General features: G+C 41.6%; 1 protein-coding gene across 4 annotated transcripts; it reads left to right on the forward strand.

Annotated features, from left to right (window-relative positions):
• The first annotated feature begins 8,359 nt into the window (after positions 1 to 8,359).
• On the forward strand, positions 8,360 to 115,900 carry htr4 (5-hydroxytryptamine receptor 4). 4 transcript variants are annotated; one of them, XM_054791737.1, is made up of 8 exons: positions 8,360 to 8,930; positions 49,730 to 49,808; positions 74,069 to 74,182; positions 79,187 to 79,387; positions 90,463 to 90,616; positions 93,556 to 94,151; positions 101,720 to 101,818; positions 110,312 to 115,900. In XM_054791737.1, the coding sequence occupies exons 2-7, from the start codon at positions 49,753 to 49,755 to the stop codon at positions 101,778 to 101,780; spliced, it is 1,182 nt and encodes a 393-aa protein (XP_054647712.1). In that variant the 5' UTR covers positions 8,360 to 8,930; positions 49,730 to 49,752; the 3' UTR covers positions 101,781 to 101,818; positions 110,312 to 115,900. The 4 variants fall into 4 exon arrangements, with proteins under 4 accessions (XP_054647712.1, XP_054647713.1, XP_054647711.1 ...); XM_054791736.1 differs by having other exon boundaries at positions 8,361 to 8,930; positions 101,717 to 101,818; XM_054791738.1 differs by lacking the exons at positions 101,720 to 101,818; positions 110,312 to 115,900 and adding an exon at positions 98,853 to 99,257.
• The last annotated feature ends 4,132 nt before the right edge of the window (positions 115,901 to 120,032 follow it).

A 120,032-nucleotide genomic window follows, 5' to 3' on the forward strand; every position in this document is an offset into this window, starting at 1 on the left:
ACTGTGATAGTGAAGCCGAGATATTTGAGATGCAAGGTGGCGAGGTATGACTGTATTTTACTGTGTTGAGGGATGACTTTATTTTGCTTTCAGGTGAACTTTCTGAATGAAGCTAATTTGTACTACAACCTTTGACAGGTGACCTTCACCTCACCTTGTCTAAACTGTTGAATGTTTCAGTGCTTTTTGCACATCTTGCTGTTCTCTAACCAGTAACTGAATGGCAAAATTCTAAACAGGTGATTTTAGTTTTTCCACTTTCACTCTTCTAGTCTCTCTGAACCTGTGTGGCAACCTGCTGATGACCTCCACTCCAATGTTGCCGTAATAGGAAGTTAATGAGGTGATTGACAGCATCCCTGCTGGCTGAAACTTTCTTTGTTGGTCTTTTGAGTGTTTTTCACCCGCAGGTCTGAAAATGCAATGCTGGTGTTTCCAGGGTGATTCATCAAATTGCCTTATGGGAATTTGTTTGCAGTGTACATTGTTCTGTGTGATGAGAAACAACCCTGACTCATTCTGCTTTGAGTTTACCTTCCCCCCACAAAGTCATTTTTGGAGGTGTGAGAGTGAAATAATCCCAGGTGGCATGGTATGCCCTGTTATCTCTCAGATGTTTAAGGCACTTTCCACTGATGCTTTACTTGATTAGTTATACGGACAACAGTGTCTTCGTGATGTTTTCCAGACACCATCCATCCATCCATCCATCCATGCATCCATCCATCCATCCATCCATCCATCCATGCATCCATCCATCCATCCATCCATCCATCCATCCATCCATCCATCCATCCATCCATCCATCCATCCATCCATGCATCCATCCATCCATCCATCCATCCATCCATGCATCCATCTTCCAAAGCCCAGACTTCCACCTCCCCGGCTACTTTGTCCAGCTCTTCTCAGCGGATCCCGAGGCGTTCGCAGGCCATTTGAGAGACATAGTCTCTCCAATGCATTCTGGGTCTTCCCAGAGGCCTCCTACTGGTCGCCTCCCCAGGGAGCCTTAAGGAAAGCATCCTTACCAGATGCCCGAGCCACCTCATGTGGATCTTCTCAATGTGGAGGAGCAGCGCTTCTACCCCAAGTTTCTCCCGGATGGCGGTGCTTCTCATCTTATCTCTCAGGGAGAGCCCAAATTGAGAGCTTTGCCGTTCGGACCCGCTCCCTCTTCATCACAGTGGGGCGATGCAGAGTCCGCATCACCGTAGACGCAACACCAATCCGCCTGTCCATCTCGCGTCCCATCCTTCCCTCACTCATGGAGTGCTTCGATGGTCGTAAGTACACTCCATGACGCAGTCGTAACCGGGTAAGGCGGTCCTGTTTAGGTCGACCACCCATCGATGTGGACCAGGGGTCTCCAGCCCTTGGCCCTTGAGCCGGACTATAGTTTGTGAGGCCAATGCACAGTGGACATGTGGCATTTATATCATATTTATATTATCGATATGTTGTGGTGATCTTGACTCCTACAAGAGATGGTCAGAGGCGCTTTAGCTTGCTTAGAAAAGAGGCTTTTTCACAGTGAGCTTGTCACACAGTGAAATAAAGAGACAGAACACTGCCTGCAAACACAAAAATGACAGCACAGCATATAACAGGTAAGTAAACACACGCACGGCAGCTACCAGTACAACAAATAACTAAACACCCAACATCAGCCTGGGGCTCGTTGCACAAAACTAGGATGAGGGATTAAGCCGGGATATCTTGCTAATCCTGGCTCAATTTATCCGTGATCCGGTTGCATAAGAGTGGAAAGTGGGGTATTTTCTGATATAAGTTACCATGGAGACTTATTCTGTGGAGTTAGCCTGCTCCAAACCAAGCTAAGGTCCAGGATCTATTTCATCTCATCCCTTATCTCCGTCAGTACTCACCATAAATGGGAACCAAAAACGAGTCCACTGCCCGCGACACATTGTTATCACATTCAACCACACCCACTGTCTTTATTTCAACATTTGTCATCATTCATTTCAGTCATTGCACATAAATGATGTTTACACGTTGCAATCATGAGCTCATTTATGAGATCATTTACACATACTATGTATGAAATACACATCCCACGGAAATACTATAGAAGTATACATGTACAAGATAAGAGTTATACCGTGTGATGGAATTCCATTTACACTATTTCACTCACATCCGCAGTCAATTTCACCTACAGTTTAAATGGATTCATAATCACAGTGCAATTTTCGGAGCTTTTAATTGTGTTGGTTCATGTGGATGTGTACTACATTACCCAAAAGGCTTAGGGCTTGAGGGGAAACCGTAAGTGTACACGCTGTTGAAGCCACAAGCGAGTAATGGTGATGTGCTAATAAAGCAACAAAGAGTTGATAGATATCGCTGCACGCCGCTGTTCTTGATTTGTTAAGCAAGCAACAAACATCACACTCATTTACTGTTTGGATGTTAATTCCGATGGCTTCAGTGGAGCAGTGAGTTTGTATTTGCGCACTACTAACGCACAGTCTATTGCAGATCATCTCTGCGATTCTTTGCCACGCTTTCCGTCTTTGTTTTATGACTGCGGCGGTGTTGCCTTTCTTTTGTATTTGCTCCTTTGCGTCCTTTCAAACCACTAGGAGGATTTCCGCTTCCGGAAAGTACGCCGCTCTCGTTGGCGTGGTGATTCAAAAACCGCACTTTTTGGGGAATTTTGCCCATCATTCACAATCCTTATGTGAAACATGAACATATCTTTCTTTCCCTTTTGAGCCAGCTAAAAATGCACATCATGAGAGGTACCTATTTTGACAAAAAATAATAAAAAAAAAAAACGCCAACAGTGTTCCATTTCCATGAGTGACCTGTACCTTAACCAAGCTACAGCGATATTGTTATTGTAGCAGCTAACATGAAAAACTGTATTTATCTGGCAGAATAACATGACGCCTCGCTAGCCGCTAGTCTCAGCGTCACAACGGCTCAAGCCAATGCAACGGGACAGACGGAAGAGTGGATACTACTGGCTCTCAAATTCACGACAAAGACTCAACAAGATGCTCGTTTGCTGTCTGGACTGGAGCACAAGTCTCGTGCTGGAAGACACAGCAATCCCAATGAAAGCGGACATTGTAAGTGTCGCCGCTGTTTGTAATGCTTTAAATCATCAAAATACGGCAAGATACTGTAAACGTTACATGTTATCATAAATGTACCGGTTAATGCGTGATCACAACATGTATGTGAAACCATAAAACGTTCTTAGACGGCTTCATAGTCGAAATAAGTACCTCCCATGACGTGCAATGTTAGATGGCTGGTGATAACTCGTTTTCTCTTGTTACAGAAAACAGAAAAGGGAAAGAAATATGTGTTCACGTTTCACATAAGGATTGGGGATGATGGGCAAAATTGTAAAAAAGTGCAGTCGCGTACGTGTACTGATCTGGGATTGGTGTCACCTGGCGTGATTAATCCGTGTCTACTCAACCTGGCTTGGGTTTTGTGCAATCAACAAAGTGTTTTGGGTTGGTTGAGCTAAGCTCAGTCATTTATCCCGGATGTCCGAATCCTACTTTCGTGCAAAAGGCCCCTGGTCGACATACAAGTTGGCGGCTTTTGTTGACATAAAATGTGAGACTCCAAGGGTTTTCTATGGAAAATGATCCGTTTGTGTCGACATGTTTTGTCGTGTTGTCGTCGCTCACATGGTTTGTACAAAAGCAGATTTGTGTTTGCGTTGAAATGGAACCTGGACCCAAGGTCCTTTCTTCTTTCGCGGTGGACTTCCCGGCCGTTCCTTCAGCCCCTTTCCGCAACGCCAAACTCCATAACAAAATGCACCCATTTAAATGGAGTGTTGAGCTTGTTAGCCAGGTTGTAAAATCCTTGATGTCCTTGTGGAAGCCAGGAATGATGTTTGCATGTGAAGGCGGTGACTGTTGGGAAATGTTAGCAGGTCATGTGGAGGCCACCAGGATGAATTTCTCTTTAATCAGCCTCATGATGACAAAATACTCCAAACAAACAAATGAAAATCTTCTGCAGAGAGACAATTAGCTTTAGAAGATGTCAAATAGGGAGATGGTGACGCCTTAATTACTGTTATTGTATGCCAGAGATAAACTCTCACATGGATAATAACAACGTCTTCCCTTTGAGCAGCAAAACACTTCACTCCCTGGCTTTTACATTTTTATTCTCTATTTTTCAACTGGAGATTCCACAGCCGCCATGACTTTTAATTTTCTCCCAGAATATGACTTATTAATCACACATTACTGACCTTTACAGGAACATAACGAAGCTCATCGTTGTCTCCTCGCTTCATTTCAGCAGGTCTACCACTGATTCTGTTGCGGTGGTTATGGAATTTATTCACTTTGTGTCTTTTTTTGTGATACATTTTGGTTGGATTGATAGGCAGCATCAGGGTGGGGCGATATATTGATATTTTTTAAATACCGATATTTCTTTTACGCACGATATCGAAAACAAACATATCGTTCATATTAGACTGGATTTGCGCTGAGGTCGGGAGGAGTCGGCCGCATGAGATGGAGCATTGTCCTGCATAAAAATCGTGGTGGTCTTGAAAGATGCACACTTTTTCCTGAACCACTGTGTGGGGAAAAAGGTGGCAGCGGGTTTGGGAGTTGAGTTTGAGGCCATCTTCAAGCTGAAAAGGCCCAACAAGTTCATCTTTTAATAATTCCAGCCCTTACCCGTACCCCACCTCCACCATGCTGGCATCTGAGTTGGAGTGGAGCTCTCTGCCCATTGCTGATGCAGCCAGGGGCCCATCCCTCTGGTCCTTCAAGAGGCACTCTCGTCTCATCAGGCCATAAAACTTCAGATATTTCTTGGCCAAGTCTTAGCCTTTCAACTTGCGTGTCTTATTCAGTGGTGGTCGGGTTTCAGCCTTTCTTACCTTGGCCATGTCCCTGACCGCTGAGCGCCATGTGCCGTACTTCTGGACACTCCGGGTAGATCACAGCTCTGGAATGTGACAGCGCTGGAGGATCACGGCTTCCTGGGAGCTTCACCGTTGATTTCTCTCAAATATTTGGCAGTTAATTTGCATGTTTTTCTCTCGACACGTTTTTTGCGACCCTTTTGTGCACTTGCAACGAAACATTGAATGGTTCCTAAGGTCACACTCTCCCTCAGCACACACATGCACATCACCTGGTATGCTTAAACCCAACAGGCATTCAAGTTTATTCAGCTTGGGCGTAGAAAATATGCATAAAAATGACAATAATAATTGTGCACACAGTGTATTGCTGAAAAAGCATATTGTTACTGTCAACTTCACTATTTGCTCTTTTTTCCCCGTTTTTGTTGGGTTTTATTTGGTTAATTTTCCAAATATGTCAACTTTCTTCTTAAATAATCTTTAAAAATGTTCTTTTTGTAATGTTATGACTTTATTCCCATAATATTATGACTTAATTCCCATATTATAACTTTTCCCCAAGCTAATTTTCTTCTGGTAATATTACGACTTTAAGTAAATGAACTATTTTTCTTTAATATCGAAAGTCTATGCTACTAAAATGTTGTTATTTTTTTCTTCATAACATTACGAGTTTTTTCTCATAAAATTCTCATTGGAATACGACTTTTTTCTCATAATAATTTGACTTCACTCTCATGACATAACTTTTTCTGCAACCTAATTTTCTAAAAATGACAATGTTATTTATTTGTGTTTTACTTGCCTTAATATCACGATGCCTTTCCTTGAATATTTCAACGCTATGCAATTGAAATGGCATTCAAATTAATTCATTCATTAAAATTAATTACCTGAATTATTTGAAAATAATTACATTTAATGATAAAATACATAATGTCAATCATTTTATATTAAAATGAGTACATGAAATGAAAAATAAGAAAGTATGTATGTATATTATATATAACAGAATTTGAATACATAGAGTTTTATAATCACATATCATTTTTGCATGCGTCCACCCTATATTTTTATTTATTTATTTTATGTATGTATTTTTGAAAAATGAATTAATTCTTATTTTTCATGACTTGATTTCTCGCTCTTTTACAGCAAAATGATGACTGAAAAGGAGCACGTCAGAGCGGGTCTTGATGCGCTAATAAAAATCATAAATAATTATTTAGTTTCACAACAAGTGCGTGTGTTTTTGGACTCATGTGCCACTTTTCTCCCAAGTTCCTGCAGAGGAATAAAAATAACAACGTCAGCGTGGGGTAAACGCTATTGCAAGAGGGGGTAAAAGGGTGATTATTGCAGCAGAGTGCTGAGGTCCAGAGAGCCCATGAGCAACCATTTGCGGGTATCAGGGAAGATGAAAGTTTGCTTGCACTTTGCCTCTAATGCACGGGGGCTGTTTTCAAATAGCAGATGATGCTGCTTCACTTCAGGCATGATGTGGACAAATGACATCAAAATGTGTTAGAGGTCAGCCATGAAAATGTAACACTAAAAATAGTACTTTTAACATATGAATACCCCCAAAGTCAGCATTATTATCTGCTGTGTGACGGATTATATTTTGTATTGGATCTCATTAGAATGTGTACCTAATGATAGCGTACATCAAGGGTGTACAAAGCCGCTTGTGGCCCGCGGCTGTTTTTTATTGGCCCATGACACATTCTCAAAATATAATTGAACAAGAAAAATGAGGAAAAGGTTGTAATTTTATGAGAACAACTTTGAGGAAAAATGTCATTTTAGAAGCATAAAGTTGAAATGCTCAGGTTCATTTTTTTTAGTGGTAATATTGTGAGAGACAGACAAAGCAACAAATAAAATTGGGGGTAGATCGCGGAAAAATTGTGATAATATTGTGGGAGTAAAGTTATAATTACGGGGAAAAAAATTTACAAGGAGAAAGTTCAAATAGTTGGGAAAAAAACCAGCAGAAATTTACAGTAATTTTACAAAAATAAAGTCCAAATCTTAAGAAAACGCTCTAACAAGCAAAAAGTTGTAAGTTTATGACGTAATAGTATGGGGAAAAATAACGTCATTTTAGTAGCACAAAGTTGACATATTGAAGAAAAAAATTCAGTCGGAATATTGAGAGAGATAAAAGGTCAAATAAAATTTTTATTTTTGGAACATTATGTTGTGGAAAAAAAGACAAGAATAAAGTCCAAATATTATGGGAGCAAAGTCAGAATTAATTAATAAACGACCAAGAAAATTTACAAGGAGAAAGTTGAAATCGTTGGAAAAAAAAAAAATCACAGCAGAAATGGAAGAATTAGCAGCAATTTTACAGAAATAAAGTTGAAATATGAAGAAAACAATTCAGTTATGAAAAGGTTTCACTTTTCTGAGAATAACTTGGTAAAATCGTGAAGGAAAATGTCGTCATTTTAGTAGCATGAAGTTGAAACACAGAAGAAAAAAGTACATCTTTTTGAGTGGTAATATTGTGAGAGACAAACAAAGCAACAAATAAAATTGGAGTTGGAAAACAATGTAATGGGGAAAAATAACGTCATTTTAGTAGCTTAACGTTGACATATCAACGAAAAAAGTCAAGTTGAATGCTGTGAGAGACAAAACGACAAAATTTGACTTTTTGCAACATTATGTTCCGGAACAAATGACAAATACAACAAGCATAAAGTGCAAGTATTATGGGAGTAAAGTCATAACTACAAGGAGAAAAAGAATAATTGAAGAACAAAGTTGAAATAGTTGGAAAACACAATTTTGGGGGACAATTTGGACAAAGGCGGCTCTGTGGTGCAGAACATTAGTTCAGCCTAACCGCCGTTTCCACTTGGACGCCTTTCACTGCGGCACACAACTTTCCTTGGAGGAGCTGTCAATAAAAGCCCGTCTTGCATGAACTGCAAGCGGTGGGTAACTTTTCCATGATGACTTCGGTCGGTTCTGGTCGGCATCCACTTCCGTATTATGCCCTGCGCGTGTTTGGCCGCCATGATGGGGAGCAGAAACTATGCATCGCAAACATGTCCGCGGCACACTGCTCAGATATTAATTGCTCTAATAGACGCTCCAAAAGCAGTGGCGGAGCAACAGGGTGGTCACTCTCCGGCCACCCCACTGGCCATCGAGACAATTCCGGTGTTAACTTGTGTGAGTAATGGTCTCACCTTGGCCACCGCAATGAAACATTTCCGACTCCGCCACCGCCCGGAATTACTATAAAATGCATTAACCAATGAACAATGTTCAATATTCCAAGTTAATGAAGATAAAAAGGTGTATGCCTTTTAAGTGTGCAGGAGTAGGGGGTACATGGTTTCAGGTGAAATGTCTGAAGGGGTACGCGATCTTAGAAAGTTCGGGAACCACTGCCCCGCACCATCAGAACTTCTGAAAGCAAACTTTGATCACATCCACGCAACCACGTGAGCAGCCAGCAGGGGGCGATCAAGATTTGTCTTATTTCCTTTGTGGTCCTCCATCCGTTTGAACAGATAAGCTAACACATACGGACAGTGGTGCACGTGTTCATATGCATATCATAGGCTGCACATGCAGCTTTCATTTTGCATTTCAAGGGGAAAAAAAACATTTTCAAAGCATTTTTCACTCCACCTTATGCCGACATGTGTGCACGCCCTCCGTGCGTGGCTGTGGAGTGACACCGTGCGTGCGTGTGCTCGCGTGTGGCATCAGGAGTGAGGAGGAGGGACCACCGCCGCGCGTAGGGAGAGTTCTGCATCCACACTGCGTCTGTCTCAGCGCATGCGGGACCCGCCGGGTCCAAGTCAGTGACCTTGTGGACCTGCCCACCGCGTCTTTAAAAAAAATTTAACGCACATTAATCGCCCCTGATTCTGCCTCCGACGCGCGCTCTACCTCACCGCTCTCACCTCCGGGTCCACTCTCCGGCTCCTTGTGGAGCTGTGAAGCCGCAGGAGGACCATGTGATTTCTGGAGTCTTGTTGGCGGGGATTTAGCGCCGGAAGGACGCGGGGAAATGGTGAGTGAGTAGCATGACCTTCCTCACTAATCTTCACTGCGGTCCACATGTGATGCGAGGTTCTGCTTGAGCGTCTTTGAGCATGAGTCCAGTCTGCATTTATGCCGATGGTTCCGCTGTCAGTGCGAGGTTGAGTGAAACGACTTCCATGCTGACCAGTGTGAGGAGATTAGTAATCCATGAGTAATCAGTAATCCATGTGTGGCAACATTGATGACATGGGATGTGTTAGCATTATGTGCACTCGTGGCGGGATTGATTGTTGCAATAAAGTGTGGCTTGATGTCACCGCTTTGCTTTTTCTTTGGATTAGGGTTGCTCAGGCATTCAGGACGGGAAGGGGAGGGGGGGGGGTCTTCGTGTTGTCGTGTCGTTTTGACAACGCTTGGTTGTTGGATTAAGTGTTTCAGAAGTGGTGCAAGTTGTTATTGTTAGATACTTGCGAGGATCAAGGTAATCCGTCTGCCTGTTTTGATTTGTCTTTGGCTTTTACCAGTGGCGGAGCTACGGGGTGGCCGCCGCCACCACGAGTCACTCTCCGGCCACCTCACTGGCCATGTCCATATTTCAGGTATCAACTTATTGCTACCTCAATGTGAGTAATGGTCTCACCTTGTCTGGCTTTTACCTTTTGGATACTTTTTTTGGCACTTTTGGTCCGTAAAAAGACGTACTTCTTCAAACAGCTCCTCAGATTTTTTTGTAGCTTAATTTTACATGTGTAAAAAAAAAATCAAATCATGTGTAACTCAAAAAAATCGAAGGTAAAAATATAATTCTACTAAATCAGGGGTGTCCAAAACGGGCCGTGACTGTTTTTTTGTTCTAAAAATATTATTGATCAAGAAACTAAAAGAACAACAATGAGTTTGACATCATTTTACAAGAACAATGTTGCAGTATTAGTATGCTTAGTGAAGTAGTCATTTTTGTAAAACTAGGTTGTGGAAAAAGCTACTGTGTTATGAGAATAAAGTCATAATTAGGAGAACAACTTTTTCAGGCAGAAAGTTGAAACAGCAGGAATGGAAAAAAACAGCTTCATAAAAGAATAAAGTCAAAATATGAAGAGAAACAAAGTTGCATTCTAACGTGAAAAAAGTCAAAATTTTTATGAGAATAAACTCGTAATATTAGGAGGAAAACTAATATCATTTTAGTCGAATAAGGTGGAAATATTAAAGAAATGTGTTTTTTTTCCAAACAAAACACAGTAAAGTTGTCATTTTTGGAAAATGACGTTGGGCAAAAAGTTGTAATATTCTGGGAATAAAGTCATATTATGAAAAGATATGCACACACACAGTGGTGCTAAAAAGTGTTTGCCCCCTTTCTGATTTCTTATTCTTTTGCGTGTTTGTCACACTTAAATGTTTCAGATCATTAAACAAATTTAAATATTAGTCAATGACAACACAACTGAACACAATGTGCAGTTTTTAAATGAAAATTTGCATTATTAAGGGAGAAAAAATCCAAAGCTACATGGCCCTGTGTGAAGAAGTGATTGCCTCCTATGTTATAACATAACTGACATCTATCAGTGTGGAAAAGCTTATCAAGCCATTTCTAAAGCTTTGGGACTCCAGCAAACCTCAGCGAGAGCTATGATCCACAAAACATGAAACAGTTTTGAACCTTCCCAGCCTAGCCACAACTCATCCAGGAGGTCACAAAAGACCCCACAACAACCTTCAAAGAACTGCAGGCCTCACTTGCCTCAGTTAAGGTCAGAGTTCATGACTCCACCATAAGAAAGACGCTGGGCAAAAACGGCCTGCATGGCAGAGTTCCAAGACCAAAACCACTGCTGAACAAAAACAACATTAAGTTTTGTTTCAGTTTTGCCAGAAAACATCTTGATGATCCCCAGCAAATGTTGAATGCTGGGCTTTCATCGGGGAACATTTTTTTTTTGTATGATTTAAAGCGTTGCTTTGTCAGGTCGCTGCGCACGTGTCATGCACTTTTATCGCCTTTACGCAACATTTATGGAGCGCTCAGTCAGGTCAAAGGTGCTGATTACAGTCCACAGTTGGCCAGCTCGCATGTAGCGACATGCGCGCGGTATTGCACACACTAGTGACGCGCTGTAGGTGCAAATGCTGTAGACGAGGAAAGGAAGAGGCGTAAAGCTTGGGTGGATGGAGAAGTTCTCTTGAAGGTACGTGAAGCTTGAGCGTGTGCGGAAGTGTTGCTTGTTGTGGTCACATGATGAAGCCCTTTGGAGGGACGTCACCTGCTGCTGCTGCTGCTTCTTCTTCTTGTGCTTCTAGTTGGAGCTTTAAGGAGGTGTGTGTTTAAGGACACATGCACTTCAGTATTCACAAAGCAAGTAGAAAGTTGTTTCAGATAAGATACACGAGCAGGAGAGCATCATCTACTACCTTCTATCTTCCTTCTGATAAGATACAGAAGCATGCATGTTTGTGGAAGTGGTCTTTTGTGTGTGTGTGGGTGTGTGTGTGTGTGTGTTAGAGAAGCTGAAGAGCACTTTGCATGTTAAGTATGCCGCAAGCCAACTATTGATCCATTAGTCATCACAATGTTAACACACACACACACACTCGGAAGCCACAACATTAGGTACACACTCAAACAAGATCCAGTCGAAAAATTCAGCCGTTACTAATACTGCACATAGTCGAGCCTCGCTTTTTGTTATTCATTTGTTCGAAAAGGTCAGACAAACACCGAAACCTACGAAACTTTTTCCCATAGGAAATTATGTAAGTTGGATTAAACCCTTCCAGATACCTGAAGATATTAAAAATACACGAAAAATACCAAAGAATAAATTAAAAACATACATTTACAGTGAGTAATGATATTTTACGGGCAGAAAACAATGTGAAATAATACCTGTACATCCTGGTGAGATGGAATTCAATCGTGTTTCTCACCTTCTTTGGCAATTTTCTTTGGCCCCATGGCAGGTTATCTAGCAGGCCATTGGCCTGCAGCACATTGTAAAAATGTAATTTAAACAAAAAACTAGAACCCCCACCCCAAAAAAAGCAGTCATTTTACAAGAATAATGTTGTAAAATAGCCTCATTTTAATAGTACAAAATTCAATTATTGAAGAATACTTGCATTATTTTTTAAATTTTTAATGTGACAAAAAAGTCCAAATATTATGGGAATCACGTCATAATTGCAGGATGAAAATTGATGAAAAAAATGTTGAAATAGTTGGGGGAAAAAAACAGATGTAACTTCACGAGAATGAAGTCAAAATATTAAGAGAAAGAAGTCGTATTAAAACGAGAACAAAATCACAATTTTACCAGAATAGCATTGTAATATCACGAGGGAAAAACAATGTCATTTTAGTAGCACAGAGTTTCATTTCATTTCATTCAGTTAGAAATAAATAAAAACCCAATATAATATAAATACAAACAATCTAGATTGAAAGGGAGCAGAAGGAAGACAAGTCTTATTTTATGTAACATTTAACTACTGTATAAATACTGTATATATGGCATATATATATATATATATATATATATATATATATATATATATATATGTATATATATGGCATATATATATGCCACACAGACTGTCACATGCCTTTTTAGTTCCCCAGTTCCAATTCAGTTAGCCATTCCCAACAAATGACCACGGGATGGCAATCAAACTGAACTGACATATTTCATATTTCGTATTTCCTCAACATGCTAGCGTAGCGTTAATTATTCTTTGAAATGTAATGTCTGACTTACAAGTCATTTTTATTTTGATGCATTCATTTATTCCTTCATTTCTGTACTCATATTTTTTTATAGTTTCATGAAAGTCAAACCAAGCAAATGTATTTGTTTTTTGAAAGCATCTCTTGAAATTGCACTTCAGAGGAATTGATGAAGGCCCTTTGTCAAGGAAATTAAAATGAAAACGAAACATCACAAAGCCCGCCAAATAAGACATTTCACTTATAACTGTGCAATGAACATGCTGCCCGACAGCTTGAACCGAGAGGTCACCCAGAGGTCAAATGAAGGTCATGAGTAATCCTGGTAGAATTGGATTCTGATGTTGATTGTCAGTGTGTCCATCTGTGCGGTTTCGAGCAGCTTTGCGGGAAGCGGCGTTGGCGATCGATACGTGGAGCCGCTGGAGGCCGTGGGGGGGTGAAGGTTAAGTGCTCAGGGGGTTGGGGAGGGCAGCCGGCCCGCTTTCATTCATTGCGTTGGAATCATCAATTTAATCAATTACAGCATTTGCTGTTGTTTACTTGGGGACAAGCACACACACGCACACACACACACACACGCACACACACACACACACGCACACACACACACACACACACACACACACACACGCACACACACACACACACACACACGCACACACACACACACACACGCACACACACACACGCACACACACACACACACACGCACACACACACACGCACACACACACACACACACGCACACACACACACACACACACACACACACACCTGTTGAGCACAAGCTGCTTGTTACGTGCGAGGGCCGGCCACTAGTTGCCTTTATGTCAGTTTCACATAAAAATCATCTGTTCCAAGGTCAAACTGTGTCTTTATTTAGTGGCCTGAAGTCACATTTTTAACGTTCTTAAGTGTTCTGCAAGCGTAAAAAGAAGTGAAGCGGTGTTCATGCCTGTTGTCTGCACCGCCTGTAGAGGAGCCATCTCATTCGTTTAATGACACGTCTTTAATTTGCCTTTGTGGACAAATTTGGAGCATTTCTGTTGCTTTCTATGAAGAAAGTTTGTGACATGTAGCTGCGGAGGAGCGATTGCGATACAGTCGGCTACGCCGCACACGTGCATGTATGTGCACCCCGACTGTTCACGCAGAGGAGCAATTACAGTTAAATACGCTGTGCGTGTGAGACTACGTGCACTGTCTGCACGTGTTTTCACACGCACGTTATGCACTGTTACTGTAGAGGAGCAATTGCAGTGCGTGTTTGTGTCTTTTTCTTTGTCAGTTCACATCCCAACACACACATGCATGTGCACGCACACTCACACACGCGCATGGTGTGCATGTGCATATTTACAGCAAATGTTACTGCAGAGGAGCGATTGCGAGCATCACTAACACACACACACCTGCACTGTGCACATGCTTGCATGCACCCCAATTGTTACTGTATGGATACAAGAAAGGAATTACAGTCTATAGCAAACACGTAACAATCCCAACTATTTACAGAGCATGCAGCAAGGCGTGATGGGAAGCTGCATGTGCAAGAAGGAGTTAGCGGACAAAAAATGAGGCGGAATAAGAAGAATTCTTTGATGCGACTACGATCCAATCCTGCTGAGCCGAGTGCTTGTTTCCCAACCCAGCCTGTTTTAGCACATTTCCACAGCATTTCAGTCCAGCTTCTGCTTTTCAGCATTCACGCGCTGTGTCTCCTCACGTTGCATCATCGAGCTCACGTCGGTGGTTCATACTCAGACACTAAATACGCCGCTCGATTTCGTGGTACCAGCTTTTAATCCGAGTTTGGGCCGAAGCAGAATCTGACACCACGCTTTAGCGGTTCCTCCTCCTGAGGAACATGAGAGGAACGTTCCAGCGGGAGAAGATGAGAATTTCTTCAGGTGGAAAGGAAGCAGTGGAGCTGTGTCTCAGTCTGCGGACGGAGGCGATTACTCTCAGTCCCTGACCCTTCTCGCTTGTGAACATGAGCCGGTACCTCGTCATCCTTCACAGCCTTCCGGCTGGCGAGGGCGTCGGTAATGATGTGTTTGTAGGATGCGGGGTGATTGGTGTGAGGGCAGGACTCAGACACGGTGTCAGCCGAGCCGGATCACAACAAATTGGCCTCACTTCATCTAACAGCTCTGTTTTTTTATTCTAACATGTTTTTTGTGTGGAGAAACCGTCTCTCAGGACTTTGTGGTCATCTTAAACATTAAAAAACGCACATGCACTTACCCTCCATAACAACAGGTGGCGCTGTAGTTGTTAACAATTGGCATTTTCATACAAATCTCGCCCTCACGATGACTCTGTAACGACTGAAATGAAACATATTTCACAAGTCTTTTCTTCTGCTTTTCATGACATGGACGAACGTGACCCGCTAGGCCATATTTAGCGGCCCCCTTGACATCAGAGTTTAGTGTTAGTGCTAGAGGCACTCTAGCTTGCTTAAAGGAAGAGCCTCTTTAATTAACTATGGGGAATAATAAACAACAAATATGTTAACTCTAAACACGAAGCTAGTTCTGCAAGGCATGCTAGGAAGCGACACTACAATATATACAGTATAATTGTTATAATTACCGTATTTTCCGGACTATAAGTCCCAGACTATATTTTTTGGGGGGAAATGTATTTTATAAAATCAGAGACCAAGAACAGACATTTCATCTTGAAAGCCAAGTTCTAGTATTAACAGTAAAATGGAGAACAGGCTAAATAGGCGTCTGTTAACGTAACGTGAGTAGGTGGTAAGAGAGTAATAAAATCCACTTTGTGTCAAAAAGGTATTTATGACATGTCTTGATTGATTTATGACCCCCTGTCATAAAAGTTTATGACATGCCCCTCCCCCCCACCCCTCACCCCCCAACATCAAAGCGTTTTCACACCTATGTGACGAAGATCAAAGCGTTTTCACACCTACGTGACATGTTTATGACAGGGCAATAAAACAATAAAAGTTTATGACGGGCCAATAAAACAATAAAACATCAAAGCGTTTTCACACCTATGTGTCAGGGATCAAAGCATCAGGAAGCAATAAAAGTTTATGGCATACCAATAAAACAATAAAAGTTTATGGCATACCAATAAAGCAATAAAACAATAAAACATCAAAGCATCAGGAAGCGGACATGCGGAAGTCATAAACGGACATCTGGAAGCCATAAAACATCAAAGCGTTTTCACACCTATGTGTCAGGGGTCAAAGCATCAGGAAGCGGACATGCGGAAGTCATAAAACAAACAAACAATCATAAAATCATTCCCACGTGACTGTGTTTTCTTCCGGCTGCGTGTGGGGGAAGCCCCCATTCCCATACCCCTCCTTTCCTAACGACCCCCCCCTCCACCCCCACCACCCCCAAGACATCCTCCGGCCTTATCTGGGTGTGTCTCAGCATGTGTGACTGGGGCCCCCAATACCGCCCCCGCCGGCCTGTCTGTGTGTCAGGTTGTGTCTCAAACATGTAGTTTTCTCATTGAAACAATACAAGTAATACTGCTAAAACAGTCAAAACATTGCATCCTGAGCTCACACGTCCCCATTCAAACCATTTCAATCAGCCAATTGCAAAGACAGTCAAAACACTGAAAAGACTTTTTTTCCACATTCTCATTGAAACAATAGAAATAATACTGCTAAAACAGTCAAAACATTACAACCTTAGCTCACACGTCCCCATTCAAACCATTTAAATCCGCCATTTGCAAAGACAGTCAAAACACTGAAAACACTTTTTTTACCATAGTCTCATTGAAACAATACAAGTAATACTGCTAAAACAGTCAAAACATTACAACCTTAGCTCACACGTCCCCATTCAAACCATTTAAATCCGCCATTTGCAAAGACAGTCAAAACACTGATCAAAACAACAGTCAAAACACTGAAAACACTTTTTTTCCACATTCTCATTGAAACAATAGAAATAATACTGCTAAAACAGTCAAAACATTACAACCTTAGATGCCAGTCTTTGTACTACAGCTATTTTGTTAAAAATTATATTTTCTTAAAAAATATCATGATTACCTGTCAGCCGTCCATCCACCAGTCTTGTTTCTTCAATAGCAAAGTACAAATGACCCATCTAGGCCACTCCCTCCTACATCTAGAACACTCCCCCCAACCGGCCGATAAAGGTCATGGGCTGAGGAGGTGGGGGTAAAGGAAGGAGGCGTGACTTTGTTATTTACTTTAGAACGTGAGTAATATCTTAAAGGGCGTTGATGGGCGTGGCGAACGTGTTGGGGGTGTGGAAATGTGTGAGATGTCTTATATAACGAGGGGTGTTTGAGTCAAACTATGAGTGATTGTTCGAAAAAAAATGGCGGTGTTCAGGAAAAAGAGTCTGCATCTTGACGGGGGACGCCTGGTGGTTTGTGAGTTTAGAGGCATGGGAGTAGTCCCCTTTGTGGATCTATACAGTCATGAATATATGGAACCAGAGGTTACGCAGCTGAGAATCTATTCTACTGAATTTGAAAAACTGAAGAGCTCCATTCAAGATTTCATCGTTTACATGCAACATGTGCACGACCAAGGGGATGTAGGACTTACGAGAATGTTGCCAAGTGTAGCGGTGAGAACGGATTCGCTACTGCGTGAAGAGGGTGGATCTTTTCTCGTCGATTGTTCGAGATCACACATCTGGCTGCTGGTCAGATATGCCACCTCTGCTGCTAATACTGCCAGACCAAGGACAGTTCTGGAGAAAGAGCGGGATTTCCCAATTCACCTTGCGTTCAAGGCGGTAGACTTCCCAAAGCTGGCTGATCTCTTGAAAGAAATTAGTTTGTTTTTCACTCAAGACAGTGTGAAGCGGAGGCATGCCCTGCTGGGGAAGAGGTTAACCACTCGAGCTGAAGACAATGTTGGAAGACAGAAGATGACTAGTGATAAGAGGCGAATAAATCCGATCACCGTTTTTGACAGAGAACTGGAGGTTGATGGTTTGGTCGGAAGAGGGCCTGTTTGTGAATTAGAGACTGATTCCGTGTGATTCTATCACACATGCTGGGCTCCACCTTCTACAAAGACCTACCAGAGCCCAGCCTACCAGTACCGCCTCCCACAACCATCGTCTCTTTGGGCGAGAGGCCTACAATATCCTGCAGACTGTGTACGGATTTTATCAAGCCTAGAATTAACATCCCTGCGTGCTTTTCTCTATGTAAATGTTGATCATTCAGTTTTATATCAAGGTTTAATGCTTATTAAGTAAATAAAATATACATTTGAATGTGGTGTTGTGTATTTTTTTTTTTTGCCTCTCCCACCCCCCTGATCGTGTGTGCGTGCGTGCGTGCGTGCGTGCGTGCGTGCGTGCGTGTGTGTGTTAAAGTGTTACTTTTATTTATTTATTTCCAAACACAGTACCGGTATACTGCAAGTACCCAAATACAAGAATGTACTATATTCAATTTATTTATTTATTTCAAACTCAGTACCAGTATACTGCAAGTACCCAAATACAAGAATGTACTATATTCAATTTATTTATTTATTTCAAACGCAGTACCAGTATACTGCAAGTACCCAAATACAAGAATGTACTATATTCTATTTATTTATTTATTTCAAACGCAGTACCAGTATACTGCAAGTACCCAAATACAAGAATGTACTATATTCTATTTATTTATTTATTTCAAACGCAGTACCAGTATACTGCAAGTACCCAAATACAAGAATGTACTATATTTTATTTATTTATTTATTTCAAACGCAGTACCAGTATACTGCAAGTACCCAAATACAAGAATGTACTATAGTTTATTTATTTATTTATTTCAAACGCAGTACCAGTATACTGCAAGTACCCAAATACAAGAATGTACTATATTCTATTGATTTATTTATTTCAAACGCAGTACCAGTATACAGCAAGTACCCAAATACAAGAATGTACTATATTCTATTTATTTATTTTGAAACGCATCAGTCTTTGCCCCCTTTACCTAGTCTTTGTGAAGCTTTGATCAACAGGGCTCCTCTTGGAACTTCTTCTCCTGGCTTGTTTGTCATGAATGAACATCCTGACTCGGGTCCATTTGGTGTGACTTCTCTCGGGAGTCCATCCTGGCCGCATCTCCATTTGGTCTGCTTTCTTATGTTAAAATGTTTTGCATCTCAGCATGATGTATTGGACTTGTAGAGCTTTCCTCACACAGCCATGCTATCCCTGCAGCGTCTTATCTTTTAATCAGCACTCTAGTGTTATGAAGGACTAAAGGAAGGTAGACTTGCAACCATTTGGGCTCTGTTAATAAAAATAAAAAGTCTAGAACATACTGTATAAAGGTGATCTAAAACAATAGATAGTGACTTTGTTAGGTATGTGTCCTTCTGAAAGCCTTTCCTACAAAGGAGTGTCTTGATTGAAAAGTGTGAATGTTGGTCATTAGCAAACCTGATTGTCCTGATGCATACATTTGACATTACAGGGCCAATTCCTCCCCCTAAAGTGGATGCAAATACTGTACATACTGTATGTTGGCTAACAGAAAGACACACATATACTGTTTACATATGACCAATATTATATTTATTGTCACTATGTATCTATTGCGCTTAATGCACCCGGAAAGATTGGTTAGAGGTTGTTATTATTGTTATTCATTGTCTAGTTGTGCAGATATGATGTTTTGTATGAGTTCTATTAATTATTTTCATTGTGTCCTTTTTAATCACAGTTAATTAGTACATATGTGTACTATTCATTTTGACTTCTCTTTTACTTCTTTCTTCATTTTTTCTTTTTATTACAGTTACAACACGGCGTTCAAGGGGTTGGTAATGACACAATATATGCATGCTACCCATGCAAGTACTGATATGATGCTACTTCAGTTACACATTTGGCAAATACATAACTAGCAGCAACTTTAAAGGTTCTTTCAGTTAGATATGCGTATGTGCCTGATAGGACAGGATGCTCCATTTGTTGTATAATGTATAATCATGCCATTCACTCAGAAGGGGTCGTAAGCACAATACGCTTTTTTATTTATTTAATTTCCAAACACATCGCCGGTATACTGTAAGCATTCAAATACTAAAGCAGAGACATTATTTGATAAAAAAAACAAACCAACAAACATGCCCTGACTTGTCTCCAGGACATGGGGGGGGCCTCAGGAGGCAGGCTATGCTTCCTCAATCTCCACCCCCTTTCGACAGATACCCGAAAAACCATCCGCTGTACTCACAACATTCTACAACCATTTGGGCTCTGTTAATAAAAATAAAAAGTCTAGAACATACTGTATAAAGGTGATCTAAAACAATAGATAGTGACTTTGTTAGGTATGTGTCCTTCTGAAAGCCTTTCCTACAAAGGAGTGTCTTGATTGAAAAGTGTGAATGTTGGTCATCAGCAAACCTGATTGTCCTGATGCATACATTTGACATTACAGGGCCAATTCCTCCCCCTACAGTGGATGCAAATACTGTACATACTGTATGTTGGCTAACAGAAAGACACGCATATACTGTTTACATATGACCAATATTATATTTATTATCATTATGTATATATTGTTAGAGGTTGTTATTATTGTTATTCATTGTCTAGTTGTGCAGATATGATGTTTTGTATGAGTTCTATTTATTATTTTCATTGTGTCCTTTTTAATCACAGTTAATTAGTCCATATGTGTACTATTCATTTTGACTTCTCTTTTACTTCTTTCTTCATTTTTTCTTTTTATTACAGTTACAACACGGCGTTCAAGGGGTTGGTAATGACACAATATATGCATGCTACCCGTGCATTCTGTATGAAATCCTACAGAAGTACTGATATGATGCTACTTCAGTTACACATTTGACGAATACATCACTAGCAGCAACTTTAAAGGTTCTTTCAGTTAGATATGCGTATGTGCCTGATAGGACAGGATGCTCCATTTGTTGTATAATGTATAATCATGCCATTCACTCAGAAGGGGTCGTAAGCACAATACGCTTTTTTATTTATTTAATTTCCAAACACATCGCCGGTATACTGAAAGCATTCAAATACTAAAGCAGAGACCTTATTTGATTTAAAAAAAAACAAACCAACAAACATGCCCTGACTTGTCCCCTGGACATAGTGGGCCTCAGGAGGCAGGCTATGCTTCCTCAATCTCCACCCCCTTTCGACAGATACCCGAAAAACCATCCGCTGTACCCACTACATTCTACTGTCATCTGGAACTTGATTGAGAGAAGGAGACTCTTTTTTCCCCCAACCCCTATTTAATTCAACATGGCGCAGCAGAGGTCTTCAGGTAATATTCACCCTTTACTGATTACCACAAACCCATCATCCATCATTGGAGAACATTCCTATCATAAGAAATTCCTATGTAAAACACTATTGTCTAAACATTGACTAATATCTGTTTTTAAAGAGTGTTCATTAGATATAGAATATCATGTGTCGATATATATGTACTGTATGATATAGATTTCCTTTTCATCTCTGACATTATCTTAAAATATGCTTGATACTACTGTATTGCCGGGCAAATTCGTAAGACTACTGGTAAACAACAGATGCATCACCCATAGCAAAACATACTTTCTCATCAATACAGTTAATCTTGTTGTTTTATTTCTAATCTCATTATTTTCTTTATAATCATACAGGAATCATCAAGGATCCACACAATAAGACGGCTGAATGCACCAACCTCGACAATGTCCCTACAACTTGGGGTTATGCCCACAATGAATCGACCTACGTGCCCGTTTATCGGCACGACGACGTAACCCCGTCTGAAGACGTTGGAAGGGCGACAAGATTCACTGCAAACATCATCACCCTCTTCCAAACCTTACTGAACAAATGTTTGAATCAGGTAGCGTGGGAAATAGCACGATCTGAATGCAACGGCTGCATCATAGAACATCCAAGCCAGTTGCAGCATTCCTGTCTCAATGAACGAGGAAGTGTCATTTACATCAACCACTACAGCAGGGTAGTTGACAGCGTTTTCCGTCCTACCCTGACAACCGCACTTCAGCAGCTGTCATGTGTAGAACCAGGATACGTTGTTATAAGTACAGAGAGACTTCTTGGTGCTGCCGAAGTAATAATACACCACCTGATGGAGAAAGCATGCTTTGGTCGCACTCAGGACGACGATGAGGAGCAAGGAAACGAGCCCTCACATAGAAAAATATCCATGGCTTTCTTGACATGGTTACACTAAAAACCATGTGTCTTCTTTTGTTTTTATTAACTTTTATATCTCTTTTATACAAAAATGTACATTTTTATATGTAGGATTACCTCACTTATGTACTTCAAATGACACATTTATTCCTTTGTTTTATCCTGTCACGGTTAGGTACTGCAATGGGGGGCGCTACTGCTCCAACAGCCTGTTTCCCGCCCCCCACTTCCTGCTCAGCCATGGCTGCTAATTGTCCATTGTTTTTCCGAGACTGCGTACACGCGTGCGTTCCTGTGCTTTCCCCTTTGTTTCTTTTTTTCCTGGCTCAAACAACAATTGTTAAGTATATAGATTTTTTTCTGCGTGTTTGCGTGTGTACAGTTTTTGCTGGTTGGTGTTCTTATATTTTTGGGTGAAAAAGCATCATTTATATCCAAGGATGGAGACCACCTTTAATCGTCAATAAAAGAGTTCTTTAAAAACTATGCCTCTATTTCCTCATTCGCTTTTCAATAAGCACAATCTTCCAACAACACGTCTTCATTGCATTATGAACACGAACATTTGTAGAGTGACAACGAGCGTCGGACAGTACAGTGACATAAAAGGCTTTGCAGAAGTATGAAAGAAAGTGTGAAACAAACGTTTGCCTTCCTTACTGTGTTACCAGTGCTAACCAGGCTACATAGAAAATCAATACAAATAAGTAATTACATTTCTCAATCAAAAACTATGACATACAACTGCAGAATGAACTTGATCGGTACGTGAAATCATTTGCTGCTCAAATCTGAACGTAAAGAATGAGAAGTGCTGTATGCCACCCCGTGACAAGTTGTGCACAATGTCAGTTATACTGACCGTACCAACGCACTGTTCTTAAAATTTAACACTTTAAAACTGAGGACTTGAAATTAAAAACGTTGTTAGTAATATACAAAACTAAAAAGAACCAGCCCCACAGTAACATCCAACAATTGTCTGCCAATCGAAATGAGAAATATAGCTTAAGGTGAACACAAAGTCTGAAAGTACAGTGTACATGTACAACCCTTAAGAGTCAATGTGTCACACGGAGAGGTACGGATCTATGGAATAATTTTGATGAAGACTTAAAAGGTGCAATTACTCTACAACTATTGAAAAGACATTATAAACATTTAAATATGATAAATAAAGGTACATCAGTGGTATTATTGTGTCACACAAGGTTTTGTGTTGTTTTTGCATGCAAATATTTCAAGTACCGATCAAGTTCATTCTGCAGTTGTATGTCATAGTTTTTGATTGAGAAATGTAATTACTTATTTGTATTGATTTTCTATGTAGCCTGGTTAGCACTGGTAACACAGTAAGGAAGGCAAACGTTTGTTTCACACTTTCTTTCATACTTCTGCAAAGCCTTTTATGTCACTGTACTGTCCGACGCTCGTTGTCACTCTACAAATGTTCGTGTTCATAATGCAATGAAGACGTGTTGTTGGAAGATTGTGCTTATTGAAAAGCGAATGAGGAAATAGAGGCATAGTTTTTAAAGAACTCTTTTATTGACGATTAAAGGTGGTCTCCATCCTTGGATATAAATGATGCTTTTTCACCCAAAAATATAAGAACACCAACCAGCAAAAACTGTACACACGCAAACACGCAGAAAAAAATCTATATACTTAACAATTGTTGTTTGAGCCAGGAAAAAAAGAAACAAAGGGGAAAGCACAGGAACGCACGCGTGTACGCAGTCTCGGAAAAACAATGGACAATTAGCAGCCATGGCTGAGCAGGAAGTGGGGGGCGGGAAACAGGCTGTTGGAGCAGTAGCGCCCCCCATTGCAGTACCTAACCGTGACAGGATAAAACAAAGGAATAAATGTGTCATTTGAAGTACATAAGTGAGGTAATCCTACATATAAAAATGTACATTTTTGTATAAAAGAGATATAAAAGTTAATAAAAACAAAAGAAGACACATGGTTTTTAGTGTAACCATGTCAAGAAAGCCATGGATATTTTTCTATGTGAGGGCTCGTTTCCTTGCTCCTCATCGTCGTCCTGAGTGCGACCAAAGCATGCTTTCTCCATCAGGTGGTGTATTATTACTTCGGCAGCACCAAGAAGTCTCTCTGTACTTATAACAACGTATCCTGGTTCTACACATGACAGCTGCTGAAGTGCGGTTGTCAGGGTAGGACGGAAAACGCTGTCAACTACCCTGCTGTAGTGGTTGATGTAAATGACACTTCCTCGTTCATTGAGACAGGAATGCTGCAACTGGCTTGGATGTTCTATGATGCAGCCGTTGCATTCAGATCGTGCTATTTCCCACGCTACCTGATTCAAACATTTGTTCAGTAAGGTTTGGAAGAGGGTGATGATGTTTGCAGTGAATCTTGTCGCCCTTCCAACGTCTTCAGACGGGGTTACGTCGTCGTGCCGATAAACGGGCACGTAGGTCGATTCATTGTGGGCATAACCCCAAGTTGTAGGGACATTGTCGAGGTTGGTGCATTCAGCCGTCTTATTGTGTGGATCCTTGATGATTCCTGTATGATTATAAAGAAAATAATGAGATTAGAAATAAAACAACAAGATTAACTGTATTGATGAGAAAGTATGTTTTGCTATGGGTGATGCATCTGTTGTTTACCAGTAGTCTTACGAATTTGCCCGGCAATACAGTAGTATCAAGCATATTTTAAGATAATGTCAGAGATGAAAAGGAAATCTATATCATACAGTACATATATATCGACACATGATATTCTATATCTAATGAACACTCTTTAAAAACAGATATTAGTCAATGTTTAGACAATAGTGTTTTACATAGGAATTTCTTATGATAGGAATGTTCTCCAATGATGGATGATGGGTTTGTGGTAATCAGTAAAGGGTGAATATTACCTGAAGACCTCTGCTGCGCCATGTTGAATTAAATAGGGGTTGGGGGAAAAAAGAGTCTCCTTCTCTCAATCAAGTTCCAGATGACAGTAGAATGTAGTGGGTACAGCGGATGGTTTTTCGGGTATCTGTCGAAAGGGGGTGGAGATTGAGGAAGCATAGCCTGCCTCCTGAGGCCCACTATGTCCAGGGGACAAGTCAGGGCATGTTTGTTGGTTTGTTTTTTTTTAAATCAAATAAGGTCTCTGCTTTAGTATTTGAATGCTTTCAGTATACCGGCGATGTGTTTGGAAATTAAATAAATAAAAAAGCGTATTGTGCTTACGACCCCTTCTGAGTGAATGGCATGATTATACATTATACAACAAATGGAGCATCCTGTCCTATCAGGCACATACGCATATCTAACTGAAAGAACCTTTAAAGTTGCTGCTAGTGATGTATTCGTCAAATGTGTAACTGAAGTAGCATCATATCAGTACTTCTGTAGGATTTCATACAGAATGCACGGGTAGCATGCATATATTGTGTCATTACCAACCCCTTGAACGCCGTGTTGTAACTGTAATAAAAAGAAAAAATGAAGAAAGAAGTAAAAGAGAAGTCAAAATGAATAGTACACATATGGACTAATTAACTGTGATTAAAAAGGACACAATGAAAATAATAAATAGAACTCATACAAAACATCATATCTGCACAACTAGACAATGAATAACAATAATAACAACCTCTAACAATATATACATAATGATAATAAATATAATATTGGTCATATGTAAACAGTATATGCGTGTCTTTCTGTTAGCCAACATACAGTATGTACAGTATTTGCATCCACTGTAGGGGGAGGAATTGGCCCTGTAATGTCAAATGTATGCATCAGGACAATCAGGTTTGCTGATGACCAACATTCACACTTTTCAATCAAGACACTCCTTTGTAGGAAAGGCTTTCAGAAGGACACATACCTAACAAAGTCACTATCTATTGTTTTAGATCACCTTTATACAGTATGTTCTAGACTTTTTATTTTTATTAACAGAGCCCAAATGGTTGTAGAATGTTGTGAGTACAGCGGATGGTTTTTCGGGTATCTGTCGAAAGGGGGTGGAGATTGAGGAAGCATAGCCTGCCTCCTGAGGCCCCCCCCATGTCCTGGAGACAAGTCAGGGCATGTTTGTTGGTTTGTTTTTTTTATCAAATAATGTCTCTGCTTTAGTATTTGAATGCTTACAGTATACCGGCGATGTGTTTGGAAATTAAATAAATAAAAAAGCGTATTGTGCTTACGACCCCTTCTGAGTGAATGGCATGATTATACATTATACAACAAATGGAGCATCCTGTCCTATCAGGCACATACGCATATCTAACTGAAAGAACCTTTAAAGTTGCTGCTAGTTATGTATTTGCCAAATGTGTAACTGAAGTAGCATCATATCAGTACTTGCATGGGTAGCATGCATATATTGTGTCATTACCAACCCCTTGAACGCCGTGTTGTAACTGTAATAAAAAGAAAAAATGAAGAAAGAAGTAAAAGAGAAGTCAAAATGAATAGTACACATATGTACTAATTAACTGTGATTAAAAAGGACACAATGAAAATAATTAATAGAACTCATACAAAACATCATATCTGCACAACTAGACAATGAATAACAATAATAACAACCTCTAACCAATCTTTCCGGGTGCATTAAGCGCAATAGATACATAGTGACAATAAATATAATATTGGTCATATGTAAACAGTATATGTGTGTCTTTCTGTTAGCCAACATACAGTATGTACAGTATTTGCATCCACTTTAGGGGGAGGAATTGGCCCTGTAATGTCAAATGTATGCATCAGGACAATCAGGTTTGCTAATGACCAACATTCACACTTTTCAATCAAGACACTCCTTTGTAGGAAAGGCTTTCAGAAGGACACATACCTAACAAAGTCACTATCTATTGTTTTAGATCACCTTTATACAGTATGTTCTAGACTTTTTATTTTTATTAACAGAGCCCAAATGGTTGCAAGTCTACCTTCCTTTAGTCCTTCATAACACTAGAGTGCTGATTAAAAGATAAGACGCTGCAGGGATAGCATGGCTGTGTGAGGAAAGCTCTACAAGTCCAATACATCATGCTGAGATGCAAAACATTTTAACATAAGAAAGCAGACCAAATGGAGATGCGGCCAGGATGGACTCCCGAGAGAAGTCACACCAAATGGACCCGAGTCAGGATGTTCATTCATGACAAACAAGCCAGGAGAAGAAGTTCCAAGAGGAGCCCTGTTGATCAAAGCTTCACAAAGACTAGGTAAAGGGGGCAAAGACTGATGCGTTTCAAAATAAATAAATAGAATATAGTACATTCTTGTATTTGGGTACTTGCTGTATACTGGTACTGCGTTTGAAATAAATAAATCAATAGAATATAGTACATTCTTGTATTTGGGTACTTGCAGTATACTGGTACTGCGTTTGAAATAAATAAATAAATAAACTATAGTACATTCTTGTATTTGGGTACTTGCAGTATACTGGTACTGCGTTTGAAATAAATAAATAAATAAAATATAGTACATTCTTGTATTTGGGTACTTGCAGTATACTGGTACTGCGTTTGAAATAAATAAATAAATAGAATATAGTACATTCTTGTATTTGGGTACTTGCAGTATACTGGTACTGCGTTTGAAATAAATAAATAAATAGAATATAGTACATTCTTGTATTTGGGTACTTGCAGTATACTGGTACTGCGTTTGAAATAAATAAATAAATTGAATATAGTACATTCTTGTATTTGGGTACTTGCAGTATACTGGTACTGAGTTTGAAATAAATAAATAAATTGAATATAGTACATTCTTGTATTTGGGTACTTGCAGTATACCGGTACTGTGTTTGGAAATAAATAAATAAAAGTAACACTTTAACACACACACGCACGCACGCACGCACGCACGCACGCACGCACGCACACACGATCAGGGGGGTGGGAGAGGCAAAAAAAAAAAATACACAACACCACATTCAAATGTATATTTTATTTACTTAATAAGCATTAAACCTTGATATAAAACTGAATGATCAACATTTACATAGAGAAAAGCACGCAGGGATGTTAATTCTAGGCTTGATAAAATCCGTACACAGTCTGCAGGATATTGTAGGCCTCTCGCCCAAAGAGACGATGGTTGTGGGAGGCGGTACTGGTAGGCTGGGCTCTGGTAGGTCTTTGTAGAAGGTGGAGCCCAGCATGTGTGATAGAATCACACGGAATCAGTCTCTAATTCACAAACAGGCCCTCTTCCGACCAAACCATCAACCTCCAGTTCTCTGTCAAAAACGGTGATCGGATTTATTCGCCTCTTATCACTAGTCATCTTCTGTCTTCCAACATTGTCTTCAGCTCGAGTGGTTAACCTCTTCCCCAGCAGGGCATGCCTCCGCTTCACACTGTCTTGAGTGAAAAACAAACTAATTTCTTTCAAGAGATCAGCCAGCTTTGGGAAGTCTACCGCCTTGAACGCAAGGTGAATTGGGAAATCCCGCTCTTTCTCCAGAACTGTCCTTGGTCTGGCAGTATTAGCAGCAGAGGTGGCATATCTGACCAGCAGCCAGATGTGTGATCTCGAACAATCGACGAGAAAAGATCCACCCTCTTCACGCAGTAGCGAATCCGTTCTCACCGCTACACTTGGCAACATTCTCGTAAGTCCTACATCCCCTTGGTCGTGCACATGTTGCATGTAAACGATGAAATCTTGAATGGAGCTCTTCAGTTTTTCAAATTCAGTAGAATAGATTCTCAGCTGCGTAACCTCTGGTTCCATATATTCATGACTGTATAGATCCACAAAGGGGACTACTCCCATGCCTCTAAACTCACAAACCACCAGGCGTCCCCCGTCAAGATGCAGACTCTTTTTCCTGAACACCGCCATTTTTTTTCGAACAATCACTCATAGTTTGACTCAAACACCCCTCGTTATATAAGACATCTCACACATTTCCACACCCCCAACACGTTCGCCACGCCCATCAACGCCCTTTAAGATATTACTCACGTTCTAAAGTAAATAACAAAGTCACGCCTCCTTCCTTTACCCCCACCTCCTCAGCCCATGACCTTTATCGGCCGGTTGGGGGGAGTGTTCTAGATGTAGGAGGGAGTGGCCTAGATGGGTCATTTGTACTTTGCTATTGAAGAAACAAGACTGGTGGATGGACGGCTGACAGGTAATCATGATATTTTTTAAGAAAATATAATTTTTAACAAAATAGCTGTAGTACAAAGACTGGCATCTAAGGTTGTAATGTTTTGACTGTTTTAGCAGTATTATTTCTATTGTTTCAATGAGAATGTGGAAAAAAAGTGTTTTCAGTGTTTTGACTGTTGTTTTGATCAGTGTTTTGACTGTCTTTGCAAATGGCGGATTTAAATGGTTTGAATGGGGACGTGTGAGCTAAGGTTGTAATGTTTTGACTGTTTTAGCAGTATTACTTGTATTGTTTCAATGAGACTATGGTAAAAAAAGTGTTTTCAGTGTTTTGACTGTCTTTGCAAATGGCGGATTTAAATGGTTTGAATGGGGACGTGTGAGCTAAGGTTGTAATGTTTTGACTGTTTTAGCAGTATTATTTCTATTGTTTCAATGAGAATGTGGAAAAAAAGTCTTTTCAGTGTTTTGACTGTCTTTGCAATTGGCTGATTGAAATGGTTTGAATGGGGACGTGTGAGCTCAGGATGCAATGTTTTGACTGTTTTAGCAGTATTACTTGTATTGTTTCAATGAGAAAACTACATGTTTGAGACACAACCTGACACACAGACAGGCCGGCGGGGGCGGTATTGGGGGCCCCAGTCACACATGCTGAGACACACCCAGATAAGGCCGGAGGATGTCTTGGGGGTGGTGGGGGTGGAGGGGGGGGTCGTTAGGAAAGGAGGGGTATGGGAATGGGGGCTTCCCCCACACGCAGCCGGAAGAAAACACAGTCACGTGGGAATGATTTTATGATTGTTTGTTTGTTTTATGACTTCCGCATGTCCGCTTCCTGATGCTTTGACCCCTGACACATAGGTGTGAAAACGCTTTGATGTTTTATGGCTTCCAGATGTCCGTTTATGACTTCCGCATGTCCGCTTCCTGATGCTTTGATGTTTTATTGTTTTATTGCTTTATTGGTATGCCATAAACTTTTATTGTTTTATTGGTATGCCATAAACTTTTATTGCTTCCTGATGCTTTGATCCCTGACACATAGGTGTGAAAACGCTTTGATGTTTTATTGTTTTATTGGCCCGTCATAAACTTTTATTGTTTTATTGCCCTGTCATAAACATGTCACGTAGGTGTGAAAACGCTTTGATCTTCGTCACATAGGTGTGAAAACGCTTTGATGTTGGGGGGTGAGGGGTGGGGGGGAGGGGCATGTCATAAACTTTTATGACAGGGGGTCATAAATCAATCAAGACATGTCATAAATACCTTTTTGACACAAAGTGGATTTTATTACTCTCTGTGGTATGTTAACGTAACGTATTAAAAGTTTATATTAACTACTTTTCTTGAAGCTTGTGATCTGCAGAATATGATCTCTTTTTGGTGGCCTTTGTGTTCCGTCTTTCTCTTGTCTTTATAAGTTGATGTTTACCTTGTACATTTTCAGATACTGGCACACAAGCCCAGAGCGCCCTCTCGTGGCTGTCAGCGTGAAAAAAAACTATAATAACAAGTTGCTTCGGAGTATAAGTCGCAGGACCATCCAAACCATGAAAAAAAGTGTGATTTATAGTCCGGAAAATACGGAATGTTTTATATATTTTTTGTGACACACAGGTAAATTGAGTTTCTTGGGTGAAAAAAGCAACAGCAGAAACTTCACAAGAATAAAGCCAAAATAGTAAGAGAAAAAACGTAGCAATTTTGCGAGAATAAACTGGACAAATGTGGTCATTTTAGTAGCATTTCACCTGTGGGACAAAGCTGAGGTGAAATATTTCTAACTGGTTAGCATGTCTACATGTGAAAAACACCGAAGTGGCAAAGTTGCATCTTTGCATTTTTCACTGTGCGGCCCTCGCTGGAAACCTTTTGACACCCCTGCTTTAGTTGTTTCATACTGTATCTTTACTAGGGTGGCGGCAGTGAAAAGAGTCTTTGTTTCTGTCTTTTATTGGCCTCCGGTGCATGAAGGGAACTATTGTCTTGTTGGAGTGGTTCAATCATGTCAAGCTTAGTGGGTGAGGCCGCAAAGACAAACGCTAGTAAACACGAAAGGCAGAAAGGGTTCACCCAGAGGACGGGAAGACGTCTGAAGGACGAGCGCAGGAGCGAGTGCGGAGCGTCAGGAGTTATTTTGGGTGCTCCACCTCAGGCGCCCCGTCACCGAGCACAAAGGTTGCGTTTGAGTTCTGACAACTTCACTGGCTCCGAAACAAACCTGAGACGTTTCATGACAACGTGTTAGGTCACGTTATGTCACCGTGTGTGTCTGTGCGTGTGTGGTCTCAGATGTGACCCTGCGATGCACACATACTGTACCTGTATTGCACGTCCCCAAATGGCTTTGCACCAATAAAACACAGCGTTGCCATTTCCTCTCCTAATTCCCTTTTCCGTGCCACTAGAAAGGCAAACGCATGCAAATACTCACGGAACCGCATTTATTGCTGCTCACTGACCACCCTGGCAGACGGGAACAATTTGTAAGAGGAACAAAAAAGTGCAAATTTGTAGCACAAACACACACAACTGATTCTTTGCAAGCTCAAATACTCGCACGAATTAAAAACTAGCATTATTTTTTAAAATATGATTCTAAATATGCTTTTTAACATGATTAGAGCCCTCTAGACATGAAATAACACCCCTATAGTCAACTTTACACTCCTATTACCCAATATAGTACACATAATAAGAGAAAATAAGACATAGAAAACCTGTTTATGACCTTCTAAATACACTTTTGAACATTAGAGCCCTCTAGACATGAAATAACACCCCTATAGTCAACTTTACACTCCTATTACCCAATATAGTACACATAATAAGAGAAAATAAGACATAGAAAACCTGTTTACGACCTTCTAAATACACTTTTGAACATTAGAGCCCTCTAGACATGAAATAACAGCCCTATAGTCAACTTTACGCTCCTACAACCCAATATAGTACACATAATAAGACAAATAAGACATAGAAGACCTAAATAAGCCATGAGTTTCTTGTTGCTGTTTTTTTTTACTTCCTGTTCTGTACAGTACAACATTTTTTTCTTTTGTGACAGCTCAAATATCTAACTGCACCACAACATAGACAACCCAAAAAGGGTTGTTTTACATCAAAATAACATTTTTTTTACAAATAAATCACCACGAACTATTTACAATTTTCACATTTGGAACTGAACTGTGTGTGCGCACGCGTGTTCGTGCGCGTGTGTGCATGTGCATGCGTAATGCGTAACCTTCTGCACGCTACACTCCTCCACGCTCTCTCACTTCCTCCTTCCTGTCGAGCGTGTTAATGCATGCAAAAGATCCATGCCGAGCTCTCATCGAATGCTCTTCTGCCACCTTGTGGCCGCTTTTATGGCTTAAAACCGCATGAAAAGTCACCTTTTTTATTGCGCACTTGCGTCATCACTTCGTGGACGCCGAGCATGAGTCAACATTCGGATCATCTTCCCGTGTCTCAGAAGACAACCAGTCTTCACCGGAGCGTTTTTAGATGTGAAGTTATCGGAGCTGAAGTTGCTCCGCTTGTACTTCCTCCAAGACTAAATCCCCGAAATGCTCGTGTCTCATCTTTTATGCATGCAGGCTGCAGGCTGCTGGAGTCTCGGCCTTCACCTCCAATCACGCTCACGCACGACTACGCGCTTTTCTACTTTACTCTCCTTGATGAACACTCGGCCGTCTCATGCCAACCATCCCCAACATACTACTACTACTACTACTACTACTATGGCTACTACTAGTACTACTACTACTACTACTACTACTACTATGGCTACTACTAGTACTACTACTACTACTACTACTACTACTATGGCTACTACTAGTACTACTACTACTACTACTACTACTACTATGGCTACTACTAGTACTACTACTACTACTATGACTACTACTATTACTATGACTACTACTAGTACTACTACTAGTACTACTACTACTACTACTATGACTACTACTACTACTATGACTACTACTAGTACTACTACTAGTACTACTACTACTACTAGTACTACTACTACTACTACTATGACTACTACTACTACTACCATTTAGTTAGTTGTCTTCAATGTTTGGCAAATTACTTAAAAAAGTCATGAGTTATAGTTTCTAGTTACTTTCCTATAAAAGTAATTGAGTCACGAACATTCCTTTCGTGGACTTTCTGTTTTGCAGATTTTTTTGTGTGCAATTTTAGTGCTTTTTAACATTTTTTTTTACAGCATATGAACGCTGTTACAGGCCGAGTCTGGCCTTTTAAGAAGAATTGCATTGTGGGAAGTGAAGTGTCTCTCTGGGCCTCCCTGCTTAGGCTGCTGCCCCACGACCCAATCTCAGATAAGCAGTAGAAGATGGATGAATGGATGAATGGATGAATGGATGAATGGATGTATGGATGTATGGATGTATGGATGGATGTTTTTTCATCAATTTATTATTCCGCCGTTTTTTGTCTTCTTATTCCTCCATCTTTCAACTGATTCAAACTGCTCAAGTATCAAATTGTTCACCTCATTCGGACCTACTCAGATTTTTCCCATTTTTCCAGAAAGCAACTACTTTCACATTTCTCAACAGATTCCAACCATTCCAACACCAACATAGACATAGTCTTGTTTCACCCCCCCCCCACCCCTGCATTGTCTCTTTTTGTAAGCAGCTGTTCAGTCTGAAGTGTGTTTTTGTTGACAGTTTTGCGCAAATGAGCCGCATTTTTAGGTCTGCGAGACCGGATGAGCCGGAAAGCTTTTTATTGATGCGTCAAGTGACCCGTGACGCCTGCGTGTCTATCAAATGCCGCCACGGCCATGCTAATTTGGGCGGAGTGAAAGCCCATCAGGTCGATCGGGATTCCTGAGGAAAACATTACTGAAGCCCACGCTGGCATTTAGCTGATAGTTTGTAGCATGTTTGCACTGTTAGCATATTAGCACAGTAGCTCACACAGTGACTTTTGTCTCAATATTATGTAAGTTTACTGCTATAAAAGGGCTCTCAAGACCTCAGCAGTAAAGTAAGGAAAAGCCAATAAAGACGCCAACGTGCGCAGCCACTAAGTTTTAAAGGTCACATGTCGATCCATGATCCATGATCCATGATCCATGATCCATGATCCATGATCCATGATCCATGATCTGCTCTCCATCGCTGAGTGGATGTTCGCTCAAGGGCACAAAAGTGGAGCTTTTAGCATCAGACCTGAAAAGCCAAACAGAGCAGAAGGAAGCCAAATAGGACACGAGTCCACAAACGGGAGCGAACGCCTTTTTGTCCAAAGGTTTTTCCAGCGAGGGCCACATAGTGAAAAATGAAAGGATGCAACTTTGCCACTCGGATGTTTTGTAAAGCATCACATGAAGATATGCTAACAAGTTATTTATGGTTTCATCTCAGCTTTGTCATGTGGGTGCAAAACCATATTATTCATATCAACTTCACTCGTTGCTCTTTCTTTCACATCTTTGCTGTTTTTTTTCACAGTATTTCAAATTTCTTCTTAAATAATCTTTTTTAATGTTCTTTTCAGAATATTTTGACTGAACTTTTCCTCAAGTTAATTTTCCCCCAAAAATTAACTTTGTTCATTTCTTATAATATTATGACTTTTAAAAAGTAAAAAAAAAAAAAAAATATATATATATATATATATATATTATTTTTGGTCATAATATTATGAGTTTATCCTCATAAAATTGCAGCTTTTTTCCTGTTTACAATATGACTTTTTTCTTTTAGTATTTTGACTTTATTCTTATAAAATTACAGCTGTTTTTTAAATGTTGTTGGCATTTATTTCAACTTTATACTTGGAAATGTTCTTCTCGTAATATTATGACTTTATTCCCGTAATATTTAGATTTTATTGCCATAATATTGTAACTTTTTCTCCAACCTAATTTTCAAAAAATTGCAACTTTATTTTTTTATGTTTTTCATCGTATTAAAACTTTTCAATAATAATTTTTCCATTAATGTTTCAAGTCTATGTATACTAAAATGATATTATTTTTCCTCATAATATTACAACTTTATTCTTATAAAATTGCAACTTTTTTGTGTTGTAATAGGACTTTTTTTCCCCTCAATATTTTGACTTTATTCTTGTAAAATTTACATTTTTACATTTCTGCTATTGTTTTTTTTTTGTTTGTTTTACAATTTATGTCAACTTTCTTTTTGTAAATGTTGTTCTCATAATGTTATGACTTTATAATATTTGGATTTTAATTGAAATTTTTTTTCATTTTTTTTCATAATGTTACAACTTTTAAATAATATATATTTTTAATATTTTAACTATGTATGATAAAATGACATTATTTTTCCTCATAATATTACGGGATTACTCTTATGAAATTGCGCCATTTTTCCTTGTTTGAATACGACTTTTTTTTCTCTTAATATTTGGACTTTATTTGCATAAAATTAGAGCTGTTTTTTGGGGGGGGGGTTTGTTATTGTTTTAGTTTTTTTTAACCAACAATTTCAACTTGCTGTAAGTGTTCTCTCTGCAACATTCCGACTTTATTCCCATCATATTTTGACCTCAATCTCGTAACAGTATAACTTTTTCCGCAGCCTAATTTTCCAAAAATGACTTTATTTTATTTTTTTGTCATAATATGCCAACTTTTAAATAAAGAACATATTTATCGTTTATATTTCAACTGTATTCTACTGACATGACATTCTTTTTCCTCATGTTATGAGTTTATTCTCGTAAAATTGCAAAATTTTGTCTCATTAGACTACGACTGTTTTCTTTCATGTTTGACCTTTATGCTACTAAAATGATTTTTTGGGTGTTTGATTTGTTTTTTAATTTTTTTTATATTTCAACTTTATGCTCCTAAAATTATTGCTTTAATTCATTTCTTTTTCTTAATATTTTGACTTTATTCTTGTAAAATGACTGTTGATTTTTCCATTTTTGCTGTTATTGTAGTTTCTTTCTCTTGTTAAATTAAAATTTCCGGATGTGCCGCCGGCCGCGGGCCGCCAGTGGCCCACCGGGCTGCACTTTGGCCAGCCTTGGTTTCAAGGTTGTTATGTTATATATGGGGTGTTTTTCCCCGGCTGATGGCTGTGGGGGGGGCAAGTGAAGAGCCCCTCAGTGGCGAGCTGGATGTTTATTCCACTCGGCTGCTCGTCGGCTCGCGCAGACGCTCACTGGACACTTGATTAGGTACACCTCCACTGCTCTGTAGAACAGATGGAAAATGGCCCGCCTGAGCTGCACTTGGGGCACCCCTGCTGAAGTTATGGTTCACCGCCCCCTCCTCCGCGTGACCAACATGCTAATGACATGCCTCTTAAGCGGCGTTACAGCGGTTGCCACGGCAACACTCCCACACCTGTTTGAAGCCTGCATGGCTCACCTGCGGAGCGGAGGAATACATTTTCATTTCATTTAACACCCGACGACGTGATGGTGGCCGCCATGAGGGCACGCATTGCACACGCATTGCACACCAAAAACCTGGTCTGCAGGCGCTCCCGCCGTAAAAGAAAAAAGCGAGGAAGAGATCTTGTTGGGTTGCGGGAGATAAACATGGAGGCCGGGAGGCGGCGGGATGAGCGATAGCATCGCCGCCCCTGCAGAGTAAACATGCCACAAGTGGTGGTGGAGTGTGTGCGCGTGTGCGCGTGTGCGCGTGTATGAAAGCTGTTTCCTTGTTCATTCTTCCATGTTAGGAAAACTAATATCCTAATGAAGCGATGTCAGACAGTGTTTGCGTTCTAAAAAGTGTAGCAGGAGTACAGAATATCCCTCAAGTCTGGACACTGCAGGACAAAATGCAGATAGAATACAATTAGAACAAATCCAAAATATCTAGTTCCCTAGTTTTAAATTGAATGTATTTTAATATACATTTATTTCTATTATTTTATTTATTATTATTATTATTATATTTATGTATTATAAATAAATAGAAATAGAAATAAGAAATATTATTATTTATATGTATATATTTATTATTTTATTGTTTTATTTTTTTAACAATTTTATTTAATTTTTTAAATAATATGAATGCAATATCATATAATAATAATAATAATAATGAAATAAAAAAATGATAGAAATAAACATATTAGTAAAATAAAAGTCATAATTAAATGAATTCATTGAATTAAATAGAATAAGTAATTTTCTATTTTTTTCCTTTCTTTCTTTCTTTCCTTCCTTTCATTTTATTTTATTATTATATTTGTCTTATTTGTCTTATTTGTTTTAAAATTGTAATTTAGAAAATATATGTATGTTAATTTATTATGTATTATTTATGAACTCATGAATTAAATGTATTATAAATTTTATATTGATATAATGTGTCTTTTGAGACAGCCAATTGTTTGAGTGGGTGTGGATGTTTGGCACGTGTCTGTGGTAAAGCCGCAGGCATCGCTGCCCTCTAGCGGTGACACAGAACACAACACCTTCTTTTCTTCTTTGTGTAATATGCTAACATTTCGTAGACGTGCAAAACAAACAAAAAAAAGCACATCAATCAGCAGAAGGGCGTAGTTTAGTCTTAAACGTAAACGTCAGTGACGGCGCTCCGTTGGACGGTCCAAACATGGCCGTCCCGGGAGGAGCCCCGGGCGTCATCCAGAGGAGAGCCCGTTAGTCTCGCTGCCGGGATGACGTACGACATTCCGTCGTGAGGCCATCAGCGGCGCAGCGCTAGCTGCTGCTTTGTTTATCTTGCCTGGGGAGGTCAGAGGGAGCGCCTCAGTTAGTTTTGGCGAGGTCGGCGTCAGCAGCGGGCGTCACCGCAGCGCACGTGCAGACTGTCGACCCGCTTGGTTGGACTTGTACGTGTCACTCACACCAACGTGAAGGTTTTTACTTTTTCTTTTTTCCGGTCAGCCAACTCTTGACAGTCTGGGAGGCGTGGGTGGATAAAAGAAGGTCACACTTAGGGGCCACACTGCCACCTGCTGCCCGGGCAGGCACATGACAGCCGAAAATAGTTTTTTTTACTCCCTCATGGGGGAGGAATATTTGTTTCCCAATAAATACGATTGAATGTGTGGACGTACGACCACGTTGGATTATATTGGATTATATTGGATTATATTGGATTATATTGGCACCGTCTCGTTTTTCAAACATTCACTGAAAAGTCAAGTGGAAATACGGAATTGCCAAGGAATTCAATTATAAATCATAAAAAAAACAACTAAAAATGAACTGATAAAAATAATAATCAACAATAAAAATAAAATAAAAATGATGAAGAATAAAATTAAACAAACGAAAAATAACAATGAATCATAAAAGTAAAACTAGCAATGATTAAAAATGAAAATAAAAAAACTAACTAAAAATACAAATAACAATTATAACAAATACCAATCCAAATATAAATAATAAAAATAACAGTAAAAACAAAAAATTACACCATAACAGTGATTAAAAATAAAATAGTAAATCAAATTTAAAAAAGAACAATAAAATAAAACAGATCAAAAATAAAAATAACAATGGTTAAAAATCAACTAACTAAAAATAACAATGAATAATAAAAATAAAAGTAGCAATGATTAAAAATAAAAAGAATAAAAAATAACAATCCAAATATAAATAATATAAATAACAATAAAAAAAACACACAATAACAATTATTAAACAACAAACGAACAATAAAAATACAATAGTTTAAAAATAAAAATAATAATGATTAAAAATAAATTAGTAAATAAAATAATAAAAAGAACAATAAAAATAAAATTTATAAAAAAAAATAGCAATGATTAAAAATAAAAAATTGACTAACAATACAAATAAAAATGATAAAAAAATAACAATCCAAATATAAATAATAAAAATAACAATAAAAATAAAAAAATAACACAATAATAACGATTAAAAATAAAATAGTAGTAAAAAACGAATGAATAATAAAAATACTATAGATCTATAGATTAAAAATAAAAATAGCAAAAAAAATCAACTAACCAAAAATAACAATGAATAATAAAAAATAAAAATTGCAATGATTAAAAATAAAAAACAAACTAAAAATAAAACAAGTAATAAAAATAAGAATAATAAAAAATAACAATCAATATATCAAAATGAAAGTAACAATGAAAATAACAAAATAAGAATGATTACAAATAAAATAACAATAAAAAATTAAAATAAATGAATAAAAATCCACATTGAGGAGCTTGTGGTCCTGATGAGATAGTTTTGGCCTTGATGGAAGTTTACTGGATGTCATTCTAGCTCACGCAATCAATCAATCAACAAGACAGCTGGCATCCCCTCCTCCTCCCCCTCCTCCCCCTCCTCCTCCCCCTCCTCCTTCACCTCCTCATCCTCACCATCACCATCACCATCACCATCACCGTGCTGAGTTGAAATGAGGATGTTTTCACCCCCAAAGTCAAACGTTGGATGACCTCGGTCTTTCCACGTGCTAATCTTATTTCTCTCACAGAGCCTTTTTCCGTCCTGAACTTTATGTTTTGTTGGTGTCTAACCGTAGCTCGCTTCGAAGGTGACTTTTCATTTTTTAAAAACGCCTAAACACGTCTTTGGTATGGGATGAGTTCATAGCTGCGGCGTGCAGTGCTGTGGAGTCAGGCACAGGTGAAAGACGTTGGGAGGCGCTGCAGCAGCAGAGCTTGTAGACGCAGTAGCAGAGGAATGAGCTGCAGGTGAAGTAAGTTAGCGCAGGGCGGGGGTCGGCGTGGTGTGACACGCGGGTCAACCAAGCGTGAGCGTCGTCTTCCTTTCAGTTTGCAAAGTCAGAGTCAACACTGGTTTGCTCCTCACATCCTGACATAGCATCCTCATCCCGCCAAGCTAACGCACACTCCAGCTCGCTGTTTATGCCTCGTGGAAAAAGGCATGGAGTCAGCAGTCGGGGGTTGGGGGGGGGGGGGGCAGGCTCATTCAGTTGTTTCAGTTTTGTAGGAAAAAAAAAAAAGCCGATCACAGAAATGCCACCAAACTAAAGTTCTTTCAGATGGCGACTTTGTGGCTTTAAGAACCACTAAAAGAAAGGAAGAGAAGAGATTAGTGGTGGTCAGCTCCAGCAGCCCCCGCAACCCTCGTGAGGACAAGATGGATGGATGGATGGATGGATGGATGATGGATGGATGGAAGGATGGATGGATGGATGGATGGATGGATGGATGGATGGATGCATGGATGGATGGATGGATGGATGGAAGGATGGAAGGATGGATGGATGGATGGATGGATGGATGGATGGATGCATGGATGGATGGATGGATGGATGGATGGATGGATGGATGGATGGATGGAAGGATGGATGGATGGATGCATGGATGGATGATGGATGGATGGATGGATGGATCTCATTAATCATCAACTTCTTTCATTTTGGCTTTTAATATGCCGAGGACCAATAACAACGGACGGCATTTTGGACTCTGCTGGCTTCATGTTTTTGCTCGTTTGAGTATCGCGTGTCTCCTTGGGGAAATAAATCACCAAACACTCGCTTCTTTTATTGAGTTAAAACGCTAAAATCTCTGCCTTGGATGAGTCCACGTTGTGCTGCTTTATTAAAAATCTCCTCTTCTTTCAGCCAAATGATGCGTTCTCTCTCTCGGGAGAAAGAACACAAATGAAAGGCTTCATTAAAACACTTAGTCAAATGAAAAAGGCACGCAGAGTAGCGATGTTTGGTACGGTGGCCAACAGGGACAAAACACTGAGCAACGTCCAAACGCTACAAAAACAGAAAACATCCAGAACCAAAAAACCAATGAAACACATGCATTTTTTTATTTGCTGCAAACACATAAACAATGCAGGATTGAAAACAAATGCAGAACAAAAATGCTGCAAACGACCAATAACACACAGAAAACACCAAAAACACGTGCATGAGAGAAGTCCACCCAACAAAATGGAAGTTAGCCATGCTACCAGGAAGTTAGCCATGATGCCAGCAAGTTAGCCATACTTCCAGGAAGTTAGCCATGTTACCAGGAAGTTAGTCATGCTGCTAGGAAGTTAGCCATGCTGCCAGGAAGTTAGCCATGTTACCAGGAAGTTAGCCATACTGCAAGGACATTAGCCATGCTAGCAGGAAGTTAGCCATGCTGCCAGGAAGTTAGCCACTTTGTCATTATCACTAAAATCATGAAAACCACAACAGCAATTAGTGTGTAGTTAGACGGCATCAAAAGATGCACAGTCACTTCCTCTAAGTAAGCTTCAAAATAAAAGCATGGCAGGATTAAAACCTGGCTTCTACTACAGCGACTAACAAAATGCCTTTTTTTCCCAACGGTTAGCCACCAGAATAAAAAGGTGTGCTTGTGCGAACACTTTATTGTTATTATGGTCAAGACGTAGAAGCAAATCACCATGAGGTAAAAGTATAACATATCGTATGAAAACACAAAAATGGCAATAAAAAAAACGGGAAAAATGCTCCAACAGAGAAAACTTCTGTTAATGGTTGCTGTCCACAACCGCTTATGTCGACGTGAGGGGTGAGTCGTCACATCAGGAGGACAAAGTTTGACTCCAGTTGATGATCAACTTTGTTTCCGTCTGTTTTATCTCCTTTCTGTGCTTTTATTATTTCCAGCTCTCAGTTGCGTCACAGACACGTACTATAATCACCAGCAGTCAAAAGTTTGAAGACACTTTTTCATTTAGTAGCGTAACAAAGTGCCTCCGAACTTTTGACTGCTGGTGATTAGAGTACGTGTCATGTCCTTCCCGGCATCATAAAGCATGTGGTATCTTCTGGCAGGCAGATATCGGATATACACCAGCAGTCAAAAGTGTATACCCGATATCTGCCACATGCTTTATGATGCCGGCAAGGACGTGGACTCTTGGCTCCAGTCTTCATCTTTTCTCTGCGGCCATTGTGCCCCAAGACCATCAAGATGATGGCAGTGCAATAAACACACAAGTCACTGCTCATAAACGTCTTTTTGGAAGAGTTGGTGCAAAGGAAAGAGGAAGCCGAACGTTTGCTGCTCGCTGAGCTCAAGTCTCGTGTTTCTTGTGCAACTTCATTTATTGAGGCACGTTTATTTGCCACAGATACGTTTCATTTCATTTTAGAAGAAGCTCCACCAGATTAGCTTTCATCCACAGCAACTCCCCATTATTGTACCTTGGAGGATGTTCTTGAATACCTTGCAATAATAATAATAATAATAATAATGATAATAATAATAATAATAATAATAATAATAATAATAATAATAATAATAATAATAATAATAATAATAATTATAATAATGATGGTGACATAAAAAAAGAAAACAATTTACAAATCTTACAGTTTGAATTAATTCTGAAAAAATACAAATCTGGAAATCTTTCCATGTATTTTCCAAAACAAACGAAGCCTTTTCAGCCAATGAAAAACCTGAAGAAAGTCTTTTTTCCGGAAAAGACACAGTAACAGCCACGTGTTGCGCCTCAAGCGGTGCGCTGGCGTACGGCGGAATGCAGCACAGCGGATTTGTGCACGTTTGCAGATTCTTTTTTTATTTGTAATTTTTAAGTGAAAAAAAGTCTAATTTTAAAATCTATATTTTTAATGTTTTTTTATGTTACATTTTTTACATTATTTTTAATGATATATGATTACAATGATGAACAATTCTAATTATTTTGAATGCTTTCATTTGTCTTTTTGTCTTTGACAGCAGGCTGCTTTGGAGCCGAAAACACTTCTGGTGTATTTCAATGTGTTGATTTCTTTACGGTACGTATTTATGAACACATACACCAGGGGGGTCCAAAATCTGAAACTCAAAGGATGCGGGGGGCCACTTGGAGAATTTGATGTATTATTTAATTTGTAAAAAGGCAAAAAAAGCCTTTGCATATGTAAACACAGTGCTTTGTTTTAGTCTTACGTGTACGTACCAACATTTCAGCTTCTTCTCTTTACATTTGGCCTTTTTACTGTATTTTTGCCATTTTTGCTGTTTTTTTTTTTTTGTGTGTTAAATTTTATTTCTGAAATATGCCAAAAAAAAAGGCTGTTGGCCACCAGTGACCCCCAGGCCGCACCGTGGACACCTGCGATACACACGACCGGCCTCCGTGCGTGTGTCACATTCCAGTTGCAGCTGATTTCCGTCATCTTGGGACGGTCATCGTTTCGAAATACATGATGACGCAGGTCCAACGTACCGCGTAAAAGCCTACAATTTTGACAGTTTTTGTTTTCATGCTTCACTGATCGTGTGTTGAGATTTTGCACTTTGTTCGGCGGTCCTTGAACGCACCACAGTTGCTGTGAGACGGTCACCTTCCGTTATCGCTGATAAGTGGTGAGGAGCTGCACCTTCAATCCTGGAAATGTGTTGAATGAATAAGTGCGAGGCGTATTTCGGGCTTAACAACGGCAATTGAAGAGAGAAGGGGAGGGTTCTGGAGCTGAACGTAATCTAAGCATTACGCTTTTGTTGCAAATGTTGATCTGAAATCGGAGGAGAGCTTTACTTTCTTCCAAAAGGATGCACGTGACCTCTGAATGTCAAACAAGTGTTTTTTTGAAGGAAGCAGTTGTGGGAGGACTATGATGATGATTTAACACTGATCATTCCTGCTCGTGCCGTCGCTTCTGCTCCGCTCTTTTACTGCAATTTCTATGACTTTGTTGATTATTTCCAGTCTGATTTTTCTTTTCATGAATGACTCGCAGGAGCAGAACGACACGTCCATGTACTTACTGTAGTCGAGGGCGAGCGAGTTGAACTTGTGCATCGTTTTCGGCCTTTGCATTTGATTCCCGTTAGGAAACAACGTGCAGGCAGGTCGACATCGCCCGTGACAACTCAAATCGCAGCGAGAGTAGATGCAAATCATCTAGATCTTGTTGCGAGAGCCGTCTGCCGGGACTTTCAAATACTCTGAGTTACCGAGTCCATGGAAGAACTGCAGAAGTGGTCCTACCGGGTTTTGTCATCCATCCACTAAGTCCAGTCTGTGGACTGAATAAAGGTGGGGGGTGGGGGCGCATCCATGGTGCTATAAAGTGAGAGGAGCCCCCGAGGAGGCCATCAAAGCGAAATTAGCATGTAAATTCATTTGGAAACTTTACCAAGGAGAGCAGGGAAAGTGTCCCCTGTGGATGGGATGACAGTGGTCCATCCTGCCCCCCCCCCAGTCCACTTTGTCGCAGCCTGCACATCCACAAAGCTGGCAGCTGTGTCACCCCCCCAGCCAGCCAACTGGCAGGCACATTTGATTACAGCTGTCATATAAAGCAAACACACTCATCTGTTCTTCCATGGGGGGGTGGGGGAGGTCTGAAGGCTAAGTTCTGCTGCCCCTGAAAACCAGATGAAGGGGAAAGTTGGGCTTAATGAGCTTTGGTTACGTGGCTGGCCTTCACAACACGGGGGCAGGCGGGTAATTGGGGAGGGGGGAGGGATGCAGCTCCCACCCCCCAAGAGGAGGAAAGATGGATATCGGCATGAAAAATCCCAATCAGCAAGCTGACCCTCTTCAAGAGATTCAAGATTCAAGAGAGTTTTATTGTCATGTGCATGGTAAAACAGCAGTTATACCATGCAATGAAAATCTTATTCTGTTCATTCTCCCAAGAAAAGAAAGAAAACACAAGAAAGAATAAGAACATAAGAAACATAAACACATAAACATAAATACCAATAAATTAAGCAACAACAACAGAAGAGACATTAATACAGATAAATAATAATACAAATAAATAAATAAATAAATAGATAAAGTGCTATGAGTGTGTGCGTGTGTTGCGTGCGGCGTGTGCGAGTGCTTCGTTGAGGAGCCTGATGGCCTGTGGGTAAAAGCTGTTTGCCAGCCTTGTGGTCCTGGACTTCAAACTCCTGTAGCGTCTGCCTGACGGTAGGAGTGTGAATAATTAGCTTGGATGCTAATTGGCCGAGCTCTTTGCTCTCAGGTGGCAGGAAAACAGGAGCTTTGCTATCTTTCAAGGTCAGTAGAGGTCGTACTCAAGCACCCCTGAGCCTCTGAAGATCAGTAGAAAAGTGTGAGATGAGCTCTTCTTCTACAGAAACTTCTCCAAGCATCCATGGGACATGGAGTGGAAGCGTTCCATTGTCCAATTAAGACGAAGATTCTTGAACAGCTAAAGCATCCCAACGTACGTGGGACCTCACGACACGTTGTCGTCACGTCACGCACGTAAACGGGTCATTCCGAATGTTTCCGAAACCGGAATATTGACCTTAACCCGAGTAGTGACTGCACGTAAACGTAGTGACTGACGCCTTTATTCATGGCAATGCCAAAGTCACATCATTCATCACACGCAGCGTCTGTGACAAATAAGTCCGAGGTGGACGGGCGAGTTGCATCAGTACGCTCGAGACCCGCTGTACCTCGCCATGACCACTAGGTGGAAGTGTTGACCTGTTTTGTGGCACAAGGACCGCTGTGACGTACACATCTGCTAACGTTGGCCTCATTGACTTGTCTTTTTGCGTTTTATTCCATATTTTATCCGCACGCGTTGGGAATGCTGATTTTTTGGAACCCCAATTGGGTTAGTTTATTTTCCGGCATGTGCTGATGAGTTGCGGCCAGACTGTCAGCTGGCAGCCAAACGTTTAAAATTTGATGAGCTTCGGCTCTACTTGGCAGACGTTTTCATTCAGCAGCTTTAATGACGAGAGGAGAGAATAAACAGACGTTTAGCTCTGCTTGGACTCCTGGTATCTTCAATACGGTCACACGGCTTTCACAAGTGTAAAAAGATGTGAAAGGCAGCGCATGCAGTGGCGTCCTCCAGCCGCCAACATTCAAACGTACTGCTAGCATTATGTCCCGCCTCCTCCCGCTTCGGGTATGCCGATGTAACCCGGGCACGCACACTAGTTAGCACACTTACGTTAGCTAGCTTATCATAACAACAGCATGACTGCAAACTGCGTGGTTGTACGCGCCGCGGACACGCCGTGAACGCCAACTGTCAAATTTAATTAATACATTCATTAACATCATTAATTTATTATGTATATATCATACATTTAGAATATAATACAGCCTATAGATTATATATAATATATATATATATATATATATATATATATATATATATATATATACATATATATAACAATATCAATATGTATTATTATTATTAATATATTGTTTAAATATAATTCTAAAATGAATGTAAAGATAATTTAATGAATTAAGGTAATTGATTAAAAAAAATGTATGATTAGACATGAGTTGCATATTGTCCTTTTAAGTTGACTTCGACAGTGAAAGAAAAAAAAAAGCTAAATAAAATAAATAAATAAATAAAAACGAAAAATAATATATATTTTTTAAACAAATATAATAAAAAGGTTGATGTTGACAGCCAGCAAATACAATTTAAAATTTAAAAAATATATATTAAAAAAATGTAAAAAAAATCCACAAAAAAATGTATGAAATATAACATTTTTTAAACATTAAAAAATATAAGAAAAAAAGTTGGTCAACACCTACAAAATAAAAAAAATGTAAAGACAAAAAATACAAAATAAATGACAACTACGATTTTTCTTATGAGGTGAAAATATAATTGAAAAAAGCTGACAACATACATGCTTGACCGCTTTTTTTCTACATAAAATCAATGAAAAACAGGTCAGTTTATGTTGACGTGTTGTAGCACTGCTCAGCATAATGTTAGCATAATTACTGTATGATGCTATACGATATACTAGACTACCAGGCAGCATTAACACGTGCACACAGCGACTTCCTGTTCAGGTCAACCTGCATTTTATGTCAGGTGTACATAGGCCTGTCACGGTAATTGATAACTCGATCAACCCATCGATGGAAAATCAAGCATGTTGATAATTATGATGCCCTCGATATATTGACATGTGCACGTGTGCGTGTGTTTCATCTGCTCGTTTCTCTGTACCACACCACCAGGATGGCAAGAGGGTTCACTCTGCATGTGTCTGTGTGCATTGGTTCTATAGTGGAATGAACTGAGAGAGTGAGACCTCCTGTCCTCTCCTTCAGCCTCTTTGTGAAGGCGGGGCTACTAGTGAGTGGGCACCGACCAGAGTGTGCTAGTAAGTTAGCCTCGTGAGGAATGAACGAAGGCACAGAAGCGATTGTTTTTAAAGCGATTGCCACTGCCCCGGTTTGGGAATATTTTGGTTTTAAACAGAATGAGCGCATGAGCACTGACGAAGCGATATGTCGCATTTGTGACGGGAAAAAGGGGAACACGAGAGATGAAGCGGCGAAAACAATCCTCGTAGTCCCGCGGAGCATTATGTGGGAACCGCACCACCACGGGAGAAAGTGCCAGCCAGGCTTTGAGCTTCACATGTCTGCCACCCCGTGTCCCCCTGCGTCCACGTTTTCCTGGGAAGAAGCGGCTCCTCCTGCAACAGGAACCCTGGCACATCAGCCAGACTCTTGTTTCGCACAGGCGGCCACAATGTCCTCCTGACTATCATACACCGGCAGAGAGTCGATGGTCCTCACAACAAATGATAAAACAAAGATTAAACCGATCACCGTGAGCTGAGGGAAGTATGTCACATTATTAGTGAAAAATGGTCTAATAAATGCCAACAGTATCGATGATCTACAATAATTTGTAGCACAATTATTGACCAGCAAAATGTGTTATCGTGACAGGCCTATGTGTACGTAACATACACCGAGATTACCGTGGCGGCTTGGTTATATACGTGTGTCAAATATATGAAGACTCACAAAAATCCTTTATTATTGCCCATTCTTCTTACATCCCTGGTAAAAGTCACGGGTAAATGTGCAAGTAACGGCTTGTTTCGCTCATGTCGCCGACCGCTTATGTCGCTTAGAAAGGCCTCGTGCTGCGCTTTGGAGGTTTGACTGTAAGTTCACTTGTTTGTGTGTTTAGAATGTGTCTTTCAATATGAAACACGAGTAAGCAGGAAGCTGTAAAGGAGGTTGTGTTGCTGCAGCCATCCTGCAGTGCAGGCAGGAGCTTTCCAAGCAGTGCAACCAGTGTTGGGTCTCAATAACAAACACCAAAATAGTCAGGTCATAAAAACGTGAGCTCTTTGCAGCACCGGCGTGACGCAATGAGAGCTGACAGGACTCTCTCAGCGGGCCGGCCCATTACTGCACTTCTATTATGCCTTGGCCTCCATTACACAAGATGTCAGAAGGTCTGATGGAACCTCAGAGTGGTTGGCGGTGGTGGCGGGTCACAGTGTGGAGCCAAATGGAATCTGTCTGCTTCCGTCGGTGCTATGATGTAGAATATGTATGACATCCAGTAATATCGTCAATATCGTCCGACCGACCCTAGTCAGGTGTTCCCCGGGGCTCACTCCTCAGCATCTGTGTCTTTCTAGTCCAACATTCTGCTTTCTGGTGGGCCGCCTATCCATCCATCCATCCTGTACCACTTATCCTGAGGCAGCAGCCTAACAGGGAAGCCCTGACTTCCCTTTCTTTCCAGCTCCTCCCGGCGGATGCCGAGGTGTTCCCAGGCCAGTTGAGAGACATCGTCTCTCCAAAGTGTCCTGGGTCTTCCCCGAGGCCTCATACCGGGGAGGCGTCCTGGAGGCATCCTGACCAGATGCCCGAGCCACCTCATCTGGCTCCTCTCACTGTGGAGGAGCAGCGCCTCTACTCCGGGTCTCTCCCGGGGGGCAGTGCTTCTCACCTTACCTCGAAGGGAGAGCCCAGCCACCCACTCATTTCGGCCGCTTGTACCTTCGATCTTGTCCTTTTGGTCACTACCCAAATCTCATGAACATAGGTGGGGGTAGGTGGACCTGTAAATTGGGAGCTTTGCCTTTCGGCTCAGCTCCCTCTTCACCACAACGGACCGATGAAGAGCCCGCATCTCTGCAGACGCCTTTGTTGTGGTCGTGATGCCCTAAAAGAAGAAGGTAGTATCGGATGCACTTCTTCCAGACATTTGATACGGCACGTGCGTCCAATGCCACTTTCCCTGACTCGAGACAGGCTACTTTGGGGATGGGTTCTTGAAGCCACGGGTCAGCTTCTTCCAAATCTGGTGATGTTGCAGTTAATCCTCAAACAACGTAAACAGACGTAGGAAGGTTACCTGCGTGTGTGCGTGTGTGTCTTTTTGGAAGAAGATTTGATCTGACCTGATCTTACATGAAAAGTGCTGAACCCTCCACTTAAAGTCCAACGTCGGATTAAAAAAAATCATGCTTGTGTGCTTTTTGTGTCTTGTGGTATCATTTAGTGCGGATGTACGGTATGCATGGAAGATAACGCCTGACTCTCCCTGACAAGCACATACAGAACACCAAGTGCTTTTATTACATGGCACACTGCTCTATACACGTGAACTTTAACCTTTATGCAACCTCTTATTTGTGCACTGAGCACATTTTCATAAATATTCATAGTTGCCATAGACCATACTTACCATAGTTAGCAAGGCAGCAGAAGTAAACACATTTTTAAAAGCGACCCTCAATCAGCCCGTTGTTGATGGATAAACTCCCCCGATTGAGACGCTGTAAGATGGTGACGGTGGTGGTCCAACACGAAAAGCTTGCTTGATCGTGAGCACCAGTTGATTGCGTTTGCTGAATGAGTAGTAAAAGTCGCTTGTGTTGACTTCGTTATCTGTTTAACCGCCAGCGACGTTAAACGACGCCTTTGCAGAATTCCCACACGCTCATGCCGTCCACTTGACTGTGCACATTTGTTTTTGTGCGCGTCATTAAGAATGGCGCCTAATTTGAGACGATTACGAGGGTCTTAATTGTGCTATTTGTGTGTGCAGGGGTTCTCTGCGTTTATGGTCACATGAGCGTCGGCGCCGCAGGCCACATGCCGGTGATGGAGGAGCTTGTCACTGAGAGGTAAGCGCTCGTCAACTAACTCTACACTCGGCTTTCTTTTTCGTGTTTTTTACCCCCTGGAGAACTCAGTGTATTGCGTACATTGTTAGATGCCGATCAGGATGTGGACCGTATTTCACATACATTTCACAACGTTTGGCTGTACAAACAACGAATGAACACAAGAGGCTTATTTTTAAGTTGAAAAAACTGCACCGGCTTCTCTGACAAAAATCATATTCAGTAATAACAATTATGATAAGAACATATAATAATAACAACAAAGTGTCTCTTGAACACAACAGCTGCAACAGCACACCCTCTTCCTGTTATTGTTGGGATTTGCCTGATTTTGTCACACAGTTCCTCTTTTGGTGTCCCTTTGAGTGAGACCCCTGCAGCAGGAGCACTCCTTCACAACTCTCCTGTCAGTGAAAGACGTTTTGTTTTGCACCAATATGCGCACAGTCCGGAGTGAACACTCATTTGCACGTTGCTGTGCTGTAAATGAACGTGCTACGACTCCCGTAGATATTGCATACCGGGATCTAAGCGCTGTTATTTTCCGCGCTCTCACATCAGACTGGATGCTGGATATTTGCCTTCCCCTCCGATGATCCGTGTTTTGTCAGGCAACGTCGCATCACGTTTGCACTTTTGAGCAGCGCTACGGTTTCAGAGCGTATGAGACACAGCGCTTTGGCCCTGGATTCTGGAAGAATGAACATATATTGGTCTGTCTGTTCACTTTTAACTCATTCAATCACAGCCATTTTCCAAAAGACAAACCCGTCCGCATCGGCCATTTTAGACCATTTTGACAGATCTCTCAAGGCACACAGAATATTGTGTTCTATGGTTATATAAACATGGAACCTACCAAAAGAAAGATTAGACTCCCGTCTTTCATCAGAAAAAAAGTTTGTTTGTACCGTTTTCCAATCTTTAGTAATCAGTAGAACATAGGTAAGTTTCAGGAAAATATCAGTTCCTGACTAGAAAAATATCTTTGAGTGAAAAGATACATTTCAAGCATAACTTCCACTTTGACACAAATGTTTTGCTTTTGTGACAGCTCAAATATCTACACAACTACACCACAACATAAGCAACACATCAAAATAACAATTTATGTGCAAATATAACCATTTAAAGTTTTCACTTTTGGAACTAAACTGTGCGTGCATGCGTGTGCGTGTGTTAAAGTTTCCCTACAGTGCGTAACCTTCTTCACGCTACACTCCTCCACGCTCTCTCACTTCCTCCTTGCTGTCATGTGTGATTTTACCGTTCAAATCCACATGCCAAGCTCTTATCAAATGCACTTCTGCCACCTTGTGGCCGTTCTTTTGGTGTAAAATTGCAGTGACAGTGACTTCTCTTCGTCTGCGGTTGCGTCTTTGGGATTGGGCATTTGAGTTTAAAAAAACATATAAATAAATCTTAATACAGCTTCTTATTAAATGTGTTAAATGTTCACTTTTCTTTGTCAACTTTTATTACTTCGGAGCAAGCCGTGGTTCTCATTCGCTCGGCGAGTAAACAAACTATTTCACTGGCTCATTTTGAGTGACGTCACCGCGTTTGCTGTCACGCAACCCTAATAACGGAAGTAATTACACCCGCAAACCGCCGCTGCGATCAGTCCGCCAGCATGATCAGGTGTTATTATTATATTTCCCTTTCACTTTAATTGGTCACGGGTCCGTAAAGGCCCATCAATGGGTCCGCATCCGGACCGAGGTCCGCCATTTGGTGATGGCTGGTATATGCTGCACGTATGCAAGATGTAGACACACAAAGAGGTGAAATTAAAAAGAAGAACACATGTATTTACCTGATATAATCTGTATTAAATGAAATCATTTAAATATGATGCATTTTTGTACATAATTGTACAATGTATGGATTTTTGTGTCCAGACTTTAGGGTCACCATGTACAGTGGAAGGGCAAACACAATCCATATCTAAGTTGTTCTAAAAGAAAGTAAATGATGTGAACAGAAATAACCTCCATGATAACCCTCCACCCCCCACCGTTTTTTAAAAATCATGTAATCAAGTATGTCTGCGGGTTTGATCCAGCGGACCGTACCGTATGGCTGAAACAAACATCAGAAGACGCTGTGTTGACTGTGCTGCTTTCACGCTGAAAGGAGAGCGCACTGCTGCCGTCACGGCCTCAGGCTGCCAGCTTTGATGGAAAAAACCTCTTTCTTTTTTCTCCGCTTTCTTTCCTTCACTTGGCCAACCTTTCCCCTGCAGGTTGTTTTCCTTCAATCAAAGCTGCAATCATCAGGGGTTTTTTTCCCGACTGCTTCTGGCAGACGCATGAGAAAGTGAAAAATAGACAAATAGACAAAAATGCACAAGACAAAAAAAGACACGTGTCCGTCCTTGAAGGCAGCAATGGGCTGACATCATAACGTAACACAATGCTTATTTTCACGAGCAGGAAACCAAATAAATGGAATACTTCAATAAGTATACTGTGTACTCTGTGTACGCTGTGTACTTGAGTGTGGGAATGTTGACAGTGGTGCTGTCCCAAATCCATTGCAGTCAATGTACACTCACCAAGAATGATGATGACAATGTTTACCTTCTTCTTCTTCCGCTCACAACTTTCCACCACTACGGGTTGCTCCTCAGCCGCCATTATTTCAAGTTAGCCCCTCCCCTTCCGTTACGTAGCCAAGATGGGGCCTAAGGAGGGTGGTAAGTGTCCACCGCTACCAGAAGTTAATAAATGAAGTGAGATTGTTCCCTCCTGTGCAGCTGTAACAGCTTCCACTCTTTTGGCAAGACTTTCTATAACATTTTGGAGTGTGACTCCTGTGACACTAAAACACAGCAAAATTACAGAAGAGACAAGACAACAAGCATCTCTTTTTACTCGCGAGGAGAACAGAAGGAACGCGCCAGAGTTGCCTTCCCAAACCGCTCTGAATACGTTCTCTGAGCTCTCGCTTTTTATTTGGGTCTTCCCTATCTACAACTCTAAGGGATGGGGTGAGCAACGCAGCTGCACAACTGTACTTGTCTTTTCCTATGTGTGTGCGTCTCTGTGGCAGGTATCAGTAATACATGTGTGGCATGAAGCACGTTTCAGCACAGCCTCGAAGAACATCGGTTAGTATGCGACTGCATCCTTGGAGTCAGCAGACACCGTGGCGCCGTGCATCGTCACTTTCTCTGTTGCTGGGTCACCGCTGCATTCCTAAGAGACATTCCTACAGGGCAACGCACTTTAACGCTACTACGATATATGAGTGATAATTATATTGCTGGTTAATTTATGTCCAGTTCCAACAGTCTGGAAGGAATTTTTGGTCCATTTGTGAGGTCTGATGTAGTTCTTCCAGTAGGCGTGCCGTTATGCACCTCACATTGTGCACTGGGAACAGAAAAGGGTCCTTCCCAAAGTGTTCCCACAAAGTCGGAAGTAAACAATTGTCCACAATGTCTTGTTAAGGTGAAGAATGACGATTCACATCAGGGCCAACTTTGGGTTGAGGTTTCTTCCTGAGGATGCATCCATCCATCCATCCATCCATCCATCCATCCATTCATCCATCCATCCATCTTCTTGAATGACGATTCACATCAGGACCAACTTTAGGTTGAGGTTTCTTCCACAAGGATCCATCCATCTTCTTCGGGTCGGGTCGCAGTGGCAGCAGCCTAAGCAGACAAACTCAGACTTTGGTCTCCCCAGCTACTTCGTCCAGTTCTTCCTAGGGGATCTTGAGGCGTTCTTAGACCAGTTGAGAGACATGGTCTTCCCAGTGTGTCCTGGGTGTCCCCTGAGGCCTCCTGCCAGTCGGACGTGCCCTGAACAGGGCAGCTTGGTTGTCCCATAACACATCCTGTTTCCCAGATGTTTGCTTTCGACAGGAAGCTTGGGTCGCAGACATGAAGCCAAAAACAAAGATGAAAAGATTGTGTTGGCACTGAACCTTTCTCAATGATTTCTTCTTGTATTTGCTAATTTCGTAGCTGTCATTGTGCCTATTTGCTCTGCAGAAACACAAAGTGCCAGCGCGGCCCGCTGAGGAATAATGGCCGTACTTACCTGGGGACAAAACTCAATTTACTTCTTGTACAACTTGTAAATCAATCTCTCTTGCCACAAGCCAGCAGGGATTTCAATAAGGCCTTAAACATCTTTCAGTGGAGGAAATGGACTGCATTGGAGGTTGAAAACAAAGAAAGAGAAAGGTGATCTCTGGGAAACGACAGAGTTAGCGTCTTCTCAAAGGCATGACCCGACTGCTTCACTTTCTCTGGTCTGAATCAGCCGGGCGGTTTGCTTCCCGTCTTGTTTTGTTTCTTTTCACAAAATCCAAAGCCATCCAAAGTGACCCACAACAAACCACGTGACACGACTCTCTTCTCTGATTGGCCGTTAGAACAGTAGGGGTGTAATGGTACGCCGTAATCATGGGTCGGGACGTACTTGGATTTTAATTTGGGTTCAATTTGGGTGCAGTAAGGGAACAAAATGCAAAACAAAAGCTAAATAGTATAAAATATAAACATGACATCTGATTCAGAAAGAAGTAATAGAGAAATGTGTCAGTCTGTATTGCTGTGTCAGCGTTTCCCAGGCATTCATTGGAATGTGGCAGCCCTACCTGTTCGCACTCGCTCGACGTACAGTAGATGGCGTCCTAACTCTGCTTTGTAACACACATCAAATAAGTGGCCCGCCACTGATAAATTTGGACCGCCACAGATAGATTATTACGTTATCTTTTTTAAAAATTTTCATTTGGTGCTACATGTGCACCCTCGCTAGCCGTACAGTACATGGCACTGTAACGCTGCTTCGTAACACACCTCATACGCACGTCAAATAAGTGGCCCGCCACTGATACATCTGGACTGCCACAGATAGATTTGATGCTATTTTTTTGAGATTTGGCGCTACCTGTTCTCGCCGTACAGTACATGGCACCGTAACTGTGCTTCATAATACACCTCTTATGCACCTCAGATATGTGGACCACCACTAATAATGTTGGACCTGGATGCTGATGTTTTGTTGCTGCAGCGTCACCGGAATCCCAGTCGGAGTCTTTTCAAGTCTACTTTCTCGTTCTCGTTTTTTTGTGTCTGCATCGCTGAGTGAAGACTTGGCAGGCGTCGTCGACGTGCGCCATGTTTTCCTTTCACAGGACTGAATAATTCATTCAGCGGCTGCTTATGTAATCTCAATAAGAAATTCTCCATTCATACTTTGTCCAAAAATGCCTTTGGGCAGGCCGAGCAGGATGTATATCCACAGCCCTCCAAATGTAATTAGCGCTGTGTTTGCCAGACTTCCTGCTTCTTTGCATGTTGTTGTCTTGCTATACGGAATGATTGTCGTGCATCGGGAGCCACAAAGATGGCTGGTGGCGCTGCAGCGTGCATGCCAGCCCACTACATGGTGAGTAATGATGTATGACATGGGTGGGGTTGTGGCTGAGCTATAAACCATCAGCATTGATTGTCTGTGTACGTTAGTATTCAGGGTTTTTGATGGTGGGGGAAAAATAATTATTAAATTCCATTGATAGTGTTGATCGTCTTAGACCACACCCCCCCCATTACACAAATACACATCAGCAGATATGCTTACAGCCAATTAACATTCGACTTGATACCGCTTTAAACACCACACAACCATATGACGAGGCCTGTCACAATAACACATTTTGCTGGTCGATAATTGTGCTACAAATTATTGTCGATATTCGATATTACTGGCAATATTTTTTGGAGACAATTTTTTCACTAATTATTGTTATGGGAGGTGTAATTCACATTTGAACCGGTGGATGGTACTCAAGTATAGTGTACAGTGTACCTGTGTGAGACATTAGCTTGACACAGAATTTGCCTGTATACAGGGTGATTGAAAAGTACCTCCCTATTTTGAAGTACTTGCAATTTCTTTCTGAACTATAATTCTTACAAGAAATGAACATCAGACAAAAGTGTGTTGCATGGAGTTTTATTTGAAGTTCGATGTGGGCGCCAGCATTTTCCACCAGTTTCTCAAGCTGCCTTGGAACCGCATTAGCTGATTTCGCAAGGAACTCTTGTGGGATAGAAGACATAACTTCTCGTATTCGCGCTTCAAGTTCTTTGTCGTTGGTTTGGTAGAATAGACTTGCTCCTTTAACCAACCCCAAAGACAAAAGTCGCAGGGTGTTAAGTCAGGACTTCTGGCTGGCCACTCATGTGGACCACGACGACCCATCCATCTCCCAGGGAAGTGGGCATTCAGCCATTCACGAACAACAGCAAAATGTGGAGGAGCGCCATCTTGCATGAAAATATCTTCAATATTCTCCCAAGTACCGATAACTGGCCAGATTTCATCTCTCAGCATGGCAAGGTACCTTTCCCACAGCTTGCACTACCTCTGGGTCACCGGAATCGAAGGGCTACCTTTTCTAGCTGGGCTCGTTCCTGTAGGGTAGGACGTCCAGCCATTTTTGAAGCACTTTCAAATTTTAAACAAAATAATGGATCAAAAAAGAAAATAGATTTAATTGCCATACATCATGGAACATACACAAAAGAAACTGAGAAAATATTACAACATACGAATAAATTCTAAGTATTTTAAAATAGGGAGGTACTTTTCAATTACCCTGTATATGTTTTTGCAACGTAGCGAGCGACACTGTCTGTAGCCGTGCACCATTTTGCACTGTTTTGTTTATATTTACTTTGCCGACCAAACACCTCAGTAAGTGTTTGACTGTCGGGATGAAGCCTCCGCTGCCCGAGCACCTCCATCGGTAGTTTTTTTCCCACTTGAGAAAACTGTCTGTGTTTGTCGGTGTTCATGCGCTCACTGTGTTCATTCTGTTTAAAACCGCCGAAATATTCCCACACTGTGGCTGTGGCATTTGCATTTGTGCCACCATTCATGTTACTGTATGCTGGCTCACGAAGCTAACTGCTGCTAGGGTAGTAGCGAGTAGCCCCGTCTCCACAAAGAGGCTGAATAAGATGAGGACCCACTCTCTCCGTTCATTCCACTATAGAAGCAATGCACACAGACAGATGTGGAGTGAACCCTCTTGTCATCCAGCATGTGTGGCACAGAGAGACGAGCAGACATGCAAACAGCAGGTATTGGATACTCGCATATCAGCCTGTGGATTGGCAGACCGGGGTGGTGCTCCTCCTTTTTAAGAAGGGGGACTGGAGGGTGGGATCGCACTCCTCAGCCTTCCTGGTAAGGTCTACTCAGGGGTTCTGGAAAGGAGGATCCGCCGGATAGTTGAATCGCGGATTCAGGAGCAGCAGTGTGGTTTGTGTCCTGGTCATGGAACTGTGGACCAGCTCTGCACTGTCGGCAGGGTCCTTGAGGGTGCGTGGGAGGTTGGCCAACCAGTCTACATGGGTTTTGTGGACTTGGAGAAGGCATTCGAGTGTGTTGCTCGAGGAATTCTGTGGGGAATACTCCGGGAGTATGGGGTATCGGAACAGATAATTCAGGCTGTTCGTTCCCTGCATGACCGGTGTCAGAGTTTGGTTTGCATTGCCGGCAATAAGTCGGAGCTGTTTCCAGTGAGGGTTGGACTCCGCCAGGGCTGCTCTTTGCCATCGATTCTGTTCATTGCTTTTATGGACAGAATTTCTAGGCACAGCCGGGGCGTTGAGGGGTTCAGGTTTGGTGGCTGCAGGATTGGATCTCTGCTTTTTGCAGATGACCTCGTCCTGCTGGCTTCATCGAGCCGTGACCTTCAACTCTCACTGGATCGATTCGCAGTCGAGTGTGAACTGGCCGGGATGAGAATCAGCACCTCCAAGTCCGAGTGCATGGTTCTTTCCTGGAAAGGGTGGAGTGCTATCTCCAGGTTGGGGATGAGATCCTGCCCCAAGTGGTGGAGTTTAAGTAAGAGAGGGAAGTCTGTACTTCTCTGCTTAGGCTGCTGCCCCCACCACCCGACCTTGGATAAGGGGTAGAAGATGGATGGATGGATGGATGGATGGATGGATGGATGGATGGATGGATGGATAGATTATGACTTTACTCCTATAATATTCTAACTTTCCCCAACCTAATTTTCCAGAAATTACAACTTTTGTTTTATTTGTTTCTCATAATATTATGACTTACTCTGAAAAAAAAGGTTTCTTTCATTAATATTTCAACTTTATGCTACAAAAATACATTATTTTTACTCATATTATTACGACTGTAATATCGCAAAATTGCAATTTTTGTTCTTGTTAGAATACAACTTTTTTCTTAATATTTGGACTTTTTTAGAAGATTACACGTGTTTGCCACATTTCTGCTGTTAATTATTCTTTTTATTTTCTAAATGTTCTTCTCGTAATTATGACTCTTTTAATATTTAGACATTTTTCCCGTAACATAACTTTTTTTTAAAACCAAATTTTCCAAAAATTAAAACTTTTTTTTGTCATAATATTACGATTTTATACAAATAATATATTTTTTCTTGAATGTTTCATCTTGATGGTAATAAAATAACATTATTTTCCTCATAATATTACAAGTTTAGTCTTGTAAAATTGCTAGCTTGTTTCTCATTACAATATGGCTTTTTTTGCTGAATATTTTTATTTGTTTTTGTCCATTTCTGCTGTTTTTTTTTGTTTTTTAGTTTTCCCATAATGTTTTCACTTTTTTTTGTAACATTAGACATTTTTCCCAAAAACTTTATTTGTTGTTTTGTTTGTTTCTCATAATACTACGGCTTTAAAAAAATGCCTTTTTTCGTTAATATTTCAACTGTAGGCTACCGAAATTGCATTATTTTTCCTCATAATATTCTGACATTATTCTCGTAAAATTACAACTTGTCCTCATTAGATTGCAAACTTTTTCTCTGAAAATTTTGACTTATTATTAAAATGTATGAAATTATTACGAAATTATATTAACAATTATTTGAAATGCTTTGACTTTTAAAATGACTGCATATTTTTCCATTTTTGCTGGTGTTGTTCGGGTTATTGTTAGATTATATTTTTAGAATGTGCCAATGAGCCAATAAAAAAACAGCTGCGGGCAGTACATGGCCCCAGGGCCGCACTTTGGACACCCTTGCTCTACTCGAAAGTTTGGAGACGCCTTCTCATACAGTAACATGCAAAAGTGTCCCCAAACCTTTGACTGGTAGTGCATAAAAGGGGAGGTGATGGTGGCATTGCAGTACTTTAGAATAGAGGAAGTAAAGTCTTGCTCCCGCTGCTGATGTGCAGAAGAAAGCTGCAGTGGAAAATGTGTCAGCGTCGTTCACGTGTCACGTTGGTGTAAAAAATAATTAAGCTAATGTGTGCTGACAAGCTGCTCTCAGCAAAAGTCTGCCTGGAGTCGTTCCCTCCACGGAATGCTTGTACAGTCAATGAGATGACACACGCACACACACACACGCACACACACACACATTGGCATGTGGAGGTACAGGAATGTTGCAGTAGCAATTGGTGGTGAGTTTTAATGACGTGTAGGAAGATGTGTGTGTTTTTGCGGCTGCTGATAAAAGGCGAGGAAGATGCTCGCTGGCGTGGAAGCAAACTTAAGCGAATGTGCAACTGCAGGACGTGCCCGGAAAGACACCAAGACTGTTTTTTACTGCCCTGCCGCTCATTCTACAAATATAATTTAACAAGAAAAAAAACAACTGCAAAAAAAGTAAAATCTCATCTGATTTAGTAAGAATAAAGTCAAAATATGCTGAAATCTAAGAAGAAAAATGTGCAGTTTTACGAGAATGACATTGGAATATTTTTAGTAAAAATAACTTAATCATCATTTGAAATATATGAAAGAAAAAAGATGTTATTTTTTAAAGTCGTAGTATAACGTCTCGTGTAGTCCCGTCTCATACTGTTAAGAGCCTCTCTCGGCTCTCTAAATTGAAACCATGGAATTGATCAACTGGTCTCGCCACGCAAATGACAAGATCTTCTCGACGAGACGCTCGGGTCCGGGGGAACCTGTGTGCCCTGACGCAACGTTCACCGCCGGGCGCGTGATGGACAGTTGGGGGAAGTGGGAGGTCACGTGCCTGGCCATTCTTTCCGTGGAGGACATCGAAGACGTCTGTCTACCTGTTCGGAACCATGATAACAGGTCTGTTGCTGATTGGACTGGGAAGCATCGACGTGGATTTGTGTGCATTTCGCCCCCCCCCTCGTGCTGCATTAGCTGTGGCTGGCTGGCTGCTGGCCGCGCTGGGATCACCACCCCTCCCCTTTGCCCTCTCCCCAGGTGCACGTCTAGGTGTGCCTATGCATGCTGGGCTCTTGAACAGTCCCGTACTGTACTCCCCACTGGAGTTTAGTTTGGAAATTGTCTTTGTTTCACCCCCCCTGCCCTCCTCCCTTCTGAAGTTGAACTAAAACAAAAACAGAAACAACAGCAGAAATGGAGAAACTGCTGTAATTTGATGAAAATCAAGTCAGAATATTAGAGAAAAAAGTCATATTTTAATGAGGCAAACAGTTGCAATGCTATGACAATAAACTGGTAATATTATGAGGAAAAATAATGTCATTTTAGTAGAATAGAGTTGAAATATGTTATTTTAAAAGTCATAAAAAAACAAAAAAAAGCAAAATAAAGTTGTCATTTTTGGAAAATTTGGTTAGAGGAAAAAGTTAATAATATTATGGGAATAAAGTCATAATATTATGTTTATTTTTATTATGTATATTCTGCAATTTTTTTGCATTTTTGACATTTAACATTCATGAAAACTCACCAAAATTTGCAAACATGTCAGGTTTGGCAAAAAAAATCCCCCAAGCTCACTCAGTGGCGTCCCCTTTTAGCTTTGAACAAGTCAGCCCTGCCACCGGTTTCACAGAACGTCATGAAATTTGGTGGTGACGTCAGTCATGACAGGGTGCACTAAAAAGTCCCAGGAACCCCCCACCCATGCTCCAAAACAGGATGTCACGCATTTTGGTTTCCGGCTGCAATTGTGGGCAAAAACCGGGGGTTGTATTTCAACGAACCAGTCTTAGCACTTTGGCCAAAGGAGCCCAAATGAAAGCCAGACGGGCGGTGGTATGTTGCAAAGCATTCCGGGCTGTTCCGTAAGATGTGGGCGGGGCATGGCAACTGTAAAAGTTAATAACTCAGTTGCACAAGGTCACATCGTCATCATAATTGGCACACATGACGAAGACCACACCTGGAGGCTATACATCGGTCACTTCCTGAATTCGTCTTAGCGCCACCAGGTGGCGATTCAATACGATATTTTATTTGTATAATCCCATGCAGTGAAATGTTTGCTTGAGCAAGTAGTCTTCATGTCGGCGATAAGAAGACTTGGTCGACGTGAGGTCAGCTGTTTTAGGAGCCTGCTGACTATCGTTCCATGACACCTCCTACTTCTCGTCCACCTTCCTGGGTCCATGCATCCAAGGAGCAGACAGCAGCTGTTTTTTTTTCAGCTCATTGATTTTTTTTTTTTTAGCCAAATGCTTTTTTCCTGTCTGAGGAAAGTGTAGGTTGACGCCATGTTAGCATTGTTTGTTTGATATCGTGACAGTAATGATGTATCGTGTGTCCACTCACTCGGCTCCTAATGCCTTGCCAGCGCCCCACCCCGCCTGTTTTGTCTTTTGCAAGCACTTCAAGGTCATTCGTATTCAGAGAAGAAAATGGTGACAGCCATGAAGCGACTTAAAACTGAGAAAAATGAAAGGATGCAACTTTGCCACTTTGATATTTTGTAAAGCAACTAGGGATGCTCCGATCACGGTTTTATGTTGCCGATACTGATCATCCATGAGTGAAATCGGCCGATACCAATACGATCACATAGATGAATTTAAATGTACTATTGGCTATATCAGGGGCACCAGGGGGTTTTCTTGTGAGGGCTACTTTTCCAAAATGAAAACGGCCAAGAGCTACTCATTTTTGCATCGTTTATTTTCAGCCAAACGAAGCGAATATGCTTGTTTTACCAGAACGTGAACAAAATGCTGGCATCCGCTCCAATCCGCTCACATTTCGTTTTTCCCAATGCATTTCTTTCTAGCGTTCTCACATTATTAACTGAAAGCCTGAATGAAAGCAGGCTTGCAGGCGCCTCATGTGGTCGTGGGGGAGGGGGGACCCTGGGTAGGCCTGTCACGATAATTGCTAAATCAATTAATCGATTAATCGAACGATAAAAAAAATAACAGGTCGATAATTATGATGGCCTCATCTGTGCGCATTGGTTCTGGAGGGGAATGAACGCAGAGAGTGAACCCTCCTGTCCTCTCATTCAACCTCTTTGTGGAGGCGGGGCTTCTCGAGAGTGGCGTACAGAGGGTTTAGTAGTTAGCTTCGTGAGGCAGCATACGCTGCAGAAGTCTTCTGAGGCGAATGCCGCAGCTGACTGCCCCAGTGTGGGAATATTTCGGTTTCAAACGAATGAACACAGTTGTCCCAAATGGGGAAAAAAACTACCGGTGTCGGTGCCTCGGGCAGCGGAGCCTTCATCCCGACAGTCAATGCTTACTGAGCGTCTGCAAATATAAACAAAACAATGCAAAATGCACACAAACAGTGTCGCTCACACAGGTACGCCGTACAGTATACTTGAGTACCATCTAGTGGTTCAAATGTGAAGTACACCTCTCATGACAAATCATGAAAAAAATGTTGATAAAATCCGTTATCGACGATAATTTGTAGTACAATTATTGACCAGCAAAATGTGTTATCGTGACAGGCCTAGCCCTGGGCTGTATGATATGAAAGGGGAACCATAAAATTTAGACAAAAACATATTTGACGTACTTTACACCTTCTTTAAAGAGAATTTCGGTATGAGAGCACACAGCACACAAACCCGGATTCCTCCACCACCGGCGACGGCCAAATCCATCCAATTTTTGGGCTACCTGCCCGAGACCTCCGACTACCACGCACACAGGGCCGCAACGTTAGCCGCCGCACGACCGATGATCACATCGTGAGCTTCGACATCTCACCACACCCTGCCCCCCAAACGCTGCACCGAAGTGACATTTTTAAGGCGCCACCGCGGTGAGACATTTTTCATGGCATCTTTTGCAGGGTGCAAAACTTAGATCGCTCTCACAACGACAGGTAAGTCCCACACGGCAGACATGTTTGTTTTTGGCTTTGTGAAGGGAAAGTGGGCGGGAGACGGTTGCTGCGGGCGGGATGATGCAATGGGGGCACAGCTGATCGGCGGACACAAGAAATGATTAAGTCACTCACACGTATTTCACTCCCGTGACTGTGCCTTTTCGTCCTGGGGCCGTTACGCTGTACTGTAGCGTTTTTGTATCTTTGTTAAAACATTGCTGAAGTCCTCCTCCTTTGAACCGAAGATTCATTTACAAGCTAGCAAGCTGACATGACACGGCAGGGCGGCCGGAAGGAGATTGATTGAAATGGTCTGTTTTTAAGGTCGCAATAAGGATGCAAAGAGCTCGGAGTCTCGTGAGCTGAGTGTCTCGTGACACCCCTACTTTATTCCCATAATATTAGAACTTTTTCCCCAACCTAATTTTCCACAAATGACTTTGTTTCTCATATTACAGCTTTTAGAGCAACATTTTTTCTTTAATATTTCACCTCTATGCTACTGAAATGACATTATTTTTCCTCATAATATTACGTGTTTATTCTTGGAAAATTGTCACTTTCTTCTTCTTGTATATTTTATTCCCGTAATATTTTGAATTCATTTTTGGAATATTATAACTTTTTCCACAACTTAATTTTCCAAAAATGACATACAACTTTATTCCTTGTTTTGTTTTGTTTTTTAAACATATTTTTTCTTTAATAATCGAACTTTATGCTACTAAAATGTTATCTTGTAAAATTATGACTTTTTCTTGTTAGATTACAACTTTTTTCTTTTCATATTTTGAGTATTATTTTCAGCTGACGACCCTGCAGCTGCCCGCATTGGCACCGGAGGATGTGCGACAGGCCGGAAGGTCGAAGCAGGAACCAACAGCTGACCTGTGCCACGATCTGAGTATAAAACACCAAAAAACAGGCTAACCGGGGAGCACGCTAACACTGTAAATAGGAAACACAACGTTCAAAAACGTAGGTTTAGTGCAAAATAAGAAATGATCGGTCTTGGGATTGAACCAGCGGCCACTGCCATCAGCACTTCCTGGTGTGTTAGCCAAGACAGGAGATGCTAGTTGTTGTTTTTATGAAAGCGCAACAAGCAAATGAGTATCATATATTGCATTCTGTTGCCCAGTTTGTTCCCCCGTGAGCGAACAAAGCTGAGGAAAGAAAACTTGTAAACATTAGTGTCATAATCTTATACTTCCCCACATAAAAAGTGACATTTTCGATTAATTTTGACCAATAACGCGTGCATTTTATACCGGCCTAGAGAGATCTGGTTCAAAACCGATTTAAAGCCTTCATGATGTCTTTTTTTCCCCGAGGGACAAATCTGAAAGGCAAATTTCAGCAGGTTTTGGCCGTCAGCCTGAAGTGTCTATCTGACTGTCCTTCAGCGTGGAGGAGCTCCAGCGTGAGGGCGTGCTGACGTGTCGCCTTAGCACATTTTCTGTCACATTTTGCACCTTCAAAGCTGCCGCCGTCTGCTCTCGCGCAGTGAACATATTCTTCACCACCACGCCGCCGCGGACCCGCATCTTCGCAAATGTTTCCTCCTGCTGAGAGAAGATTTTCAGGTTTAGCCCCGCATCGCACCTTTTAACCCTTGTCAAGCTCATCCATCACCAATAAAACATATACGCTCATTCAAGCAAAGTCTCGTAAAGCAGCTTCTTCTCTTAAAGGAAAAGTGCACTCTCCCTTTTCTGTGCGTTCTAAAGAGAGTAAAACAGCTGACATGTGGGGGCTGACAATGCACATAACGGGGCGCACCTATTTCGACTATGTGTTTTGTTGCCGATGACCCCAGGATGCAGAGATAGGACCCGGTGCAGGTAAAAAGATTTATTGTACTCAGCCATTCCCCTTCCAGAAAAAAGGGAAGCTTGCCGAAGGTACGCAAAATGCAATACAGGCAACAAACGTACAGCAAACGAGAACCAAACAAGCACAATGCCACCAGCTGACCTAAATCATCCGAATACAAATTAGCAGCAGGTGTGAGAAAATGAGAAAGTCAAGGCAGCAGAAAGCTATGTGGAACAAATAAAAGCATAGAAGGGGAAATAAACAAACTGAATTTCCTAAAAAGTAGGGTCCACTATTAAGAAATTGAATATTTTTGTAGTTCAAGTGTAGAAAACCTCTTTATGACTTTCTAAATAGGTTTTTTAACATTATTAGAGCCCTCTAGACATGAAATAACACCCATATGGTCACCTTTACGCTCCTGTTATTCTTTGTTTACATCACATTGCTCCGGCTGCGGTATCACTGCAGAGACACAATATTAGCTAGCATAGCAGGCTACCGAGCAAACTAGTTACCTTCTCCAATGTACTTATTCTAAATGTAAGAAAGTGATTCAAACGGAGTGGGGAACAAGGACAAAGAAGCCAAAAACTTACCACCTTTACCTCCCATAATGCATTTCATCTTCCGTTCATTCATCGTCAATGCTGCAGACTCTCTGAGTCATGATTCCGTCCTCCGTCCAGTCGGATCAACAGTCGGAAGAACATTCCCAGGCTCGCTGACGGACGCGTTCCGTCACGGGACTGACATCTGAGCGGACGTCCTGTCAGTCATGTGTCACACGTTCGACACGACTCCCTGGTAGACAAGCAGCCAAGCTGCGTTGGTGAAATTTGCACGGAAACAAAAATGTTTGATGCCACTTCAGTAATCCCTCGCTACTTCACGCTTCACATTTCACTCTATCACGGCTTTTCAAAAATCTATTCATTAACAAGTCATGCCGTTTCCTGGTTTGAGTACGGCCTGTTGTCAGTCAAAACATATGCATCGTTAAGCGTTTCTGCCTGAATGAAGTATTTTCAAACATTAAAATGTCTAAATGAAGTAAAATAGAAACATAAGGCATTCAGAAGATGCATCCTAACGACGTTGTGATGATATGTAGTACTCTACACTGGTCACTAGGTGTCAGTAATGTTACACTGATGAGACAGTAGCCACCACAGGAAGCCATGTACAGAACAGGAAGTAAAAAAACAACAAGGAACTCTGTATCAGGGATGTCCAAAGTGCGGCCCACAGCTGTTTTTTGTTTGTTTGTTTGTTTTATTGGCCCACAACACATTCTAAAAATATAATTGAACAAGAAAACTAAAACCACAACCATGGAAAAATAAGCAGTAATTTTACAAGAATAACAGAAAATAGCATTAATTGAAATAATTTTAGTAGCAAAAAGTTGAAATATTAAATTAAGTTACTTTAAAAAAACAAAATTGTAATATTATGAGAAACATTTTTAGAAAATTAGGTTGGGGAAAAAGTTATAATGTGGCGAAAATAAAGTCGACAATGCTACGGCCTTTTGTTCTGGGGAAAGCACACGAGAGCTCATAAAAAAGTCACAGACGAAAAGACAAGACTGAAAAGATGCTTTGATAAAAACAGACAATGCCTGAACTTCAGCAAATGTAAAATAATGCTATTTGGTAACAGCAGTTTTCAAACTGCTAAAGTGATGCATAAAGCAAACAGTGGTCTGCTACCCAAAATGTCATACAGTTCTTCTCAACAAGAGAGGAGGAGTATGACTAGGGATGTCCGATATGGGCTTTTTTTGCCGATATCCGATATCTCGATTTCCCATACCGATAACGATATGCGTAACATAGCATATCTCCTGTGGAATGAACACATACGGTACCTGTGTCTGTTGTGAAGCTAATGGATACAGCATCAGCAACTAGCTTGTCAACTGTAAGCTACATTGTACAACACCTGAGGAACACTTGCCATTAGGCATTTCACGAACGTCCCCACGGACTCTCCTAATCGAGCGAGCACACACAGCGTCAGATTTTACTTCCAAGAAATGTAACATTCCTACTAGTGAGGATAGGCGGCATAAACATGGATGGAATGGAAGGAGCGAGCTAGATTGCTACTAGCCACCCACGGTTGTTTACACGCTTGAGAGACGGTTTGACGAGGTCATCATATTGTTACTACGCAATGCGTACCGGAAACACAATCGGTTCTAGGAATCACAAAGTCTTCTAAAATGCTTTGGTAGACTGTTGCGGTGACCTTGGATTTAAGAAAGCGGAGTTTACCAGCACCTGCACCGGACTTTGGGCCAGTGGACTTTCCAGTGAAAGCAAAGTGTGCGTTTCATTCGGGAATCAAGGTCCAAGGGTTTGGAGGAAGACGGGTGAGGAACAGAACCCAAGCTGCTCGACGTCCAGTGTGAAATATCCGCAAACAGAACTTTGTGATTTGGTGTGCAATGTCCGGTGCAGGTGTCTACTTTCTCAAATCCAAGGTCACCTCAACAGGCTACCAGAATGTCACAATTGTGGGCCCTGAATCGATAATCTGTGAAAGTTTAACTTTTTGAATGGAATTATGGAAATAAATAAACTTTCTTTGATATTCAAATTTTTGGGAAAGGGTCAGTCTAACTTGTTAACATTACAAAATATCAAAGTTGCATCCTTTCATTTTTTACTATGTGGTTTAGTATGTCAACTATATTGGGTAATAGGAGTGTAAAGTTGACTATAGAGGTGTTATTTCATGTCTAAAGGGCTCTAGTAATGTTAAAAAGCATCTTTAGAAGGTAATAAACAGGTTTTCTATGTCTTATTTTCTCTTACTATGTCTACTATATTGGGTAATAGGAGTGTAAAGGTGACTATAGGGGTGTTATTTCATGTCTAGAGGGCTCTAGTAATGTTAAAAAGCATCTTTAGAAGGTAGTAAACAGGATCTCTATGTCTTATTTTCTCTTACTATGTCTACTATATTGGGTAATAGGAGTGTAAAGGTGACTATAGGGGTGTTATTTCATGTCTAAAGGGCTCTAGTAATGTTAAAAAGCATCTTTAGAAGGTAATAAACAGGTTTTCTATGTCTTATTTTCTCTTACTATGTCTACTATATTGGGTAATAGGAGTGTAAAGGTGACTATATGGGGTGTTATTTCATGTCTAAAGGGCTCTAGTAATGTTAAAAAGCATCTTTAGAAGGTAGTAAACAGGATCTCTATGTCTTATTTTCTCTTACTATAGCTACTATATTGGGTAGTAGGGGTGTAAAGGTGACTATAGAGGTGTTATTTCATGTTTAGAGGGCTCTAATAATGTTAAAAAGCATATTTAAAAGGTAATAAACAGGTTTTCTATGTCTTATTTTCTCTTACTATGTCTACTATATTGGGTATAGGAGTGTAAAGGCGACTATAGGGGTGTTATCTCATGTCTAGAGGGCTCTAATAATGTTAAAAAGCATCTTTAGAAGGTAATAAACAGGTTTTCTATGTCTTATTTTCTCTTACTATGTCTACTATATTGGGTATAGGAGTGTAAAGGCGACTATAGGGGTGTTATCTCATGTCTAGAGGGCTCTAATAATGTTAAAAAGGGTATTTAGAAGGCGGTAAACAGGTTTTGCTCTATCTCCATCTAGTCACTTGGCGGAAAGGTCAGGTCTGGAAGCAGTGGAACCGCCACAAACGAGGGCTTACGGTAAGAAAGCCAATATGGAGCGTCTGCAGTTTCACTGTTCATCAAATCGTCTTTACAATCTTGGTAAAGTTTGGATGGCGATGATGAGAGCGTAGGAGGAAGGCATGATGACGCATCAACAAGAGTCACACTGAATACATCTTGATTGGTTCATAAATGTGTGTGTGTGTGTGTGTGTGTGTGTGTGTGTGTGTGTGTGTGTGTGCACTTGTTGATGAGCGTGATTACTTCGATGGTGAGCAGATGGCGTCCTTTTTTTTACTGCTGGTAATCCGTGTGTTTTTCTGTCATTGTGCGCGTGCTTCATGTCTATTTTGCAGTGGAATGGATCCATTCCAATCTTCTATTAGCAGTCCGCAGCGCTGGCAAACATGGCCGCCGCCTCTCTCTCACACACCGTCAGGAGAGGCGAGCTTGTAAATGAGCGTCTTTGGGGAATTGCGAGCCAGGCGTGTGTTAAAAGGCGGCTTTAATGAGCGTCGTTTAATTGACTGCGAGCGCCGCGCCCCCACAATAAAACATCACATTAAATGTCAACATCAGCACGGCTTCTTCTTATTAGCCGCACTTTTGTGGCGTGCGGCGAGACGTAACCTTTGCAATGTCTTTATACCTCTTTTCCATTTTGAACGACTCTTTGAACGACTCCAACAGCCACTTTTTTGCTTATTGTTGTCATTTAAACGAGAAATGTCCTTCATTCATTCACTATCATTGGTTCATACCTTCTAATATATATTTTATATCTAATTTTAAATTCAGTTTATTCATTTTAATATATTCTATTTATATAGTACATCATATATTTTTATTTGTTTATTTTTATGCTTGATACAGAAAATCATAAATATATATCACATTTTAACGGTATTTATTCACAAATTTTATAATCAATCATTCTAAAATGAATTATTAATTGATCAAATTAAATGAAGAAGATCAAAATGAATGAATGTTTCCTTATGTGTCCATACTTTTAAGTACACCGTGTAAAATATTTGTTCCAAAAACTCCCAGTTAGACGGTCAATCAGACCCCCGTTTATTCTCGTAAATGTTGTTGTTTTTCTGGTAAAATGTGTACATTTTTGCCAAAGTACCACACAGGAGGATGAACACTCACTGAGTTGCATTTGGCACCATGTCTCCTTGCAAAGGAGAGAAATAAATAAAGAAATGAACAACGTTTTACTCCCCGAGGCGACTTGTTTATTTGGTAGTATCGAAATAACCATCAAGCGTTTCCGTCCTTAGTGGCACAGATGTTTGGGAATAAAAAGGTGTGATGTGACACCGGCGTGCAGAAGAAAGATGGTAATTTACTTCCTGTGCGTCTTCTCAATGTCTGAGATAAAAGTGCCTAATCTGCTTTTGGAATGTAACTTTATTACTTTATCGACGCTTTATGACATGAAGTTCCATCACAGGAGTGAAAGAGCATCCGTCGTTCTAAGGTCCTTCACCTAACCTCGTCATTATCACAATAATAAAATCAAGCAAGCACCGTATTCGTATTGCTTGTGGATGCAAACGTGTCCTAAAGACAATAACACCCTGAAGGGCAATATCGTGCGCATGCAAGCGTGCGCAGTGTTGGATATGTCTGGAAATGTCAAAGCTCTGTCTTCCTTCGCCTGCTTGCACTTCCAGACCCGACTGGGCCCGACTGCTTCTCGTTCTGCGCTCATCTGGGGCGAGCTAAAGATAACAGAAGCTAATTGGAGCAAAGTTCAGCTCGCCATAAAAAAGTCATCCCGCCGAATGAGAAAAGCAGAAAGTGGCGAGCGCGGGCAGGCCTCCCTCGCTCTTCACCCAAACATCACGTCAACGTTGACGAACACTTCTATACATCTGCTTCCTGAAGTGATGGTCCTTTTTGTCCATCCTGGAGCCTCTTAAAAAGATCCAGAACACGTGCATTCAACATTTTCAATTGTTGTTTCCAAAGACCTGAGAGATTTGGAGGACTTTTCCATGTTTTCTAAAGAGGTTAAGCTTTAATGAACCTCTTTTTTAAGTAGTTGTTTGATGGCGCGCTATCATAGCCTGGTGGCCGTTTGTGGCCCGTAGCTGTTTTTTATTTTGTTGTTTTATTTGGTTTGATTTAGATTTTTTAATTGGCAACCAGCCCAGGGTGTACACTGCCCGAAGTCAGCTGGGATAGGCTCCAGCTTATCCCCGCGACCCTAGAAAATAGATACATTAATTTAATCATAATTAATTAAATTTTTGGGGACTTTTCTTTTTTCATTTTAATTTTTAGTTCTTCAGTTTATTTTTTAGGTCTTTTATTTAATTGTTTCATTTTTTTATCGTATTTTTTAAATATTTTATTTTATTTTTTGTTTTTAATTTTATTTTTATTTCATTATCAACTTGTTTTAGTTTTAATTTTATTTTTCTTGTTAATTTTAATTTTAATTGTAAACATTTGCATTTGAAATTAAGCAAAAAAAATGGAATTAGATTTTTTTTGTTTTGTTTGATATTGAGTTTTATTAGTTGTTTCATTTTAATTTTTAGTTATTTTATGTTTACATTTGTATTTTTTATGTAATAGTATAATCATATTAAAAAAATAGTATAATCATATATTAGTTTGTATAATATATATATATAATAGTATAATAATAATAAAATTTATGGGAATCTATTTAAACGGGAGGTTGATTGGAAAGACGGGCAAAATATGGGAGTTTTCTTGGGAAAAATAGGAGGGCACAATGTATTAAAAAAAAGAGCAAAAAGGTTTAATGTAAGGAGAAAAGGCTGGACTATTGATACAAATAACTAATAATAACACAAACACATGAAATATGTGCGTATTAAAACATGTCATGGCTGTGAAAACATTTATTTTTGATGCTATTGTGAAAATGTTGCCATGTTGCGTATGCTGAGGTCCGTGACTGGAGGAGGAACTGTCTGCCGACCAGCAGCCTAAAAAGCTTGAAACGCTAAAAACAGAAAAAAAAAGGAGTAACATATGCAAATATGCGCCAATCGCTATTCATTTTGAACGTGTCTAAAGTTTGGAAGAGCTAGCGCCGTCTGTCAATGTACAGCCTCTCATAAAACATTAGCCATCTTGAAAATGGCCTGAAGTCATAAAATAAAGAATAGTGCTGTTGGATTGTGGCATCAACTCGATCTACTTTTATTATCTTCAGACAAAAACCTGAGCATTTCTATTTTTTATGCACCTGCTTTCGCATGAATTAGCATGATTAGCAGCACGGCTAACGGGAGGCCTAGCATACGGCAGCTCCAGTTGGTGCGATCATCTTTCTGGCAGCTCATTGGATGAAATGAAAAATCATCAGCTGGCAGCTTGGGGGCCACGTTTGGAGCGGACCATGTGATCCGACAGCACAGGGTCCGGTTTTGGAGAGGGTCCACGTGTGGTTGAGCTGAGGCAAACATACGTGGATGGCAGCCTGCCTTCAGACATATTGAAACCATCTGCCTTCTTGGCAGTAGTGTTCCCCCGTGTTTTCCTGCACGCGTCTCATTGAGGCTGCTGATTGGCCAGCAGAACTTCAACTGGGCTCCCGCCCCAAAGGTTGGTTGGATCAGGTGTCGACCCAGTCACGACTTTTAACCTACAAACCTCCGGTGCTGCTTTGCCCTCACTCCTTGTCCTTTGTCGTGTTTTTTCTATTTCACTGTGACAGTTTTTTTTTTTCCACCGTCCAATGAAAATGTGAGTGCTTTGAGGGTTAAGTTGTTTTCTGGTCCCGTTTCAGGTTTGACAGTGACAAAACAAGGATGGAGTATTTAGCACAGGTTTTTGGGGGTTGGGATCAGGTATTCCCTTGGTCACTCTTGTTTGGGGTATTCACTCACTCCATGCAGACAGAACTATGCATCTTCTGGTGCTTTCTCTGTCTTGTAAAATAAAAAACGAAAAAAAGGGACCAAATTTGGTCCAATTTGGACTTGAAATTTCCAGGAAAAGATGCCTCAACGTGTCATGTTGTGCATGACAGGTTTAGCTTAGTTTATTCCTGTTTTCCTGTTTTGGGCTTTTATTTTGTTGCCTTTGTTTCCTGTTTTGGTACTTAATGCCGCCCTCTGACTGTAGTGGAGGGAGCTGCGGGGCGCAGCTGTCATTCATTTGTAAAATGGGAGGAGCACGACAGTTCATTGGTTTTCTTTGGATTATGGTTATCTGTGTGTTTGATGCACTCCGTTGCATCTCTGTTAGCTGTTCTCCTGTTTCCTGATCCCATGCTGAGCTTTATGTTAGCCTTAGCTGTACCTCCTAGCCATTCTCCTTATGTCTTTGGACAGTCAAGTCACAAGGAAATGTGCAAGAAATGGCTAGTTTCGCTGATGTGGATGTGAGTCAGCCTGTCTGTCCAGATTGTTATCTTAGCAAAGACAAAATCTTTGCTCCAGCTTTTAAGAAGTCACATTCACCGAGCTTGTCAGTGACTTTTCCATCGTTGCCCGAAGCTCTTGTGACATTTGCTGACATTTGTCACATGCACGAGTGAGTGCACCGGCATGAACGCTTTCAAGGAAACACGTACCACTCTCCTCCTGTGGCAAGATGATGCAAGAAGCTGGTGACACAAGTGGAGTGCATTGTTCCTCCTGATATACATTAGTTAGCATTCATTCAAGTTGTTTTGTTTGAGGGCTGAAGCCTGGTTTATGCTTCTTCATCCCTTCCAACACCATCTTGATCCTTCGGGGTTCCTTCAGGAGGTGTTCAGGGTACATCCGACGAATAGGAGGGCGCGGGCATGACCCAGGACACGTTGGAGAGACTGTCTCTCAACTGGCCTGGGTACGCCTCGGAATCCACTGGGAGGAGCTGGACGAAGTACCCTGGGAGAGGGAAGTCTGGGCTTCCTTGCTTAGGCTGCTGGCCGTGGACGAACCACCCGACCTTGGCTAAGCGGAAAAGATTGGATGGATGGATGTGCTGGGATCCGCTGTATGAAAGCTGACCTAGTTAGGGAGTTTTGGAGGTGCACGTCGCTCTACGCAAGAAAGTGTAGCGTAACACAGAACTTTACTCGGCCCTAATTGGTTGTCGTTGTCGTTTGGCCGAAACAGGACTGTCCAGGTTGTCTTGGAGGATGTTTCGCCTCTCATCCGAGTAAGCTTCCTCAGTACATGCTCAACTAGAGCTGTCCTACCTTGTATTTCTAGAGGTAACTAGAGCTGTCCTATCTAGTGAGACTGGAGTTGTCCTACCTAGTCATCGAGCATGAACTGATGATGCCTGCCCGGATGAGAAGCCAAACGTCTTCTAAGACAACCTGAACAGTCCATTTGCGATTGATTCAATGCCCTGAGAAGACATTGACCTGGGTGAATGAGAATATTCAGACAGAATCCAAATTGTTGGGTTTTGAAAGAAAAACAAACCTACAGGAAGTGACCTGCATCCACTGTTCTGGGGGGACTTCCCAGACCCTGGCTGACCTGTCTGACAGGGAAAAAACAGTTTCAAAGGAGTTTACAAAGTCTACTAAGGTCCCGCTGCTGTAACGAGCATAGCAAAGTCTCATTTGGAGGACGACGTCACTCAGGGACTTGATGACTTCCAGTCGAGCACAAAGCCGTATAGGATACCTTTCACACTTTTAAAGTCTTAAAGTATTTGCTCACCCAAAATGTTTTCTGTGCTTTTTTTGGCATCTCCATAGCAACAGCATGCCAAAGCGGATGGCTCTGATCTGCTTCCTGTCTCTGGTGATGGTGATGAGCATCCTGGGAAACCTGCTGGTCATGGTGGCCGTCTGCAAGGACAGACAACTCAGGTGCGACGTGTCTGCCAACTTTTACTTTGTGGACTTTTACTCAAGTCTTTATGTGGACATTTTGTCTGGTCCACACAAAGACACATGCTAGGATGATGTCTGTGTGTGTGTGCATGAGCCTGGTCTCCCTAAGGGAAGAAGGATGACACACCATCTTTGTGTCTCCTTGCCTCATTGCCTCTTTGTCCACTGGGAAATGCACACACACACACGCACACACACACACACACACACACACACACACACACACACACGCACACACACACACGCACACACACACACACACACACACACACACACACACACACGCACACACGCACACACACGCACACACACACACACACACACGCACACACACACCCGCACACACACACACACACACACGCACACACACACACACACACACACACACACACACATCTACAGTCTTCTCCCAATGTGTAGACACATGCGCTTTCAGGTCCCATGTGGAGACTGCGAACAAAACCATCACTAATTTATTTTTTAGTATTAAAAAAAGCCTCTAAGCTAGCAAACTTGACATAAAATTACGTTAGCCTGGGTTTGGCATTTTTTCATATTCAAAAAATAAATCTAATACAATAATATAAATAAAAATACACATATTTTGCTCTCCACTCTCCACATTATTTATATAGCACATTTTATAAACACTGTTTGCTGCACAGACTAGTAAAACAATTAATAATAACAAGTAAAAGTAAAAACTAATACATCAAATAAAACAAGACATTTAAAACATTAAAATATTTCAAACAAGACATAAAACAATAAAAGCAATCAATAAAAGAAATAGGTAGAAGTAAAAATAAAAACTAGGATAAATAACACCAATTACAACTAAAAAGAAAAGAATAAAAGACACAGAGACACACTCACGCCAAGTTAAAAGCCAGAAAATAAAAGTGGGTTTTAAGGCGAGACTGAAAGCATTCGACTGTGGGGGCTGTTTTTACATGAGGGGGGGCGAGTGTTCCACAGCTTGGGGCCTGGTCTTAAGTCTTATTTTGGGCACTACTAGTTGGAGCTGGCCTTCGGACCTCAATGTGTGCGCTGGACTGTGAATTTGGATGAGGTCCAAGACGTATTGAGGGATAAAGGATAAAGGACAATAAAGTCTTCAAATCAATTCTAAAACGAACAGGCAGCCAGTGCAGGGAGGCTAGAATTGGGGTGATGTGCTCCCTCTTTTTGGTTCTTTTTAAAAGCCGTGCAGGGTTCTGGGCTAGCTGTAAGCGAGACTGTGCATTATGGCTTATTCCAGAGTAAAGTGCATTACAGTAGTCCACAGATGACAAAATAAAAGCATGCATGTTCGAAATGTTGCAAAGGTAAACATGATTTAATTTTAGATAAAAGCTGAAGAATAAAAACAGGATTTTACAACAGCGTTGATTTGTTTATTAAGCGTAAGATCACTGTCAATTCTGACGCCAAGGCTGGTGGCTGAAGGATGCACATGGTTGTGGGGGGGGGCCCAAGGTGTGATTGAGCAGGATAGCTTCAGTCTTAACCTCATTGAGCTTTAAGAAATGTTGAGCCAACCGGACCTTGACGTCGCTTAAGCACTGGAGAAGCGTATCAGGGGGGCATGGTCTTTTTTTGGAAGTGGTAAGTAAATTTGGCAGTCATTTGTATAAAAATGATAGGAGATGCCATGCTTTCTAAATACTGTTTTGCACTACGTGGGACCAGGTAGAGAGCAAACATGATGGGCCCAAGAATGGTTCCCTGGGGGACTCCACAGTCAAAGGGGGGCGGTGGACGAGGTGGAGTTCCCAATTTCCACAGTAAGGCAGTAAGTCAAGGGCAGTTCCGCTGACAGCCACACAGTTTTCCAAGCGAGATAAAAGAATAGTATGGTCCACTGTGTCGAAAGCAGAAGTCAAGTCTAAAAGGACTAAAATGGCTTAACCACCAAAATAAGTCATTAAAAATAGGTGGGAATATAGGAATTGTATTGTGTGTTGGAACTTAAGGGTTCCAGTGTCAACACACAACACACGTGTACACTTCTACACACTTCTAGAAGCATCTTCATCAGGGGTCACCAACGTTTTTTCTTGCGAGAGCTACTTTTAGAAAATGAAAATGGCCACGAGCTACTCATTTTTGTAGAAATGATTGTCATACCTTATTTCAACCCAAACAGATCAAATATGCTTGTTTTACCAAAACATTCACAAAATGCTGGTATCCACAACACACATTTTATGTTTCCCAATACTTTTCTTTCTTGTCTTCTCACATTATTAACTGAAAACCTGAATGAAAAGCAGGCTTGCGGGCACCTCATGTGGTCGTGGGGGGCTACCTGGTGCCCGAGGGCACCACATTGGTGCCCCCTGATCTACATCATGCAACACAAACTTACACATCAAATTTAGTTCTCAAATTGTGCAGCATGAGTTTATTTATTCTTAGCGCCAAGTAAACACAATACAGTGGTGCCCCCTTCCTGATTTCTTATTTTTTTGCATGTTGGTCACACTTAAATGATTCAGATCATCAAACAAATAGAAATATTAGTCAATGACAACACAACTGAACATGAAATGCAGTTTATAAATGAAATGTTTTATTATTAAGGTAGAAAAAAAGCCAAACATACAAGGCCCTGTGTGAAAATTGATTTCCCCCCTGTTAAAACATAACTTAACTGAGATGAATTGAGATCTATCAGTGTGGAAAAGCTTATAAAGCCATTTCTAAAGCTTAGGGACTCCAACCAACCACAGTGAGAGCCATTATCCACAAATGGTGAAAACATGGAACAGTGGTGAGCCTTCGCAGGAGTGGCCGGCCAACCAAAATGACCCCAAGAGCGCAGTGACGACTCATCTAAGAGGTCACAAAAGACCCCACAACAATATCCAAAGAACTGCAGGCCTCAATTGCCTCAGTTAAGGTCAGTGTTCATGACTCCACCATAACAAAGACACTGGGCAAAGACCAAAACCACTGCTGAACAAAAAGAACATTAAGGATAATCTGAAAGGAGAAGCGGCATAGAAAATGGATGGATGGATGAATTTTGCCAGAAAACATCTTGATGATCCCTAAGACCTTCGTACTATGTGGTCTGATGAGACAAAAGTTGAACTTTGTGGAAGGTGTGTGTCCCATTACATCTGGTTTAAAAGTAACGCTGCATTTCAGAAAAAGAACATCATACCAACAGTAAAATATGGTGGTGGTAGTGTGATGGTCTCGGGCTGTTTTGCTGCTTCAGGTTACTGGAAGACTTGCTGTGATAAATGGAACCATGAATTCTGCTGTCTACCAAAAAATCCTGAAGGAGAATGTCCTTCCTCAAGCTAAAACCAACGTGGGTTCTGCAGCAGGACAATGATCCAAAACACACCAGCAAGTCCACCTCTGATTGGCTGAAGACTTTGGGGTGGCCTAGTCCAAGTCCTGACCCGAATCCTATTGAGATGCTGTGGCATGACCTTAAAAAGGTGCTTCATGCTGGAAAAGCCTCCAATGTGGCTGAATGACAACAATTCTGCAAAGATGAGTGGGCCACAATTCCTCCCCAGTGCTGTAAGAGACTCATTGCAAGTTATCACAAACGCTTGATTGCAGTTGTTGCTGCTAAGGGGGGCCCAACCACTTATTAGCTTTAGGGGGCTTTTTCACACAGGGCCATGTAGCTTTGGATTTTTTTTCTCCCATAATTATAAAAAGTTTCATTTAAAAACTGTATTTTGTGTTCAGTTGTGTTGTCATTGACTAATACTTACATTTGTTTGATGATCTGAAAGATTTAAGTGTGACAAGCATGCAAAAAATAAATAAATCAGGAAGGGGGCAAACACTTTTTCACACCACTGTATGTCATGTTCAATCAACACACACCTCCCCCACTCAAATGTGTGTCTTCTTTGTACGTGTGTGTGTGTGTGTGTGTGTGTGTGTGTGTGTGTGTGTGTTAAAGGACCCTCGCCTATTCATGAGTCAGAAAATCTGCAGCTTTTTCATGAAAACATTACTTTTTTTTATCTGTGGAAAAACTCACATTTGTGCTTTTTCTCTCCAAATATCTCATTCACCCTAAGTTGGTGATCATTCATAAATATGTGATGGTCAGCATCGTTACATAAGTGCATAATAGTAACACATAATGTGATGAGCTGGAGTCGCCCAGGAGGCAAACGTCAACTTTGTTGCAGGAAGTGCTCTTTTATTTGCAAATGGCAGCTTAGTAAACACAAAAGAACAGCGAGGTCATCAACTCCAACCACTATCAGTCACGGTGCATCAACACAAATACAAGGCACGTGGAAGGCTTTGGAAAGTCATGGTTTTTGGTTTGGATGGTTACTAAATGTGTGTATTGCAATACGGATTGAGAAATATATGTGCAATGTACAACGTGGGTGTGTAGATTGTTAATACTTTATGTTACGTTCAGAAGACCAAGAGTACCATAAAGTGAATTTCTGCAAAGTAGGATTCCTTAAATGGAATATTTTGGTAGTTACGGCAAAGAAAACCCGTTTGCCACCTTCTAAATGTGCTTTTTAATATTATTAGAGCCCTCTAGACACAAAATAACACCCTGTAGTCACCTTTGCACTCAAGATATCTTAGGCACAATATAGACTCATACATGTTAGCATTAGGAGAGTTCCTTGTTCCTTTTTTACTTCTGTTTTCTGTACAGTACTTCCTGCAATGGCTATTGTGTCATCAGTGTAACATTACTGACACCTAGTGGCCAGTGTAGAATACCACATATCATCACAATCTTCGAATGCATCTTCTGAATGCCTAATATTTGTATTACTTAATTTAGCCATTTTATGCTTGAAAATGTTTCATTTGTCAAAAAAAAAATATGCCAAATTTCCAAATTACAAATAATAAACTGTGTTCAGCAAAATTCAAAGCACAAAGTGGCGATGGGCAACTGCAGCCGATTTCTTGTTTCCGAGCGGTACAATGTTGAAAGTGTCGTCCTCCTCACGTGTCCACCAGGAAAATTAAGACCAACTACTTCATCGTGTCTCTGGCCTTTGCCGACTTGTTGGTGTCGGTTCTGGTGATGCCGTTTGGCGCCATCGACCTGGTCCACCAGCAGTGGATCTACGGTGAGACCTTCTGCCTGGTCCGTACCTCGCTGGACGTCCTGCTGACCACGGCGTCCATCATGCACCTGTGCTGCATCGCCCTGGACAGGTGAGGGCGCTCTCATTGAAACACGTTTGCTGTTGTTGCATGTGCTTCTGCTACTTTTGATGTCTACATGAAGTAGAATGCTGGACTGCCATTGGATGGTGCTTCCAATGTGACAGGCTGCGTGAGTTTTTGGATGGAAACGTTAAAAGTGCAATGATGAAGCAGTTTTCCGCCAAACTTGTCTCAGTCTTGATTTTTATTCACAAAGTTCATGAATTTTTTACTTCCATGGGGTTCCTTCCACAGAAAGTAGAATTAGGTCACAATGAAAACACACAAAACTTGAAAGATCAGTAAGAAATAAAAGTGTTGTTTTGCGCCAGTGCTCCCCCTACAGGTGGGAAGGGTGAGGTTGTGTAGAAGCAGCGAAGGTGTAATGGATGTGTGACAGAGCACATCCGGCTTTGATTTCCACCAGTGTATTTGCACATGCACACACACTTACGCACACTTACACACACACACACACACACACACACACACACACACACACACACTCCATGCTCAGTCCCTCACTCATTTTCCCCGCCGTCCCGCCGTCCAAATTCAATTTGGGTAGAAACGCTATCAACACCTTTTCCCCGCTGTTAAAATACACCTAAGGCTGCACACAGGAGAGTACTTTATGCTCTCCTTCATACCACCCGTGCAATTTGGAGATGGGGATGGAACTTCACTGTTTCTCCTCCGTCTCAGGATGTCACGACATGACGCAAACAACCGAGGGAACAATCATTTCCAGTCCATCTTGTCTGCTACCTCAATGGGTTGCTTCGTTAGAGTTAGTGGTTAGTGTTAGGGGTTAGGTGTTTGGGGTTAGTAGTTAGTGTTAGGGGTTATGGATTAGGTGTTCAGGTTGAGGGTTAGGTGTTAGGGGTTATGGATTAGGTGTTCAGGGTTAGGTTTAAGGCTAGGTGTTAGGGGTTATGGATTAGGTGTTCAGGGTTAGGGTTAGGTGTTAGGGGTTATGGATTAGGTGTTCAGGGTTAGGTTTAAGGCTAGGTGTTAGGGGTTATGGATTAGGTGTTCAGGGTTAGGGTTAGGTGTTAGGGGTTATGGATTAGGTGTTCAGGGTTAGGGGTTAGGGTGAGGGGTTATGTGTTGGGGTTAGTGTTGGGGGTCATGTGTTCAGGGATAGAGTTAGGAGTTAGGTGTTAGAGGTTAGTGGTTAGGGTTAGGGTTAGGGTTAGGGTTAGGGCAGGGGTCAGCAACTCCAAAGCCACATGCGACTCTTCAGCCTCCTTGTTGTGGCACCCTTCACAATGCTTGAATACTTTTTAACACCCAAGTGGAGAAAATGCGCATTTTTGAAAAGAGTTAAAAATATCTGACTTTCTGTAAGACCGTGAATGCATCATGGCTGAGCTCTGATTGGATGAGCATGAGGAAGGGAGGGAAAGCCAGTGTTTGCCTGCCTGCGTTCTTTGAGACATGACAGAGACCTCTTTCCCCCCCGCGGTAAGATAGCCATTAATATATTCCTCCAAAACAGAAACATCACAGAAGAAATTTTTAGTTTAATTTCTTCTGCCAACGATGCTGGCTTGCCTATATGCTTGATATTTCAAGTCAATATATTTACATGGCACCATATCACAACAGCAGTTATCTCATGGCACTTTACATATGAAGGTCACAAATGGAAACACACAGCCAACTGAACCCCACATGAGAAAGCACTGGCATCTGGTGGTGACAGGAATTTTCTGATTTTCTTTTTGTTTTGTAAATGAAAGAATGCCGTTTTTGACATTTGTCCTATTGAGGAATTCAAGGAAAGGCCCTGATCATAGATGACACCAAGGTTTCTGACTGTATTTTGGGGGGTGAATGCACGACCATCTCGGGCGGTAATACCATTTGCAATCTTGTCTCTGAGGTGCTGGGAACCAAGGACTATGAGTTCAGTCTTATCTGTGTTTAATAGTAACAAGTTTGAGGTCATCCAGCTCTTTATGTCGCTGAGACACGTCTGAAGTTTGGACAGATGACTAGTGTGGTTAGGTTTCATTGATAAGTACAGTTGTGTGTCATCTGCGTAGCAGTGGACGTTAATGGAGTGTTTTCTAATGATATTGCCTAAGGGGGACATATAAAGGCTGAACCATACAGGTCCAAGCACAGAACCCTGTGGGATGCCATGACTGACCTTCACGTGTCTGGATTCTTTATTACTAATGGATGCAAACTGCAGGCGATCTGACAAATAGGACTGAAACCATTTTTATTGCAGTTCCTTTACTGCCAAGGGCATGCTCTAATCTCCGTATTAGGATTTGGTGGTCAGTTGTGTGGAAAGGTCTAATAAAACTAATACTGGAACGAGGCCTTTGTCTGATGCGGTGAGGAGGCCGTTCGTAATTTTCACGAGTGCTGTTTCCGTACTGTGGTGCGTTCTAAATCCAGACTGAAAGACCTCCAGTCGGTGGTTGTTTTGAAGGAATGGTGTTACTAATTGGCAATTACTTTCTCTAGGATCTCGGAGTAAAATGGAAGGTTAGGTATTGGTGTGTAGTTAGCTAAGACATGTGGGTTAAGGTTAGGTTTTTTTAAGAAGCGGTTTGATTACAGCCACATCAATGCCATATGTCAGGACAAGGTCGAGTGTGTGACTATGACAGTGGGTAGGTTCATCACTACCTGGGAGAACCCAGTTGCGTCTAATTGTGAAGTGAATTATTTACGCCCATATGAATGTTAAAGTCACCCACTATGATTATTTCATCTAACCTAATTACTAGACTAGATAGGAACTCTGGGAAATCAGTTAAAAACTCAGAATAGGGGCCAGGAGGGCGGTAGACAATGACATGTAGTAGGTGTGTAGCAGACTTGTAATGGCATCCGGATTGAAGAACACACTAAGTCAGGATCTGTACATTTATTTTCTGTGGAACAATGCCAAGGAGGGCACACTATTAGCAGGCTACTCACAGCAGCATCCCCTGACTTCAGCTGCTCAAACGTCCACGTTATGTTTGGTTTGTACAACATAATAAAACTGTTCACATTTAAGGATCCATTTTCTTAAAGTGACATTTCAATAACAAAAATAAAACATTAAAAAAAATAAAGGCTACACCGGGCGTTCTAGCCCCCATAGACAATGTACTACTAAGTTTTATAAAGTGCACAACAAAGTGTATTTTCTCTTAACAGTGAATGGTGCAATCCCTCCAAGTGCATATTAAACATAGAAACATTTGGCAATTAACATACCTGTGGACCAATGCCAAGGAGGGCACACTATTAGCGGGCACACACAGCAGCATCCCCTGACTTCTGCAGCAAGTCACATAAAAGGGGAATTTTCATCAGACCTAAGTGGAATATTAATGACGTTTTTTTCCCAGCTAAAAGTCACCAAAACAGCTCCACAGCGATTTAGCAAATGCTTATAATATTTACACATTCAATATACATTGAAAAGAACGATTTTTAAGCATTTTGTTGCACACAGGAGCAGACAGCCTAAACACGTCTTACTAGCTGCTCAAACGTCCACGTTATGGCAGCAGACACGCGTTTCTCCCTGTGTGCGTCGCTATAAAGGGTCCCCCTTGCAACAGCAACCGCAACAAAAATAAGTTGCATCAAAACATAAATGCAGTTGTGAGAATGTTCACAACAAAAAGCACAGTATTTGAAATCAAAGATTTCACTCAGCTACAGGTGCTTATGTTCCTTCTGGGCTGGGTGTGAAATATTGAGAACGGTGCTTTCAAATGTTTGATAAAGAACTTTAGGTTTCGGGATGCTGGTAAAGTTGAGTGAAAGATGGCTGCGACGCCTCCTCCCCTAGCAGATTCTCTGGGTGTGTGGGAGTTACTGTGACGGTGGGAGGAGTGGATTCATTTAAGCTAACGCATTCTTAACCAGGTCTCCGCTATAGAATATTGATTGAAAGTGATCTGATGCCTGGAAGTCCACATTTAATTTTTTAAACATTGCTTCACCCGTGAGTCAGTAGTTTTTATTGTTATGAGCTTTCTATGGCGATGTAGAGATTTAATAAAAGGTATCAATTTACGGGGCAGGGAACAGACACAGTCTCAATATGGTTATCATTAACTATATTTCTAAAATTAGTAAACAAATTTCAAACATTTATGGTCAGCGTAGTGAGGCCTCCAGGGGGCGCTGTCAGAAGAGAGCGGTGCATGACGTGGTAGCCATGAGGGAGAGTAGGGGACGTGGCTATTGTAGGTAAATCGTCAACTCGGGTCAATCGTCAAACATGAAGATAAAATAAAAGTAGGACTAATATTTCTGCTGTAAATCACAAGATGGGGCCAACTATGACGCTTGGCGGAGGTCTGCGCTCTCCGAGTGCTTTTCTAGTGTTTGTATTTTAGTTCATTTAGAACATCTTTATGCTTGAAAATGCTTAATTTAGGCCAAGAATAAGTACAATTTGCTTAAATGTGCTTTTTTCTACTAATAACAGGCCGTAATGAACCACAAAACATCCATCCATCCATTTTCTATGCCGCTTCTCCTCATTAGGGTCGCGGGGGCATGCTGGAGCATCTCTCAGCTGACTTCGGGCGAGAGGCGGGGTACACCCTGGACTGGTCGCCAGCCAATGGCAGGGCACATATAGACAACCATTTAACCTAACATGCATGTTTTTGGAATGTGGGAGGAAGCCGGAGTACCCGGAGAAAACCCACGCATGCACGGGGAGAACATGCAAACTCCACACAGAAATGCCCAGGGGAGAATCGAACCCAGGTCTTCCCGATCTCTAAACTGTGACTGCGTGGCCAACATGCTAACCACTAGACCACTAGACTGCGGCAACCACAAAACAGTGATAATTTATTAATTCCTTTTTGAAAAAGCACGATGTAGCAAGGAAGCGATATTCGAACCGTCATATTGCGAGGGACGACTGGCCTGCATTTTGCCATACTTCTCGTTGTGAGTGCACTTACGCACTCAAAGACTAAGTGTAAGTACACAAGTGCACCAGTCAGGGCACAGTGTGGGAATATGTACAGTGTGGGAAATTGGACGTTACGTTGTGGGGAGGGCTTTTTGCCAGCCTGGAGATGCACGCACACTGTGCAAAATGGACCATGTCACCGCCAGTTAGTAGAAATGTAGAGTAGGTAATGTAGAATCCAACTCATGCTGAGACTACTACATAGTGTATTCCTATAACTTGCTTTGAGTAGTACATGACAAAACGGTATCAGGAGGAGAGTGGGGATGGTGAAATGGTGAATAAACATAATCCCCAGCCTCCACACTGACACTTTTCAAACGACTTCTGGCTGAGCAGACGCACTGACGCTTGCCCGGGCGAACCGTTCGTTCGTAAATCGTTCTTGTTGCCTCGGCAGCGAGATGATGGAATTCATTTGGAGCGAGAGCAGAAAGCACTTTGGGTCGTCTGGGTGTCAGGTGACGCATTTCAGTGAAGTTGAGTGTAAGTGCAGAGTGAAATCAAATCAGCGGAGCTTTCTTTTTCTGCCTCATTTCACATTTCATCCCTTTCTCTCCATGTTGGCTTTGTGTTTTATTTGAAGAGCTTCAGCAGACCTCATGCATGATGGGGTTGGGAGGCAGAGCTGTCCCTTAAGTCTGGACACAGGCAAAAATTAGAGATGCTTGATATTAGCTTTCTTACCAATATCCCATGTACTATACATATTCTGCATGTCCAGAAGTCCAACTTTGTGCGACGGCTGGCTTCCTCTGCCTTTTCAGTGCAGAACATTTTGTTGACATTGTGGGTTTTGTCAGGGAGAAAACTTGCAACCATACAGCGTTCAGAGGCATACGTGGTTAGCTTCTTCTGTTTCTTCTATTGTTTACAGTATTAGCGGCGAGCAGCTCACACGGTTAGCTAGTTTGCTAGCCATGACCATAACAAGAGACGTCACGAAGGAGATTGATTGACAATGGTCTACAACCAATCAGTACGCAGAAGACCATGGGCGGTGGCGACAGAAGAGAGAGAATAGAGAGAGCCTGTGACAGTGTTCATACGCTGTAAAAAAAAAAAAAAAAAAAAAGGACTAAAATTACACTTTAAAAAAGTGAACTACGATGGAGTGACGGAACACCGTAAAGAAAAAAAGTTCTCCTCCCATTCCACGTGGAAGTGGTACATTTTTGGCTTCTTAAATTTAGAACATGAGACGGCTGCTAGCTAGCAAGCTAGCAGCCTAGCTTGTTAAATTGCTAGCTCGCTAGCTTGCTAGCAAGCAGCCGTCTCAAGTCTCTGCAGTATAAGAGTTGCAATCTGGCATAAACAATGAATAAAAGGAGTGCAAAGGCGACTACTGTGGTGTTATTTCATGTCTACAGGGCTCTAATAATGTTAAAAACCGTGAATATGAAAATATGAAATATTATTATATGAAAACATTCCTTTTATTAACATTGATCGTATATCATGAAAATTCATTTATCACAGTCGGGTCTGGAACCAATTAACTGCTATAATTGGTAGGAACGACTTTGTATATGTACTTTTTACATTTCTAATTTCATGTACATCGTCTTCTTAATTTAATTCATTAATTGTAATATATTTTTTTATATGTAGATTATTTGAATCCCAGAAAACATGGGGCGGGGGCGAGATGGCAGAGTGATGAGCAGTCACCCCGCAGTGAGATTCAAACAGAGAAGCTCAAAACCCCAAAAGACAAGAGTCGTCTTGACGGGGCAATAAAGTAAAACAAAACAAGATAGGAAATAGTCTCTTAATTGAGTTAGACGCCGTGGGGGCGGGTTTAGGATGGGGTGGAGGGGACGGGCGGGCAGGGGGTTGCGATGCTCATGCAGCTGCTTCCGCATCCTGGAACAACACAGCCTCCGTTCCCAGGTCATTCATTATCAGGCGATCAGCCTTCATTAAAACCCCCGACTTTGACAGATTTATGTCTTTTATGTCATGTTTCATGCTGCTTTTTTCGATTTGAATGTTCTCAAACATTATCATGAATGAATTCATATGTTAATTAGGTTCTCAATTAGGTTGCAATAATTTCATTTTGGGACATAAACACTGTAGCCTTTGTGTGACAAATGTAATGTTGTTTTGTCAAGTTGGAGTTGTGTTGTCTGCACCGTCGTAGTGCACACTTTGACCTTGTGTGGATGTGTGACCTTGGTGAAGGACTGAGGCAGCTCTGCTCCCTCTGGACAGACTCATGGGGACAAAAACGCTAATTAGCTCTGCTGAGCCGTCCGGTCGCCCCGAGTTGTATCGGGGCACCTTGACCGTGCACGGAGACAAAACAAAAAAAACTTGTGTGTCTCTCGGGCTCTTGTGACGTTTCTGCCAGTGGGCGGCCATGTTTTATTACTACACGTGTGGGACTGTGGTAGGAAAGTAGGATTCCTTATTCATAAATTGAATATTTTGGTAGTTCGAGTATAGAAAACCTGTTTGCGACCTTCTGAATACGCTTTTTAACGTTATTCGAGCCCTGTAGGCATGAAATAACATCCCGATAGACGCCTTTACACTCCTATTACCCAATATCGTAGACATGATGGGAGAAAATATCACATATGAAACATTGAAAACCTGTTTACGACCTTCTAAATACGCTTTTTAACATTATTAGAGCCCTCTAGACATGAAATAACACCCCTGTAGTCACCGTTACACACCTATTACCAAATATAGTAGGCATAATAAGAGAAAATAAGACATAATAAAGAGTCAGGCATCGGGAGAGTCACATTAACACAGAGAACTCCCTGCAGTAGCTATTGTCTCATCAATATGACACTAATGACACCTAGTGACCAGTGTGGAATACTACATATGATCACAACATCTTTGAATGCATCTTCTGAATGCCTTTATATTATTTCATCTAGACATTTTTATGCTCAAAAATGCTCCATTTAGGCAAAAAATAATATTTACTTACAGGCATATTTTTGACTAATTGAACCACGGTTAAACTGATGTGTTCCATTTGAGATGCAACCTGTGTGTCCCCTTTGCCGACCGTCCTCAAAGGCCACACGCTGATGCGTGATTTGTAGCCCGTTTATTTTGATCAAGAGGAAATTCCTCCTCACTGGCTGCGCGTGTCGTAAACACGAAGCCAAAAAAATAAATAAACTCTGTGACAACCCTAACAACAGTTGCTGTATAGGACGAACACGAGCAGCCGGTCCAAACCATCTGCTCGGTTCTGGTCAGCCAGATCCTCCACATTATGGAGGAGGAGTGGGAGGAAGAGGAGGAGGGAAGAAGAGGTGTTGTCTTCCTCATCTTGGTGAAAACACATTAAGAGTTTGACAAGAAAATAAGTACTTGAAAGCTTGTGTATTTGGACCTTGTGAAAGAGTCATGAGATGTTTCTGGAAGAAAACTTTGTTGTCAGCGTGTTATTGTGAAGAAAAACACAAGTGTCACCTATCAAAATAAAGGTCTTCATCCTGCTATTATCTTGTTTAGGATTTAGGATTAGGATTATCCCCTTGCAAGTATTTGCCTTAAACGTCCAGTATACCGTGGTAAGATTACGAGACTTGTATGGAGCATTATCGTTCTTTTTATTCAGATGTATGTGAATGGAACAGATTTATGAATTTTTATCCTTTTTATACGTTTGCTTCATATCTGCCCTAGCATTCTGTCCTATTAAACTCTGTATTGTCTGTAAAATCATAAAAGAATGTCACCCCAAGTCTTCTGTGTTATAAAAGAGTACGCAATATTGTTGCAGAAATATTCCTTTTAGTTTGTTTCGGTCACAGACAGAACTCCAATAGGTCCCTCTGATTGCTAATAGATGAGTAAATTATGCCAGGTCCCTATCAAGAGCAACAAACCATCTAGAGGGGGAGCAGCCATAAAAGCAGAGGGTACAGTGTTGCGTAGAGAAGAAAACAGTTGCTGTATTGTGCATGGTCTGGATGCAGCGGGGCCACCTCTGCACTGTAGGCTGAAAACCTGGGTGAGTTCCCCACACCCCTGACTTAGAGGTCTCGCCCACGACAGGGGAGATTTAACCCTTGAAACGAAGTAGTGAGATTTGGAGGTGCGCATGCTGAAGCGATGAAGTGTGGGCGTGCACCCCTGAGGTAACTAGGGTTTAAACACCAGGACCAAACTTTGAAATGCAACCAAGCAAGAAGTCTATGTATTTTATGGCGCCACAGGTGTCGTTCTGTTGCCTGCACCTGTCAGCTATCAAGAGTCATTGTCTGTGTTAGAGCAAAAACTCTATGATTTTGAATCATAGTCAAAGTCAATGCATTGGAAGCAGAACTTTGACCACCATCACAACAAACATTGGCACTCCACAGGGTTGTGTCCTCAGCCTCATCCTATACACATTATCATGCATCCTCCCATGAGGACCGCAGTGATTGGAAGCGGCTTGAAGTGGAGAGGGTGAGGAGCTTCAAGTATCTGGGTGTCCACATGAGTGAGGACCTCAGCTGCACGCTTTGCACCACCCAGCTGGTAGAGAGGGTTCAACGCCGGCTACGCTTCCCGAGGAGGCTGAGGAAATTTGGCAGGTCACCTCCGATCCTCAGCAACTTCTCCAGCTGCGTTGTGGAGAGCTTGTGGTCCAGATGCGATCCACATTTACACAAGTGTATGTGCTCCAGGCACACGTTTGTCCCTTGACTGAGTTGTATCGTCTGACTAGGAGGCCATTGCTGAATGAAGAAGAGTGCCTTGAATAGAAGAAGAAAAAAAACATCACAATTGTCTATTTGCCTCCAGCGTCCTCCGCTTCTTTTCTGGAGAAGGCGTCAGGAGGGCGTGGTGGAAGCAGAGACAAAAGCAGGGAAACGGAGAAGTGAGCAGCTGCAGGGTAAAGCTTCTTCTTCATTCAAGCTGAGACTGAATGAGAAGAAGACGAAAAGAGCCACAAGGAGGATGCTGAGCCACAAAAGGCTTTGAGTGCTCACACTTCCTCCAAGACAATCAGTGATGGACACCCATAAACAAAACTTAACCAAATATATTTGTATTTGTAAATGTATTTGTATTTTTTGCTGTGCTTAATTCAATCAATTGATTACCTTTCAAACAGTGTTAGATCGATAAATATGTCGTCTTGAATGGAAACTTGAGAACCCAGATCGATGTAGTTGAATCGTAGGACTATAAATCGATGAATCAATGTAGTGAATGTATCGTTACACATGGATGTAGCGAATGAATCGTTACACATGGATGTAGCGAATGTATCGTTACACATGGATGTAGCGAATGTATCGTTACACATGGATGTAGCGAATGAATCGTTACACATGGATGTAGTGAATGTATCGTTACACATGGATGTAGTGAATGAATCGTTACACATGGATGTAGTGAATGTATCGTTACACATGGATGTAGTGAATGAATCGTTACACATGGATGTAGCAAATGAATCGTTACACCTGGATGTAGTGAATGAATCGTTACACATCGATGTAGAGAGTGAATTGTTACACATCGATGTAGCGAATTAATCGTTACACATCAATGTAGCAAATGAATCGTTACACATGGATGTAGTGAATGAATCGTTACACATCGAAGTAGAGAATGAATCGTTACACATGGATGTAGCGAATGAATCGTTACACATCGATGTAGAGAATGAATCGTTACACATTGAAGTAGAGAATGAATCGTTACACATGGATGTAGTGAATGAATCGTTACACATGGATGTAGTGAATGAATCGTTACACATGGATGTAGTGAATGAATCGTTACACATCGATGTAGAGAATGAATCGTTACACATGGATGTAGTGAATGAATCGTTACACATGGATGTAGTGAATGAATCGTTACACATCGAAGTAGAGAATGAATCGTTACACCCCTTTTCTATATAGTTTTTTATATTGTGGCAGACACTAGGGGGGGATATCCCTCACCCTGGGGGCGTGGTTTGTGTAGAACGTTTGTTTTGGGTGTACAAGTGTTGGCGCCATCAAGAGAAGCTTGTGTTTTGGTGTTCGTCATGATTATTTTCTATATACTTTTTTATATAGTGACTATTTTCTACATAATGTTCATTAATTGTGATTATTTTTGAACTTCTAACAGTGGTTTGTTGTGTGTTGCGTGTGTGCAGGTACTACGCCATCTGCTGCCAGCCTCTGGTGTATCGCAACAAGATGACGCCCATGCGCGTGGCGCTGATGATTGGCGGCTGCTGGGTCATTCCCACCTTCATCTCCTTCCTGCCCATCATGCAAGGATGGAACACCATCGGCATTGACCACGTGGTGAGCGTGTGATAGTAACACAAGTAATACTTTGGGACATTTAAATATGTGATATTGAAAGTGAAAATTGAGTCTACAGTGCCCCCCCTGGTTGCAGCTTGCACTGCATCATACCGAGATCTGTTTTTGTAATATTTTGGTGACTTTTGTAGCTATACAAGTGCATCTACCTACCCCAAAGAGCTCTCAGTGTGAGGCATCACAGGGAGGAAATGCACCAGGTGTCGTCATGGCGACATCATCAACACTTGTTGAAATATGAATATCTCAAAAGGTCATAGAGAGTAAACTAGGTTACTAGATGATTGGCGTCTCATTCATGTTGAGTCATTTACGCCTGATTAAAGAAGGATAATTGTCTTTTTATTGATTGGGAGTGCTGTCAATCACTGTAATTGTTTTTTTGGGGGGGGTTTAGAGTAGAGGTCTCACTGCCACCCCCCAGTGGCAACTACCATGTTGACAATGTCAATACATGAGTGAATTCATCCCTGAAACCTTGCTAAATATTTTAGAAGTATTTTTTAAGTGGATATTTTACATTTGTTTGTGTTCAAAGGAAGTGCTAATGGAAAACTTGGCAGGGGGTAGCCAGAGAGCGAGAGACTCCTCAGCCATAGTTAACCTCGCTCGCCCTCGCCTGACCTTAGACTCGGTGACCTGGCTGGTCCACAGCAGCGCTCCAATTTGACACACACACACACACACACACACACAGTGGTGAAGCTGTGGTGGCAGGGTCTCTCAGAGGGTCCAATTAAAACTGCAGAATGTTCCGACCCCAGCTGGGTTCTGGCACAGTACCAGAACCCAGAAGGTCCGACTCGCAGATGAAACATCATGACTCCGTGACCAGTTGTGTGTTAGCCTGCACATACATGGCTCTGTTTGGACTTGTTGCGTTTCCTGTCATGTGACGTAAAGCGGAGACGTCATTCAGCCCATCATTGAGCGAGACTTCCCTGTGAGAGTGAGACCTCTTGTTTATCTCCGAGCATCCAGCGGTTGTTTCCCACAGAGATGAGACGATAGCAGGGGAAAAACTGGAGCCAAAAGATCTGAGGAGAATTTTGGGTGACATGTTCAGTGTTTCCCACAGTACTGCGATCTATTTGTCGCTGTGGTTTGTGAGCGGACGGTCACAACTTGGTTTTTCGTATGCCGCAGTTTCCGTATTATTTGGTTTTTCGACAAAAATAGGGGGTTTTGTACAATATTGCATGTAACAATTTGTCCTGTACGGTATCATTCCGTTAAATTTTGTTAGACATTCAAAATGTTGTTAATATTTTTGGGTTTCTGGAGTGTATCTTTTGGAGTTACATTATTTCCACTGTATTTGGCCATTGTATTTTGCATGTATTTTATTATATCATTTTTATGTTCTATATTTATTTTTCATAATTATTTATTAATTAAAAAAATCATTTTGTCTGTTTATTTTATATATTTATTATATTGTTTAAAATATGTTATCATTTTCTTTTTTTCTTCCTTTTTTTCTTCTTTTTCCTTTTTTTCTTTTTTCTTTGCTTTTTTTTTAACTATTATATTCTTTTTTAAAATCATAATTATATATATTTATTATTTTTTATGGAGACAAAAAGTGAGCAAAAAAACATGAAAAGCAAAACATACGCTACCGGTCAAATGTTTTAGCACACTCCAATTTCTCTGGAGAAAAACTTACATTTTGGAGTGTTAAGATGGTCTGTCTCTCTTCCATTGTTAATTCCCTTTTTTCTTGCCATTTCTGTAGCAACAAATGACTTTCTCCAGTACAATGCTGTTCAATTGATGTTCACGAGGGTATAGTACCACAGTGTGCTCCGAACACTGTTTTTATGCAGACAGAGGAGGTAATAAGTACTCCACAACTTGGAACACGTGTAGGGATTAGTTGCACCAACTGCCAAGGCTTGATCAACCTCCATTTCTGCAGAACAGCTTTAAATTGTTGACTCATTTTGTGGTTCTTTTGTGGCCTTTTTGTATCATTTTTGAAATACACATTATTTTTTTTAACTTTACCATTTTTTTAACCTCTGGCACTTCACTACTTACCTTTGTACCATTTCAAGCTATTCATTGGACTTGAACGATTTGAATTTAAATGGATAAATGGAAAAACTGGGGTGTTCTAAAACTTTTGACTGGTCTGGTAGTGTATATACGATCTTGTCGCTTCTTTTTGTGCTGTTTTTTTATGCGGGGGGGTCCCACAGGAGGACCCGCTGCTCGTAGCGCCTTTTTAAGGTCATGCCATCATAGTCCTGCTGCAGAACCCAACTTGGTTTCAGCTTGTGGTCACCAACAGATGGCCGGACAGTCTTCTTCAGGATTTTTTGGTTCCATTTATCACAGCAAATCTTCGAGGTCCTGAAGCAGCAAAACAGCCCCAGACCATCGCACTACCACCACCATATTTTACTGTTGCTATGATGTTCTGAAATGCGGTGTTACTTTTACGCCATATGTAATGGGACACACACCTTCCAAAAAGTTCAACTTTTGTCTCGTCAGACCACAGATCATTTTCCCCAAAGGTCTTGGGGATCATCAAGATGTTTTCTGGCAAAATTCAGATGAGCCTTAATGTTGTATTTGTTCAGCAGTGGTTTTGGTCTTGAAACTCTGCCATGCAGGCCGTTTTTGCCCAGTGTCTTTCTTACGGTGGAGTCAGGAAAGTGAGACCTGCAGGTCTTTGGATGTTGTTGTGGGGTCTTTTGTGACGTCTTGGATGAGTCGTCGTTGCGCTCTTGCGGTCATGTGTTGATCATGGTTGACCGGCCACTCCTGGGAAGGTTCACCACTGTTCCATGTTTTGTGGATAATGACTCTCACTGTGGTTCGCTGGAGTCCCAAAGCTTTGGAAATGGCTTTATAACCTTTTCCAGACTGATAGATCTCAATTACGTTCTTGTCGGTGCTGTGTGCAGATTGAGCAGAGGCGCCACATGGAGGGCAGTAACTCCACGTCGTGCGTCTTCATGGTCAACAAGCCGTACGCCCTCACGTGTTCCGTGGTGGCCTTCTACATTCCCCTGGTCCTCATGGTGCTGGCCTACCAGAGGATCTACGTCACGGCCCGGGCGCACGCCCTCCAGATCAGCATGCTGCAGCGGGCGGGGGGCGCCGGCACCAGCACACCCGCTACCTCCACCGCCAGCGCGTCCTCGGACTCGGCCGACCATCAGCGCAACCACCGCATGCGCACGGAAACCAAAGCGGCCAAGACGCTGTGTATCATCATGGGATGTTTCTGCCTCTGCTGGGCACCCTTCTTCATCACCAACGTGGTGGACCCGTTCATTGACTACACCGTGCCCGAGAAGCTGTGGGCCGCCTGCCTGTGGCTGGGCTACATCAACTCCATGCTCAACCCCATCCTCTACGCCTTCCTCAACAAGTCCTTCCGTCGTGCCTTCCTCATCATCCTCTGCTGCGGTAGGAAGAGGTACCGCCGACCCTCCATCCTGGGCTCCGGTGCGCCCTGCACGTCCACGCCGATCAACAGATCCACACACGTCCTCAAGTAAGTTCACTCAAAATGTACACTGCTCTTTATCCATGAATCAATGAGAGCTTGGACTTAGTTATCCTTAGTCGTCCCCCAATCTTAGCAACATTTTGGACAATTTGTCTAAAACGTATGCTCTATAAAGGCATGAAAGGCTTTCCAGAAGCATGAAAGCTGCTAAATAAGTCCCCCTTTCTTCACTTTCCACTTCCTGTAGCTGTCCCAAGATTTTTGTCAATATCCTTGTATCTACAGTAGCATCACACTTGGTGGACCGTACCACCACCGACAGTGCCAGTCACAAATTTGGACACATTTGTTTTCTATGAATTCATTGAAGAAATATATTAAGAACAGTAGATTTGTAATATTTCACACCATATTAAAGCATTACAATTGTTACATGGATTTAAAGTTAGCTTTCATTCCATTCCATTCCATTCCATTCCATTTTCCTCCGCTTATCCGGGTCCGGGTCGCGGGGGCAGCAGTCTCAGTAGGGAAGCCCAGACTTCCCGGTCCCCGACCACCTCCTCCAGCTCCACCGGTAGGACACCGAGGCGTTCCCAGGCCAGCTGTGAGACATAATCCCTCCAGCGTGTCCTAGGTCTTCCCCGGGGCCTTCTCCCGGCTGGGCATGCCCGAAACACCTCACCAGGGAGGCGTCCGGGAGGCATCCGGACTAGATGCCCGAGCCACCTCAGTTGGCTCCTCTCGATGTGAAGGAGCAGCGGCTCTGCTTTGAGCTCTTTCCGGATAACCGAGCTCCTCACCCTGTCTCTTAGGGTGAGTCCCGCTACCCTACGAAGAAAACTCATTTCAGCCGCTTGTATCCGCGATCTCGTTCTTTCGGTCATGACCCAAAGCTCATGACCATAGGTGAGGGTGGGAACATAGATCGATCGGTAAATTGAGAGCTTTGCCTTCCGGCTCAACTCTCTCTTCACCACGACGGTCCGGTACAGCGACCGCATTACTGCAGACGCTGCGCCGATCCGCCTATCGACCTCACGCTCCAACCTTCCCTCACTCGTGAACAAGACCCCGAGATACTTGAACTCCTCCACCTGGGGCAGGACCTCATTCCCAAGTTAGCTTTCATACTAAAAAAATAACCTTTTGGAAATGACCTAGCTTACCTGACAAACTGCCATTTTGGGGACGCCATGGTTTCTTGTGGGTTAAGGCAAATGCTAGCTAGTTTCTGTAGCTTGTTTTCTATTAATTAATTGAAGAAATATTGTAAGAAGAATTTAATTATAATATTTGACACCCTCTTCAAGCATTACAATTGTTACATGGATTTGAAATTAGCTTTCACGGTCAAAAAGAAGTTTCTGGAAATGAACAAGCGTACCTGACACACTGCCATTTTGCCATAACTTTCCTTATGGGTTCAAGTTAGTGTAGTCTTCTAGAATGTCAGATTTAGATCTAGAAATTCTTTTAACCTCCACAGTAAATCAGCAACTATTCACACCCTAAAGACAAGCCAGTTAATGCACATGAGATTTTTATGTTGATAAAAGATTTCTATTAGATTCCACATTGGTCAAACTTCATTTCTGAGGTGCTAAAGTAGTAAAAGAGCAGATTTATATGACAAGAAGGGACATTTTGGTGTCGCTAATACAAGTAGAGCGTATGTATGTGTCAGCACAAAAACATAAAACAAATCCATAATAGCTTTCTTTGAAATGATGCGTTTCTCATCTCGTCTTATCTCCAAATAAATCCTATTTACTGCATGAGATCAAACTTTAATCCTGGCTTGATTTTCCTTAATAATACAAAAAAGGCCAACAGACACCGTTTATTTATTCCCAGATTAGCTGCATGGTTTTGTTTGAAAGTTTGATGAAAGAAAAACACTAAATTTTTCCACTCTAATGCCTTTTATCCCTTCCTGCTGTCAGCTTATTACCACAAAAAACGCATTTTAATCCGCCACTTTTTTTTCTAACAAATGCTGTGGGCCAATCAGAAACAATCTGCACACTTTGGGCACCCCTGCCGTAGAGTACGTTTATTGAGGCCCAAGCAATAACGGTGCGATGGCCCTCTTGAAACTTGCATTTTTGAGGGCCTTAACGTGCATGACAACTCACCAAACTTTGCAAGCGCGTCAGTTTTTTTGCAAAAAATGTAATATTTCAGGGGTCTTGAACACAAACCCCTGAAACTCACTCAGTAGCGCTCCCTTTAAACTTTGAAAACACTAGCCCCTGCCACCCGTTTCTCACAACGTCACAAAATTTGGCAGTGACATCAATCATGACAGGACACACAAAAAAGTCTCAAGGACCCATGTTCCAAAACAAACAGGAAGTCAGCCATTTTGGTTCCCGGTAGCGATTTTGGGCGAAAACCAAGGGTTGTATTTCAGCGAACAGGCACTAGGCACTTTGACCAAATGAGCCCAAATGAAAATGACCGATACTAGACAGATTTTGGTTGACAGACGGGTGTTTTTTTATTTCAAAGGACTTTTGGCTGTTCCATAAGGTGTGGGCGGGGAATGGCAACAAACGTTGATGATCAATCAGACAATTCAGCCACGAAACGCAAGGCACATATGATGAAGACAACGCCATGGAAGCTATACATAGGTCACTTCCTGAGTTCCTTCAGTAGCAACAGGAAATGGAATGCACATGCACGCCCACTCAAGTGAAGGAGCGTGGAGCTGCTTGCAGCTTTAATTCTAATGACTCCGGGACTTTCCTTGCATTTTTGAGGTCCTCACCAATATATTAGCTCGTTTTGTTGGAAAGAATTAATGTTCCGAACACGAACCCCCAAAACTCAGTCAGTAGCGCTCTACTTTTAATTAGCCCCCGCCACCAGTTTCACAGATCTTCACGAAATTTGGTGTAGAAGTCTATCATGAAAGGATGCACAAAAAAGTCTCTAGAACCCATGTTCCAAAACAAGGAGGAAGTCAGCCATTTTTATCTGAAGCGCCCGTTTTGGGCGAAAACCAGGGGTCATACTTTGACGAACTAGTTTTAGGGACTTTGATCAAATGAGCCCAAATTAAAATTACAGACGCCAGAAGGTCCTTGAAGGTCAAACCTTGAAGGTCAATCTGCCGATTCGCCACAAAACTGTAAACGTTCATAACTTAGCGCCACATGGTCAGATCTTCATCAGAATTTGTTGGTTCGTTCATTTGTTCGATACGACGAAGAACACACCTTGAATTTGTCGCAGCCCCACACACTGGCGACAGGAAATGACCATTTTGAACAAACAAACAAGTTTCCTTCTAACTGGGGATAATGCACAAACACACAAACACACACACACACTGGCAGCTGCAGAGTGTGTGTGCATGTGTGTGTGTGTGTGTGTTTGTGTGTGGAGAGAAAACAATGTCTTGCAGATGTAAGCAAAGAGAAAATCCTAACAGGAAATGTTGCCCTCGGCTTTTTAAATCGCCGCTCTGATGCTGCCAGCTGCCTTCAACCACAAGCTCACAACAAACGAGCGCCGCTAACATGCTATACACACACGCACACACACAAACACACACACCATAGCTGGTCCTTGTGGGAATCTTGCTATTGATGCTAACAAAATAAATGCTGAGTGGGGTCAGGGGGGAGTAACTTGAAGTATTCATGTGTAAAGTGAAGGTATACAGTACAGCGTGTGTTGTGTGGTTGTCTGAAATATAGTTGGGGCTTGTTAGGTAGATGAAGACGGCGTGAAAAAAGAAATCTTGACGACACAGGGGAAGGGGAGGGGCTTACTTGAAATAATGGCGACTGAGAAGCAGCCCGCAGCGGTGCAACACGTTCATTCCAAATGTGCAAACAGAACAGTTCCAACTTGTTTTTATTTTTAGGTATTTATTATAAAATTGTGCAGTGGTGGGAAAAAAAACACAGCCAGGACAAAGGACAGCATTGTATTTGTGGCGGTTGCGGGTGTGGAGGGTATCTAGAGGGGTCTGATTACTGATCCCTCTTGCTACATGTTCTTATTCTCCGGCAGACCAGGTGCCTTATAATGTGTTCATGAGCAAAGGCAAACAGGGAGCGCCAAATCTATTTGTGGCCGTCCAAATTTGGTCGCGGCGGGCCCCCACAAACGCAGCAAACGTCCTGCTTGGAGTTTCAATTTAGAACACGTTTACGCAACAACCTTGTCAAGACGTGACAGCGGTGTTGGCTCGTGTTGCGTGTCTGTGATGCGAGCTCGTGTTGCCAGTCGGTGTGTGTTTGGTGGCAGCTGCCCTCGGCGGGCGCCGCCGTGGGCGGTCCGAATGAGGATGAGGAACAGCTTCATCAGAGGGATGCTGCTCGTTACGTGCACACACCTGTGCACGATGGACAGATTTGGGTCAAGCTCATTAAATAAGAAACTTTATAGAGCTTTACTTACTGTGTGTGTGTGTGCGTGTGCGTGTGTGTGTGTGTGTCTCAGAGATGAAGTTGCTGTCAGGTTTCCTTCTTCTTCTGTTGTTCATTTGTGCAGAAAAAATGATGTGCGTTGTGGAAGGAGCAGGTTTACACGTTTACCAAAGACAGTGTTCCCTCGCTACATCGCGGTTCACCTTTCGCGCAGTTGCTGTTTTGCAGATTTTTTAAGTGCAATTTTGCATTTTTTTTTGTTGAACGTGCATTGTGTTCCGCTTCCTTGTGCTGTATTAGAGCGACCTGTCGGTGCTCTGTTTTATGTGTCTGTTATTGTATTTACTACTGCTACCAGCAGAGGGTGATGTATACTCATGTGAGAGTTGAAGACGTGTAGATTCCTTCCACCTCGTCACCCAGCGAAGTATAGAACCACAACAGCCCTGATTGGGTAAGGTAGAACCCGCCCATTGTGTTCTGCATTCTGATTGGCTTTAGACCATTGTCAATTAATCTTCGATTGTTGTATGATCGCCAGGGCACCATTATGGAATACAGGAAATGAATCTTGGGTTCATGGAGGACAACAAGGAGGAGTAAAACAACAGGAGCAATATGTTTTAGCAAGGATACAGAAATGCTGCTCACGAGGCGAGTGAATACGGCGAGTCACTTCACGAAATTTAACTTTGAGAGTGTTTAAACAAGAGAGAAATGTGAGAAAATGCTCATGTCTGTCTGAGAAAAGTGTATGAAGTGCACGGTGAGGGCTTTCACACCTTAAAGGGATAGTTCAGATTTTTTGACATGAAGTTGTGTGACATCCCCATCAGCACCGTAGTCCAATTACAGCGACTCACCCCCCACTTGGTCTCCAGTTCTGGTCAATTTTCTGTGATGAAGAACGTAGCTCCACTTAGTTGCTGGGGACAATTAAGTTAAAAGTTTCAAAACAATAAGCGTTCAAAAGATGAAAACATTTGCATCACAAAAATGCCTTCCCAAAGACCTGTCGGCGGGATACGGCGGGAGACAGACATGACGCTGAGCGTTTTGAGAGGTCAGATTTTTTTCAGAAGGCATTTTTGTGATGCAAATGTTTTCATCTTTTGAATTCATATTGTTTTGAAACTTTTTACTTTATTGTCCCCAGCAACTACGTGGAGCTACGTTCTTCATCACGGAAATCTGACCAAGTGGGGGGTACGTCGCTCTTATTGGACTACAATGCTGATGGGGATGTCACACATCCCAAACATATGTAATAACTAAGTTGGCTACTTCACAGATTTCACTTATTGCAGGCTATTTTGAGAACATATCCCCTGCAATAAACAACTGTACACGTAATTCTCATGTTGTCCCACTTCAGCTACATAAAAAGATGCATGTCTGATTGGGATGTGAGGATGTGTGATATCATATGTAATATCATATGTAATATGGATATCATTCCTGCTTTAGCAGTACTTAAAGCATAAAAGGTGACGTCGTGTGTAGTTTTTCAGTGTGTTTCGGTAGTTTCAGGTGTTTAGTGTGTGACATCTCAAGTACAGACGTGCTGATCAGGAATAAGAAATGTTTCATGAAAAGTCGAATGAAGGCGTGTAATGAGTCTGAAATGGGATGCTGGCATCAGTGCACTTCAATAAGTATACTGTGCACACTGTGTACTTAGTTCCTGAGGGTGCGAATGTTGACGGTGTAGTCGCGTCGTCCACATCCATCACTGTCATCAGTGCACATGTACCTCACGTGACCATCACTATATCTACCTCCTTCATCGTTCCTTCCTTTTTTCTTGTCTTCTTCTTTTTCTTCTTCTATGTTTTTTCCTGCTGCTTTTTCTTCTTCATCGGCTTCCTTCTTCTTCTGCTTCTTCTTCCTCTTCATCTTCTTTTTCTTCTTCCGCTTCCTCGTCATTTTCATCTTTTTTTCTTCTGCTTCTACTTTTGCTCCATCTTCTTCTTCTGCTTTTTCTTCTGCTTCTGGTTCTTTGTCTTTACTCTTCTTCTTTTTCTACTTCTTCTGGTTCTTCGTCATCACTCTTTTTCATATTTTTATTTTTCCTTTTCTGCTGCATCTTTTTCTTCTTCATCTTCTTTTTCTTCTTCTGCGCCTTCTTTGTCTTTTTCTTCTTCTTCTGCTTCTTCTTCTTCGTCTTCTTTTTCTTTTTCTTCTTCTACTTCATCTTTTTCTTCTTTGTCTTTTTCTTCTTCTGCTTCTTCATCTTTGTTGTTTTCTTCTTCATCGTCTTCTGCTCCTCCTCCCTTCTTCTTCTCCTCTTTTTGCTCCTTCTCTTTCTCTTTATTCTCCTAATCCGTCGTATTTTCTTGTCGTTTTTCTCCTTATTTTCTTCTCTCCTTTTTAATGGTGAATTGCAACCACCATGATCACCAACATTGGGATCTTTTTCCCGCCACTTCTCCATTCATTTAAACATGAATTTGCTCTGACTTTTAGCGCCGGTTTTTTTTTTGGTTTGGTAGCTCCTCCCCTTCCTTCACAAAGCCACGCTGGTGACTGTGGAGGGCGGTAAGTGTCCATCGCTGCACACTCGCTCTATCTAAGACATATTTAGTGCGCATAGCAAATGATAACACAAACACATGTGATCTTTACGTGTGAACTTTAACCTCGTTTTCCGCCCTCTCTTCCTTTCCTTCCCTTCTTTCCTCCTGCCCTCCTTTCCCTTTATGCCTCCATTTCATCCACCTTCTTCTCTGCATCCTGTGTCTCATATCTCCTCCTCCTCTTCTTCCATCCTCTTCTCTTTATCCTTCTTTCTTCATCTCCTTTACTCCTCTTTCTTTCACTCCCTTCTCCCTCATGCTTCATTTCTTTTCCTCCATCATCTTCTCATTATCCTTGGCTTCGTGTTCTTCTCATCCTCTGCCGGTTGAAACTGTCGTCATTCTTTCTTCTCCTCCCACTTTTGTTCTTTTCTGCTCCACCTGCCATCTGCCTCTTCTCTTCATTGACGCTCATCGTCATTCTCACCTCCTTTCTTGTCCATCCTTTTCTTCTGCTTTCATCTTCTCTTCTCATGTTTCAAATTATTTCACCGTTTTCTTTTGTCACCTATGTTTTCTTCATCACCTTTTTATTTTTCCTTCCTCATTTCTCCGACAAATCCCACCTTCCTCTTCCTGGTCCTCCTCCTGGTCCTCCTCCTGGTCCTCCTCCTGGTCCTCCTCCTGGTCCTCCTGGTCTCTCCAGCAGCTGCTCCTCTGCCTCCAAACTGCTGCTCTGGTTCTGCAACACCAGGCCAGTGCCTGTCTAGCTGCTCTAGATCTACAGTCTCACGAGGTTTGCTCTCAAGTGAGTCTGTGACCACACACACACACACACACACACACACACACACACACACACACACACACACATTTGTGTACATGGCATGAAGACACATCACGATAAAACTGCCCTATCATGTTCAGTACTTGGTGCTAGCTAGCTTGCTATCTACTGTAACTGTTAGCATGTTAGCATTTCAGCTCGGCTGATGAATGCCTTTCAGCGCTGATCACAACAGGCAGTCACCTGTGGCTAGCACTGTTGCATCTAACTAACATGTTGGGCAGTGTCGTCCTCCCACTTTCCCTCAAAACAAAAGCAATGTCTGCCGTGTGGAACCTAACTACGGACACATGCCACGAAAACTATCTTGCGGGGGTAAAAAGCTTTAATTCGGCTTGACGGAGTATGGTGAGTTTTGGAGGCCCGTGGCTGCTCACGTCACACGACAGCTAACACGCCCCCGAATGTGTGTGACAGCCAGACGGTTAAGATGATAACCCAAAAAAGAATTGAATTCAGCGGACGAGAGCGGCTTTTCTCAGCAGCGGAAGTTCGCCAAAGTCTCCTTAAAGAAGGCGTCTCGTTCTCTGGAAGTTTCACACGTTGTCTTTAAAGGGTAAGTCAAGTATGTTTTTGTCTAAATGAAGGTGATTTTATGGTTCCTTTTTTGTAGCAGGGGAGCAGCCAGGAATTCTGGGTCGCATAAAAAACTAACAGTGTGTTTTTTTTTAGCACTTTTATTGCTAAAGACGTTCCTGGATTCAGTCTGTGTCTGTGACGTCATCGTCTTCCGGGCATGTGGTGGTCATGGGAGTTGTAGCGGACCTGCGAAATACTGTTGACTCGCTTTTTCTTCCGTTGGTCAGTTGATTCACTTCATTCAGTATTCATATTTAACTCATCTGTCCTTGTCTGAAACTCCTTTATGGGGACAACATGCAAAGGAAGGACGTTTGTACGCCTCTAGACGGTAGTTTACGGTCCGGTAGCAGTGATGCTTAGTGGCATCATCATCCGGCGCGACGTGTCCAGGTCAAAACATACGCTTACGCACGCGGAAGCAATAAATGGCTCGCACTTGCTTGTGCCGGCTAGGAAGAAGGAGAGAGGGAAGGCTGGGAAGATGTTATTTTTGTTGACACTCGCGTTTTTTATGTATTCTTCTTTTGCATTACCACGTTTCCTTACACCGCTGCACGCCATCTGCCGTCGCTTCACATGCAAAGTATCTTTTTGCTCTTCCGATTTGGTCGCATCATTATCAAAGGTTCTTATCATAAACCCACCACACCACGCTATCCTGTTCAGTGTCTCTGTTCAGCGCGCCATCAAGACGGAGGACCTGTCCCGACCCTCTCAGCGGCAAAAGGTACAAGGAGGCCACACTACTTGCTAGTTGCTGCACGGTTCTTTCAAATGGCTGCTCCGGTACCATGCCGCTTTCATTTGCTGAGGAATTAGCACAATGTCCCTCACCTTTGGGTGCAAAGTGCAGGTTTGGAGTGCACTATTCAAAGTAAATAATTCATCGTGGCAAGCTGTGCCACCTGATTTTGCCATCATCCTGATTTTGTATTGCATTTTTAACTCTAGCTTTTTGTACTCATTGGTCATTTATTCTTAAGTACATCACCATTATTAATCATTTATACCTGATTCCCTTTCAAAAAACAACGGGAATCTAGGAAACTTCCCCTGCACTGTCCATGTTCCAGGTATTTATTTCACAGTCGCACTGGTTTTCGGCTAAAAAGTTACTGAATCGATTTATAGTTACTGAATCGCTTTGGATCACATCGTTCTAAATGAACCAATATCGTCCTTGAATTGTATCAGCAACCACGAGTCGTGATACGAATCGAATCGTTATTATAAGGAATCCTGACACCCCTAGGTTCAAGCAGAATTTATTTATGCTAATGATGCAGGAAAGCCAAACAAATTGGAGGCAATGCGGCAGGTTGTTTTGTTGTGACCACTGGGTGCAATCTTCATGAAGACAATAATTAAATGAACCGAAATGAATCCAGTGAGTTGATCGTAAAGCATTTGTAACAATATGTCAGCGCAGAGTAAGATAAATGGCAAAGATGTCAGACAGCGGTGAAAAAAGCTTGCAATTTGTGCTGCAGCCTCGTTAGCGGCGCACGCAAATGCAAAAGTATGATTAATGTGAATTAATAGTGCGTGAGACCGCTTCCAATGTATTCGGTTAATCAGAGAAGTTGCTCAGGCTGCAGTGGGAATCAAGTGACTCCAGGGACACGCACGTCTGCACGCCGGGATTAAGTGTGAAAAAAATAACAAGAAGTCATTATTCCAGGTTGTGGACACCGCGGGGGCTCCGCGGCATAATCGTCCTGCAGTAATGCTGCTGATAGTGCAGCACAACGAGCACGCAGCCTGCAAACACTAACATGGAAACAAATACAAGGAAATTGAAGAGGCAGGAATGAAACCACTTGTTAAAAGTGGTCTTCTGCTTACGTTATATCAGGGATGGGCGTGTTTTTGTCACTTTTGTCCAGTTGCTGTCCCAATACTTTTGTCTGTGTTGCTTACATGTCGTAAGTAAGCGCGGTTGTACTTCGTGATTCTACCAGGATTTTTTATTTTTTTGCTGTGATGACGAATCATTTCTTTTGTCCTATTTTTTTTCCTATTTTTATTTTTGGAAAATTTAGATTTTTGCAAAATTCCAACTGTTGTTTGTTTTGTTTGTTTCTCATCATATTACAACCTTGAATGTATATTTTTTTTTTTTAGGGCTGTCAAAAATAGCTCAATAACGGCAGTAACGAATTTATTTCATTAAATCCGTTACACTTTTTTGCGTAATTAACGCATACGCATCGCGGCACGCCACGGCGCGCTGGTGTAGCTCCCCACGGAGTCACACAGAGTCTGACGCTTTTTTATAACTTTATTCTGGCCTGAACACATCAACAGCAGTGCAATTCCAACACCAAATATGTATCTCCAACTCCCAAACACGACTCTAGTGACATCGTCATTGCAACACTTCCTCATTGTCACCAGACAGACCACGAGATGCATTCACGGACACTCCGAACATCGCAACAACGTCTTTATTATGCGTGTATGTGCGGTCTAAACAGAGAGAAATGCAAAGAAAAACAAAAAGTGGACATTCTTGTCGCTGGCTTTGTAACTCTTAATGCGGAAGTACAATTTGCTGCATTTAATTATGCTTGGAAATCCCAGAAAATTCACTCAAAACATGTGAATCCAACTTAAATGACGTGGTGTCTTTGAACGCAACTCCTCGGTGTGTACTGGCTCATAGTTACTGATCGTGTTTTGTGCACTGAAAAGTTGTTCCTCACTGACGTGCAGAATGCCAAAAAGCGCCCACCACAGTTATTCATTTTTTACATTTTTTGCTGCTATGATGCATAATTGCGTGTGAGTCGTGGTGGGCGTGCATGTGGACGTGTGCGCGTGTGTGAGAGAGAGAATCGAGCGTGACGCCGCCGGCTGCCAGACGCCTCTGTTGCAGACCGCAGCGCCATTTTCAGAGCTATAAGTGAGCCAACGGCGTCATAGCTCTTTGAATGGTACTGCTGTATGCACTCAGCTGACCGCCCAGGTGACCGGCAGCCCCGCCCCCTCAACGCCCCGGGACGAGGAGCTTCCACGTTTGGGACGAGCAACGCCCCCGAGTGCGTGCCAAAGCAGCAGGCGGCGCTGCAGCTTGTAAGCATAGGATGATTGCAGCCAGTCAGGAGCTCGAAGAAAGCGGCAGTCATGCCGGTTGGTCGAGAAGGTGTAAAGGTCACTGATCTCCACGTTTAAGGTCATAAATCCTCCTCATTGTCACTGTTGGCAACGATGAAGCTGTGATTGGTGGCAGGAGCTAAGGGAGCTTTCACACCTCTGCTTCTTCTGCTGGTTGGGGATGATAGTTAATGGAAAAACATTTACTTTGTACCCTTATGTCCCCAAAAAGTTCCCTCACAAAAATAAAAAAGTAATATATTAAGTCATTCAATACCCAAGACGTAGTTCTACATTTCTTTAACCCGAGCGCCCCAACCCAACAACATAAATACAGTCAAACCTGTCTATAGCGGCCACTGAAGGGAAACGGCAAAAGTGGCCGCTATAGACAGGTGGCCGCTATAGACAGGTTGGCGGCCATTTTGACTTTGTGCGCACACATATTAGCATGTATTCACAAAAAGACTGGAGCAAAACCAAGAGACATAGGGGAAAAGGCTCTGTTGACACATAAACAGGTAGGTAAATCTAGGTAACAGCTCCGGTGAGGAAACTAGTAATATCAATAACAACAATGAACCAGCGCCGCACATTCGACGGCGCTGGCCTTTTATCCACCGCAAATGTTAATTGACCGCAGCTGCGTGGCCACCAGGAATGAAGCGGCACCGCCCGCCAAATAAGAGCACAGGACAGGGGACGCTCGCTCCTCTCCTGCAGAACGTCACAAATTTCCATCTTTGATTTTTCTTAAAACACGATTTTAAAAGCAAGAAATAAAAATGTTAGTGAAGGAGCCCGAGGATATATGTACAGGATACGCGTGAAGCAGTCATGAATGGGTGTGTGCCTGAACAATTGAGTGCGGAGGAGGTGCGAAGATCGTCGTAAACTAACAATACCATCACTCCTTTCTTATTGAATGGGCTTCTAATCTCTAATTAGTCGGCAATTAAGTGATATTTTAGATGTTTTATTCAGGTGTTTTGGCTATTTTAGAATCTATTCACAGCATTGCAAAGTGGGAAGATTACCGTTTTGGCCGTCATTGAATCTTTTCAGGGCGGCATTGCAAAGTAAGAAGACGGCTTTTTTATGTCGAACTAGGACTCAGTAATTAAAGTCTACACACGACGGCTTCATTGCTTAAAAAACGAAACTTTTTCGTGCATGAAGCTTCTGCTTGAGTCGGCATTTTGGCTGCAATATGCGGTCAGATATTGACCAAGGGATACAAAATGGGTGGCCGCTGGCCGCGTTAGACAGGTGACCACTATACACAGGGTCTATAACACGTACATTTTCTGCGGGGGATTTGTCAGTGGCTGCTATAGGCAGGTGGCCGTTCTATACAGGTGGCCGCTAAGACAGGTTTGACTGTATACGTCTTTGAGTTTTTTTTCCACGAGAGGCAAAAAGAGGTGATGATGCCATAAAAACGGCCACAAGATGGCAGAAGTGCATTTGGATCATGTCAATGGAAGAATCACACATGACAGAAAGGAGGAAGTGAGAGACCGTGGAGGAGTGTAGCGTGCAGAAGGAAATTTGAACGTATGCACATGCACGCACGCGTGTACACGTTCATGTTGTTTTATTTGTAAATAAACTGTTATTTTGACGTAAAACAACCAATTATACCAATATATCGTATATTGATATTCAACATAAATATATCGGGATATGAGTTTTGGTCTGTGTTTATGTAACCATAGAACACAATATTCTGTGTGCCTTGAAAGATCAGCCAAAATGGTCTAAAATGGCCGCTACTGAAGGGGTTGTCTTTTGAAAAATGCCTGGGAATGAATGAGTTAAAGAAGACATCAGTCAAATGATATCGAGTGGGTCTTTGTGGGAGTCAGTGGGACCAAAAGGAGTGTTGGCATATACTGTGTGAAAATCTTTCAAAAATAATCATACAAATATCACATACTGACCCCATTTCATACAATGAACATAAAAATGAACCAATATATTATAAATCGGAATAATTAAATGTACACGTTTGGTCCCCTAAGGTGCCCTGATGGTTTAAAAACACGTTAAATTGTGTATATACTGTATACTTTCATACACAAGCCGTACCTGACGAAAAGCCAGCTATGAAAAAGAGTGTGCTTTCTTCAAGACAGGACTCATTTGTGCGTATCATGAACACATGAAAGCTCCGTGCAGGGTCCAAATGCTTGCTGGCTGGTAGTGGATCAAATGCAAATGAATTTTTAACCTTTATTTCATCTTCTTTTTACATTCTGTTTGTGTACCATGCAAGTCTTTGAAAGGTGATGTTGCCATGACAACGAGTCAAACAAGAGAAGATGGAAAGTGCACACACTGTTTACTCACAAGTCAGCTGACCAGTGTTGTCGCCTCGTTGCACTGTGTCACGCCGCCAATTAAACACACACACACACACACACACACACACACACACACACTCCTGGACGCAATTAGCTATGTAGTGGTCCACCGCGGCCGCCGCTCATCCAGGAGGAATGAACATCTAGTCCAGTGACTCACGTAAACTCTAACTTCCAAACACGCTCTGTCTTAACTCTTACATTCCTGCAGGTCATCTAGTAGGATTACAATACCCGTACTGCAAAGTACAAGCACTGTGACAGTGCAAGCTGTCCTATCTAGTCAGCCTAGAGCTGTCCTATCTAGTCTGTGAGCATGAACTGGTGAAGCCTGCTCGGGTGGCAGTCCACAACGTCGTCCAACGCACGATGAGATGGTGAGGTTGACGGTCTCACTTTCTAGTGATCTTCATACTTTGCAGGACCTGACGTGAAGAAGACTTGAGGTCGCTGGAGGAAGTTTGTTGTGTTTGCAATCAGCGGCACGTTGTCACGCTGTGCGCCGTCTCAGCACACATCATGACTGCCAATGAGACGATGACGATGGTGATGATTGCATGCCAACCCAAGTGGCCTCGTTTGATTAGAGGTCAGGCAGAGTGGCTGTGTGTGTGTGGGGGGGGGTGTCTTAGCCAACGAACAAGAAAATATGATACAAGAAAACTTTAGCAACGGTGAAAGAGTGGACACGCGACCTTTTTATGAGACCATAAACGGCTGCCACATTGCAAACACGTGGTCAATTAAGATGTTTTTGTTCGTAAGCCACCACTCGCAGAGCGATGGGTGAGCGGTGGAGACGACCGCTTGTCTCTTTAAAGAGCCGACACGTACGCGCCGCACACGCACGGGAAAAAGAAAAAACACTCGTGGTTGAAATGTAAAGTGGATGCGGGACATGTGGCGCTTCTGTTGGGTTTTGTGCAAAGCTGAGCCACCGCAAAATGGAGGTTTGTTTAATGAAACCCACTCTTAAGACCCGGATCAGACGCAGACTAAACACTCTGCTTGCATTTTTGGACCACAACCAGAACCTCTCATCTGGTGAATTGAAATACAGTGCACCATATAAAGTATAGTACACTGTAGTACGGCATCTGACCATGAGAGTACACCCTGCATATCCACTTGTCATGGAGCAATAACACAGAAAGCACACTTGGACATACTTTAGAGTAGTCTGTGTACAGATTGCGTAGCGGCATAGATTTACTACTAGCACACAGCCATTATTGTCTAAATATCTGGCAACACAAGAGAGTAGCAGAAAAGAGAACCCTGGCCTGAAGTGACTATACTTTCTCGTTGGACCACAGCTCCTTCAGTGCGGACCGCACTCGTGCATCCACGGACCGTCACGCTACCACCACCATGCTAGACTGTAGACACACAATTATCTTGCTACCCACTTGTGTTGCCAGATATTTACACAATAATGTTTTCCTCATTGAACCGCAGCTCCCCTAGTCCGCGCAGCACTCATGCATCCCCGGACCGTGACACTACCGCCACCATGCTTGGCTGTAGGCAAGACACAGTCATCTTGCTACTCACTTGTGTCGCCAGATATTTGCACAATACTGTCTTCCTCATTGAACCGCAGCAGCCCAGTCCTAGCAGCACTCGTGCGGGCCCAGACTGTGACACCACCACCACCATGCTTGACTCTAGACACATTTATCTTGCTACGCACTTGTGTTACCAGATATTTAGGCAATGTTTTCCTCCTTGAACCGCAGCTCCCCCAGTGCAGACAGCACTCGTTCAGCCTTGACCCGTGATGCTACCACCACCATGCTAGACTGTAGACACACAATTATCTTGCTACACACTTGTGTTGCCAGACATTTACACAAGACTGTTTTCCTTATTGAACCGCAGCTCTCCCAGTCTGCGCAGCACTCGTGCATCCCCGGACCGTGACACTACCGCCACCATGCTTGACTCTAGACACATTTATCTTGCTGCTCACTTGTGTTGCCAGATATTTAGTCAATGTTTTCCTCCTTGAACCGCAGCTCCCCCAGTGCAGACAGCACTCGTTCAGCCTTGACCCGTGATGCTACCACCACCATGCTTGACTGTAGACACTCAATTATCTTGCTATTCACTTGTGTTGCCAGACATTTACACAAGATTGTTTTCCTCATTGAACTGCAGCTCCTCCCGTGTGGGCAGCACTCATGCGGCCTTGACCCATGAGCGCTACCACCACCATGCTTGACTGTAGACACACAATTATCTTGCTACTCGCTTGTGTTGCCAGATATTTACACTATGTTTTCCCCATTGAACCGCAGCTCCTATAGTATCGGCAGCACTCGTGCAGTCCCACACAGTGACACTACCACTTATGAAAGTATTAAACTATATGCGAGATGCTTCATATTTGTTCTGTCTTCCCTCTCAGGTATGCTGTGCTCAATGGGAACCACACAGCGCAGGAGAAAAAAACACTTCACGCCGACTCCGAGTCCAGCTTGTGACACGACGCCTCCGCTCACCCTACCTGACCTGACCCGATTCGCGGGAACAGGCGACACCGACCTGGTGGAGTGCCAGAGACGCCATCAGAAACGCGTCTGGTTTCAAACTGAGGAGAAACCACTTCTGGCTGTGATCCCGGCCCGAAGGCGGCACACTTAAGGCACGGCGGCATTAGCGGGTCAGCACCGCTCGGGGACTCTTTTCCGCCTGGCAGAGTTTTGAAGAGAACTGTCACGTATTCTGGGTGTGAAGTCCAGAACCGAAAAAGTGGGTTCCAATTTAGCGAGGATGGTGCCGGTAGAAGACTGTGTCCTGGTCCGGTCTGGTTCTGCATCTGATTCTGTTGGACTTCATTGTGTTCACATGGAGAGTTAAAGCTGCTCAGGAATGAGTGTGTGTGTGTGCATGCATGTGTGTGTGTGTGTGTGTCACTATTACACCTCCTCCACATGGTCACATGATCCATCAGCGTCTGGATGAGGAATGTACAAGTACTAGCTAACATGTTTACATCCACGCCATAACTTTTTATCTCTCTTTAAGGACCTTTCCCCACTTGCAGTCTTTTCTCTGCCCTCCTTCCTTTAGGGGGCGCTGACTCATCTCTCACAAGATGGCGACTTTTTCTTGATGCTTCTGCGTTTACATTAAAATATCATGAATGTAGTCGCAGGAAGTTGTACTACAAACTCCAAGGGCATTAAAGTAGTGGCAGATTTTCCGCATCCAAAGCCAGGATTAACTCGTCGGCCATGTTTTGGTCCGTAGACGTCTTTAATGGACATGTAGCATCACAGGAAGTGAAGATTTCACGAGCACCTCATATTCTCCAAGGTTCAGATCTCCCACCCTACCCCACCCCAAAACCGACGTCACTTCTTTGTGGGTTACGCCCCCCCCAAAGAGGAAAAAAACAACTTTTGATTGTGCGCATAAGCACAGGTGCTAACAGAAGAAACTAAAACACTGCTTAAGCCAAAAAGGGCAGCTGGGACGGAGCAATGAGGCAAGGCAAAGATAGATACTGTCATTCTTAACCTTACCAGAAGTGTGTGGGAACAAGGGGCGGAGCTTACCCTACACCTCAGAGCAATATGAAGCCGAAAATATGTCGTAAACTACGAACTCAAGGCTCTAGACCAATCACTGGCTTGTAGGCAGTCTAAAGCGTAACAGGCTTAGAACACATGAGCGTTGGTTTTCTGCTCGGTCCTAGTGCATGACATGTCTCAATTTAATATAGGCAATATTTCATATTCACAAACATAATAAAGTGTCGCCACTGACTGGTTTTTTTTGTATGTATGTGTCAGTCAAAAGTTTGGAGACACTTTCTCATGTTAGTAAATGAGAAAGTGTCTCCAAACTTTTGAGTGTTTTTTTTGTATGTCTGTACCAGCCAAAAGTTTGGAGACACTTTCTCATGTTAGTGGATGAGAAAGTGTCTCCAAACTTTTGAGTGTTTTTTTTGTATGTCTGTACCAGCCAAAAGTTTGGAGACACTTTCTCATGTTAGTGGATGAGAAAGTGTCTCCCAAGTTTGAGTGTTTTTTTTGTATGTACCAATCAAAAGTTTGGAGACGCTTTTTCATTCACTACCATGGTAAAGTGTCCCCAACCTTTTGACTGTTTTTTGTCTGTATGTCCCAATCAAAAGTTTGGAGACGCTTCCTCATTCACTAACATGATAAAGTGTCTCCAAACTTTTGACAGTTTTTTGTCTGCATGTACCAGTCAAAGGTTTGGAGACGCTTTCTCATTCACTAACATGATAAAGTGTCTCCAACCTTTTGACTTTTTGTTGCACGTGTGTAACAGTCAAAAGTTTGGAGACGCTTTCTCATTCACTAGCATGATAAAGTGTCTCCAAACTTTTGACTAATGAAGAATGCCGACAGAACGACCTGCCATCTTACTGCTAGAGCTGCGCGGCTCCGGGTGCACCCCGTTGCTCCGCCCCTCACCGCGAAAAACAGCTGATCTGGGAAGGAAGCAAAGCGAGCAGGGAGGAGAGAAGACACTACAAAATAAGAGCACTTGAACAAAAACGTGGACTCATTTTAGGAAGGTCCACAAAAGAGAGGACTGAACCATCACCCTGAAACAAGAGTTTAAAAAATAATAATAATAACAAGGCACGACAGAAAAAGAAGGTTTTATTGTGAAAGGGGTTCTGTAGAGGTCACAATGCACATCACAGAATAAAAACTAGAACGACACCGAGTGAGTCGTAGACCTCCACCAAGGCCAAAACAGTCCTCACCACGTCCTGCTGATGATACTGATGATGCTGAAATGGTTTTGTGTGTTTTTTTGGGCGGCGCTGACATGTGACCTCGGTGCTCTCCGGTGTTTGTTGCACTGCAGGAGTACGCGGTATTGCAGTACACACAGGAAACTTCTACAGTGAAAGTGTTTCAGTTCCTGTTTGGGCCAAGATGGCCGCTTGGATGACGAGTGTGACGTTTGTGACGGCCGTGGCCTCCATTCCATCCTCGTTATGAGATGCATGAAAGTGTAGATCACCGCTACGAAGTGACTTTTAATCACTTCCTACGTGGACAAAAGTCTTGGGACACGCCCCTAATCCACAACTGGATCACTGAGAGGAAGGACCGGCGTCCTTAAGTGTCCTGCAATCTTTAATTCTTCATCCTAGCGACACATTTTGGATCCTTTACAACCTCGCCGCTTTGTGGGACTTCCCGTTGCAGAAAGCAAGCGCCACAAAGTGGGGGTGTAACGCTACGCCATCATCGCGGGTCGTCACGGGCCTGGCGTCTAAGGTGATGCTTGGGTTTATTTTGGAAAGGACGTACAAAACATCAAACTGCTTAGCTTTCCTGGAAACTACTTGAATGAGTTTTAGAATGTGCGCATTTCTCCCCATTCAGCTTCTCATGTTGAATTAGCTTTCCTAGTCTCACTTTTCCATGAACATTTTCTTCTCCAAATATGACAACATTTATCTCGTAAAACCGCAATAATTTCTTGGAAAATTCCGATTTTTTTCCCCCATAATATTCTGATTTCGCACTTAAAATTTCTGTATTTTTGTCCTCATTACTTTTTCAGACTTTTGTGATATTATTAAAATGTTATTCTCGGAATACTGCAACGCTCATCTTGAAAATTGCAATAATTTCTCGTAAAATTCTGGATTTTTTCCCCTATAATATTCAGATTTTACACTTGAAATTGCAGTATTTTGTTTCTCTTTACTTTTTCTGGTCAAACTTATTTTTCCATAAATCTTGCAACTTATTTCTCGTAAAATTCTGACTTTTGTCAAATTATAAAGATTTTATTCTCGGAAGGAGGCAATGCTCATTTTGTAAAATTGCAGAAATTTCTTGTAAAATTCTGATTTTTCCCCCCCTACAATATTCTGATTTCACACTCGTAACATTGCAGTTTTTTTTCCTCTTTACTTTTTCTGGTGGAACTTATTTTCTCGTAAAATTGCGACTTATTTGTAGCCAAATTCCGATTTCTCATAATATTGCAATTTTATTCTCAGAACATGACAACGTTCATCTTGCAATGCAGTCATCTCTTTTAAAATGATGATATTTTCAGAACATTCACTTTTTAAACTTGTAAAATTGCAGTATTGTCTTGTAAAAAAAAATGTTTTTTTTTCATAGAGCGTATTTTCACATTTTATTTTATTTTATTTTTATGACAATATTAGCATTTTCATCTTCTGCCTTTGCAACTTTTTTCTAGTAAATTTCCCACATTTCACAATAAAATATTTTAAAAATAGCAATAATTCTGATTTTTATTGGAACTTTTTCTACTTATAAAATTGCAATATTTTTTGTAATAAAATGATTCCTTTTTCTGGTCAAGCTTACAGTATTCTCTCGTATGATATGATATGATATGATATGATATGATATATGATATGATATGATATGATATGATATGATATGATATGATATGATGTGATATGATATATGATATGATATGATATGATTTTTTTGTAAAATTGTGACTTTTTGCTTGTAAATGGATAATTTTTTTTCGCACATTAAGACTTTATTGTGTTTTTTTCTTCATTTTTAACTTATTTTCTCATATTCTGACGTTGTTCTTATAACATTGCAATAGTTTTTCCTAAAATGTTTACTTTTTCATGTCAAACTAGAAAAGCACTTTGAGAGCGCAGACCTGCGCCAAGCGTCATAGTTCCCCCATATTGTGATTTGCACCATAAATGTTAGTCCTGCATTTATTTTATCTCCATATTTAGATTCCATGACCATGAAAACATACCATGGAAGGGTTTGGATGACTTAAAGGATGCTAACAATGCTAACACATAGCATAATAGCGCTACGTGTTTGTATAAGTGCCTACCTCAGAAAATGCTAAAAATGTTAGTATAATTATGTTAGCATGCTAGCAATGCTAACGTGCTAATGTTAACATGCTAACACCTAGCATGATAGTGTCTACCCATGAAAATGGATAAAAATGCTACTATGCTAATGTTAACATGCTAACACATAGCATGATAGTGGTTTATATAAGTGTTTACCCATGGAAACGGCTAAAAATGCTACTATGCTAATATTAGCATGCCAGCAATGCTATCATGCAAACGTTAGCATGCTAACACCTAGCATGATAATAGTGTTTATACTATATGTCTACCCATGAAACGTGCTGAAAATGCTACTATGCTAATTATAATAATCGATATTTTAGAAGGTGTCTTTTGAGTAAAATGCAAGGATTTCAACACTTGCTGTCCCTAAAGTGATGTGTAAAATGTGTACGCCTGTGTCTGGTAAGAAAAACAATGCAGGGAGAAATGGGATGAAGAATGCACGTAGCGTTACACCCCTACCACAAAGGCAGGCTTCGCTCGGAGGAGTTTGGTGTGGAAGAAGTAGAAGGGCTCCGAGAGTGTGTTGGAAGCTGCGCAAGGTGTCCCGCTACTTTTGCCCGAGTGGTGTATTTCCATCCTGATGGATTATTGACTTATTGCCGTTTTTAAAAATGTTTTTGAAGCGACTCCGTTGAAGCTGCGTGACGCACGAGCAGGATCTATAATAGAGGGGGTGTTTTCTGTGTGAAGTATTTCTATTGACTGACTTTCTGCTTTGTGTCGACAAGAAAACCAGTGAGAGCGAGCGAGCAGCTTGTAAAAAAAACAACAAAAAATGTAAATAAAAAGAGATTTTATGGAGCGCCGGGCGCATGTGTCGTATTTCCACATGAGTCACTTCACTGACCGTGGGACGTTTCAGTAGTCGCTCACGGTGCACACGCATTATCACCAACATTTGGATCGCCCCAAAAAATAGCGAATGATTTTTGGGGGAATTTTTTTAAAACTTAAAATATTACTATTGGAATATTTATTCATTATTATTGTATTATTTTTTATGTATTAGTTCAAAATCAATATATTGCAATTAAAGCTGAAATATTAAAGAAAATGGCGTCATTTTATGTGAAACAGCAAAAATGGGGGGAAAAAACTGAATAAATTTGAAATATTCCGTGAATAAAGTTGCAATATTACGAGGAAAAAAAGTTGTCATTTGATGAGAATAAAGCTGGAATATTTTGAGGAAAAACATAATTATGGAAAATTAATTAAATAATTACAATTTAAAATTTCATAAGAATTTTTAATTAAAATATTATTATTATTATTGATTTGTTAATATTTTAATATTTCTCATTTAAAATGTTTGAATGTAAAATTTTAAGTAATTAAAAATAAAGGTGAAATATTCAAGAAAAAAAAATTCAAAATAAAATTTTCCTGAGTCGTCATTTTATGCGAAACAAACAACACAAAAATAAAATTGCAATTCCGGTCAAATCAGGTTGGGGAAAAAGTTCTGCTGTTGTGAAAATAAAGTCAAAATATGGGAATAAAATCAGCAAAAACAATCATTTTTGGAGAAAATGAAGTTATAATATCACAAGAAAAAATGTTTAAATTTCATGAGAATAAAGTAATACATGAGGGGAAAAAACATCACGGAAATAAAAATCAAATCATAAAATCACTGACATTCATTTTGAAATATTCAAGAAAAAACAGCTCGTTCACTGAAGCTGTCATTTGATGCGGAACAAACAAAACAAAGAATAAAGTTGCTATTCTGGGAAAATGAGGTCAGGGAAAAAGGTTGTATTATTACAAAAATAAAAGCAAACTATCATGGAATTAAAAATGAATTTCAAAAAATACAATAATTTTAATTTTCAAATATTAAAGAAAAATGTGTCATTTTCTAAAGTCGGCATTTTATTTTATGAGAAACAAACAAAAGAAATTAGCAATTCTGGGAAATTAGGTCGGGGAAAAGGTAAATTATTAATTGTATTTTTATTTATTTATTATTATTTATTTATTTATTTGATTTTAATATTATTTTTATTAATATTACAAGAATAAAGTCAAAATAGGATGGAAATAAAATCAGCAATAAAAAAATGGAGAAACAGCGCTAACTTGCCATAAATGTAAGATGTTCGGGAGGGGAAATAATATTGAATTATTATTGAAATAAAAATTCAATTATAAAATGATTTTCATTTTAAAATATTAAAGAAAAATGTGTCATTTTCTAAAGTCACGGTTTTATGTGAAACAAACAAACAAAACAAAACAATTATGGGAAAATGAGGTCGCGGAAAAAGTTAGAATCTTACGAGAATAAAGTCCAAATATTATGGACATAAAATCAGTCATAAAAAAACTGCAAAAATGGAAAAACAGCGGTAACTTGACATGAATAAATTTGTGATATTAGCCGTTAAAAAAAGTCGTAATTTTATGTGAGTAAAGTGGTAATAATATGAGGAAAAAATAGAATATTTGAACTAAAGTGAAGAAATGAATGAATTGAAGACGTCCTGCACTTATGACAGTCGTGTTTAGGCGATCCGATCCTTCGACTTCACTCAACGCCAGCTTTTACTGCAATAAGAGCCTCAATTGGTGCACTTGCGTACTTATAGTTGAGTCTTTTGAGTAAGTACACATTAGTAAGTACACACTGAGAAGTATGCTGTCAGTACCCGGATGTTACACTCAAAACACTCAAGGGGAGGTACTGACTTTCAGCAGTCACACAAAGTGTGCTTAGTGTACTTGTCGAAGTGCGCTGTGCGGCATTTCAGACGCGCTACACGAGAGAGCAGCCGTTCCAAATCCATTTCCATGACACTCGCGCGCGTAAAGTTAGAATTGTTTTTTTTTTCCCCTGCAGTTTCCATGACATCAGTGTGAGGCTGTGCGTGCGCCGTGCACACGTGGGAGGCTCTCCTCGAGTCCTAAACGAGCACACTCCGGCTCGCCCACACTCTGCGCAGTTAACGAGCCCAAAACGCGTCGGCATGCCGGGAGGAGCGTCCGCGTCAAAGCGCAACCACGATCTTCTTCAGACGTTCTTAAGCGACCACGCAACATTTACCTTCTCCTTCTTCTTCTTCTCTCCTTTTTCATGTTGAAGTGGTGCATTATCACCGACGTGGAGTAAGTGTCCATCGCTGTGCACTCACCGTTGTCGGTGTTTTGAGTCCATCATCCGGGCACTGGCAGCATTTTGCCCTACTTCTTAGTTTGACTAGCATTTCTGCAGTATGTCCTCCAACACAGCAAGGCGCTCCTGTTATATAGAAGATCTTTGAGTGGCGTTTTTGCAGTACGCCTGTCATATAGAGGATCTTTGACCAGCATTTTTGCAGTATGTACTAGAAAACAGCAAAGCGCTCCTGTCAGATAGAGGATATTTGACCAGCATTTTTGCAGTCGGTCTGACGTATAGAGCGTCTTTGACGTTTTTGTAGTGGGTGCATGCTTAAAAACAGCAAAGTACCCCTGTAAGGTATAGAGGATCTTTGATGAGAATGTCCTTGAAAAAAGCAGGGCACTACTGTCATACAGAGGATCTTGGACTCACATTTTTGCAGTAAATCTGTCATATACAGGATCTTTGACTAGCATTTCTGCAGTATGTCCTCAAAAACAGCAAGACGCTGCTGTCCTATAGAAGATGAGTGGCCTTTGAGTACGCCTGTCATGTAGAGGATCTCTGACTAGCGTTTTTGCAGTATGTACTTGAAAACAGCAGAAAACAGTGCTGCTGTCGTATAGAGGATCTTTGACTACATTCTTGCAGTGGATGTATGCTTAAAAACAGCAAAGTGCTCCTGTAATGTATAGAGGATCTTTGACTACAAGTTTTGTAGCAGGTCTGTCGGATAGAGGATCTTTGACATGCATTTTTGCAATATGTCCTTGAACATAGCAGCGCAATCCCATCATATAGAGGATCTTGGACTAGCGTTTTGGCAGTAGATCTGTCATATAGAGGATCTTTCACTCGCGGTTCTGCAGTGGGCGCTTAAAAACAGCAGAGTTCTCCTGTCATATTGAAGATCTTTGACTCGCGTTTGTGCAGCAGGTCTGTCACATAGCGAATCTTTGACTAGCGTTTTTGCAGTAGGTACTTGAAAACCCCAAAGCGCTCCTGTCATGTAGAGGATCTTGTTGCTTGTGTTTGGATGCGTGTTGTTTATGAGTAAAGATGATTTATTATTCTTGTTTCTGTGACGTCGTGATGATGCTGCGATGAGACGACTTGTGACGGTATGATGGAACTGTGATGGACAGCATAAATAAGACAGGAATGATGGTGAGGGAGTATAAAAGCAGCTCAACATTGTTATGGAGAATATTTCATCTTTTTTGCAATAATGGTGGGTCGTGCACATGCCAGCTAAAATGAGAGTTTTGGTCTTTCATGTGCAAATGGAAAGACGGACACTGGTCATTATTCCGTCATCCCGGTGAAAGCCTTTCATTTGTGCCTCGTCGTCCGGGGATTTTCTCCATCTGTAATCGCTATGAAGCGAGGAGGAGGAGGAGGAGGAGGAAGGAATTAAAAAAAAAAAAAAGAAAAGCAGAGCTCGCCTTTGTCCCTCGGCCGCCACGGCTGACATTTAAGGTGTGAGTGGTGCGGACTGTCTTGAATAAGACTCAGCGAGGGACGCTGACATTTCCCCCGAGGATCTTTGACTTACACTTTTGCAGTAGGTGTGTCATATAAAGGATCTTTAACTAGCGTTTTTGCTGTAAGTCTGTTGTATAGAGGATCTTTGATTAGCATTTAGGCCTTTAAAATCAGCAAAGCCTCTCCTGTCGGAAGATATTTGACTCGCGTTTTTGCAGTACGTTTGTTATATAGAGGACCTTTGACTAGCATTTGTGGAGTACGTCTGTCCTATAGAGGATCTTTGACTTGCCTTTTTGCTGTAGGTCTGTCACATAGTGAATCTTTTGACTTTTTTCCAGTGGATGCTTACAAACAGCAGAATGTTCCTGTCACATAGAGGATCTTTGACTAGCGTTTTTTGCAGTAGTTCTGTCATATAGAAGATCTATGACTAGTGTTTGTGCAGTAGGTCTGTCATATACAGGATCTTTGGCTAGTGTTTTTGCTGTAAAGTCTGTCACATAGAGGATCTTTGATTAGCATTTTTGCAGTAGTAGGCCCTGAAAAACAGCATAGCGCCTCCTCTCATAGGATATTTGACTCGCATTTTGGCAGTAGGTCTGTCATATAGAGGATCTTTGACTAGTGTTTCTGCAGGAGGTCTGTCATATA

Source organism: Dunckerocampus dactyliophorus, chromosome 11 (assembly GCF_027744805.1).
Source record: "Dunckerocampus dactyliophorus isolate RoL2022-P2 chromosome 11, RoL_Ddac_1.1, whole genome shotgun sequence".
In the NCBI taxonomy this organism is placed as follows: domain Eukaryota; kingdom Metazoa; phylum Chordata; class Actinopteri; order Syngnathiformes; family Syngnathidae; genus Dunckerocampus; species Dunckerocampus dactyliophorus.

Coding starts and splice junctions, on each gene's coding strand:
- htr4 (XM_054791734.1), top strand. CDS start 49,753: ATGAGCGTCGGCGCCGCAGGCCACATGCCGGTGATGGAGGAGCTTGTC. Junction 49,809..74,068: donor GAGGAGCTTGTCACTGAGAG/GTAAGCGCTCGT, acceptor GCATCTCCATAG/CAACAGCATGCCAAAGCGGA. Junction 74,183..79,186: donor TGCAAGGACAGACAACTCAG/GTGCGACGTGTC, acceptor CGTGTCCACCAG/GAAAATTAAGACCAACTACT.